General features: G+C 36.1%; 2 protein-coding genes across 3 annotated transcripts; both read right to left on the bottom strand.

Annotated features, from left to right (window-relative positions):
- Nucleotides 1-3,988: 3,988 nt before the first annotated feature.
- LOC132148690 (phosphoinositide-interacting protein-like) lies at nucleotides 3,989-4,580 on the bottom strand. The gene has a single exon (XM_059557389.1). The coding sequence runs from the start codon at nucleotides 4,513-4,515 to the stop codon at nucleotides 4,126-4,128; it is 390 nt and encodes a 129-aa protein (XP_059413372.1). The 5' UTR covers nucleotides 4,516-4,580; the 3' UTR covers nucleotides 3,989-4,125.
- Nucleotides 4,581-24,810: 20,230 nt separating this feature from the next.
- Nucleotides 24,811-106,614, bottom strand: LOC132149616 (protein shisa-6-like). 2 transcript variants are annotated; one of them, XM_059559003.1, is made up of 9 exons: nucleotides 106,489-106,614; nucleotides 104,848-105,658; nucleotides 85,346-85,500; nucleotides 75,444-75,536; nucleotides 73,196-73,264; nucleotides 31,821-31,883; nucleotides 29,482-29,502; nucleotides 29,026-29,151; nucleotides 24,811-25,675 (listed from the first exon to the last, which is right to left on the bottom strand). In XM_059559003.1, exons 2-9 carry the CDS (start codon nucleotides 105,390-105,392, stop codon nucleotides 25,053-25,055), a joined length of 1,695 nt encoding a protein of 564 aa, XP_059414986.1. In that variant the 5' UTR covers nucleotides 105,393-105,658; nucleotides 106,489-106,614; the 3' UTR covers nucleotides 24,811-25,052. The 2 variants fall into 2 exon arrangements, with proteins under 2 accessions (XP_059414986.1, XP_059414987.1); XM_059559004.1 differs by lacking the exon at nucleotides 29,482-29,502.
- Nucleotides 106,615-122,753: the final 16,139 nt, after the last annotated feature.

Here is a 122,753-nt window from a genome sequence, read left to right as displayed (position 1 = left end):
CAGATGATGATAGTGAGGACGGAGGATCAGGAGAGAGATGAGAAAGTGTAGAGCCTGTGGTAAGCATAACTACTTTCAAAACACTTAGGCCATGTCATGAGTGTAGATTATTTCCACATCTGCATAGTTGACGATTACCGCAATTCACTAGAAATTTAATAAGAGGCGTTTGTAAACCATGTTTTCCGCCAAAATAAAAGCTTGATGCAGTTTGCGTCAAAATAAAAGATCATGTGCTTATCTCTTTCAAGTATAGAAATTGGTACAACTAATTAAGAAAGTTTCCTTTATTTTTTTGTGCATTTGTTTTACAAAATATGGCTATTACTGTCATTGGATTAATATTATAACTATTATTATGTATAGGTGTAATGTAAATAGACACTGTAACTAAAAGAGGTTTGAATTTTTCTTTGTTTAATTTGCACACTGAATATGGGTTGGAGCTTTTAATTTTGAACTCTCAAAGTGCACCAGATTAATGAATTTAACATTAAAATGGACAAAATTTTCTCACGGGGGGGGCATGCCCCCGAACCCCCCTAGAAGGACCGAGGACACACCACCATAGTTTTAACAAAAATCCTGTAAGAAACACTGGTATTGCTATGCCAGAGCCGCTTATAGCTTGTTTTAGGATTCACCGCTGTGGAGTATAGTTCAACTGTATTAATAAATATACAATTTTGACTTATTTCATCTGTTAACTCTCACTCGTTCCTATACTCACTCATTACATGGCATTAGTGGTTTTAATGAATAGGAGTTGGTATACATATAATTAAGGGCGTGCAAAGATGGGTGGTGTTTATGATCATATAGTGGGCCGGTCTGGGCAAAAATACCCGGGCTGATTTTTTGTCCCAGTCCAGCCCTGCTCGCTTCCCTGTTTTTCCCAAGTTTTGCAAAAAAAAAAAAAAAATCGATCAAAATCAAATGCTTTCCAACATGGCATATTTAATACTACGCGGTATATAGCATGAACCTTTTTATATGCCCTTAACTCTTTATTGACTGAAAAAAGTGTATTATATATACATAGCTCGATTACATATATATATATATATATATATATATATATATATATATATATATATACAGGCTACTGCTAATGATGTTGTTAAACATCATTTAATAAAAAAAATTATTCTAGTCATGAATTATTTATTTATTTATTAAAATAAGTAAAAAATAAGAAGAATAATTTATGTGTGGGTGGCTGTACTTGGGGAAACATTGCTATATGGCAACGCTGTGGAAAATGGTTTAAAAAAGTATCTTTATAAAATAATGATGATTTTATTTTCTATTTCAATGCACAGTTATTTTAGAAATTGATAGAGTTATATTCTCGGAAACTCAATGCAAAATAGATCCCTATCATTTAACCCTACCTTTCATCTCATGGAAGAGCTAACTCTACACTCTTCCTATTCCCCTTTCTCTAAAATATTGCTGTATTAACTTTCTAAAAATAAGAAACAATTTGTTATTTATACACAAAACAACTATAATACAATAAACACTTTAAAAAATGTAATAACTGCAATCATATTATTAATGCTACTGTCTATGCATTGAGTGAATTGGGGACAGTTTGTAGATTTCTGAAGTGAGCAAGTTTCTTGTCAGAAATTAAAATCATCAGCCGATATATTTCTGTAATACTGATATTATCTACCCATTTGAGGAGGAATCAATGTTATATTATAATGTAAAGATGTGTGACATACACTTTTTCTGTAAACTGAACCCACATGTTTTATTTATTTTTTTGGTAATATTTGCATGTTTGGGACACAATGTCTGGGTGATTGGGACAGTACATTTTTATTTCTTTTCAACTTTATTTCTCACTTCATAAATCCATTTAAATACAACACATGTAACTGAGGTAAAAGAAGGCTTCAGGTCCAAAAATCATTGAAAACTAGCACTAGCAACTGATATTAGAGGTTGCAGTCTTTAGAGCTTTACCTCCCATGCTGACGACCTGGGTTCGAGTCCCACTTGGAGCGAGTGCGAATAGGACCCCAGGGGGGTTATATTGGTGCCGTGACCCAGATGGGAGTGAGTTTTAATGAATGCAATGGAGGCCAGGGGAAGGTGCTGTGCAGGTAACCTCACTTCCTTGATCTCAAGGGGTGCATTAGCTACTGATATTAGTCTGCCGTCTTTAGCCTCCATGTTAGTAGACCTGCCTCCCATTTGGAGCAGGTGCAAGTAAGACCCAAAACTCCAGATTGTGTGGATCCCTATTTGAATGACTGAGACATTTCTCAATCTTCTTTTGTGTTCCACAGACAAAATAAACTCATACAGGTTTGAAAGGACGTGAGGTTTTCAAATGATGAATTTTCATTTGTGGGTGCACTATCCCTTTAAAACTGATTCCTATGCACTATATCACACTATGCTGTTTACACGCCAATAGTAACACATGTATGTTGGATTCTGTGTCAGGTTGCACATCCTTAAAATTTCCCTTTCAAATGTGAGCTCAAATCATTCAAACGAGAGACTTGGGTTTGTGTACTAAAGCTGCACGCATCTTTCTGGTCCAGTCATTTTTGGTGACTTCAGTTTCTAATTTAGGACACTTTCTGATCGGATGGTATAATGAGTGAAAAAATGCAAATTAGAAATATGAATAAATACTATAAGTAACAAAGAATAATTAAAAGGTTGCTTTACAAATTTCAGCTTTAAAAAAAGACAACAAATAAATCTCTCGCAGTAAATAAGAATTTGAGTCAATATTCAAACACAATTTTAATATTCACATTATGCATACTGAGTTTTGAGCTCAGATCTGCATTGAAGCTACACACAAAGCAGACAGGTCAGTCACAACGCTGGTTAAACAGACTCATGGAGGAAAGCAGAAGAACTTTGTAAACTATATTCTTAGATTTTCAGAAGAATGCATGGTTTCATACCCAAGGGAAAAGTGTCCATCCTGCAGTCTCTGTTTCCTGCAGATATGGAGTCTATAAGATTTTTTGCCCATTTACTCATTCAAAAACAAGTTATGTTTAATAAATTTGTTCAGAATGCAATTTTTCCATTAAGGCAAGACACTACATGTGACTAGGGTAAAAATATTAAAGTATCCCCAGAAATTAAAATGAGGTATTATCTAATTAAGTATGCATTTAAATGAATAGAATTCCAGAACAGTAACCTATAAAGCTAGGTTCAAATTTGTTGGCATATTTAAATATTCTTTACAGACGGCATTTTGGATTTCTTTTATTACTCAATAATCAGAAAATACTGTCAACAGGGAATATATATAAGAATAAAATGTTATTTAAATCAGGTGAATGATGTATGATGTATGAACAAACCCCTCTGTAAAAACCTTCAGGATATATATATATATATATATATATATATATATATATATATATATAGGAATACAACTGTTAAGTTTGGTGTATGTAAGTGCTGCCGAAGTGGGAATTTTTGGCTCATTTTGAGAAAACTCATAATGAATTGAAATCTACAGACGAAAATAGATGAAGTGCAATAAACACTTAAATGTGTATTTTGGATGTTTTTAGTATTATTATTATCTAGTTTTATGAATATTTTGAATTTGCAGTTTTATTTTTATTTATTTGTTAATGTTTTTATGATTTTTTTCTTTAATTATTACTATTTAGGTTTAATTAATTATTATTATTATTATTATTATTATTATTAATTTTTTTCAGTTCTAGTTTTATTTATTTCCAGCTGGTCATTTAAAAAACGTATTTCTTTTTAGTTGCCCAGACAAAACTTCAAACTTTGTTTAATTTAAGTGTTATTTATATATTACTATAGTTTTTATTAATATTTTAAATAAGCTTTTATTTTTATATTTAAAATTAGCATTTTAGTAAATTGTTAAATATTATTTTTTAAGCATTACTATATATATATATATATATATATTATTATTATTATTATTATTATTATTATTATTATTTAATTACAGTTAGTAATTTTAGTGCTCCATCTAATATTTATATTTTATTTTAGCTTTATTTCAAGTAACACACACTTTTTAATAACCCTGCTCTGAAAGAAAGAAAAAAAAGCTCAAAATCACCTGTAGTCTCTTGCCTTACATTCTCCTCATAGGTTTATGTGAGGCTTGTAGAGGTGTTTTGCTGCGCTCTGATCCCTCATTTGTCGTGTTACGGGCATCAAAACCAAACCCACCACCAGCACCATCAGCCCCAATGACAGCAGGGTGGGACCCAGGATATTTGTGGCCATTTTGGAGAAGCCAGCATGGTAAAGTCCACTCAGCACCATCCCGCAGATCAGCACGCTGCCCCCCGAGGTCATGAGGAGGATGGCCTGCCAGTAGTACTCGCAGTTTCCCGTTGTGGGCTGCAGGGTCCAGGAGATCTTGTTGTGGGACAGGTTGAGGACTGTGCTCACGGTGGAAGGTGTGAGCTGCTCGCAGGAATTTGAGCGCGGACAGTCCCTGAGAGGCAGGTGTTCTGGGACAGACGACATGTCTTCAGATGTCCCGCACCCCTGCACCTCACGTGACCTCTGGTGAACAGCACTGTGACACCCGGTCAGCCGAGCCTGTGGGAAATAATCAAGTGAGTTGTATCAATGAATTCAAGCATTCAGTCATACAAGCAAAATAAATAAATAAATGCAAATAATAATAATTCATTATTATTAACACTGCATTTCCTAATATTGTAATACATAAATGTTAACTGAAATAAAATATTTAAATTGCCAAGGAAGCATTTCTCATTTAAACTGTTTTTACTGCATTGCTAGACAGCTGTTTTCGATGTTTTTATTTATTTTATTTATTTTTATTTTTTCTGGCTGTCATGAAGAGAGTCCTGCACCCTCGCTCAGCCATCATCTAGTTTCTGGTTCCGCCTTCATTGTGCATTTGTGGGATTTTTATTTTTTATTTTCTGGTGGTCCAGCAGGTGAAAATAGTGCATCTGATCAGTTACTAAAGTGACAGCACAAACTCTCCTCAACAAGATGTGCCATGCATGTCAAGACCACAAATGTTTAGTTTAATACTTAATACAGACATTAGTAACAGCTATTCTTCTCTTGGGAAACATCACCAATAAAGCCAAAACAGAATACTATGAACAATGTTGAAATGATAATAAACAACATAACAGTTACCAACAGTCACCCTACATTACATGCACTGTTGTTAGACATCTCAGTAATACTGTAGTAAAGTAACTGTTGAGTTTAGAGGGTTTACAAGACCACACCCTGATGAGCTACTGAACAGAAACATCATAAACAGCCCACATTATGAATATTACACTACAGTGAACATGAATTATGACAAAATTTCAATGAATAATTTCTGCATAATAAAATATTTAAAAATAAATAAAAGATATGAAGATAAGTTATGTACTTTAGTATATTGCTGCTCTTTCAGTATGAATGATGAAGGTTACAAAGCTACAGAATGAAAGGTCTTACCTGTCAGATGTGTGTGTGTGTGAATGTGTGTGATCGTGAGGATCCTCCTGAGTCTGATATCTGTCTGATCTGTCAGATGAGCATCAGTCCTGTCATCTCCACTGCTATGAGATGTCCCAAGACCTCAGAATCATGTGTGTGTGTGTGAGAGAGAGAGAGAGAGAGAGAGAGAGAGTGAGAGTGAGGGGGGGTAAAGTGCATTAGATGGACACTAAGTGGAATTCTCACCCCTCCCACAACCCTCTCATTCCACACTCTCTCATCCTTTTCTTTTCCCTCCTCTCTCTCTCCATTAATTCATTCTATCATTACCAACAAAATAAAAAAGACAAACGATAGAGCTACAAAAAGAAAGAACGAAAGAAAAAACAACAGGCAGTGACAGACAGATAAACTGAATGACAGACAGATGATAGATAGATAGATAGATAGATAGATAGATAGATAGATAGATAGATAGATAGATAGATAGATAGATAGACGCTTCCTTTACTCGCTGTGAGGCACAGAACAGCTCCACTGCACAGAAGACTCCACCTCCTCCCGGCGAAAAGGTGATGACGCTGACCCCAGACAGCATGAGGAGATCCTTCAGCAGGATCAATGTACACAAAGCTCCAGGTCCTGACAACATCCTTGGGCGTGTACTGAGAGACTGTGCAGTGGAACTCACTGATGCCTTCACAGACATTTTCAACATCTCACTTAGTCAGACTGTTGTTCCCACATGCTTCAAAACTACCTCCATCATTCCAGTCCCCAAGAAGCCATCTCTTCAATGCCATCAATGCTGTCTCTTCAATGACTACCATCCAGTTGCTTTTAACCCTATTCTCATGAAGTGTTTTGAATGGCTAGTCATGAACCACATCAAGTCTACCCTTCCCCCCTCCCTGAACCCCTTCCAATTTGCATATTGGTCCAACCGCTCGACTGATGATGCCATCACCACTACCCTCCACTCAGCAATCACTAGATTTTGTCAGCAATCTAGACAAAAAAAGACTCATACGTCAGAATGCTGTTCATAGATTTCAGTTCAGCGTTCAGCACAATCATCCCTCAGCAACTGGCTGTTGGACTTTCTGACTGGAAGACCTCAGGCAGTACGGGTCGGCAGTAACACATCCAGCACCATCACACTGAACACTGGGGTCCCCCAAGGATGTGTGTTGAGCCCCCTCCTCTTCACTCTGCTGACCCACGACTGCACACCGTCACACAACTCCAACCTCTTTATTAAGTTTGCGGATGACACGACTGTGGTGGGTCTCATTAGCAACAGAGATGAGACAAACTACAGGAGCTAGGTGAGCCTGACCGCGTGGTGCAGTGACAACAATCTCTCTCTTAATGTGGAGAAGATGAAGGAGATTGTTGTTGACTTCAGGAGAGTTCACACTCAGCATGCTCTTCTGACCACCAACAGAAGAGCAGCACCAAGTTCCTGGGTGTGCACATCACAGAGGACCTCTCCTGGACCGACAACACTGCAGCACTGGCCAAGAAATCACAATAGCTTCTCTACTTCCTCAGCAAACTGAGAAAAGGCACCTGCAACATGTCCTGCCGAAAGACTCTGCAACGCATAGTGAGAGCAGTTGAGAAGATCATTGGTGTCTCTCTCCCCTCCCTCCAGGACATTTATGGAGCCTGTCTCACCCTCAAAGCCCTCTGCAACGAGGCTGCCTACCTTGATGAGGTAGAAAGTGTGACATCATGGTGCCAAACAAACTATCTCTTTCTGAATGTCAGCAAAACCAAGGAGCTGGTTGTGGACTTCAGGAGGAGGCAGCAGCGGATCTACACCCAGTGGAGAGAGTGTGCAGCTTCAAATACCTTGGTGTACACATTTTCCGAGGACCTGACCTGGGCTAACCACATTCAGGCTCAAGTTAAAATACCAGAGTAAAGTACCAGAGGGTTATTATATCTGCACTGTTTACTTTACTGGTTTGCACTCTATCTGCCATGTGCCTTGTGCTGCTTTAGTTATCTTTCTTTTTACATTACCTATTTGTTTATTTGTATAGTTGTGCTTTATATTTTATTATCTGTATTTATCTGTATTTAATGTTCTACTGTTAGTGTTATCTGAATGCCCCAAGCGTCTGAAAGTAATGCAATTTAAATTCTCTGTGTGTATGTTCTTGTTCATGTGGAATAATTGACTTGACTTGACTTGACTTGACAGACAGACAGACAGACAGACAGACAGACAGACAGACAGATAGAGAGATAGATAGATAGATAGATAGATAGATAGATAGATAGATAGATAGATAGATAGATAGATAGATAGATAGATAGACAGATAGACAGATAGATAGATAATATACATCTACTAAAGCATGTGTTCTCCCATAATGCATCAGTGATGGCGCTGCTTGTGGTTTTCCGATGATGCTCAAGTGTCCCAGATGGCAAAGATCCACAGATTCTGGTGCAAGAGGACTTGATGGTATCATGATCTCACCTTCTATCTGTCAGGAAATCATTAATAAGTGGGTGATTAGGGCAGAAACATGATGTGGGATATCATACTCCCCATAGAGACGTATAGAGCTTCAGTGCAGGCATTGATTTTCATTCTGCTGTTCATATGCAGAACAATGATGCGTTCCATCAGCTGTGTTCAGATAAAAGAAATGAATTATTCAAACACATTTATTTGAATGCTTCCCAGATATCACATGCCCTAGTGTTGCCTTAGTTTTGGCACATACTAGCACTAAAAAAATTATTAGATCTGATATTGTACGTCTTGAAATATGGAATTCCTTGTACTATAATATAGATAGATAGATAGATAGATAGATAGATAGATAGATAGATAGTGCAGTGCACTCTGGGAGAAAGTTCTCTAAAGAAAAGCTGAGAGAAAATTGTTTGTTCATTTGGTTTCTGCATGAGTTCTCAAACAGACATGACCCTGTATTCAGACACAATCCCCAATCATTCCAGCAGAGCGGTGCAGGTCACAGAGAGTCACTTTTGCTGTGTTTGAGTAAAGCAAACAGCCAGAATGTTCTGCGGGACTGTTGTTATTGAGTCTACTCTGGAGAGAAGTGCAAGAGAGTCATTACATTCACATCACAAGCGGAGCATGTGGAAATGAGATACATGCTGGAAAAAAAGTGTTCTTACTGTTAAGTAACTGAAATAAAGCAGAAATAAAATTATAAATATACATAAATACAATATAGATATTAGATGAAAAACTTAAAATAAAAAAAGAAATGTTCAGTTGCCTTTCCAACTAACTGAAATACAAAAAAAAGTTTGACCTACTTAATATAATATTTAATTAATACTTGGGTGTACAACATTACAAAATAAAGCGCTATATAAATGCATCATTCATTCATTCAAGCAATTCGAAGCAATTCATTCAAGTGAATCATATTTCCCAGCGCTCAACACTAGAGTGCAGAAGAGCTTTATTATTAACCCCAGCTCTGAATCTAAACAGCAGGAGAGCGATAGCCTAAGCCTGCTAGTTCACTCAAATCTACACCGCCTGTGTTCTCTCTGAAAGACATTATTCAGAACCCATTGCTTACGTGTGGATATGAACAGCCTCTCTCTTTCTCTACACACTTTCACACATTCAAGGTTGTGAGCTGTTTATCGACAACCTTAGAAATACCATCTGCCCTCCTGTAGAGCAGAACCAAAGCAATACAAGTCCATCTCTCCATCAAAACAAGAAGCCTATAAACTGAGCCACAGAACTTTAATGCTCCAGCTCACACATGAATCGATCTGTCTGGTCAAAACCCGATTGAAGTAATTCATTAATTATCTGAGAATCAAACCCATAACATTGATGTTGCTATTCTAGCTAAAAAGGGATTCTAAAAGTTATATAAATGTTTGCTCTTAATGTTTATAAAACATTCATATAACTTTATTAAAAATTGATATAGTAATGTTATAGGGTTGAGATAAAACAACATTCTCAAAATGTACTCATATTATTTGTACTTGATCATTTTTCTCATAATGTTGAGAAAACATTCTTAGAACAACATTTTTGGAACGTCCTCAAAATGTTTTTTTTTTTAATTTGATGATTGTTCTAGTCAAAATAAGATGACTGGTAATTTAAAAATTAATAAACATAAATAATAAAAAAATGATGTTCAAATAACATATTTTGGGTAAAAAAGTAGGGAGAATGTTCAAAGAAATGTTTTTGTAATCTTAAAAGTGACATTCTAATCACAACATGTTAAAACAATGTTCCCGCAACGTTTTTATAATTCATTTTCATTCATTATGTTACCTGCGATAGCATCATGATCTACGGTTTGAGTTAAAGGAATGCTTCTAGTTACCAAAGTAATGGGATTGTTACTGATCCAAGATGGTTTTCCAACTAATGACCACCTTGACCAGTTAAGGATGATTTTAAAGCAGGTGGGTGAAGAAATAATGGTGTAAAAAATATAACGGCAGAGTCAGAGAGGAAGTGTCCAAATGCGAAGCCGTGTCCTGCAGAGATTAACAACATAAGTTAGGTTTAGATTTGTAGTTAGTCTTGTGAGTCAGCCCAGGTCTGTGATGATAAAAGTGTTATGAAACCCTGCAAGCTTATGAAACCTCCAGATTCTGTCAGGACCAAATTTCACCATCATTTTTTATGAGCCAGCTCGTTTTTATGAGCTCTGTAAAATAAGCTGCTGTCATAGTGATCACATCTGACACGGCCATCACTTATGATGATGAACGGGCTGATTTAGAGCTGCTGGCTGTCATTCGTTTGGCTACTGGTGGTTTGGCTTCTTGACGAGTGATGTTTGCATTCAGACCTGTTGGCATAGTTAACTTACTTAGAGGAAAACACATTTCAAAAACAGTCTAACAGGACGATCGACAGGCAGCTACACTGATACAAACGCAGTTAAATCCTCAAAAAATGAGAAAAAAAGAGGGGGGCCTTTCATGTGCCTCTTCGAAAATTAGATCTGAACTTGGAAATTCTTAAGACAAACAAATCTAACACAGTGTTGTAGTACTGTACCTGTAAAGGCCCGTTTACACCAAGGACAATAACCGTAGACTAGTTTTAATAGGCTTAATTGACTATGCGCACGGTTACTTTCTGGTTTAGATAAGAAATTCATTTCCGTTCAACTGTCCAAACTCGCTGTGCTATAACGGGAGCGCACTTTCTATACATAATCCACTCACACTTTGAAGAAAAGTTTAGTTTGTGTAAAGAAGAACGAACGTAGAATCCTGCCTGAAGTTTTGTTTTTTTGCAACCAGCTTTGCAGCTTTTTCTTTCATGTACAGTTTGTCATTGATAAGGTTGATGGTCTTGTAAGATTTATCACATTTTGTGTAACTGAGATTATAAAATGACATACAGTTAAGCAATATCACAAGAGGAAGAGTGTTTTCCCTGAATATCAGCTCCATTGAAACTCTTTATTAAACTGTTGTATATTAAACTGCCTGATTTACTTTCATATTGTCTCTATATTTTAACTTTATATATTGAAAACATTATGATAGTGTTATATAATTATACACTGAACAAATATAAATGCAACACTTTTGTTTTTGCCCCCTGAACTCAAAGATCAAAGACTTTTTCTATGTACACAAAAGGCCTGTTTCTCTCAAATATGGTTCTCAAATCTGTCTAAATCTGTGTTAATGAGCACTTCTCCTTTCCCGAGATAATCCATCCACCTCACAGGTGTGGCATATCAAGATGCTGATTAGACAGCACAGGTGTGCCTTAGGCTGCCCACAATAAAAGGCCTAAGAAAATGTCTGGCAGCAGAAAAAAACAGGGAAATATAAAAAAAAATGCGTTATTATTATTATTTTCAATCTGTGACCATTGTTTGCTATTTATAAATCTTGTACAATATATTTTTACTTGCGTTATATAAATTTAGTTTCAACGTTTGTTATTTCTTTATCCGTGACTGCAATACTTAAGGCGGGATTCTGATCCCAGAACGTCAACATATATACTGTTTCCACAAACATGAGTGTAAAAAATGATGCGAGTGAATCCAGTAAATTGTGCCACGAGTCATTGCTATGATTGACAGTCTGACAAGCTGATGTCAAAAGTAGAGCTGTGATTCAGACTAAATTCAGACTGATAAAACTGCAGCAGCAACAAATCTGTTGGCTGAATATATTCAGCAGCTTCTATGGTTTAAATTAAACAACAACAACGGCAACAACAAAAATAATATTTAATGCATTATTATTTAACTATTATACCATAAATAATTAATTTATTTAATTTGTTGTACTCTAGTCAAGTGTTTAAATAATTTACCCTTCTAGGCTGTTGGTGTCTGGGCTTATTTATTTTTTTAATTAAATTAGACTTTGTAACTTCTGCACTTGCTATAATTTATACTAAACAGTACAAGTACTAATCGTCGTTATAACAGTCATTTTATAATAAATCCAAAAGCAAGAGCTGAAAAAATTTAATAAAAATAGGGAGTTGAACAAGCAGCTAATAAGTGATCCTCTGCTGCTATTTAGTTATAATAGCAATTTCATGATAGTTTCATCTTAAAAGTCTCGCAGTCGCAGTATCAGAATGCTGTTAGGGAGGCACAGTTTAAATGTATGTCTGATTTAATTGCACAAAACTTTCAGAGACTCTCTTTAGCACAATTAAAGGCGATTTCATCCGGTACAATGCCATGACTGCACTGTAATTCCAGTATAAATGTAATAACATTTTCAAAATTTAGAAATTGAACTCACATTTACCTATGTACTTTGTGGAACTTTTTGTATTAATTTTTAGGTAAATTACTCTCTCTCTTTCTCTCTCTTTCTCTCTCTCACACACACACACACACACTTTTATTTATAGTAAAACCAAACACTGACTTAAATTTAATATTGACACCTACTAGAAACCTGAGCAATAACACAGAAATGTGCAAACAAAGAATGCAAAAGAAGGCGGGTTACATTTAATTGCTTGATGCAATATGAAAGAAAACAAACTATTCATGATGATTTATTCAAATTTGAATTAGGTTTCAGGTGTTTGCTCTGACAGAGTCTCTCGTCTCGTGTTTCAGACATCAAAAACTACAGTTGATGACGCACCTTGCAGGATATTAGGATGTTTATTTCATAATTATTGTGTGCTGTGAGGATGTCGTGAGTAAACAGCTCATCATCTCTGATCAAACAGTAAACTTTTGAGTCTGTTTGGGTAATTAGGTAACTCTCACATCTGAAAACCTGCACTAGAGAAACACAGTGAGTCAGACGAGACTTTACAGAGAGCAGCTGCGATTTGCCTTCAACACAATCAGCTCTAACTGAAGTCACTGCATGGGAAAAACAAGCAAGATTTAAAGAGATGAGAATGATTACAAAAAACATCATTTGTAGATCAAAGCAACCTCTGTCTGAATGACATGCTCTAAAACATTTATGGAAAATGATAGGAGCCTTATTATCCATTTTTGTGTCAAAATGATATGATGTATAGTAACAATAATAATACTTTCATTCATTCTTGTTGGTCTTTTGTAATGCATCTCCATGTGTTTTGCTCTTGTGAGGTTAAAGAAAAGAGTATTTAATCTTTGCACCTTCTTCTTCTTGCCTTGATAATATGTATCTCACCACAAAACACACATGCATGTTTTAAGGTTCATTGCTGGATCATCATTGTATTAATATAATAAAACAGATGTATGTATGTGTTACAAAGGAGAGTCAGAGGCATTCGGATCCAATTGCAGCATTTATTCAACAGAATGGTCAGACAGGCAAAAATCAGGAATGGCGTCAGGTGTGTCAGGGATATCCAGCATCATAAACAGTAACGAGCAGAGATTGGGGCAGGCAGCAGAGAATCAGAGTAGAAATAAACAATCCAAAGGTCAGACACGGAAACACAAACACAGGAAAACCGCTCGGAAATGTAAGACGGGGACTTCAAACAAGACTTCGCAAAGTGTCTGCGTGTGAGTGCTGCTTATATGTGTGTCTAAATGAGGTGCAGGTGTGGCAAGGAGATTAGCTGATGAATGAGGTGCAGGTGTGGCAAGGTGATAGTGATGCAGTGACTCATGGGAGATGTAGTTCAGGTGTGGTGCAACAGTATCAGAGGTGCTAGTGTCCAAGTGATGATATGGTGACATCTGGTGGTTGATGGGTGGAATGGTCCTGAGTGGAGTGCCCTCTACTGAAGTTCATGGGCACTCCAGCTAATGATTGTGAAAGTATGACATCACACAGCTGTGCATCAGCTTTTGGAGAAATGTTGCATGACATCAATTGCTCAGCAATGTTGCAGCTTTTCACTTCACAAGATGTTAACTGATCGTATGCAGTCGTGTGGATTACTGCATTGTTATCAGCTGTTTGGACTCTCATACCGACGGCACCAATTCACTGCAGAGGACTCATTGCAATTGATGCAATGCCACATTTCTCCAAATCTATTCTCAAACTCATGTACATCTTGGACGGCCTGAACTATTCCTAGAAAGCATCTATGACTGACTTAAACAGACACAGCTGAAACTGTCTGAACTTCCTAAAAAATGAAAATGACACACTTCACCTTTAAATACGTGTGAGGCTTTTGAATGCTCCAGACAAGTTTCATCACTGGGTCTGCCATCTGGATCCTGAACTTGTCGTCCAGAATCTCGAGCTGGATCTGAACCCATTTACTCCTGTAATACACGTAATTCCTCTAAGAGCACAAAGGCCTCTGTCAGCGCTTACCGCGGTAAAGTCAGCCAAAGCAATAAAGAAGAGCTATTGGGCAAAAGATCCTGAACAAGACTCATTTTCTGTGTGGGAGAGAGAGATGGAGAGAGTATTACAGAGAGATTCACAGCGCCGTTGACTTTCAGAGCATCGGGACAACAAGAAAATAAACAACTTTAAACTGATTTACATTGATTTTGTGGGGATTCTTGGGCCTGGCACATGCAGAGTTTTCTCTAACTGTGGTAAAAGCACATCTTGAAAGGCTTATTGGTTTCTTAAAGTAATGGTAATGTAAGGAAACTGCTAATGTTTAAAACTGTGAAAAAGCAATTACTTCTAAATGAAACATCTACCTGTAGGACTTTTTAAATCACACATAAGAACAAATGTCAATGATTATGAATCTGCATAAAAAAACACTTTTAGGCTGGCTATAATCCCTCAAATATCATCTCAAGTAGCCAAACACAGTCTAAATAAACAATTACATTTTTGTTTTAATGCTGCTTATTGGATACAACTTTGTTAACTCCCATCATGCACCACAGCATGGATATATTATGTGGTGACTTTTATAAGATTAATGACTTTATAATCTTATATTTTCACTCAAACATCTTTGTTTTGCAAGCTGTTGTCTTCAGAGGCACGGAGTTCACATTACACATATTAAACAATATGTAAGAATGAAATGACGACAAATTATGTTTGCGTTCTCATACATTCATTTAGCAGATGCTTTCATCCGAAAGACAAAACATCACAATATATTTATCTTTAAGATTTTTGGGGTGCTAATGATATTTTGCAGCAAATGTAGAACTTGCTAATCGAACATCTATAGTTGCTTTGACAATTTATTGGCTGAAGTGAATTAACAAATTAGCTAAACAATATAGAGGCTAAAGAAAACCTACAGAACTCATACTGAATTATTTTACCTTTTACATGTTTTATTAATACTGGGATATTATTGCAAAAGGCAGGAGTGGAATGAAGTTATATAGTGAATGCATGAAATATTCACTTATTTTCCAAACTTTTATTTTAAGGAAACATATAAACAGTGTACAGAGGTTCACCCAAAGCACTTTCTCTGTTTCTTCAGCATAATTAATGTGACCTGCATCAGTCTGGACTCACTGTTGACAGCCCAGCTGGGTTTCATCGCATGTCGATCCTACACGGCTTTAAAAAGAAGAATTCAATAACAACAACAAAAATGTTTTATGTGCAGCCCAAAGGTCACAATATTCTCATCAAATGTGATGTTCAAAACCCCATCTCTCCGAGTTCAATCCAGAAAGACTCTTTCTCTTTCTTTACTTTTAAGAGCTCTTGAGTCTTCCTCCTATACGGCTTGACCTTTTAATTTCTCATTCTTGAAATTTCATTGAATTGTCTCAGAAACATTTTTTTTTCTTTTGTGAGCCTTTTAAATAGTAATGCATCTGTGAAGAAATATCAATAACTGGAAAACACATGACGAATATGTAACACGGTAACAACAGTTCTGTAAAAATACAGCATTTTGTTGCTCCCCCCACAGTAAAATCATAATAAATTATGATGTAAAACATTATTACACTGATCTGCATACAAATACATGCTCTGTCATTTGTTTCTATGCGACATTATTGTCTTATTAACCAAATCAGCAGTTTTCTACAATAAATGCATTATTTTGTACTAAATAATATTTGCACCATGTTAATTATTTTGTCATTTTATATATATATCTGTATTGCAAGAGTAACAACAAATGCGGTATTTTACCATAGTAATTTGTCTGTAATTATTCCATCACATTCGTTTTTTTTCTTTACATTAAATGCATTTTTTTTTTACTATCGTAATAATAAATGTGTGGTAACAAATTCATTTTTTTAGGACTTTTCTGACATTTAAATTGCATTATTTTCTTACTTTCTGTGGCATTTACCAAATGAACAGTTCTTTAGTAACAATTTATGTGAGATTTTGTACCGAATAATATTTTTATTATTGTAAATTTTCTGTGATTGTCCTCCCTCCCATTGCATTATTTTCTTATTGTGTGTGGCATTTATTCTCAGTTAGGAAATCCCAGCTCTATCATATTCCTCATTAGCATGCTCAGTTTGACTGCACAAGCACTTTAATTACATGCACAGGTCAAGCAAAGATCAGCATTTCAATACTCTGTCCTGGAGTCTGACCTGAGATCAGTGCGTAAAGATCTCCAGCGGTGAGGGGTAAAGGTGAATCCCTCGGAAGCTCACAGGATTGTCAATTGCATTTTCTCCTTCTGAGGTGAAGGATCGATTCCTCCGTAAGCCCCTCAGAAGTTCCCAGCTTCACAATTTGTTTCTCATCTCCATTTCTACACCCACAGAACCCGTGACACCCTGGGAACTGCGGGGATGTGTTCACCCCAGACCACCTCGTCCACAGACAATCATTTGGGTTACAAAGCACGTTAAGCTTGCTTAATGAGGAAAAATTGCAAACACAGCTATATTAATGATCTAAAAACTTCTCAACAGATCAATTTAATCCCAGAGGTTTGTGAACCATAGAAAATTAACCGAAAATGTTAATTTAATTCAAACCCATAAGCCTTTCCTTCTTGCATTCAGCACTATATAGAAACATGTTTTTTTTTCTATTATAAAGAAAGTGAACAGTCATGGCTAAAAGTTTTGGCAGTGACCTAAATTTAGTTTTTTCAACTCCGACAACTAATAAGGCAAGAATGGATCGCCATCCGTCAGGATTTGGCCTAGAAGCTGATATCCAGCATGCCAGAGTGAATTGCAGAGGTTATGAAGAACAAGGGTCAACACTGTAAATACTGACTCATTATTTATATATGTATAGCTTTTAAAACGTATATGCTTATCATTGTTTTTTCAGTATACCATAGAAACGTGGAAAAATAATCTAGAAATACTGAAAGAGCAAACTTTGCAAAACACCATGTATGTCACTGCCAAAACCTTTGGCTGTGAATGTATGCAAGTCTGAATTATGTAACATTAGTAGGGACAAATTTAAGTCACTACTACATGAAATACTCACTGTAGCTCAAAAATCTAATTTTTGCATAAAGTTACTCAAAACATATTTTTGCATTCAGGAATAAGTTTTTGTCCCATAAACTACACCATCCATCTGCATGTGCTGCCTGAAGCACGTGTTTATTGCAAGCTGAGTTTCTAAGGGCAAATTCACACCGCACTGACAAACGCTAACAGACTGTAGCCTTTTGGAGTTTGTTGGATCAGTGTGTTACCTCTGTCAGCGTCTGACGGCGTTGGTTGGAGTTTATTTTTATATGCTTAATCTGCATATTTTGGGTTGTGGAACATATGAGCAGCATGAAATGATTTTCCAACAAACTCTGACGTAATCTGACGTGGCCACGAACTGTTGTCTGTTGATGCGCATATTTCACCTAAAGCAGCATTCCTCAAATCTTGACCTAGAGGGCCAATACTCTGCAGAGTTTTGCTCCAACCTTGATCAAACTCACCTGTGATTTTCTAATGATCCTGAAGACATTGATTAGCATGCTCAGGTGGGTTTGATTAGGGTTAAAGCTAAACTCTGCAGGAAAGTGGCTCTCGAGGGCCAGATTTGGGGTTCCCTGACCTAAAACGTGCTTCACCCACGGCCTCTTTCATTTAATTTTCTGTTTTTTCAGGAGAATAATGACACGCAAAAACATTAATAACAGTAAACTTTTGATTGTGGTTACAGGATCATCAGTTTCGTCCCAATCATACTTACAGGATCGACACCGGACGCGAGCAGCGTGGCGCAACAAAATACAATCTATTGAATCTCTTGATTATAATCAGTGACGCTGTTTACACTGGATGTGGTATAACTTGACTCTCTGTGAATCGAAGTTTGTTGGTGTTTGTTAGGGCAGTTTGAACAAGACAGTTATTTTTAATAAAATTCTAAATTCAATAGCTAACTTGAGCCAACTTGTTTGTTGGCATTTGTTTGTGCGGTGTGAATTGGTCTTGCACTGGAATTGCACTGACTTTACAAACTGGCTATTGGCTCTTTTAATTATAAGGCAGGACTTAATTCACCATTTTGCACTTTCTCCCATTTGTAAGTAATATAAATGCACCGTCTTTGAAGTCCTTGTTTCAGCACAATAGTTTGAAATCTTGCTTTATTCAAGTTAGTTAAACTGTTGACATGTTTACAGCAGCTGCCTGAATAACAGCACACCAGGTCTGATGGCACCGGCAATTGCAATGTCTCTAGGGATTTATTAGTATTCAAAAAATTAAAGGTATACGCTAAAAGCAAGCAAAGAAGTCATTACATGCAAATTCCAAACAGCTACTGATTCATTCTCACATTTAGATTCAATGTTGTAGGTTTGTCTGTAACAAGCGCTTATAAAGGATTAGTGCAGCACAAGAAGTCTTAGTCATGTTAAAATAATTACTCTCAGTCCTGTCAGTGTCATATTGCTGGAAGCAGCAACATTTCACATATCACGTTTTATTATAAAGTAGCATTTACACCGAGTGATACACTGCATTAGGCTCTCTCTCTCTCTCTCTCTCTCTCTCTCTCTCTCTCTCTCTCTCACCTCCTGGATCCATAAATCAGACTAACTTGGATGATCACTGCGCACAACAAAAATATGATCAGCATTGAGGTTTTTTTTTTTTGTGAGCAGCAAATCAGTATATTAGCATGATTTCTGAAGGATCATGTGACACTGAAGACTGGAGTAATAATGCTGAAAATTCAGCTTTTATCATAGCAATCAATTACATTTCAAAATAAATTCACATAGAAAATATTTGAAATTGTAATATTTCACAATAGTATTGTTTTTACTGTTTTATGGATCAAATAAATGGACTTGATAATAGCAGTCATCATATCTGTTGCGTTTTTACAGTAAGGTCTTAAAGAATTAGAGGCATTTATGGCAGTTTTTGTAAAGTATCAATAAATGTGGTGTCTAATAACATGTTTACCATGGTATTTTTGTCTGTTTTCCTTCATTTATATTATTTTTTTATTTGTACTTTTTTTTGAGGTAGCAGAAAATGTGTTTTGTACCAAATATCAATATTCCTAAGTAAAGTTGATGATGTTTCTGTTATTATTAATAATTTGCACAACAAGACCCGCCTTCCCTCTGAACACAGACCTGAGAAAACACAAGCAAAACCACCTTAAAAGAAAGATCAAACTATCACATCAAAGGAAAATCAGTGTTTACTATCTGTTACTGAACCAAGACTTTTGTCATCAGTTTTACAAAGCACCCTTAGTGAAGCAGCGGGAACTGTAAAGGTGTTTCAAAGTTGTTTTGATGTCCGGATCTTAGCAGTTCTAATGTTTAAGCTTACGGCTTTGGGAATCTCCTAAAGCAGACTTCTTAAAACACGGACTGTAATAATTTTATGGAGTTCATTTGATTGTAGCACTTCAGGCTGTTGAGAATACACACACTGATCTCGTATTCATGAGGAGCAGAGATTACAAAGCATCCAATTTAAGACACACAAAACATCTGTAATACATGATATAATAACCTCTCTCCATCAGACACGAGAATCATTAGCTCAGATGAGTAATCTGCCAATGTGTGAACATGTCTGCTGAAAACCTTTTTAGAGATTGATAGTATTCTGCAAGATCCGAAATTTCATTTAGGTTGTCTTTGAAAGGTTTTTTTTTTTTGTTAGTTTTTTTGCCTATCCAACATTACAGGCGATAATAGTGGCCATCTGACCATCATGCTGATCATTTAACAGCTCAGAGTGAGTCCTTTATCCTTATGATGTGTCAACAGAGCTGACATCCAATAGCTTTGTTCAAAAACACAAGGCAAATATAACATTATAGTCCATGCAACCAACCCAAATCTTTCAGAACAGATTTGCATTTTGGGGGGATGTGGCCTTCTGCATTCAATGTGTAAACAAAATTAATACTTGTCAAGCACCAAATGCAAGTAAAATGCCTGTGTTAAATTAAAATGGAGTGCACCATTACATGGTTTAAGACAAACTGCAAAAATGACAGTTCTTCCGCACATGAACATGTTTTTTTTTTTGTACATGAGCAGTATCACACGAGCACCTGTGCGATAATGCTTTATATCAGAATGGCTGCATTCATACAACAGTTCGATGCCACAATTGTAAATAAGAGCAAAATAAATAAGAAACAACCAAGGAGTGTCTTAAAAAAACATTTTGTATGTGGATTGCGGAACTACTTCCTTCTGCCATGGAATCAAATCTCAGTTTGACAGGTTAACAGCTGAGCTCAACACTGTCTCTAATTCGAAAACTTCACTTTAGAAATTTAGAAACTAAGGAACGTTGAGTTGCTTCACTGAAAGCTTATTGTATCACTGTATTAAAAGCTCACTGTACTATGTAGCATCGAATTTTATGAGAGAGAGCTGGACTGAGTGAGTGTGATTACACGCATCTGATACAGCATTCATTCTTCGGCTCAATCTCATATTCACAATAAAACATTAGTTTAAATGTTCACTGAGGAAAGCGATATCTTTGTCATACTATCTTTCATCGTATGAGGGGGATTTCTGATGACAGTGCTGCTCAGTGTATTTTTTGGCTGCGTGTGGTGTTGGAAATGAAAATAACTTCCTTGTTTACAACCCTGTTTCAGTCTCTTTCAATATAAAAGTCTTTAGCGCTAACCCATGAAACAATCTCTTGTCACCATCTAAAGGTGGAATAATGTAACTGATATCACCATCACCAACACACACTTTTTTCTCAACACTAAATACTATCCTGTAATGCTACTATTCATATAAAATACAATTTATTAAATACTATTTAATAAACAACAACAACGACCATAATAAAAGTTGCAAGGCAATTCAGTCAAAAGTACAAAGGCAGTGCTCCTGATATATAGAATTAAGCAACATATAAAGTTATGAGACTTTCCCTCAGCCACATCTATTTTCTCTGGAACAACTTATACATTAATGTGACCAAAGACTGACCATTAGATTTACCCAAAATTTATTATATCTCATGTTTAACCACTATAGAGTCATCAGAGCTGGCGGCAAATTCCAGAAGACCGAGGTAAGGCTGCTCTCGGCGGGTTCATGAGCGCTGAACAGGCTGCTGATGCCCTGGTCCTCACATCTCCAAAAAAGTAGAATCAAATTTTCAAATAGACCTTATCTTAATTAACAAACCATATATTTGAAGTCTAAACAAGTACATTCTAGCCAAAAAACTATTAAAACTACATTGCGTGACACAAGAACAGTATTATTTATAAAATTGTTGTGGATTTGGGCGTCCGCCATGACACTCGCTGTGAGAAATGTGGCAAGCGGAGTGATATAAATGGTGAAATGGCTCCCGTGTGATACTGGGTGAATATTTCATGGACCAGATACATATAGCTACACGCTATAAAAGTTTCCACCTTCAGCTTAAAAACTTAAGAATAATTTACCTTTCAACTTAATACAGATGCAGTTTTATATAATTCTATAACTTTTGTTATATATATAATCGTATTAAACAAGGATGCATTAAATTGTTGAAAAGTGACAGTAAAGACATAATTAATATTTCTGAAAATTCAATGCATTCACATAGAAAACCGTTATTTTGAATAATAATATTTAACAATTTTACTGTTTTAACTGCATTGCCTTTATCAAATAATTGCAGCCTTGGTGAGCAGAAGACATTATTTCAAAAACATTAATTGTTCTACGTAGAGTTTTACATAGACTGTCTCTTTTCTCTTAACTAATTTGCAAGAAAAAGACCAAATAATTCAAATGTCATAGGGACAGAAATGCTTTTGTTCAAAAACAATACAAATAAGAGTTAAGGTTGGTAGTGAATAATGAAGATCATACTCAGAACTCAGTTGTTGTGCTTATTAGGTCAGACCATGGTGGTCTATGATGGACATGACCAGAGTCAAGATTTACAGGTTTCCATCCTCTCTTTCCACACTGACAGTTACTCCATCATGGGACTTACAGGTGAGTCGATATTACAGCAACTAGTGTTGATAGCCAGATGCTGACCACACCGAATAAGGTCCGATTTCATCACCTAATGACTTTGTGGACAGTCAAGACTTATGGTTGCAAAACATTCAGTGCCTGTTGGTAGACAAATCTGCTCACAAACAGCTGAATGACACAATTTACTGTTTCTAAAAGTAAAGCGACAGCCGCAGTCCTTCAAGTTAACGGTCAATCAAAGGAAGATCTTTCTAGCCACTGTGAATCTTTAAAATACATATCATACAAATCCTGCTGTTGAAAATTAAAAAGATGAGAAGCTGTCAGAGTATTTCTTCCCAGCAGCACAGTTACACAAAAACACAGCCGCGTCATAAATTAATCACAAACACAGAAAAACATCAACTACAAGCTCTGAAAACACAAATACATACAGTGATATCATTGACCGCTTTTGTAAAACCACATGGAGGAAACTGAGAAGCGGTTGCCTGGAATAAAATGAAAACAGAAGAATGTGGTTAATAATCTAATTCTGACTGGATGTAAAAAAAAATAATAATCTAATAGTGTAAAAAAATAATAGTGTAAAATTTTATTTATTTATTTTTGTGGTAATCAATATTATTCTACAAATGATGTCAATAGACCTTTTAAGCTTTATAACAACCAAACAAATAAACTAAATATTTTTCTGTTGTGTCAAGATTTTTAAATAAATTAAAAAAAAATAGTTGAAATTATTTTCTGTGGTTTAAAATAAATAAATCAATATTATGCTACAAATGATGTTGATAAGATCTAAGCCTGAAACAATCAGTGTAATTGCTTGTAAACAAACTAACTAACAAATTATTTTATATTTATTTTTTGTATTCAATATTATGCTACAAATACCACTGATAAAGTTTAACTTGCATTGAACCCCAGACTTTCCTTTAATACCCGTGTAAATGCAGTCTATTCTATCATCAGCAATTTTTTGGTCATATGTTTTTTTTTTTTTCTGGTCCTTTAAAAAAATTTAAATCCACTTTTAATCCAACAGTTAAACTGAAAAACAGTTGCCAAAGCTTAAGATAAGGGATCTGTGGGTGACCTTCAGCAAATTATACGTTAGCGTAATTAAATAGCGTAATTAAAACGTTATCTCTTGAAAAGCAAGACAATGAAAATAGCACAAATTCCCTTTAGTGTTGTGCCACACTATTGTAGACTATCATTGCCGTGGCAAAGCATCATGGGAAATCCTTGATTGACTGATAGTGAGTATTATAGAAATAATCAATCACGAAAGCAAATGGAAAGATGATTCCTATTTAAAAGTAGCAGACATTTCGTACAAATGGCTGAATCAACCAAATTTATTCACCATTAGCCTACAAGTACAGATTAAAAAACACACACATTACTGTACACATTTGTGTCATCAAATATACTTTGGGTGGGTTGATTATGCTAAAAAAATGTCTGAATAGAACCAATGAAAATGTAAAAAGCAACCCATAACCCACAAACACAACTCACTGTTTAACTGCAGCTAACCGAGCATATTTACAAATCACCTACGCCGAATGAAACACTGTCACAGGTGCGCTAAAACTCAATGACTGGCGTATCGTAGAGGAAACCCAGAAACCAAACAGAGATAACCCAGCTAACAAAGATACACTCTGAGAATTTTGCTAACGTTGCCTTCAAGTTATAATTATTTTTATTTCTGAACGCTCTCTATTATATCCAGTTTTTAATATGTTTAAAAAACGAATATTTTTCCTGGTTATATAAATGGTAAGGGAACATTCCGTTTTGTCATTTTGAATATTACTTTAGAATATTGTCTGAACATTCTGAAACAAATAGCATCATTTAAAAAAATGTTAGATACACATTCAACTAAAACGTTTCATTTGATCATTTCGCAAACATTAATTCTGAATGCTCACAAACATTCCAAAGTAACATCTGTAAAACATCTAACTAAAATGTTTCAGAAAACATTCCAAAAAGTTTCAGGACAGTTTCAAACATTCCATGAACAATGTATAAACAATGTTTTTTTTTTTTTTGTGCTAATGTTTTGAGAACATTATTAAAACGCTTTATTAACGTTAAGAACAACTATAAAATTCAGTTGATAGAGCTTAATTTGAAAAACGTTAAGGGAACATTACATTTTATAGTTTTGCAAACGTCATGGGAATGTTACTTCTGAACGTTCTCTGATATGTTTTTTTTTATTTGATAATATTTCACCAGATAACTTTGAATGAATGTTCTATTAATGTTACAGGTAGAACATTTGCTCGTAACTTTTTCAGAATGTTAGCTAAAGTTCTAAAATCGATCCCTGTTAGCTGGGAACGTGACAAAGGAAAGAAAAATGACGTCAGTCATTTATTGTGCTTTGAAACCCTTTCCCCACTTCGATATCGAAACGGGACTTGTTTTGAGAAGAGGCACTAGCTAAAGTGCTAACATCAGGTTATATTCAACCGCTATCGCTATTGTTTAAGATTCAAGTTAGAAATCATAAATCTATATAGGTTCTGATTCACTGTACGTATAAAGGAAAAAATAGTTTCAGGTTTCTAGTCCAGCGTTCACGTATGAAGCCCTTCCGTTTGCTCTACGTGCGAGAAGAAAGTCTGGATCCTTTCCAAGCCGACCCAGAACTGATGGAGTGGAAAGCTTGCGCTGGAAGCGGGAACGGGTCAAGGTGGGACGCTTAAAAAAACACCTGTCGAAGTGGGACACCGCTGCAAACTCCTCCAGCTGGATTGTTTGTTGACATCATTCGCTCTCCCGTCTCGCTCTCTCAGACAGTTACTTCAGTCTTGCTAGCGGTTCTGTACTGATGATGTCCAGGTATATACTGCAGATGGTCCACCGTATGCATGCGGCGGTTGGCGAATGCCTGCCTTTTGTTGCCCACCTGCGCACTGTTCACAGTCAGTGTGTTGTAGGACTCGTTGTTGCTGCTGCTGGGGTGTGAATGCATCTTCATCATTTTGTAATGCCGGTCCATGACAGGTGTGGTAGGCACGAACATGTCTATTTGCGACAGTGCCCGCGACATGGCCTTCTCCTGGAAATTGGAGCGCTGCAAGGACAGCATCTCATCCGGTGAGAGCAATGGGTCCTGGGAGTGCAGTCGGTCAGCCGACAGCAGCTGCTCCTCAGAGAGGATTCGTCCGTGGTACGGGGACAGACCGCCGGCGCCGCTGCTGTACGACGACAGGTCGTAGTCCCGGTGAGGTTTGGAGTGGGCAGGCGAGAGCACGTGGTCCTGGGACATGGCACGCTGCACGCGTTTGGGCTTCTGGCGCTGCATGGGTGGATCCACGTTCAGCTTGATCATGTGTGTCTGCAGGTTGCCGCCGCGAGGCGTCGGATCGGGTAAATGGTGCTTTCGGATGTAGTACTCGTCATCCTTGCCACCTGAGAAAGAGAGAGCAGAGTCGTGTGGTTACCAGAAAAATAAAACGACTGAAAAACATTATCTTTATGCTTTATCAGAGACAATAAACATTAATACTAAAATAAGATTTAAAAAATGTTATCTCATCTCTTTCAGTTAGTAGTTATGGAGTGGAAAGCTTGTTAGTATATATATATATATATATATATATATATATATACGTATATATATGAAGAGTTCAGATGCAAAAGCCTCTAAATGCCATCTGAAATTTTCATCTAAAATTAGGATTTTTATCAGGCTCCTATATTTATGTTCAGTTATTTCACTTTAATAGTCTGGCAAAGGACCTGCACATTGCCATTAAAGTAAAATGAGTCAACCTAGGCATAAGAGCTTCATAAAAATATGACAATTTTAGATGCAAATTTCAGATGGCATTTAGAGGCTTTTGCATCTGAACTCTTCATATATATAAACTAATAAAAACAACAGAAAAACACAACAAACTTGTACAATGAATATACAAATGAAAACTTAAATATGTAAATAAGAAATACTATTATACAATATTAAGTATGCTAAAATAACACTGGATCAGAGTCACATAAGCAGAAAACAAACTCTGACTGATAAGAACTAAAGTCTGTCCTGAGTTGAATTGTATTACTTAGTTTGAAAAAACAAAACAACAACAACAACAACAACAACTAAAAAGCAACTGATGCCAAAGCTATAAGTCCTGCAGAAACTATTTTGCTGATGTTAAAATGTGGCACTTAATTGTGTTTTTATGTCTTTGTTTCCTCACTCTCTTCGTTTTTATCGCTCCGTTAATCTTTTTCTTGTTTTTCTCAAAAATGGCACAGGAGAAACAAAGTCAGAGTTGATGCTGCTATGATGAGTTTCTCCGGATCAGGGCTCTGTGTGTGTGTGTGTGTGTGTGTGTGTGTTTATGTGGGACGTGTAGAGTTTGTTGAGGAGCAGATGAACTCAAGAACTGGGCATTTTTTAGAGATACTGCTCTAGTTTTTTAAAAACTAAACAAATCCATAAATTTAACAACTTTCATTACTAGATTGTAGTGTAACTAACTACTTTTCTTTAAGCTGTAACTGATGACAAGCTCCAGGTTTTAAGTAGCTTCCCCAAAATCGACGACATCATTTCCTTTCTGAGCAGCAGTGGACAGAGACTGCAGCTCCAGGTGAATGTGTTTGTGAGCGTTCAGTATGAGACCAGCTATTGATTCTCCTTCTCCTGAACTGTTTATCTCGGAGCTAATGAAGACAGGATCCGATAGCTGGCCAGATTTACCATCACTGACAGCGCAGGCTTCTGGCAGACGCCGCGGCCCAACACGCTCCAAAGGCTGAATGTGCCGATGTAAGGGCATGACATTAGACCTGAAAAGGTCAGGCGAACTGCCTACGGGCCAATGGTTACTCCAGACCCCAGAGCACAGTTATCCGCTCTATACAACAGCTTCAGCTCAGCTTGCAGTAATACTAATGCCACAGATTCCCAGTATACTGCTACTGGCCATCAGGGATGAAGTGCACTGGACGTCCCATCACAAGAGGAGGACGAATGCTAATCTCTCAGGTCAGCTACAATATGAGCAACCTTTTTACTCTCTTTTTCTTATTTATCATGCTAAATAACTGTCTTTATTGCTTTCTCAATCTTTGAGTTTGCAGTTTAATGTTTAATCATTAACAGACGACCTATAAAAGCCAGCCGTTCCCCCCAAATAAGAAATGCTGTTATACATTTCCCAATAATATATCTCAGCAAGATGATAGTTTTTATGATCATCTCTCACTCATCATTGCATTGCATTTCATTTCTCAAAAGATATGATGAAATGCGATACGAGAGATAAACAAATCAACATTCCTCTGAAGTCATATTTGATCATATTTCCTATTTTAAAATGATTTTTTATTAAAATTTTATTAAAAAGATGTTTGATTTATCAAGTCCAGAATGCTGAAATAATATTGATATTATTCTTACATTTACTTAAAAGAAATCAGAAAAAAACACACAAAGCACGAGCTGAAGATGGATGTTTGTACAATGATATTAAAGCAAAACATGCTAAAACTATAAATCAGACGACAGAAGGCATGGACAGATTGTGTGCGATGGGGTTTTCAGCAGTGTTTTATCATGTTTATTATTTAGAGACTTTAGAAATGTGTGAATCAATTATGACAATCAATTATAGAGTTCATTCTCTCCCTGCTTTGTGACCCGTCTCACTATTAAAAACCTGACTAGTTGTTCTCCATTACTGCTCATTACTCGGCTCACAGCAGGTCAAGCCCTAACTAAAAACTGCCTTTGATTTAAGACACCAATAGCATCATTATTTTACATCCTACAGCAATGAAGAACAACATTAATGAATGTCTATAACACGTCTATGTCTATTAATGTCTGTCAACAGAAATGTCTGATGTGTCTTTTTGAGATTTCTATAGGCTGTAAATCATGGCAAGTTTATTTCTTGCCCTTAATTCATGATAAGATGAATGTCTATTCAAAACTTCATTATTAATTCCCCTTGGTTTTCAATCTTGTAATTTTCTTCTTTCTGTGTTGAATGTCATTGATTTAAGAACTGCAGTGTCATCCATCTGATCATAATAGCTTTGTAATATGTTAACGCAGCATGTCAATACTTTCATGTTTCATTTATCCTGCCCTTTGCATTTAATGAAAGCCAGTCGGCTGGTTATTTTTCATTTAGCAGGTGCTTTTATCCACAGTGCATGTGTTATAGTCGCAGTCCCTGTGGGGATAAGTGTCCTGTGCAAGGGCACTGAAGTGACAAGCAGATCACACAAACTTTCTCATTTAAGAAACAACCTCCTAGGAGGTAAAACCTACAACCTTCGGATTGCACACTGAGATGTTTTTCAACTCTCTTCTGCTCATCAAGGCTGCATATTTTTGATTAAGAATACAGAAAAATAATAATATCACGAAAAATTATTAATTGCAATTTAGAATTTATTACAGTCGAAACATTCTATTTTAATATTTGTTAAAATGCGATTTATTCCTGTGATTTTTCAGCATCATTACTAATCCTTCAGAAATCATTCTAATATGCTAATTTGCTGCTCAAAAAACATACATTTTAACAAATATATAAAAAAATAAATAATAATGATTTAGAATTGTAATACTATTTCACAATATTACAGTTTTACTGTAATTTCGATCAAATAAATACAGTCTTGTGAATTGGTCTTTCAATGTTTCATGTAAATTCTGCACATAAATGTATAAAAAAAAAAGTATGAATCTCTCTCGTCTCTCAGACAGAATGGACAATAATGAAGGGAGGAGTATGTACTTAAGTCCGCTTTCAAGGCCATCTCGTAGGACGGTGGGAGGTGCGTGAGGTTCTGGAAGGACCGGGAGAAGGACAGGTCGTACGGCTCTGTCTGGGATGTCAGGATGTTGTTCATCCTTGGCTTCTCTGCAGGGCAGAAAGGAAAAAAGAGGTAGAGACAGAGAGAAAGACAAAGATGAAACACATCCCATACAAGAGAAAGTGGTTCTTGCTCTTGATTTGAGAGCGTTCAGATATTTGCACTGGACAACAAAACAAAAATACGGAGTAAGAAAATCCATTTTTGCAGTGTAGAGACCAACAAAGAGATTGCAGACATGTAGAGATAAGCACAGAGAGACTGCACACAAACGGAAAGTAACAGAGAGAAGGAGAGAGAGAGAGAGATAGAGAGTCCACCCTACATTCACAGACATCAAGGAAATGAGAAATTAAAAACATTTGTACACTGCTTACCGTAGTATTCTATTCGGTGTCCTAACAAACCCAAGCGAGAAAAACAAAATCAGTAAACTTTCTTTTGCATGCTTTTGATTCACGGTGTCACATATTGCAGGGTCGTTTCGTGTCAAATCAACCTCATTTTAAAAACTTCCCTGGCTAAAATTTTAGATTTTTTTTTTTCTGAAGAAAGACAAGCATGAATGGTGATGAAAGCCAACATATTAAACGTTATGGATAAATATACCGACTGACTCTGTTGTAAAGGGCAGTCAAAATGACAGTTTTGTTAAATATAATAAGTATCATCTGAATTAAAAGTGACCCACATTTGGTTTTCGACCATTGAAAATGCGTCAAATTTGACAATTCGCACATGGAGGAACATTGAGATCCCCATGTCTATGGGATCAAACCATACAAGACCTTAAAGGAGCTATGTGGAGGTTTTTACTTAAAAAAATCTTTAAGATAGAGTTTTCATTTGTACATGTATGAGCCAACCATGATGTAAAACAAAGAATGACACCTCGAATGTCCACCACGGTTGCCTCTATCAGCCTGTAGGCTCAATTGTGTGTGGAGGAGTTGGGCCCGAATTGGCGCGAAAATTCACAAAATGTGACGTCATGCGCGTTCTCGTCTACCTGGGCTTACAACCGTACGCCAGCCATTATAGTAAGCAGCGGCAATAGTGTTTTCAAATGGACTCTGCGGATGGAAAGAAGCGACCAGCCTCCAGCACAATTCAGACACCCACAGACAGTCCTCGTAAGTTAAAAAAAAAAAAAAAGAGCGTGCGCACTGAGAACGAGCTTGAGACTGGCTGCAGTTCCTCTAACGGCCACTGGTGTCAGTAACGGTTAGAAATTTCAGAACCTACGCAATGCTACTTATGATTCCAAAAGAAAAGTTTGTTAAGAATCAAAATCTAAAAGTTTTTTAAGATATCTTTAATACTGCTTGCAGGACAGACATGCAAACTTTTGAAAAATAATATTTTTGGCTCTTAGACAGTTACGTTCTATGTAGCTGTTTTGACAGGAAATAAGATGCATTTCTAGTTTTAACATTATTTGTTCAGACATTCCTCTTTAAAAGAAAGAAAGGAAAAAACTATCAGTCCTAAGCAAAGGGACCACATTAGGTTTTTGACAAATGAAAACATGTATAATTTACTTCTGGAGCCACATTGAGATCCCATGTCTCTGGAATTGAACCATACTGGGCATTAAACATGAAGATTACAAAATAAATCTTCTTTAAGAATTAAAATCTAAAGGGATATTAAGATATCTTTAACACTTCTTGAGTTACAGGCATGCAGACTTTGGGAAAAACAACATGAAAAGTGCCTTTTCCCCATTTTTGAACTGTCACCATTGGCATATAATGCAAAAAAGATGACTCAAGTCGACAGATTTAACTAATAGATGAACTAATATCTGTGTAAAAGCAACACAATGATGCAGCCATCTTTCTGAAGTCTTTTTTTCTTTCATGTAATTTGGCTCTGAATCTCAGGGAAAACCTGTCATTTTGACCCCCATATATATATATATATATATAAAATAGGGGATCAGTCAGAAAATGTTCATCCATGGCATTTAATATTTTGGCTTCCTTTTCATTCAAGATCAAAATCAAATTTTTAGTCAGGGACCTCTGGTGGAGTTGACACAGAATATTATTAACACAGTGACCTGATATGAACTGGATTCAGTGATATCTAGCACACAAGGAGCTTGATTTCACTGAGTGCATAAACTACCACGAGAGATGTGACCGATGTGTGCTGTGCTTACAGTCTGAAAACCTTTTTCACACAAAATCTAATTTGGGAAGACTAGATATAGTCAGAACAATTACAACTGTGGCTTTTCAATAACGTCGACAAACTGTGCAGATCCGATTAGCATAGACACAATCCTCCCTGCTAGTGGGGCCATTTACAAGCTAAGCTTTAAATTTCCTGTCAAGAGGCTGCTTTTTTTTGTCAAAACCCTGCTTTTTTTTTTATCCCAATCAAATTTTGGGTGAAAGGCGTCTCTGATCTCGAGGGCCGACGGGGAGTTAAGCATCTTTAGTAATGGAGATTATCAGCGCTCATCTGATGAGGTTTAATTATGATAATCTTTTCTAGAGATAAAATCTAGCTCCATTAATGACTCCAATCTGATATTATACGCCACGTTCTTCATACTTCAAACCATCTGGATGTGGAAGACGCTGATAGTATCGAGATGTCATCATAAATCAATTAAACTCTGAGCCGCTTCTGAGCATTTCATGAGCAGCATTTTCATACTGCAGACGAAATGAACGACTGGACACAAAGATATCGAACAACTCACCGATTTTAGGTGTGTGTGACCCAGTGAGATCCAGATGGCTGGTGTAGTCATGTGGATGGTTACCTGTCAAAAGAAAACCAAGGAAAAACTAGTGTGGTTTAATGTATTCAATACTAATTAATCAATATGACATTTTTTACACAAAATCCCTTTAAAGACTCTGCATTCTCATCTTTTTGTTTTCAGACTGGCAGATGTTTCTGGAAGGAAATGTGTCTTTGTTTACAATTGAAAACATCTGTACAGCACCTGAACGATGAGCAGAAATCCCCCGAGACATATCAAGAACACACACAATAACGTTTTAGAGAGCAATACAAGATCAAATCAACAAGTACACCGTAATAACCGCAGCTTTAAGCCTTCAAAATAAATAAAGAAAAACTAATAAAAGCAATACTGCTCCATTCCTGCTAGACATGAAACTGAATTTAAAGGGGTCATGTGATGCGATTTCAAGTTTTCCTTTCTCTGTGGAGTGTTACAAGCCGTTCGTGAATAGATAAGATCCCAAAAGTTGCAAAGACTCAAACCCAAAGAGATATTCTTTATAAAATGTAGGACTTGTCCATGCACTCCTAAACACCCCCACACGTCTACATCACTGTTAGTGAAGTTATGCATAACACTGCTCAAATATTCACACATGTTTTGTTGTGAAAGCAAAGCTACTTTGTTTGGTTTTCCAAAAGCGGGCATGACTAGAAATCAGTGGTAAAGTTGTATTTACAACACCGTTCCAGAACAGTTCAACCCAAATATTCAGATGTGCAATATTAATTGAATGTTGAAAACAGAATACGGGTACGATCAAAATGATTAATAACAACAATATTTTTATTCATCAAGGATGCATTAAATTAATCAAAAGTGACTGTAAAGAGACTTATAATGTTACAAAAGGTTTATATTTAAAATAAATGCTGTTATTTTTAACTTCATCAAAGTATCAAAAACAAACATTTTACAGTTTCTACAAAAATATTAAGCAGCAAAATAACGGATTATCAATAATAACTTATAATAATTGAGAAGCAAATTAGCATTTCAGAATGATTTCTGAAGGATCATGTGACACTGAAGACTGGAGTAATGATGATGAAAATACAGCTTTGATCCCAGGAATAAATTACATTTTACAATATACTCACATATAAAACAGTTATTATAAAATTTAATAATACTGTATTTCACAATATTACTGTATTTTGGAACAAATGAATGCGGCCTTGGTGAATAAAAGGGACTTCTTTCATAAGCATTAAAATCCAAAGTGTTTGTGCTGCAGGATGGGTTACAAATTTCAATACTTTGGTTTGTTTTGCTCATTTCATTAACCCTAAGTACAAGTCAAAGCAATAGTCACTGATATACCAGCCGTGTTGTAATAGTAAATCAATTGATATTCATATTTACTGAGTGTCTTAACGTTCAGAGGGTTGGAATCACGCGTATGTATTTTCAAGGGCATGTCTTGGGGTTTTATATAACGCTCTTGCATTCAGTAGACAAATAAAAGCTGCATTAAATGCGACCCCGGGACACTTCAGTGTCATTTACACAATTATAACTCATTAGTAAATGACACCAGCATGAAAACCCAGTGTTTATATGTGATTAACTTCGGTGCGTTCGACCGGGTTCAGTTTTCTTACAATGCAGATGCAAATCAACACTGACAAGTTATCTGTTTACAACGATCTTAGTCTGAAATAAACTTGTAAACAACAACGTGCATGAGATTTCGCTCTAAAACAAAGGTTTACTTCTCTCTCTGGACATCCCGGCACAAAGAGAAGAAAAACATGCCGTGCTTGGTTCTTTGTTGGCCCTCTGGTTTCTGGTGTGTGGATTTGAGGACCAAAGCAAAACAGACAAGCACAGATGATTAGGTGCACATCTGCAGCAAAAAACACAGTCCAATTACACAAAGCAGTGCCGTATGCTAAACCGCAGGACCACTAGCTGCTGTCCCGCTCAACCGGCCCGCTTTGATCAAGGGACCAATTATCCAGTCTTCACTTCGCAGCGTAAATGAACTTGTTTGGTGCTTTCAGACAGGAAACAGCTTTCTTCAGCTTCACATGGAAACCAACTTTTCATTAGAAATGACAGTGAAGAGGGAGTTTGAAGAAGAAATAACTCTGCTGCGGTAACAAAAAAAGCTTTGCATGACGCCTGAAAACAGTTTCCTGAATGCGGAGTTTGTTAAAACCCTTGGGGCCCTATCTTGCACCCAGCGCAATTGACTTTGTACACTGACGCAAGTATCATTCCTATTTTGCACCGGCGCAAAGCGGACTTTTCCCTCCACAGACGCACGTTGTCAAACTACAGAGTGAATTTGCGCTCCCTGGGCGGGTCGGCGCAAAAAAGAAGGCGTGATCCGGCGCAAATAGTCCCTGATGCTATCTTGCAGTTCAATAAAACGTTTGCGCAACTAACCAAAAAAAACCTGGTCTAAAGTCAATGGCGCAATGCGCATGTTATCAGATGCTATTTTAAGCGCGCAATGGCCATAGTGTAGCGTGTGTGCGTGCATTCCTCTCCAGACTTCACAAGGCAATGTGATTAAGTTAGTAAAATAATTTAATTATCTTGGCATCATTATCGATGATAAATTATCTTTTGAGTCTCACATAACTCATTTAAAGAAAAAAAAAATGAAATAAAGCTTGGGTTTTATTTTAGAAACATGAAATGTAAGAAAGAGAAGTTTCTACTATGTCTTGCCTTTACTTATATACAGTTATGTGGTGTATGAATTAGATTCCTATCTACTTCTTTCTTCTCTGGATGCTTTAAGATTTAAATCCGATTGTAAGCCTTTAACTCTTAATTATAAATTGTATAATAATTTATCCTGGTCATTTTTGTATTTTAGAAGGAAAATTTATTTTTTTATCGAAATATTTATAAAAACTATTCTGGGATTGTTGCCTTTTTATTTAGGTTGTCTTAAAAATGGTTTTGTGAATATTCCCTCTGGTCTGATAATTGTTTTACTCTCGTTTCACTTGCAAGAACCGAATTGGGAAAAATGGCATTTACGTAGGCTACGCAGTTCCATTTGAATGGAATAATATATTGGCATTTTAAATATATTATTCTGTCACGCGAAGAAGAATCATTGATTTGCTGTTGTTTCAATCTGTAAATGCTGTCAATTCTCGGCCAGGACTCTTTGAAAAATAGGCATTTTAATCTAGATTACACATTTACAAAATTATTATATGCCTGTTAAACCAAAGCTTATTAGGTTGTGTTTCTCCTATCCCCATACTATGTCACCTGTGTTTTATGGCCAGACGAGAACATCTGTCCTCAGCTCTGCACCGCACCTGGCGCGCGCCTTGGAAGATCCGCCGTTAAAATATCGATCCGCTATGAAATATGCACGTCTCGTCTTAAAGGGAAGGATATATGAAGCTCTGATTGGTTTATTTCAATCAGAGTTACGCCCAAACCACACGTCTGAATAATGAAGCTACTTCAGACATGCCTCTTTGAAACTTGCGTCGGGCGCAAGAGTCATTTATTCCGCCGGCATAATAGCAACAGCGCCAAAGACCCGCCCACAAAGTTACTTGCGCTTTGCGCTTGATACTTGCGTTTCAGATCGTTAAAATAGGGCCCTTGGAGTGTGTTTTGTGTTTCATCGCAGGTGCATGCAGAGACGTGATCAATTCGATTCAAATGGCGATCCGAAGCAACTTCAGCTGAACGTTCACAGAGCAACATCACACACTGTCAACCTACAGCCTTTCAGGGTTTCTGGATAACACAGATCAATGAAGTACAACAGGTCCTGTCCACTTGATTTTGGAAGTTTTTAATATATTACTGTTTCTACTGTATTGCTGATCAAATAAATGCAGCCTTAGTGAGCAGAAGAGACTTCTTGCAAAAACATAAAAAAAATCATGAATCGTTTGACTGGTATATCAGTTCCTGAATTGGATTTGATTTAAAACTCCTCTTTTAATTCAATGTAGGATCATATGCGTGTTTGCATATTTAATTCAGATTCAAATGAATGAATCTGATAATTTGCCAATTAAACCAACCAACCAAACAAATAAATAAATAGAAGAATATAATCCTCACTTAACTGCCTTACAATTTATGGTAGGTCTGTTCATAAAAGAATTCTTAAAATCCCCCAAAAAAATCAGTGTCAATTTTTGATTACTTAATAAATGAATCATGGCGGATGATTTCTGAGCATTCAGTGCATGAGGACACATCCTAGAACGATGTCATGGGGCCCAACGAAACTCTTTTAGATGAAGAGCTCCCCTCCAGCGGACATCAGTTACAAAATGCTGCTCTTATATGTGTCTTGCACAATGATGCATTGTTTGAATTTACATTTTTTGATGAGGTTTCACTGGCCTGATGTCAAAACGAAATGTCAAAGAGCCCCTCAAGCGCTGGAAGTTATTTCTACATCCTGTTGTCTTACAAACAGAGGGAGTTTGCTGACAGAGGTCACGACCCTCGCCCTCTGAGTCAGTTGTGTGAGACATACACCGCTAGGTCAAATTCACAGGGTGTGATTTCATTATTAATTCATGCTGAGAAACATGAATTAGCATTTGAATTTCGAGACTTTTACAGCAGAATCACAACTGCAGAAGAGGACTGAAAGACATTCGAGCTGCAAATGCATTTTGATAAATAATTCTTAAATGAATAGTTCATCCACAAAATAAAATTTGATAAAAATTCACTCATCTTCAGGCCATCCAAGATGTAGATGAGCAGTGTTTGGGTAAGTTACTTTTAAAAGTAATGCATTACAATATTGCATTACTCCCTAAAAAAGTTAGTTATTACATTACTCAGTTACTTTTTATGGAAAGTAATGCATTACATTACTTTTTTAATATTCAAGCAGGGCTTGATTGTTTTAAATATATGAAGTTCTATTTATCGCAAATGTAAAAGCATCTGTACAGTAGAACACAGGAGAAGAAGGTTCACCGCTGTTCAGCGATAAAATAAATAAATAAATAAACATTAAAGCATAATTGTTCGTTTATCTAAAGACATTTTTGCGTATTAGTATGGTTGAACTGGATCATTAAAGGTCTGCAGCAAAGACATTAGTTAATAAAACAGGATTAAATACAGTTGTGTTATTTAACATATTTAATTATTGCAGGTTAATGTCATATTCTGAGTTTGCATTTCACGGTTTTACTTCATTTTGAGGATTACTAAATCTGTTTTGTTATTTTTATTTTATTTTTACTTGTGAGTGGGATGAATAAATGCACATTCACATTTAGTCTAGAACTACATCATGTTCACACAGAGCACACAACGCCTTCCGATTTCTCCCAATAATGGACAGGAAAATTGTCAGTCAGTAAATGGGAAAACAAGGTAACTGGCGTTACTTTTTTTTTTTTTAAAGTAACTCAGAAATGTTGTTGTAAATTTAAAATGAATGTGTTACTTTACTAGTCAAAAGAAAGTAATCTGATTACGTAACTTGCATTTTGTAATGCGTTACCCCCAACACTGTGGATGAGTTTGTTTCTTCATCAGATTTGGAGAAATGTGGAGATGTAGCATCACATGACTTGCTCAGCATTGGATCCTCTGCAGTGAATGGGTGCCGTCAGAATGAGAGTCCAAACAGCTGATAAAAACATCACAATAATCCACACCACTCCAGTCCATCAGTTAATGTCTTCAGAAGTGAAAAGCTGTATGTTTGTAAGAAACAAATCCAACAGAGATCCGACTCTCATTATGGATCCACTGCTGAGCAAACGATGTAATGCTACGTTTCTCTAAAGCTTTTCTGGTAAGGAAACAAGCACATCTACAGTACATCTTGGATGGAGTCAATTTTTCAACCATTTTTTATTTTATTTATTATTATATTTGTGTAAACTATTCCTCTAAGCAGGTTCAACACACCAGAAATCGCTATCTTTCTTGCTTTCACAAAAGGAGATGCTGTTTTTTTCCAAATGCTGTCAAACTCCAGAAAGGACAAAGCGCATCGTATGAGAGAAACTTTCAGCAAATTACATTTGGGTCTGTTTCTCAGAAAAAAACTATTACATGATTTCAGAAATGACTTGAAACTAAGTATGCTTTGAGTTCTTTGTGGCTTGTCTGCTCATTTTAGTCCTCACATACTTTTGAACAAGGTCTGACAGCTTCTGCATTTCATCAAGGCCTGAATGTCATACACCATTTAAATGATCCATAAAGCTCAATACATGACAGACATGAGGATGAAGCTATTCCTTTAATAAAACACATTGCTGCTGTGTTTATTAAAGATAGGTTATATCACATGAATTATGTGAATTCAGTCAAGCACATGAATGAATCTGTACCTAGAAAAAAGGCAGAGTTAATGAACGGACAGTGACAATACTCCCAAAGGCTGGAACAAAGCACTTTCTGAAGTGTCCTGTGAGCGGCTGGTGGATGTTAATCAAACGCTGAGAGATCTCAGAGCGGCCGCTGACCTGATTCACATGAGCAGCGCTTCTGGGGAATTCATTCATCTCAGGAAAACACTCAGATCAAAGTATGAAAGCACAGATGACAAAACAGGGAGAAATCTAATCAAACAATTTCTCTAATTAATCATTTCTCCTTCATACTGTTACTTATACTGCGGTAGAACAATGGTAACTTGATATAAGCTACCTATCATAAAAATACACTTATTTTGATATAATGACTGGATTATTATGCTGAACCAATTTTACCCTAATAACTAAACAAACGAAAGAGGAAATTATATTTTGCATAAGAAAAAGGGTTTTTAGGACCATTAGGAAGCACTTCCCCATTTAAAATACTGCAAATATTTTAATGCATCCTTGTTGTATAAAAGAAATCTATCAATCAATTTCATCCTTGCTGAATAAAAGAACCACATAGAAATAAAATAAATAAAATAATGTAATGCAGCCTTGCTGAACAAAAGATTATATTAACAAAATAAATAAATACAATTACAATAAAAAAATCACCATCAGGGTTATTAGTATTACTAAAACCAATAATAGTAATAATAATAGTAATTGACATATAATAAACATGAACTAAAATAAGATCATATATACTTATAAATGTAACTTATTTTCTAGTTTTAAGTAGTTTTATGTTGATATGCTAAAATACCTACAACTAAATAAAAACTATTATACATTTAACCAAAATTAAAATGAAAATAGAAAATATACATATCTAAAAATTCTAAATATGAAAACAACAACAACAACAATATATATATATATATCTGGTTTCTAAGTGCCCTCAACTCTTGAGTCTCAGTGATATTCTGGTCTCTAGATTTTGCTCGGGTCCCTCCTTCAATGCAAATCTCTAGTTTGCTCTTCTACCAGGGACAAAAAATTGATAAATCGTTCGTAAAATTAACAGCACACTTCTCTTAAGTTATATTTCATATTCATCCCACAAATGGACGAGGGAAGAGCGTTTAACCTCACACTGACACCGGAGTAGCCGCTGTCTGCGGCTTTAAGAGCAGAGCTCACATCCAGGCCGCTTTCTAAATGTAAGTGCCCCACATTGAGTGGTCTGTAGGGGGAACAGGCCATTTCACAGCTCTCAGCTGGCATCAGGGATCAAACTGCTCTGTGCTGCTCTGCAGGTCTTTCAGACGAGCTCTAATTTCTGTCCCTAACAGATGGAGGAATCAACACACTTTCAAGTCAACAGCAAATCAAAATCGACCCCGTTTACTTTCTTAATGCGCATTCCTGGTCACATCGTGCACAATTCATCAGCACGGCATATTAGAGAAAACATTTGCCGTGGTAATCCTATATCAAAACGTAGTAATATGCTTTATATATTTGAAACCTCTACAGGTTCATATTTTTCAAATCAACTCAATTCCTGTATGTAACGTCCACTTCTGACAACCCAGTCAATTCCTGACGGATATAACCAAGTCCTGTTATATTCCTTCTGGCTGAATTTCCTGTTTCACTAAGAAAAATGCCAGATTACAGAAGAAATATGGCTTGAAAACACCTTTTCTTGTTTCTAAAAAACAAGAGATACTTATACTTCAGAAAAGAAAGCAAGAAAGAAAGAAAGAAAGAAAGAAAAATCACATAAAACCACATAATCAAACTTTTTCTATCAATATTTGAGAGCAAAAATACAATATACAATATGTACACTACCATTAAAAAAATTAGGGTCGGTATAATGCTTAATGTTTCTGAAAGAAGTCTCTTTTGTTCACCAAAGGTGTAGTTATTTGATATATATATATATATATATATATATATATATATATATATATATATAGTAATCCTTCAGAAATCATTAATATGCTGATTTGCTGCTCAAGAAACATTTCTGACTATTATCAATGTTGAAAACTGCTTTGCTGCTTCATATTTTTTGTGGAAATTGTAAAAATGTCATTTTCAGTATTCTTTGATGAATAGAAAGTTCAGTAGAACAGCATTTATTTGAGATCGAAATCTTTCATAACATTAGAAATGTCTTTACTGTCACTGTCACTCCTTGCTGAATAAGAGAATGAATTTCTTTGAAAAAAACACTTACTGACCCCAAACTTTTAAAACGCTAGTGCAAATACAGAAATGCGGTACTAAACATGCATTTTAGGAGCATGTCTAGTACCGCATCATTCATATTCCAGAGCGAGACTCCGCTCTGTTTCAGCCGTGTTATCCGTCATTGGCAGGTCGTGGCATGGTGTGATGGAGCTGGGATCCAGCTCTCAGTGTCTTGCTTGTAGAGATAAGCACAGATTTAATTGATGTCTTCCTTAATTTGAAAGAAGTAACATTATTCAAAACTGTGTTTATCTCTATGCAGTGATTCCTCCGGCCACCGGCGTGCAGCGTGAGTTGATGTGACGTCCTGAAGGAGCTTGAGGAGATTGAGTCGCGATGCAGGAGAACCAACACATGATGTACAAGACAAAGCAAGCACTAACGTTTAAGATACTTGATTTGCAGCCTTTTGTGAATATCACAGTGATTGAGCCTGTCCTCCAACAAAAAACGACCATATAGGTCGTTTGTGCAAGCATTTATTACGACCTTTATTTACGTTTTTTAAGTTAAGCGCCCTCTAGCGGGCTTAAAAATAATGACAGTATCACGTTGCGTCTGTCGTCATGAATTGACGTATAACGTCATTACCAATCAAAACGCACGTTTATGTAAATGCAATGTGTGGGTGTTTTACACCGATCTCACAGTATTTCCTACATATTTTACTAGGTGGCTTATTCGTTCGAATGACCACACCTAACCCCACCCCTAAACCTAACCCTCACGGAAATCATGCTAAATTATGATTTATTGAGCATATACATTTTCGTGCACATCCGTTCCCTGGGATCGAACCCATGATAGCATGATTACATATCAAGGTATAACGCAATAATCTACTAACTGAGCTACACGAAACACAAACCAGAGGGCAAATAAAAGAGTACAAAACATTAATATGAAAACGACCTTTTGCCGATAGGGGCGCAATTGTAGTATACGCTCTGATGGGTCGTATTTCAGGGATTTGGACAAATGACCTATACAAGGGTATTAGTTGGAGGACAGGTTGCAGTGATTTTAAAGGAATAGTCTGCTGCAATGAATGGGTGCCGTCAGAATTAAATTCCAAACAGCTGATAAAAACACCACAATAATCCACCAGTAATCCATTGGTGAGCAAGTGATGCAATGCTATATTTCTACAAATCTGATTAAGAAACAAACTCATCTGCATCTTGGGTGGCTTGAGGGGGAGGACATTTTTAGCAAACCATCCTTTTTGGGTGAACTATTCCTTCAGTGCACATGCTATTTGGCCACATATAGTAAGTTCATATCTCTTTTTCACATTTCAAAAATGACATGGCCACCTGCTCTGCTTTATTTAAAAATGATTGTAAATAAAACAAAAATGATTAGAGAATTTGTACAAGAAAATACCATTTCAGTCTTCCTACTTCAAAATGTCATGGTTAATACGATGTTTTTAATTGGCATTGTTATCATTTGCTAAATTCACTAGTAATTTCTGAGTGAATGTTTTTTTTTTCAGTGCACATCAAGAACTCTTTCTCATTCAAACTGAGAGAAACGCACGGCACACAGAGCTGCAAGCTCAATCTTGTTCCCTCAACCCTGCCTTGTCTGGAAAAAACCCCAAAAAAACTATTGGTCAAAAGTTTGCAAACCGAGTGAATGAAACTCTCCGGCAGCAGGAATGATAAACTACTTTAATTCTGTGTGGCTTTATCAAAACTTTCCACACCAACACAACAAGTTTCCTGTTTGTTTAGCGGCAAATAACGGCACAAGGACACAAAAAAACCCAAAGTGGATTATTTTCCTGAATTCTCATCATCTCTTATTTTGTTTGATTAATTGCTTTGCATGTTTCCTCCCAATGAGGCACAAGACTGCACAGAAGAGGCATGAGACATAAACCGCTCTAATGAGGGAGAAATGTCAGGCTTTGTGAAGATGCCACAAACTGAAAAATTGCACCACAGGTCTGTAAATGACTTGGCAATTATGGATTGCCTATGAATGTGTACTGACATTTCAGTGACTAGACTTGAATGCATAATTCAATGCATGCTTACATTGCGGCTGTTGTTTAATCTGTGATAATCACACAAAACCTGTCAAGAACATCAGGCTCTCTGAAATACTTCACTCTGACTGTGTGTAATAATATTTGTGTATAACGACGATAAAATACACTACTGGTCAAAAGGTGATTTATTTTTATTTTTTTTAAAGAAGTCTCTTCTGCTCATCAAGGCTACACAAAAACAATAAAATTATAAAAATATTACAATTTAAATTAACCGTATTCTGTTGTAATATATTTTAAAATTTAATTTATTTCTGGGATGCAAAGCTGAGTTTTCAGGATCACAATAAATGTTGTGCTAGCAATGTAACGTGCTAAATCATGCTAGCAACATGTTAAACTTTTAGAAATATGTTAACTCATGTAAGTAACACGTTAGATGCCAACAAAATGCTAAATCATGCTAGAAATATGAAATAAATGCTTTACATCATGTTAACAATATGCTAAATTGACGACAACTTGTGAGTCATGGCAGCAAAATGCTAGATCATGCTATCAACATAGTAAATCATGCTAGCACAGTGCCAAATCAAGTTTAAAATATACTAACGTGCTAATTCATGCAAGGAACATATAACATAAATCATACTAGCAACATGCTAAATCATGTTAGCAACGTGATAACTCATAATACAAACATGCTAGCAACATGCTAAAATCATGCTAGTAACATCCTAGCAAACATGCTACTCAGTGTAAAATCATGCTAGCAAAATACTGAATTTGATTGAGTTTCCCTGACTAAAACCTTCAAACGTCAAGCTTTTCAAAGTTATTTTAAACTTTCAGACAACACTTAGTCAGGCCAACATCAAACTTTGCATGCACCAATTTTCTGCATGCTGTTCTTAATAATTATGCAAATTATATTATTCTCAAAAATTCTCAAAATTATAAGGTAAAAAGGCATTGGATGTTCATTCGATGAAACAACTTTACAAATAACAATCAAAATAAAATGCATTTTAAGCATTAGAATCTGTGCCTCTTTAGCAGCCAGTTTCTAAAGAAAACCTTTCAGCCGCAGAAGAGCTAAAAATCTCTCAGCGAGACTCACGTCATGTTGGTCATGCAGTAGATCCATACAAGTCTAGATCAGTCACAGTATGTTTGATGGCGTCTCTAAGACATGCTTTGTCATGTAGAGATGGACACACACATGTGTATCTCTTGTCGCTATCAAATATTAATCAAACAACCAACGAAACATCCAGAAAAAACACTGGCAAGCCAAGCAGCAGCGTTCACATCAATAAACCACAATCAACACCAGCTAGTCCAAAGTTCAGAGTCAAGCCTATGCCAAAAAGAGACCAGTGGAGAAAGTCTGATGGCCTGGGGTGCGTTTGCGGTTCCTACTACGTAAGTTCGCGACACTGTTTGCGAATGTGCATTTGAATTATGGTTTCCGGAAACACTGAATCATTGAACTATGTTACGGCGGAACATGTGACCACAGTTGGCTAACGATGCTTTTGGGAAATGCACCCCTGGACGACTCTGGAAAGATGAAATAATCTAATTCAGCTTGGAGAGCGACTGTTCTAGAGACCTCACAGGATTTAACCTAGTTTGTAAAATTAACACCTTTCACCCTGGAGCTTTATGACAAAAGAGCAAGATGTGTCATTACTGTCAAGACGCCTAATAATTAGTCACCAAGTCCTTTTGATGAGAACTGAGGCTCGGGTTTGTGTTGATTTTGCAGGCAGGGATCTGTACGTGTGACAAAGACTAAGACAGAGACAGAGTTTTCTGATTCAGTCCACCTGTGACTGACATTTCATTATTTGTTATAAATGTTACATACGTTTTGATTTAATTTAAATGAATACAAATGTTTCATACGTTTAGCCCCGATGAAGGCTTGAGTGCCGAAACATGTTGACAAGGTTTTTCTCAAGCTCAGTTTTTTTTTCTTCTTCTTCACAAGTTTCTAGTACTTAGTTTTGCATTTTGTGAATATGTGTAATACAAATATGAATATAAAACTATTCAAATTGTGAAGTTGTTTAAATCATAAAAAATAATAAAAACTATAATAATCATAATGATAATAATAATAATAATATTAATAATATAAAATCATTAAAATTGTCAAGATGTTTAAATAAATCACATATAATAAATAATGATAAATAATAATTACATAATAAATAAATAAATAAATAAATGTAAAAGAAATAATAATTTAAACACAAAAATAATAAATACAATTTTGTGAGTATGCAACAAAATAACTTATACCTTCTAAGAAAGAAGGAAAAGGAAAGAGTAATAATAATTATAATAATAATAATAATAATAATAATAGAACACAAATTTGTAATGTTGTACCAGAATAACTCTATAATACATATATTTGAAAAAAAAGGTAAAAAATGTTGATGAATGAATCAATAAATATCAATAATATTAGTAATTATATATATATATATATATATATATAAAATAAGATTTTGTGAATTTGCACCATAATAACTCTACAATAAATGCTTAAAAATATTATTATTATTATTATATTAATAATTATTTTATATTTTTGTAATAACAAAGAAATAAATAAGAAAACAAACCAATGATAAAAAAAATCGAAATACAAAATAATTCAAACAGTAAAAAGGTCGTCTACAGAGTTAACAGTGCAGTACTAAATAGTCACACATATCTGACCTTGAACCGAATGGAGCATTACGTTTTTGAGCATCTGCCTTAATCTATCTGCTGTAATAAATGACCATCGATTGCTTGGGACATTTTCTTAAAAGCTCTTCCCAACCGCTTGCCAAACAGCCCAATGTTAAAGCTTTTTAAAAGCCCCACAGATTCGCGTTTGACCTTCCAGTTACGTGACTTTCCAAAAACTGGTCTTTTTAAATAAGCCAGGTTATCGGCCACCCGCATATAGAGTCTGGTATGAGCCGATTGATTCATGAGGCCTAATCGAGTGTCTCCATCGACGTGGAGGAATGGAGGAATGGAGCCAATTAAATCTGGCTTTGGGAACACAGTGAAATCTGCCGCGTGTGACTGGCAGAAGCGTCCGACGAGCGTTTCCTGGCATTTATTATGAGCCGTTTGATTTATGTGCCACCATCAGGCGCCCCGGAGAGTGTGCATTCGTCCCGGACAGACACACAATGATGGAGTGGAGCGGCTGGACGAGGAGCTATACAGCGCTATTGATTACCTGCCTGTATTAGCACAGCCGCCCATAGAGATGAGAGACTCTTAGCACTTCTCAAACAAACACAAGCACTCCAGCACAGGTAAGAACAGGCATTAATTAAAGGCTGCTGGCAGCATGCCAAGACTTTTGTCTGAGGAAGGGCCACTGAAACACCTTTATTAGCATATTGAGGGAAATAATTGGGATCTGGAGCTGTGGAGTGGCTCAAAGCTGCGAGGGTCACGGTTGTTTGGGAAGCCCCATGATGGATTTATTTAGAACAATACTTATCTATTTTTAAAAAAAGAATTTTATTACAATTGGAAAGATTTTAACTAAATTGTTAATGCTTTGTGTGTTCTTTTGATTTTCCACTGTTTTAAATCCTAAATCCAAGAAAGAAAAACAAAATAGTTTTCCTGAAAAAAAAGAAGAATTTTTTTTTTTTGTAATTTTGTTTTGAATTCAGAGGAGAAAAAAATTAAACAGAAAACAATTTCACAAGGTCCTACAAAAAAAGTAATAAATTATTAAATTGTTAAAGTTTTATGAATTTAATGAACTAAACATGCTTTATGATTGTCAACATTTAATTAAAACTTTAAATGGTTTACAGAAAAATGTAAATGACAATAAAACAGATATCATAGGGCCTTATTTACAGCCAGGTGTTTGTCAAAATAAAAACAAACTGTGAAGCTCCTCGAGCTAACAATGACAGCTGCTGGGGGGTCTTTGGTGAAACAGATGTGTGAAACGCATTTGTTCGTGTGCAGACAAGAAGCGTTTCTTTGCCTAAAACCGTAATCAGGCGCTAAACACTTAATTAGCCACCAGCGGCAGCTCACATAAACAAACACACACGAGCGTTTGATTCAGCGTGACTACAGTCCTACACTCTCCAGCAAGGCCTCTGGACTGATTCATGATTGCATGTGATTCTGACACATCAATAATTATGCATAATCACCAGTAATGATAAGACGAGTCATTTTAGTTCCAGATGCTGACTAGTCAAGCCGGCGTTCAAGTTGTGCAAATCCAGGAGCTGAAAACAGCTGGGATGTGAAACACTTGTGGGTCAGCTACTATATCTGTTTCTATATCAGCTTAATAAACTTGTGTTTGATTTGACTAATGGGTCACAAAAAACTTTTGTTTTAAACTTTGTTCCAACAACAAATCCAGCTAACAAAAAATAAGTTCTTAGAACGTTTTATTAAAGTTACCAAGTTATGAAAATGTTATTTGTGAAAGTTCTCTGAACGTTCAAAATGTCCTGCCAGCCGAGGCTTTTCCAGTGTGTTTTTTTAATAAAACAGTGATTGCTTTTACTTCAAAATATCAAGTAGCATTTGCTTTCTGGCAACAGGAGTTTTTCAAAGTGAGGAAGAGGCCCACACAGGTAAAGATGTCGTCATTAAAGACAACAGAGAACAATGAGATTTCTTTACAAAGGTAAATCAAGGAATTATATTTACTTAATTATTCAATACATCAATGTTAATGTGCTTGTCCATCATTGTGTCAGGGTTTTATTCGCAAAAACAACAAAGTGAGGAAACGCTCTCTGTAGAGCAGTTTGTCCATTTAGGGCTCCAGTACAAACATGACTTCAATGTAAGGGACCCGGGGTGTGTGTAGATAGAAATAGCTTAATCTTAGGTAATAAAAACATAACGGCTCATTAAGAAAGGTCTTGATACACCTCTGAAAACATAGTTATATATATTATATTGCATTTCTGTAAGTAGATCGTTGTAAATAGTACACATCGCACCTTTAAAGGAGCAGACGACAAATGTTTGGTGTGGATAATGCCTTTTCTGTAATATTTAACATTCTTGGTGTGAGAGAGAATTTTTTTCAAGAATTATTTGTCACATAAAAGTCTCAGAAAAATACACACACACACACACACACACATATATGCATATATATATATATATATATATATATATATATATATATATATATATGCATTGTAATGAAAAAATACAGTATATTTACAATATATTTACAATATATAATATATTTACAACAATTTTTCTTTAGCAATATACTGTATTTAATTTTCAGATATAAGTAATCATTTATATTTTTATTTATATATATATATATATATATATATATATATTACAAACTATTTGTGTTTAGTAACTAATTTAAGTTTTAGAAAAATTCATATATAATTTTTTTTAATGAAACTTTTTAATGAAAAAATTAAAACCATGTTTACAAAAATTTCTGTTTTAGTTACGTTTTTCTTTAGCAAAGTGTTTAATGGTCAAATATATGTCGTATAATGTAACTGCCACAGATGGACTTTTGTTTGTGATCTTAAGTCCTGTGTTCTCTCAGATAACTCCTGCTATTTGAGTCAGAAGGGACTACGTATGCTGCATGGTAATACATTTTATCTGTGCTTTTCAGAAACAAATATCTTTGACAAAAGGCTGGGCTTCTGCAACCTCGATCACATATTATATTCATATTTGTTAGTATACTAAAGTCTTTCATCAGAGGTATCAATTACTTCTCAAACAATTCTCAAATTGAGATCTGATCCATGCTCTCCATATTACTGTCCTACATTTTTGCTATAGTAGCATCATATTAATGCTAGAAAGCCTATGCATTTGGCAACTATATGTTTTAAATAAACCATTAAACCTCCCTCTCATGCCCACCCATGGTGCTGGATCCAGCATATTAGAAATATATCGAAGACTAACGATATCTAAACATAATACAACCAAGAACTCCCTTACGTGCAATGAAAGAGTAATAAAAGTTGATATATGGCACATGTGTCTATATACTGGTCAGAATAATCTGCAATGCAGCGCCTCTGAGCTAGAATCCTGAAACGCTGCTCAACTTCACTCGCTTCTGAAGGGGATAAATATACATGCGTAACTGCACAGGTGCCGTCGGATGCCACATGTTCCAGTTAAACACGGCCGACTAATGATTCACTTGCAAACGAGAGCAGAATAAACTCACACACATGCCGCAAAAGCAACACTGATGACAATTTCTTCTTGAACTCGCTGACACTTCAATTCACGAGAAGCGTTTCACGTTTGTGTTTGGTGAACGAAGCCACACAGGCAGAAAACATCACGTCCGATCAAATTCCTCTGGCATTAGCGAACGGACGATATGGTGTGATTATAATCACTTTGGCACACATCCTAATGAAGGCGGACGTGTGATGGCATGACCTTCTGGACAGCTTTTCTCATTCACTTAAACGCTTCAGGCTGTTCGACTGCAGGCTTTCTAATATCAGAAACACAAGCGACATGATAATAACCTCATTACATGAGACCTTGAGCTTTTGAGGGGAGAAGACAGGATGTAAATCAACCATGTGTCGCCTGTACTCTTTTTTAAAGGATGAAGAGTGTGAACGTGATGAACGTTTGCACAAGCCACATCTGCTCTATACATCATATAATATGCTGTCCACTTCTACAGAGATTTGATGGCTATTGAGTACATATTTAGTGCATATTGCTATGCTTAGTGCTTAGATGCTGGAATAGAGAAAGAAACACGCACATCAAATCCTGTTTGTGGTCTAATAACCAGTAAAATCAGCTTTGATTGTACAGTGAAAGCATGCAATTTTAAGTTTTATCACTGACAGGGAGTGTAAGTGTCTTTTTCAAGGACACTACATTATGCAAACACAGCTCTCGCCAGCGTTTATATGGGTACTTGAAAAGCTGTTTCAAACAGGACAACGGTATTTGAAGGACGGACCTGAGACATAATTAGAAATCAGAATATCACAGCAATATGATAACATCCTAGCAACATGCATGGTCAAAAATACTCATATTCGTGTGTGCATGATTTGCATATATAATTTCCATGCACACAAGCTTTGGTAACTGGAAGCGTGTTGGTTTAGCTCAGTTAATCTCCTCACCCGTCTCTAATTACAGTGAGAATGCAGTAAACTTCTCCTCCCACTCCTGACCGTCACATCACATTTACCGCCCCGCTGAGAGGGGCGCACAGGACCCCGGCGGCCCTCAGGGGCCTGAGTCGGCACAGTTCACCCTGCTAAATTGGATCTTAAACGCAGATAATTGTTGCTCGGGTGAGAATGCAGCTATTTCCAAAGATGCATCGTCCACACAAACACCAGACAGTGATTCATGATGGTCTTTCAGGGGGTATGCAATTAATTGAAGCTGGTCCTGGTGGAGACACGGCATCGTAAACCACTGAGTACTTTACTTTATGTGCTCTACTTTCACTATTAGTATGCCGTTGTCATTAGAAAGGCAAGCAATAAACATGGTGGATCACAAATAAGGAAACTGAGCCTCTCATCATATTAATGTGCACTGTTACAGCATGATACAAGGATAACCATGCAGCACTAAACATTTCTGCACAGCATGGATTTCTTTGTGCTTTTAAACGAGAATACTATTCCAGTTTTGCATTTGGAAGCATTTGCATTTATCTATCTATCTATCTATCTATCTATCTATCTATCTATCTATCTATCTATCTGTATGTGTCCTTGATAAATATGCAAATTCAATCTGACAAAGTAATTTTATTTATTATTATTTAAACAATATACTGAAAAAGAAAAAAAATGAAATTGCTATGAAATTTTACAAATCATTACATTTAGTATCATTTAATATTTAGTATTAGTATTTTAAGTTGTACTTTCTTGGAAGAAATACTCCAATAATCTTTCATTTACAACTTTGAAAATCATATTAAAGTTAAAATAATCACAAAAAATTAAATTAAATTAAATTAAAATTAAATTTGTATATATTCTCAAAATTTTATTTTTACAGTGCTGTAAAAAAATTAATAAATTAATTAATATATAAAAATAAAAGCTGCATTTAGTTATATCAATTTAAGATAACTTAAATATCCAACTTATGGAAGTAAAATAATGACTTATGTCTTTGAAACAAAAAAGCATGCCGAATAGCACTATCTGAAAAATAATGCATTGAATTAACAGTTCTTGCATTTTAATGCCTTGTATTTCCAGGGCTTGCATCTTTAGGTCCTGAAATGTAATATAGTTGTTCGTTTAAGCTGTGAATATTTCAATTAAAAATATTTCACACACTTTTTCATAATAAAAAAATCAATAATTCATATTCACGTTCCAGAATTCACTACCAAAATATTAAATCGGTTAAAAATACGATGTATAATATTCAACAGGCAAATTTCGGTCCATTTTATTTCACTTTCCAAATTCGCTTCCACAAATTCAGTGGTTAAAATTCGGCAGATAATTGGCCCTTTCACATCCGGGAGCTGCAGGAATAGCAGTAGAGCACAGAGGCATAATCTCCAACTGCTGTCAGTTGCTCACCAACAGGTGGTGCAAGCGGCTGTTAAATAAGGCCAAAGCAACAGGTGGATTAAGTAATACAGTTACAAAAACTGATCTGCAGAAATTAAGCAAGCGCTAAGTAGAAGTTTTGATTATCGGGGCATGTGGAAAAGCTGATTGTGCGTATGTTTATTTCAACCTCTTTTCTGTTACCAAGTAAGCAGCATTCAAAGGAGATTATTATGGTGTTTTACCCAACGCTGAATTACAGAACTAACATTACATCTAAGGAAGACATATATTGCTTTCGGTTGTTTAGTTTGCCTAACTTTGTGTCATGGCTTGTGAGTCGCTGTGCTGTAGGCTAATACTGGGGATCCCCTCACGTCACACTCCAGGATTCCCCAATGACGAGTAATGCTTCTCAGTCAAATAATACTGTGATATAAGACCTCAGATCTCAGAATAGATTTTATTGATGATTATGCAAACTATATAGACAGTTAAGCAGATGTAAAATATGAACGAACGCTCAAGGTTTCACGCGGTTTCCCTCAGAAATCTGTTAAAGAAAAGAAAACACGTGGCTCAGCGCACTAACAGTGACAGCGATTTAAAGACAAACTCACATCTGACTGATGATGCAAACTATATACAGACAGATGTGGATATGAACGCAAGTTACGGAACAAGAAAAAGTGCATGTTATGTATATAAAATAATTTAATTTATTTTAAAAATAATTAATGAATGAATAAGGGGCCATTCACATATCGCGCCTAAAAACGCGTGGAAAAGGCTATGTGCGCCGCTTTCTCCTTTTTTCCAAAGTGCTCGGGCAGAAGCGCTCCTGAGGCTAAGCAACAATGACGCGCTCTCTCCATGAAGACGCGGAAATTTCAGCAAAGGATAAATGGATTTGCAGCACAAAAAAAAAATCGCTTTCAGTAGCTCTGCTACTAAATTTATTTCAAAATGGCAATCCATTCAAAGGAGATTATAATGGTGTTTTACCCAACGCTGAATTACAGAACTAACATTACATCTAAGGAAGACACATAGCTTTCGGTTGTTTAGTTTGCCTAACTTTGTGTCATGGCTTGTGAGTCGCTGAACTGTAATACTGGGGATCCCCTCACGTCACACTCCAGGATTCCCCAATGACGAGTAACACTTCTCAGTCAATTAATACTGTGATATAAGACCTCAGATCTCAGAATAGATTTTATTGAGGATTATGCAAACTATATACAGGCAAGCAAATGGGATCAAAAAGAATCCAATGTGCTGCATTTTCTTTATAATTGATTTCCATTACCACTGGTCTATAAAGTCGACAGTCACACAAAGATATCAATACCATGATTAGTTTTAACATTAGCAACCAATTTATATTAACATAAAAAAATGAGTTAAAAACAATCTAGGTGTATTCTGAAAATGTAAACTGAAGAAATTATTGACGTGCTACCGCACCCAAGGGACCGTCTGACAATTCCACTGACTGGGTTAAAAGGTCCAATGTGTTTTAATTAAAATTCTAAATAACACAGTCAAATTCTTAATCTTGTATTTCTCATAGTGATTTTCTACAGGTGAGATTTTGCCAATACCTCCCTTCATATATTTACAGTATACAATCATTTACATATTAAAGATCCCTGGAAAGGGTTTTCATGTTCCAACAGTTGTAGTACATTGCTAGATACAAGACTGACTTACTAGGGATGGGTGTTTTCCACAAATATCACATTCGACTATTTGAGCTCACAAAAAAAGAATACTCGAATATTCGTTTATTTAAATTAAGTTTAATGAGTCAGACATTTTTCAGCAACATTTGTTTTTGTCATTTTGAACAAGCTTACACACAATAAGCTTGAACATTACACATCGTGTTTTGTAGCTGAAAACCTTTAACAATGCGTGCAAACAAATAAAAGTACAGATTAAGAGCAAAATAATAATAATAAGTGAACAAAGAAAAAACGTAAAGCAGCCTGCAGCAATTAGGCTATTGTACACTTAACTTTTAAACTGTCAGCAAATCTTTTTTTCTTTTTTTCTATTCTTTCAAATGTTCTTGTTAAGAAATACGGGCATGTAAACATGATTGGGGGAAAGTCGGCTCCTTAGTCTGTTAACAATAAGGCCAGCCGCGGAGAAAATGCGCTCTGACGGCACAGACGTTGTCGGGACTCACAAATAACGGTGTGCTAAGCGAATAAGTTTTGTGAAACGCTTCGTGTTTTCGTTTACCACTGAATGGGATCCTCATCTGGTGGAATACATGGAATACATGGCTCCAGCAAGAACTGTTCCCACTCGTCTCGGCTGGACTCTCTGTAATCATCGCTGAAGTACTGGCTCAGCCTTTTCCAGCCTTTTCCTACGAGTTGTTATTGCATCCTCTTCATCGTTGGTGACGGCGGCTGCATCCGCACCACTTGCATCAAGGAAAATGTTCTGATAATGTTCAAATAAAGTTTTTTTTCTTAATTCTCTCATGTTTTCATCGAGAAACCTGAGATGTTTGTGCCGAGGGTCTAGGGCAGACGCGAGAAGAGGAGTTTTCACTGTATTCTCCAAGTTAGCGGTGTTTATTCATTGCATGAGAGATGCTGCAACAATGTTCTTGAATTCGGTCACTTTCTGTGATTCTCCACGGCATATTTGAAGTACTGTAGAACAGTGGTTCCCAAACTTTTCCATTCCACGACCCACCTAGACAAGTGTAATCTATTTCATGACCCACCACAATATTTGAGGAAAAAAAAGGTTGATATTACTTTAAGCCTAATCTTACTTAAAAGTTTGATGACAGAAATGAAGTATTTAAGAAAAAAAAACTTTTTATTTTAGAGTAGGCCTACACCTGAAAAAAATCACTATTAATATTTAAGTTTTAATTTTTGTTTACAGACTTTAGAATATGTAGTGTCCATAAAAACGTTAAACAGGCTCACTCCAGTGAACTGTAATCTGCGCTGCTGTGTTTTGTTGCAGAAAATGCATTCACGATCCTTCCGTGTGTGTCGGTGAGAACGGAGCACAATCCAACACTTTTTTTAGAAAAAGCATAAGAAGCAAAGCAGAACTATCTAAAACTGTTTGGAGATTAAAATAATTGTGAAATAGGTAAAAAATAATAATAAACATGTGTCTCGTTTTAAATAAACAAAAAAAAAAAAACTGGATGACATTAAGTTCAGGCAGAAATTTATTTTAGCAATGGTTAAATTAATGTTCAGCAATATCTTCAAAAGATTTCTGAACTTTGGCAAATTTTTCTCTAAAAAGAGATGATACGTCAAGGAGTATTGCATTATTTTTTTGTGCATTTTGTTATGTGGAAATGTTTAAATCTTGTAGTGTTACAATTAACCCTGCGTTTGTGCACTGCTCACCCTGTACATGTGAAATGCTTTTTACAAACCGTTTCCCGAACGAAAAAAGTGCACAGAGCTCAAACGGACGATAGAAATGAATGAACATGGCCTACCTGAAACCGTTTTCGTAACATTTGTTTTCTGGTGTATGCAATCTCATGCGGAATATAGTGTATTGAAGTGAGCAAGTTTTTCTCTTTTAATAATGCGGACCGATTGAACCTTTTAATGACATTGCTCTGAGACCTTCACTGTTATTACAACTCGTGCGCGCCCGCGCTTCAAAACACGCAAAGCACGCGGACTTAATTGCAATTCGAAAATCACACTAAGGATATTGCAGTCCTTATTAATGTTGGTGGGCTATATCATTGTGACGAGTGGGTTCCCGGTTCCCGCCTCCTCCTTCCCGTGATTGAGAAGTTTTTAATGTGTTAGACTGGTGCCGAAGCCTGGGAGGAAGGAGGGACGCGCTGCCGAAGATCCCTCGGCACTGAGGTGAATCCGCAGTGCCATCGAGTAGGGCGAAGGAGGATGCTCGAGGCGGTGGGCTGGAGTGAGTTGCCGGGGAGACGGACGCTCCTCTTTTGTATCCTTCCGATCTCCTCCGTGGTTCTCGAGACTGGTGAGTCGAGCAGGTGTCGCTCAATTCCAATCACTCCACCGGCCTCGCACCGTTCCCACTCGTCACTTTCGTGCAGCCCTAGACTGAACTGTGTGTGTGTGTGTCATTGAAACGCAAATTTAGCTGCAGCCAAGTGACTTTGTGCGACCCACCTTGTTCCATTCTGTGACCCACAAGTGGGTCGCGACCCACAGTTTGAAAACCCCTGCTGTAGAAGACCGCAGTTCTTAGGGGGCGTTCACTTATCGCGTCTTTTGCATGCTCAAGTTCGTTATTTCCAATGTAGGCGCGCGGTATGCGCGCTCATAATGGAAGCGACGCGGTCGCGATGCGCACGCGGTGCGACGCGCCCGTTTTTTCCAGGCGCGTCCGAACAGCATCGAGTTAAAAACATCTCAACTTTCAGAATGCCGCAAGCGCACCGCGGGTCATGTGACAAGAACTAAACATTCAGCTTCATCCTTTCCCGTAACAACGTTGAAAGCTCAGCCAAGATGAAGGAACTGCTGAACATAGCTGCTTACTTGGTAACAGCAAAGAGGTTGAAATAAACATACGCACAATCAGCTTTTCCACATGCCCCGATAATCAAAACTTCTACTTAGCGCTTGCTTAATTTCTGCAGATCAGTTTTTGTAACTGTATTACTTAATCCACCTGTTGCTTTGGCCTTATTTAACAGCCGCTTGCACCACCTGCTGGTGAGCGACTGACAGTAGATAGAGATCATGCCTCTGTGCTCTACTGCTATTCCTGCAGCTCCCGGATGTGAAAGGGCGAATTATCTGCCGAATTTTAACCACTGAATTTGTGGAAGCGAATTTGGAAAGTGAAATAAAACGGACCGAAATTTGCCTGTTGAATATTATACATCGTATTTTTAACCGATTTAATATTTTGGAAGTGAATTCTGGAACGTGAATATGAATTATTGATTTTTTTAATTATGAAAAGGTGTGTGAAATATTTTTAATTGAAATATTCACAGCTTAAATGAACAACTATATAAAATTTCAGGACTTAACAATGCAAGCCCTGGAAATTCAAGGCATTAAAATGCAAGAACTGTTAATTCAATGCATTATTTTTCAGTTAGTGCTATTCAGCATGCTTTTTTGTTTCAAAGACTTAAGTCATTATTTTGCTTCCATACAACTTAAGTAAACTAAAGTTAACTGAATGTATAATTTTAACAAGCATGAGCGCAACACATTATTCATTATTCTAATGTTACATTTTAAATTGTAATAAGTAATTGCAGCAATTATTTTTCATAGTCAGTGTATGAATCTCTGACACACTACAAAAATCGTAATGACGCGAAAAAATAAAATAAAAAAAAGATTAAAGAAACCAAATGCACTGCGAGAGCTGCTTATTTTACACCTGACCTCCTTCATTTGGCTGAACAGAGTTCATCTCTGCTGTATTGATCTCTTTCTGAAAGACCAACACGGATGTTTATGGGATGTTTACCGTGCTGTGCTGTTCTATTCTGTGGATATTTACCCGCATTAAATACACTGACAGCTGTTTGATTGATTGTTTTCTTTCATTTACTATCAGCTTCAGTGCTGTAGATCTATATCTGTTCCCGTTTGAGGAGTGACGTGATATAAAGCCTGTGCTGTGATAAAAGAACCGGGAGATATTGGACCTTGTGAGATTAATGTCAAACTTATTTTGGAGCTCCCCAACGCTCGCAGAACTTCTTATGAAACGACTCTCGGTAGGGCCGTTACCGCGTCCCGCCAGGATGAAGTATTTCTGGATTTGGGTTATTCCACCCCTCCGACATTAATTTAATGTTTCATTTCGTCTGTTCTGTTAACATTAACACTATATTTCATTTCTATTACCTTTCTGCCAGAGATTAATTCAATTAAATGAGAAAACATCGTCAGGAAGACGACTTTGGCCCTGAAATAATGCAATTTTCCGAGATGTCTCTCATAAAGTTCTTTATGGGAAACAAAAACAGAGTCACATGAGAACACACTGTTGACTTGCAGTATGAGTATAGAGCTGTTAATATTGAACTGCGGATCAACTGAGAATTCATTTTTAAATTAAAATTCAATTTCTGAGTAGCAAACAGCTGCTGGATTCTCAAGATTCTTGAGAATAAAATTCTTCTTAGTGGCATTTTTCTGATCATTTCATAATAAGAAAGATATAAAATACAAATATGTTAAGATTTAGAAGGATGGAGTATAAAAGCTGCCTCATGCGGGACAGTACACAATCAGACAACATCAAAGCCTGTTTATATATATATATATATATATATATATAGTGAGAGAGAGAGAGAGAGAGAGAGAGAGAAAGAGAGAGAGTTAACTTTAATAACCCTGCACCTCCTATCAACAACCATTTGCTGAATAAGAAAATAGGACTACAGGACTTATTTTGTATCTAATTCATAAAAGCAGTTTTACATAAATTGCTGTAAATAAACTTATGTTCATAACTTCATCAAATGAACGGAACGTGATTAGGGTTATCATAACTCCTGATTACAGTTTATGAATCTCCTCAGTCATCTTCACGAGTGATGGGAGGTGTTTCCCTACGGCCAATTTATGATTACACTCCTTTATCACCAGCGCATTTCTCCACTTCAGTCTGCGACTAACTGACATCATCCTCCCTACACGCGTTTATCCACCCTGCCATCACAAGATCTGTCATAGTTCATCATTTCCCCCATAACCATCCGCTCTCAGCTCTAACTTCCCAGAGCTCCGGGCCCTGAGAGTCATATGCAGCCAAATCTCATCTCATTTAAAGCAGGGATCCGAGGTGAAGGTGATGCGTGCCGTTCCTCAGCATTATGAATGAAGAGCAGTTTAATCTGCAGTTTAAGCTCCTGGCGGCCCCCGAGGGTCCCGCCGCTGGAAGTGCCCGTAGGACTAGCAGTGCATCATGGTAAATGAAGGCTTTTACCTCCTGCCGGCTGGGGAGAATGTCAAAATAGAGCGTTTGATTTGAATAAATGTCTCTCTCGCTCGCTCTCCTCCAGCCAAAGAGCCACATTCATCTTGTTACGCTGGTGAGATATTCGGTAATAGTGACGAATGCACTTAGACGCGTGCAGCATGCTTTCTTAAACACACCCTCGCACCTGATCGTTCATCTTAAATATTACACTGCGCAGACACACGCCGCAAATCTCCTGCATGTTCACAGAGCTGCTTTCTGTCAACGGCCCTCAGTCTCAATACAGCTCGGTTTAAAAACCCAGTGAGTCGCTTACTGAGACACAACTTTTATGCATGATTATAACAAAAATCATATGTTTTTTATTTTTATTTTTTTTGATATTGTAATTATTATTTCCGATGGCATTTTAGTGCCACATAAAAAAAATAATGAAGATTACGAGAATTAAATCATAATATTTCCTAAACAGAAATTTTCCTAAAAATAAAGTTTTTTTCATGCTCTTTAATGTGGTGTGACAGATCGCTAGCTTCAGTTTAAGAGGCATGCGAGTCTTTCCGATTACAATAATGAGACAATAATGAGAAATGTAAAAAAAAAAAATGATTTAAGATATGATATAAGTTTTAATATCTTTTGCATTTTATTTTTCTTCAGGGGAAATGTACCTTGTTTAACCATCTCTACTAGATATTATCAAGAAACTAATTTAAATAAATATTTATTATATTTTTAATAATAAAACTACACAAATCCTACATCTTAAATAATTGTAATTAAATTGATCTTGTTATAAGGGTGTTTAAATATTTCTAGTAGATACGACAAAAAAAAATCAAATAAATATGTATTGTATATTTTATAATAAAAATACAAAAATATTGTTTTTAATAAAAAAGAAAAAAAAATTGTCTTGTTGTTGAAAAAAAAGATTATATTCTAGTAAAATATATTCTAGAGTATATTTTAGTAAGTATTAACAAGCACACATTTAGTAACACAAGTCTTAATATTGCACATATTGTTTTATCTTCTAATATCAATTTATTTTATTTTCAATATTTTCTCATTTTTAGGATGCATAAATGAAGAGTTTGGTTCCAAAACGTGATAAACGGCATTTAAAAAAACAAAAATATTTAGTTTCCACCAAAATCAGTATAGTATCTGGTCGGTATTGAAAAGTCAAAAGTCAAATATGATATCTGCCGAGGTTATTCTGTCATGTTTTCTCCCTTTTTTTCCAAACCACAACAAACGCCAGGTTCCCTTTTTTTCAACAGTTTCAATATGAAAAATAACTTTTATATTGATTTAAAAAAAAGAAGTGCATTTGATAAAAAAAAAAAAAATGCATTTGGGGGTAAATAAATGGTAAAATTTTATAATAAATCTTTGAAAATCTAAATCTGGATTTGTATATTTTATAACCTAAAGTTACTATGTGAAAGTTTGAAATAGTAAAAGTGTTTCTTGCCACTTTCTTGGTAAAGAAATTTTTTTTTACTCATATTAATCAAAATGGGTTTATTGCATTTTGGAACCAAACTCTTCAAATATTCCTCTAGATAAAACAAAGACACTAATTAAAATAAATATATCTATTTTTAAATTATTTAAATGAAAAGTTATTATATTTTTAATTTAAAAAATATGTTTTTTCTTGTTTTCTGACAAGATTATACACTTTCTAATATATAAATATTGTTTTTCAGCAAATATTATTTTCTTCTAGTTTTCAGCACACATTTTAGTAATTTTAGTTTCTAGATATTTAATAAATATGGTAATTCTGTTTATAGCTGGTAATTAGCTTTATCTCAGGACTATAACAGTCAGGAATATCATATCCTCGTTAAGACAGCTGAGTAAATGAGTGCAGAAGAAATCTCAGTACAGGATCTTAAGCTAAACCACCCAAACCTTCTCAAATCGTCCTAGTTAAGAGAATATTTTAAGAGTTCCCAGATGGGTTCATTTACTCATTAACACAGGAAAATCTCTCTCAAGGTGTCAAATGTATGAGACAAGAAAGACATGAGAAAGAGTGAGCGAGCTTCAATCTTAACATCAGCTAAATAAGATTTAGTGTTATACATCTATTAATACCGGCATGGAGCAGAATAAACCTCATAAATGACAACCAAGAGGAAAAACAAAGTGATAGTGAAGTAGTAACAGAAATGAAGCTGAAGAAAATAAACTGATAGTGTCTGTTAAAGATCTTCGCTGATGTGCTAATAACTCACACGATGATTCGCACAATGATTCGCATATGAAAACAACACATGCTCAAATAAGTCCAACCATGATTCTGTGCTCAGCCGCTTTCTTGGAAACCATTTCAATAGAAATCTGCATAATAACCCAAACAAACAGATGAACAAACAGTGCTGATTATTACAGCAGGAGTCCGCTACATCCCTTATCCAATTAATGATAATCAATGTTTCAAATGCCACCCGCAGGAATTTCTAGTTCATATATATATATATATTCCATTATATTTAAACAGCAATTTAAGGATCATGATGGAAGAAAACTTAATTTCTCCATTCCAATCCACATACTTACTTAAATAAACCTCTTGTTTAGAAAGAAAGAAACCATGTGACCAACATAACTGATTGATTGACATTTTTTCCATAGAAATAATTTGGTTATTCAATTAAAGAACAACGCATTTAGTGAGGAAGAGCAAGATTAATTACTTAATTAATTAGTATTAATATTTATTTATTCATAAATATTAATTAAATAAAATATTGTATTATTTAGAGACAGAGAGAGGAAGAAAAAAACAACATTTGACCAACATTATTAATACTTATTTACAAATAATCTGGTTATTCTGAAAAATAATCACTCATTTACTGATCATCTGAACAACATTCATTCATTTATTCATTTATTTATTTAGGTATTATTTATTCATATTTAATTTATATTAATTTTTAAAAATCAATAAATGAGTGAGTAAGTAAATAAATACTAATAAAATAAGTAAAATAAAACAAAAACATGCTGGTCAAATGCCCTATTCCTATCTAATTCAGAGATTCTCTACCACCGATTACTGATTTATAAACAAACAAACAAACAAACAAACAAACATGTTGGTCAGATGGTTATTTCTGTCTAAACAAACCGTTCTTTACCAGAATAACCACACATCAGTGTACTAAACCTTAAAATCTTTCCTCAGTAGATTCAGTTACTCACCACTATAACTCAAAGGTGTGTGAACAGAGTTTTTAGACCCTTTTACACACTGCTTGATTTGGTTTAGCAGTGTGCCACAGTTGTGTTTTTATGTGACTGCAATCAATCTGTCATCTGGTCCTAATGACAGTCCAGTCTTAGAAAGAGAGCACTGCATAACTTTGTTCATAAAATCATCTGTTCTGTTCATTGTGTACATGCAATGCGAGTTGCTATAGTGCCATTTATTATTACTTACACTGAGATATTCTTCAAACAGACTAAAAACAACGCCGCTAATGAGGCTTTCTGTGGTTTTGTGAGTGTACAGAGAGTATAGAGCATTATGCTTTCCTTTGGACTGTAATCTGCCTTCAGAAACTCCACCGCCACCGAACATAACGCCAATTCAATCCCAGCCGGCCCTTTAATGCCGTAATTTGCTTGTTTTCTACACGGCCTGTGCTTTCATCATGTGTCTGCTTACTGCGGATATGACTTCAAGAGAGACATGGTCATTTCACAAGGTGTTGTGCATCATATTGAGAACGCTGAATTATCTGCATGCATCATAGAGGTTTTTGCAACATAATACTGTTGTTTTTAAAGGAATAGTCCCTTATATTTATGTCCCTTAAATAGCTTGCTAGTTTCTTTAGAGCTAAAGTTTAGAAGTACTGTAGCTTGCTCATCACTGACTCTCTCAAAATGAACATAAAACCTGAATCTAAACCTGAAAATAAACAACAATAAAAAACTAATCTGATCTACACAAAAATAAATGATAAAATAAAATTCACAACAATATACATATCACTTGCTATTGCTTACTTGCCAATGATACCTCCGACCACCCTCATTCAAGACAGCTGAATTCTGTGATAGAGGAATAAACCCTCATCCAAACAACTGAGCATGTCTTAAAGAGTTTTCAAACAGTGAGGACAGGAACATATCACGGCCAGAATGACCTGGTTTGGATGACCAGCACAGAGCTCTTTGACTGGACACTGACGCCTGCTCCTCAGACCATGAGCTCAATTAATTTCACAGTGGGGAGGCGAGCGGCGCTCAGGGCTGTGGGTGGAAATCAGCTTCCCACCGGGGCCAGATCTGTTCGGATGAGCACCTCCTCTGCGGTCAAGCACACCACATTCATGCAGAACAGCAAAACAAATCACTCGTAAAAATACAGGTCAACTCTTTAAAATAATGGTTCTATTGGCATTTAACATCCATAGAATATTTTCAACACACAAAAGGTTCTGTATGGAAGAAAAAGGTTCTTTTCATTATTCAAATGTTCTTTACACTTAAAAAAAAAAGTTTATTTTAAGAACTGTTCACTGAAAGGGACTAAACAAATTCTTTCTATGACATTTGCTTCATAAAACACTAAAGAGGGTTTTTATAGTGTTGCAATAAAATAACATAATAATAATGAATCTTAAAATAAACTTTTTTCTCTTAGTGTGAAGTGTGAAATGGGTCGAACAATAGCTGGACGAAGGAATGATGGAAAGGTGGATGGAATGATGGATGGACGTAAGGAATAATGGAAAGATGGAAAAATGGTTGGATGGAAAAATGGAACAATGGAAAGATATATGGATGGGCGGATGGATGGAACAATGGTTGGATAATGGATTGATGGAAGGATGGATGGATGGATGGATGGAAGGATGGATTGAAGGATGGATGGATGGATAGACAGATGGACAGATTTGGTTCCCTAGCAAACCTTTCAGTGAAAAATTCTTAAAAGAAGCAAGGAATTAAAAATAGAACTTCTACGTCATTACTGCGAAAACATCTCGGTTACGTATGTAACCCTTGTTCCCTGATAGATAGAATGAAGACATTATGTCGATATGACATTATGGGTCTTACTTGGGATAAAATACAATAGCACACATGATTTGAGGAAATCACAAATGCTGAAGAATCAGTTTAATGGTTTAACAATACAATTGAACAGTAATAGTGAGGCTTGCCTTAACCACTGTATAAAAAATGTAGTTGTCATTTATCATTTTATTATTTATGAAACGTTATGATGAGTGAGAGTGAGTGAAACAGGCTCTCAAAACAACTTTTAGACTTTCGCTTTAAAAAAGTTCAGTTTAGTGCTCTTCATCAGAAATCTGGCTTCATGAATAATTCATGGATTTATTAATGAGCTTATGGAGCATAGTAAAGTAATGCAGCTCTTGAATGATGCTCTCTTCTTCTATAAAGCACACCAAATATGTAACCCAAAATGAATGTCTAAGCTTGTCTGCGCTCAGAATCAATAATTAAACCGCCGACCTGGATGACTTTCAAACTAAACATCCTGTATATACAAACACCAGTTTGTCCGGGGTAAGGTAAGCCAAAATGTTCCAAAAAAGAAACTACTGGAAACCTCAAAACTGCAATATCACCAATCATAAAGACACTCATGCAGATCAAGAGAATGGCATGCATCATCACAACTAAAGCTCCATCCTGGGAATCTCGGAATGTTCTTCCCTCAATGTTACAATGTTTCCATTTAGAACATATGGTGATGATATCATCACACTGTCCATCAGCCTGTCCTTGACCTGAACTCTTCTAGAGAGTTCTAATAGTGATGTCACCTCTCAGCAGTGCATTTCACCTATAGACTATAGTCGAGGCGAGTGGACCACGGTCTTCAGGATAAAAATGTACATATACTGTAGCTTTCAAAAGATTTTTTTTATGTTTTTGAAAGACGCTGTGTCTGCTCACCTAGGCTGCATTTATTTAATTAAAAATACAGTGAAAAAAGTTAAATTCTGAAATATCATTAAAATGTTCAACTGTTTTGTATTTAAATATATATTAAAATGTAATTTATTGCTGTGATCAAAGCTGAATGTTCAGCATCACTGCTCCATGATCCTTCAGAAATCATTCTAATATGCTGATTTGCTGCTTAAGAAAGATTTCTGATTATTATCAATGTTAAAAACAGTTGTACTGCTTCATATTTTTGTATAAACCATAGTTGTTCAAGATTTCTGGATGAATGGAAAGTTCAGAAGAACAGCATTTAAATGAAAAAAGAATTAACACTATAAATGCTTTTACAACTTTTTAACAATTTGTTGCATCCTTGTTGAAAAAAAAAGACAAATAAAAAATTTGAAACTATAAAGATGCAAATGAAATAAATTATGAAATGAGCAAAAGCTACTTTGCAAATACAAAGGGTAATAATTTATGAATCTGATTGCATATTATTGTGACACTGCTTGAAAAAGAAAAATAATAATAATATTAACTGCGCCATGTTTATACAAGAAACAAGCAGAAATACTGTTGGATAAACATTATCATCAAATCTTTAAAAAAATGATAGGATTTCTGACATTTTAGTTCATGTTTGTATAGCTTTAAAAAACCCAAATCCTAAAGTACTCCTAAAAGTAAACAAAATGAGCTTTTAGTCCAACAAAATCTTTCTACATTCAAAATATCCCTCTATACCTACAACCAACAAGTAATACCAAGTGGTAAATCTTTTATAAACCATTTAAAAACACAATCATTCACATTATACAGTACAGTACAGTATATCCAACATTTGGCTAATATTTCATGAAGTCTAAGACTGTAGATCATTTACAACTACACATTCATCTTTTGATACACTGTAAAAATTCATATTCGATTAATATATGTATTGTTAAGTTGGACATAAAGATTATTGGGAGTACATTTTACAAGAAAACACCATTTCAGTATGTGAAATTACATGGTTAAATCAATGTGTTATTTGCTGTTTCTTTATAATTATTTGTTAAATTAACTAGCAATTTCTAAAAGAAAGTAAATCCTTTTTTTAATGTAAAGTAAACAGCATCAGTATTCAGTGGTGTGAAGGCTGCTGCACTCAGGATGATGTTTCTGAATTCTGATGGCATGCTTGCATTAGTTTATGCTTCTCCTTTCGGCCCATAATGCAAGATGCTATCAGTGGCCGAGTGTGCGCTGATACACACGACTGCATACAAACACAGTCTGATCAGCAGTCTGATATAACACTGTGCTTTCACTGAGTAAATAGCCGTCTCACTGCTGAATAATGCATTGAAGAGTCCGTCAGACTCCACTAATACAACCTCAACTACCGAAATCCACAGTGCAAAGTTTAGATGAATTATTCTAAAGGATCTTCAGGTTTGTTCACAGGGACTGCAAGCAATAATTTAACCAAATAAATTCAACACGTTATAGGAATAGCTCACCCTAAAATGAAAATTAGCTGAAAAATACTCACCCTCAGGCCATCCATGAAGGGAACAGATTTGGAAAAGTGTAGCATTACATCACTTGCTCAGCAATGGATCCTCTGCAGTGAATGGGTGCTGTCAGAATAAGAGTCCAAACAGCTGATAAAAACATCACAATAATCCACAAGTAATCCACACCACTCCAGTCCATCAGTTAATGTCTTGAGAAGAGAAAAGCTGCATGTTTGCAAAGAACAAATCCATCATCAAGACATTTGAAATTCAAACCATTGCTTCCTAAAATAGTCCATAATCCAAAATAATGCTTCTTCCAGTGAAAAAAGTCCATCTCCTGTTGTCTCTCACATCAAAAACCACCAACATATTTGTTTAGAACTGTTTAAGACTGTTTTTACTTGGAAATGGTGCTTGATCTTTGCATATTTCTCTCCTGATTCAGATTAGACTTTTTTTTTTTTGTGGAGAAAATAAATATTATGGATTGTGGACTGACATTTTAGCTGGAAGCGATGGTTTGAAATTAAAAACAACTTGATGGATTTATTTGTTACAAACACGCAGATTTTCATTTCTTAAGACATTAACTGATGGACTGGAGTGGTGTGGATTACGTGATTATTGTGATGTTTTTATCAGCTGTTTGAACTCTCATTCTGACGGCACCCATTCACTGCAGAGGATTAATTGCGGAGCAAGTGATGAAATGATACATTTCTCTCTAAATCTGTTCTGATGAAGAAACAAACTCATCTACATCTTGTATGACCTGACATTTTAAGCAAATATTCAATTTTGGGTTCCTCTAAGAAAAACTAATGACATCACTATGACATCACAAACAACATTAGATGACATCATAAGATTATATAAGGTAGTTTTGGAAACATGGTATATGACTTCAGTAAGTATGTAGGGAAAGAAAACACACACATATATCAAATATACTGTTAAAAAGTCAATTGAACACCACAAGAACCCATCTGCATTTCAACTGGGTCCTGCAGGGGGTGATTTATCTGATTCCAGCACTACTCCCAATAGACCAGTGCAGTAATGAGGACACAGGGCAAAGGAAGCTGCTGTCCTTTGGACGTAATTTCCCATTGTACTCTCTCTGTGGTCATTAAACAGGTAATCCTCTATCAGGAGCTTCCTTAAGTTTCCAGAGCACCTTTTCCAATAGACCATTTCAATCACGGCCTCCTGACCCCATACTATCAAAGCAAACCCTTCGAACAGTTGACGGTGAAAAATAGAGCCTGGCTGCCTTTCAGCACGTGCATCAATGTGTGCCAATAATACATGGTCAACGCTAAATATTACAAACGTTGAACGTAAAAAATAATTCCTAGGTAACTTTCACAGTGCAAACTGTCAAATTTCCTCAAACTGTCTTTTTGTGCCACTAGAAAAGGTTTTTTTTTTTCGGTAAATTTTGATTTGGAACGACATGAGGGTGAGTAAATGATGAAGGAGTGTTCATTTTCGGGTGAACTATCCCTTTAAGACCCAGTTCGGAACAGGGTTGAAAAAGTCAATTCTTATTCTGAAGTCAAATTTAAAGATGCATTCACTGTGAATAACTCTGATGTGTATTATTCAGCATGTAACTGTTTCACAAATGAGCTGGATATGAGAAACCACTCTTGCATGAATGTCAACATAAAGCTCACAGTTTGTTTCAGTTTTAGTGCAGTCTGCTGTTTTCTAGGACAATATTTCTCAATATTTATTACTATTTGTGAAGTATTTTTCTTTTCCATCCATATGCAAAATTGATTAAATAGTGTGTATGTGAAAATACACACTAGCATTCACAATTTTGGGGTCATTAGCATTTATACTTTTATTCAGTGAGGATGAATTAAATTGATCAAAAGCGACAGTAAAGACATTGATAATGTAACAAAAGATTTCCATTTCAAATAGATGCTGTTCTTTTGAACTTTCTATTCATTAAATAATCCTAAACAAATCATGGATTTCACAAAAATATGAATCTGCATGACTGTTTTCAACATTGATAATAATCATGAATGTTTCTTGATCATTCTAATATGCAGCAAATCATAGAAGGATGATGTGACACTGAAGACTACAGTAATGATGCTGAAAATTAAGCTTTACCATCACAAATGCGATTTCAAAATATATTCACATAGAAAACAGTTATTTTAAATTGTAATATCATTTCACAATATTACTGTTTTTTACGTATTTATTTTATCAAACAAATGCAGCCTTGGTTAGTAGAAGATACTTTCGAAAACAATATTTAAAATAGAGAAACGAAATAACATAAAATACAGAAATAATAAAACAAGGAATCTATAAATAATAATATTATTAATATAATATGTAATTAAATGAATAACATCGAAATCGAATTAGGAATAAAAAGAGAGCATTATATTCCAGACAGGCTTCTGCAATCCTCAAAAATAATAATTAACAAAACACTGCAACAATAACACACTAAATAAATAAATGAATGAGATTTTGTCTCTCGCCATAAATAATTGTATGATTTAAAAAAAAATAGAAATATTGAAACAAGCTAGTAAGTGGCTTATTAAAATATTGATATATTGCAATAAATAAATATACATGATAATACTCAAATATACTGGTTTACCCACTATTTGTTATTTGTGAGTGCTATTTCTGTGCTTATTAAAGAACTGCATTGTTAGCTTAGCAAACAGACAACATCAAACACTCTTGAAAAAAACACAGTAGAAGAGTCTAATGTTTAGATGTCTACGGAGAGCGTTCCCAATCAATCCCTTATCAAATTCAAGCATGGAGCTGATATCTAATGTTTATTCTGCACTCAAAAAGGGAGAAGCTTGACTTCATTTTGAGTAGTTTAAGAACATCCAAGCTAATCAATAAACCTAATCAATCACTCAGATGACTCTGGACGCCGGAGACATATTTCCCATTAGAATGACTTCAGTGTGGAACATGACACCACAGCCGTCAGAAAGACCACACACGCTCTGGAGATGTGATAAGCAGACATCTCAGCCTGACAGACAGCTTCTTGATCTCTCCGCCGTGTCATTTAGACGGATGGCTGGGATTGGCCCAGCTCATTACCACCTGACATCTCCCCAGCAACACTGTCAAATAAATCTCCAGCGGCCCGCTGTCTGCCCCGCCCAGGCCGTTAATCACCATGACGATGAGGACACAGACAGGTGGAGGTGTCTCTCTGGTCCAGGACTCCATACAGCATCTACTGCTAAAACTCGGATCTATCAATATTAGGGCTTATGGATTTCTCAAGATTAAGTGTTTGGTAACTATTGTGACTTTAAGCCATTTAAAAAAAAAGTAATTCAGGTACTAAATATGTGAACCTGTAGGACATCAGAAGTGTTGAACGTTCAGGGATTCATGAAAGTGTTCAGGGTTAAGATTTTAACACACTGTAAAAGACGTCAGCATTTAGGTTGTTTCTCTTAAACAGCAATGAAATTAAAGAGCGCTGTGGGAAATGCTAGACATTGTTTCTGGGTGAAGAGTTTAAGGGCGTTCGTGAAGCGTTTGATGTGGAAATTGTCACGGCGTGCAAAATATCGAGTGTGGCCTTCACTACAGATGACCAGAGGTGGGTAGAGTACCCAAAAACTGTACTCAAGTAAAAGTAAAAGTACTTCTAGAAATATTTACTCAAGTAAAAGTAAAAGTACTAGTCTTGAATAGTTACTTGAGTAAGAGTAAAAGAGTATCGGATAAAAAATCTACTCAAGTAGTTAGTTACTAGTTACTTTGGGTCATATATACTGTACTGAGCCTATTTTTATTTAGATATATAGATAAAATGTATGTAATGTATGTGTGCGTGTATAAATGTATATATTTCATCAGCCTTTACTCCAATTTATGTAATTTATTATAAAAGCTTGTCTGTTTACTTAAGTAACAGATATAGGTGTCATGCCATAGCATATTTTTAATACGACTGACTTTATATTAAATGTGAATTTAACATTGAAAGTTAATGTGATTTAAATATTGCTACTAATCTTTCATTGTTCAGAAAGAGAGCAAATAACATTTACATTATTAAAGATAATTTTCACTGACAGTCTAGATTTCAATCACTCTCAGAAACTCCCATTAAAATCACTGAAACTGTTAACACTGTGAAATCAATATCTTAATTAAAGATTCGTACACACATCTGCACTTTGTTGTTTCTGCGAGAGATTTCGCCAGAAAGAGGTATTCAGTCAGTGAGCGAGTGAAGGAAGCACCGGGATTTTAGCGATGACTCATCGGAACACCTCTGATCGGCCAATGCTTTGATAAGCTCAAAAGAATCATGTGTGATTGGTTATAATGCGCAGCGCTGTATAAACGCATCTATCTCTGGCTCAGCGCCAGCAAGCGATCACAGATCTGAATTTAGCAGCTGATAATATGACTCGCTGAACGTACTTGCACCAGTGTGATTGTATTAAAATTAATAAAATCTCAATCGGCTATTTTTTGTCTTTTGGAAGCTGCATTCAACTTGACTCCCCTCTGTTATAAGCCACACACGTACAACAAACTAATGTCACAGTGGTATCGTGTACTGTAATCGAATGTAGCCCAAGTTATTACCTGTTAAACAGTAGACAGCACACGCGGTGTTCATCTAATAAGGATCTCCATCGCTAGCAAATAATAACCTTTGCTGATTTCAATTCAGTGCAGTTCCAGCCACGTTTTCAACGCTCTTTCTGTTCTTTAACGTTACAACTCCGAGTGAACCACTTCATATGCTCAGCGCGTGCGGCAGGGAACTGAACGACTCATTCAAACTGATTCATGAACCAATTCACTCGTTTGCCAACTGGTTTGATCAAGCCTTTGAACAGTATTGACTCAAAAGAATGAATCATTCGCGAATGGGCATCGCTCATTGCCCAGAGAAAAGTAGACGGCGCGTTTGGAACAAACTGAAGCATTTATAACATTTATTGCATTAAGATAAAGTAACGAGAGGAGCGTCGCCCACAATAACGAAGTAAAAGAACAGATTTTCCCCAAAAAATTTACTCAAGTAAGAGTATAAAGTACCCATCTTTAAATATACTCCGAAAAGTATTCGTTACCCCAAATAATTACTCAAGTAAATGTAACGAAGTAAATGTAACTCGTTACTACCCACCTCTGCAGATGACTGATGTGAGCAGCGTTACGCGCTTAGACAAGGTTATTCGACTTTACACAGAGCCTGTCAGTCAGACTGTGGTAACTGTCTGGTGCTCATGGGATCTGACCGCTGCTCGGCACTGATCTCTGAAACACAGTCTGTTTGGAGTCAAAACACAGTGCTCAGTTAACATCTGAGCTGAAATACTGCCAAAGATATATCTTCCTGCTTGTGGGGTCACGAAAAAACTGCTGTGAGTCCTTACAGACGACTGTAACGCATCTACTGAAGATGTTCAAATACAAGACAACAGCTGTAAAACAGTCTGTTCATCAGCTCTGACTGGACCAATGGGACTGACTTGACATGCATAAAAAACACTTTACACTTGAAATAAAATGCTGTATTATGTTATTATATAACATTTTAAATGAAATAAATAAATGAATAATGATTTACAAGTATATTAAAAATAAAAGTTAAATAAAAAATGTATAATAATGTACAGACAAAAAAAAGAATTGCAATTAAAAAAGCCTAATATTAAACAATAAAATAAAAATAAATACTGATTCAAAATATTAATGATAAACATGTATAACAAACAAAATATAATGTCAAAAACATACCACAAAAATACTAAAACTAACTAAAATTAAAGCAAAAACAGAACATCTAAAAGTTTAAATAATATAAAAACAACAAAATTATTAAACATTACAACAAAATTATTAAAACAAACTAAAATTAAATTAAAAACATAATAAAAAAAATATTTGTTTAAAAATCTCAATAAAAACAATACAGATGTTAAAAAAAATTACTAAAGCACAACAAAATTTGAAAACTTTAAAAAAGTTACATTAAATAAAAAATAGACATATTAAAAAAATGAATAAAAATGACAGAAACACAGAGAAAAAGAAGTAAAACTTTAACTAAAATTTAAATTAAAGCAAAACATAAAAATAAAAATTAATAAAAAAAAAACTATTTAGACATTAAACAAATAATACAAATGTCAGAAATACACGACAATTTTACTAAAACTTTAAAATAAAAAATAGAAATGTATTAAAAATATGAAAAACTGTAATAGTTATAGTATTATCTTGACAACACTAAAACAACACACATACACACATGCAGAAAATAAATGATGTAAATGTAAGGGGTGTTTGCCAGTGTGGAGATTTTCTGTATGATTCACTGGCATCAGGAAAAAAGTCTGATCACTTAGAAAAGCAACAGCACACGTTTCCTCAACAACAGTTTGTAGCACAAACACTTAATACGTGTGTTTACTGCAGTCATTAACTGTGAGCATGTGCCATAGCTTTTGCAAACAGCACTAATAATGTTTGTTGAATGTTTGCTGTATAATTAAAGCTCTAATTAACGCAGGTCAGAGGAAAATCCCAGGGTTTGAACAAAGAGGCATTTCTGCTGGTTCAGAGTCAGACGCTATTGTTGAATTAAATGGTACAGTGGTTAAAAGGCTCACCATGGTAACAGTGAGGAGAACAGTCATTAATAACCTAGAGATATTGTACTGGGAAAACCGCCGAGAAATCAACCAACAAACTTGCTTCTGCTGGTGCAGGAGGTGAAATAAATCAAAAAGTGAGTTTGTATGAAGCACAGGGGAGCACATTAAAGCAGAGCCACTGCTTTCCAAACACAAAAACGCCATTTACCCTACAAACATCTGTCACATCTGTTAATGTCAAAATCATACTCAAATACACGCACAATAAACAAAACCCAACATTCAACTTGAGACATCTCAGCATGTCTTCTAGACGGGACACTGCAAAACTGAACACTTTGAAACCAGAAAAATACCTTAAAGATAGGAAAAATGTCCCAAAATCAAGCACAAATCTAATCAAATTAAATTAAAATACAAAATGAAAAATAATAGGTAGAAATAAACACAAACAAACTAAAAATGCAATATGGTAAGTAACTAAAAACACACAAAAAAGAAATGCATACAAATTGTAATAATAATTCACAAGTTTTTGTTATTTATTATTATATTTTTTTTTTAAGAAATTATTTTTATTCAGCAAGGATGCACTCAATTGGTCAAAAGTGACAGTAAAGACATATATAATGTTACAAAAGATTGCTGTATCAAAAAGAAAAAATTCAGCTTTGCATCACATGAATGAACTTTTTACAATGTATTAAAATATATCAATAAAAATGTTACAATATATGAAAAACGTAATAAAATGTAATATTTCACAATATTACTGTTCTTACTTTATTTTTGATCAAACAGATGCAGTTTCAGTGAGCACAAGAGACTTCTTTCAAAAAAACAAACAATCAAAATTTTGAATGGTAGTGTGCACATATAAATATTATATTATCCTTTAAATCGGATTAAATTGTGGTTCAAGTACTCATAAACGTGCTAAATCAGTTAGTTCTTATTAAATGAACAGAACTTTGGGACAAGTTTTTCCTCTGCTCCAAAGCAGCATTTATCACACAGTTGTTTGATAAGCATCAGTTCCAACAGATCCTAGATCATCTACACAGCAGTTCAGTAAAGCACGAAGGTAAGGTCACCTGTGAGCAGGAGGAGCGTGTGTGTGGTGTCTGAAGCACGATACATACTGTAGGACAGAGGAACGTCCAGCTCGGCCTGCCATGACAGCTGCCCGAGATCATCTACAGAGTGCTGCGCTGCAAGACACAAACACACACATTAACACACCTCACGCTAACGTGTGCACGCATACAGCTGACAAACACACCGTCACACATCAAACAGTCCTTAATATTCAATATCAACCATTTTAGCATGTATCAAGCATCAAAATTAGTGCATAAAAGTTTTTTTTTTTTTTTATCAAATCAAAAAATTGTTTAACTAAAAAAAAAAAGTTGAACTTAATAATACTATGTACTAATATTAACAAAAAAAAAAAAAAGAATTACGAAATGTATAGACATATTTAAATAATAACTTAAAAAAAGAGATGAAAAACACAACAAATTACTAAAACATTAACAAAAATTATAATGAAAACAGAAAATATAAAAATAAAAACTGCTTAAAAATATTAATAAAAACATAAACTGTATATGTAAAAACCATATACAAAAACTCATAAAAAATGTCAGAAATATTCATATTAAATTAGTATTCAAATATTAATGTAAAAAAAAAAAAAAAACATTTATTCTCATTTACTGCTGTAATGCAAAATAAACAGTCTAAATAGATATTTGGCGACTGGTTAGCATTTATTAAACGATAAGCTCAAAAGTAAAGTTGTTTCAGGATGCAAAGCTTATTAACATTTAAATGAATTATTTGAAAGGCAAACTTTAAAAATCATTCACAACAAGACCAGAATGATGCATTGAGAAAGTAAAGCGGCTCAGTTTTTGATTTCACGTTGACTTTAACAGGCTTTCAGCTAAAATCAGCAGAGAGTTTGAGGAGCAGATCGAGCGGCCAGCTCCGTCGCCTCTGGAGACAATCTGTAAGGAAATTCAATCAGGTGGAATTAAACAGGGTGAAGATTAAGACCAATGTGCATGAACCACAGGGCTTCAGAGCAAAAAATACTTAAGCAACTTATTAAACTTTTTCACCTTGAGGATGCGCGACACGTTGGGGTATTAAATTTATCCTCTTTTACAGTCGCATCTGAATCATGTGCCACAAATCTGGCAGCAGAGTCACGCAATTAGCTCAATGGACAGATGATTCAACAAACTGATATCCTTTATTAGCCGAGCAAACAAAAGTGGTTATTCCTCATCAAAAAAAATAACGTGTGATGTCACGATATTCCTCTGATGGTCATTCATCTAAATGTTATTGCTTCTGGATTATGTTGTTGCAGTGTTAACAATCAGCCCGTGGTGCGCTGATTTTGCCGCATTATGTGGGCTTTGGCGATTCACACAGGAGAGACAATGAGGAGCGGAGACGAGGCCGCAGACGCTTGGCAGCTGCTTTCTTCCTCAGTATGTTAATTAGCTTTAGGAAAAATCATTATTGCACTGTCAACAGCTCAATCTCCCTCTAGGACATGTGCTCGGCAGATGAAACATGAATAAAAGACATACGGGGCTTTTATTCTGGAGGTGAGTATTGAAAAGTGAAGACATTAATATAAACAGTTTCACAAAGTATTGAGCATGAACAATGTTACTTATGTTATCAAACAGTGTTACGTCAATTAAAACTGCTAACACTACAACTACAATTTGTTTTAGTTTCAGTAACTTTTTGTAACTTTAGTAAAAACAAACAAACAAACAAAAAATGCACCTAAAAACCTGAAAAATGCAAATTAACAATGTTCTAAAATTACTAAAACTAAAACTGAAATAAACATAAATGACAGCTAAATAGAACTGTAAAAAAACAAAAACAAATAAAATGTTTATAAGATAATTCAATATAATACTAAAACTCCTAAAATTACATCTACATTTTTTTTATATTTATTTAATAATAATTTCTAATACATTTTCTGAAACCTTTGTTTAAAAAAAAAATAATACACCTAACCCTAAAACCCAATCTTAAAAAAAATAAGAAATATTGAAAAAATAAATTTAAAATAAATAAATGAATAATAATAAATATTTTATATATATATATATATATATATATATATATATATATATATATATATATATATATATATATATATATATATATATATAAATTAAAGCTACATAACTCTTCTAATGAATATATATTTAACAAGTATATTATTTATTAGAAGGCAAAGTTGAATTTCCACCATCATTACTCCAATCAGTGTCACATGTTCCTTCAGAAATCATTCTTAAGAAACATTTCTGATTATTCTCAGTGTTTTTGCTGTTGTGTGATTACCTTTCGGATGGCTCCTGCCGAGTGTCACAAAGCCAGAGGAAATAAAGTTATGAATGTCTTGACCACTGCGGAAGTTTTCTTTCCCATAATGCCCTGCAAAGACAGACACAGCAAGTGTTATTAATGAAAACATTACTTTATCATTTTGTTGACATATTAGGGTCGACAGATTGTTCAGAGGTTCAGAGATTTTGATTCTCTTTTTATCACTCCAGAAATCAGAAAACATCAACTTTTTAACAATAAATCGGGGGTGGGGGGATCTATTTTCAACATGTTTTTAGGAATAAAACATAATATAACTCAGGTGAATGGGGGAAATGTTTGAATGTTTTGGAACTGAACTGTTTGGTGTATTACTTTTTCATTTCATTCCCTGTCAGGCGTCCTGTTTCACTGTATAACACTTGCAATATATTTTACAAGTCAGCAAAAAACACAATAAAAAGATTTCTTCACATTTTTAAAATACATTTCTTTTGCTCACCAAGACTGCAATTATCTGAAAACAGCAATATTGTGAAATACTACAATTTAAAATGGTTTCTTTTTCAATATATTTTAAAATGTTATTTATTCCTGACTCCTGACTTCAGCAGCTGTATGAATTGGAGTATACATACGCAATACACTTAAATCTGTATTTTGGATGTTTTCTTTCCATTAACCTAAAACAAGACAGAAGTTACAGAAGCAAAATCTCAAAATTGAGCAGTGCATAAAAACCACTGGTTTTGCCTGCAATATCGTGCCTTAACTACCCTTTATACCCCACATCGATCACATCACGCCCTTGATTTCATGCGGTTATTGAGAAGTCATCTCAGCCAGCAAGCCATAGAAGGCACTCAGAGATGGAGGTCAAGATAAGGTGCTGCATTAAGTTTTAATGGGGCAGAGGTTTTAGAGGTCACTACAACACTCTCAACACACACACCCAGGGGCGAAAGTTTCATCAGCAGATTCGGCACATTCGCGATAGAAAAGCGGAGCTTTCATGTAATGGTATTACAACTGTGAAATTACAAACAAAAATATACACATTCTGAGACATGAACTAAAATGAATAGTGAATTTTATTAACATTAAATCTTACTCATTTTCACCTCAAAATTTGGGGGAAACTGTGCCTCCCCTGCCTCACCCGACGAGCCGCCACTGAAACCGACTAAATCATAGGGAACTCGGGAAAATCTAAAAGCGCACCCGCACTAATCTAATCTAACGTACGAGACTTGTATATGCGTACAATATGGGTGTGTGTAAGACGTTATTAAACAAGCTAGGTAAACGCCTGTATAAAACGCCTGTTATAATCGATAACAGCGCAGACTACATCGGTGACAAAAGTAAATTGGTAAACAAAAATATTTTTTGGACACGATTTATTAATGACTCAGCATCATCTATATTAAAGAGAAAATAATCACGTCATCCGATGTTTAATGTGAATAAAGTAAGCTTGACTTATGGAGTTCCACAACAACTGAAACACGTTGTTTTATCGCACCGGACTGTGTGTGTGTGTGTGTGTGTGTGTGTGTGTGTGTGTGTGTGTGTGTGTGTGTCGGTGGTGGTGAGGTAAAATGGGAGCAGGCAGTGGACCAAAGCGATGTGAGGCAAAGCAGGGGGAACTCGAGATGTTTAAAACTTTTTTCTTGTTGTTGCTCCGTTTGCATTTGTATTGTTTTACTACTTACACAATTAGTTTAACTATATATCATTATAGTATTTACAATACACATATTTCCATTATATTTTAGGGGGGACACCTCTCAGATGGGGGGATCAAGTTAAAGTAATTGATGCTTGCACATAGAACAGCCACAGGCTCAGCACCCGCCTATTTCCACTCACTATTACGAAACTACAAACAGTCCAGAAGTCTGAGATCCGCTAGTGAGAGACGCCTCGTGGTACCATCACAGAGAGGCTCAAAATCAACTTCCAGAATATTCTCCTTCACCATTCCTGGCTGGTGGACTTTGTTGTTTCATTAATACTATCCATGTTTTTATCTCCAAAATACCCATAACAGAACTAAAAAATGGATACAAATTTATTGATAGCTCATATTGATATCTCAGATCTTGACTTCACACTTTGATTTAATCATGCTAGATATTTCAATCAGACATAATGAATCACAGGTCAGTGTGGACAATCAATACCCAAGTGTCCCTTTCTACATGAAATTAAAGGCAGGGGTGTCAAGATGACCCGGAGACAGTCAAACCAGAGATCAGATTGCATTAAGAAACTCGTAATGAGAATAGCAGATGGGACCATTTGCCATCTTCATTACTCACTCTCTCTCTTTATATTTTCCTCACAGTGGCTGATCTGTCCATCACTGTGAATTTGGTGCATTGCTGCATGATGAAAGTTAATATTTAAACTGAGCGAACATGCATGCTAATGTTTAATCTGAAAGATCTGCTTCATTTTAGCTCGTGATGCGCATCAAATCTTCATGTCCTGGATTAAAGAGCCTGAAGCAAGGTTAAATAGGCCATATCCAACAATTTTACCATCTAATTTTCTAATCTTGTTTCCATTAATATAGCCAGTACAAAAAAACATCCTCATTTAAGTATTTCACGACCATTTTCCATTCTATGACAGAATTAAACAGGCTTTTTTGTTACTGTACCTTTAATGGAACAGTTCACCCAAAAATGAAAGTCTGCTCAAAATGTAGGCCTACTCATCCTCAGGCCACCCAATATGTAGATGAGTTTGTTTCTTCATCAGAATAGATTTGGAGAAATGTAGCATCACATCACTTGTTCGCCAATGAATCATCTGCAGTGAATGGGTGCCATCAGAATGAGAGTCTAAACAGCTGAGAAAAATATCACAATAATCCACAAGTAATCCCTACCACTCCAGACTATCAGTTAAAAGCTTGGGTCATATGATGGGATTTAAATTGTTCCCCTCTCTTTGGAGTGTTGTAAGCTCTTGGTGCATAAAGAAGATATGTGAAGTTGCAAAGACTAAAGTATAAAATCCAAAGAGATATGCTTTATCAAAGTCTATGTCACTATGTGGAAATATTTGCATAATGCCACCCAAATGTTCACGCAAAGAAAGAAGGCATAGTTTCAGTAACACAGTTAGTGTTGAAGCAGTCATGTCAGGGAGATGTGTGTGTATCTAGGAGAAAGCAAAAGCACTTTATTTGGCCTTCTGAATGTAGATGCATTTAGGAATCTTTAAGATTACTTTCAACAGAACAGCAACACATTTTATGGACGACTGTTTCGTGAACCCAGGAGAATAGGTCATTCTGACTTTACTACAATAATCTGGCGCTTCTGAATCAGCTTCTGTAAGTATGTTTTGTTATTAGTTTCAGTATTTGCTATTGATTGTTCAAATTTGGGGTTTTATGCATCGTGTGTGTGTGTGTGTGTGTGTGTGTGTGTGTGTGTGTGTGTGACAGAAGGTCACACAGTGGAGTCAGCTGTCTTAACCGTCCGTGGCTTGTGTTTGCAAACACATATGAGCTTCATCACTGTGTCTGTCACGAGACTCTGTTCCTGTTTCGAGCTTGAACTGATGGTAAAACTAAATAAATTATTAGCTGTCTTTACATTTATTTTGAAAGATGAAGCTTGCGATTATGGAAAGGGGTGTTACATTTCCGGCAAGTGTTTGCGGTGTTCGGCCAATCACAATGCACTGAGCCAGTTTGCCAATCAGAGCAGACTGCACTTGTCGGAAGGAGGGGTTTTGTAGAAAATGACGCGTCTGAGAGAGGCTGGACATAGAGGACTTACAATAATGTACAGTATTTGAAATATAATGTTATTTATTTAATTTTATTTTTTTACATTAAAGCATGTCAACATATTTTGTTACACCAAATACACAAAATAATGATCTTTAACCCTCTGGAGTCAATCCCTGCGTACATTATGAGGCATCTTCTCCTGATAACCCCAAAAAGAACTTAAATTACACTTTCAGTTTTGATCATACAGATAAGAGCAATACATCATTTGAATTTGTAAAGGGTGTACTTTTATTTGTAAAAGTGAATAGCAGGTGCTAACCTCTGCAAACTGATTTCATATTTTTAAGTAATGAAATCAACAGAACATGAAACCCAGAAAGAAAAACACAATATTTCCCATGTGAAACGTGAAAAACACAGTGTTACTATAACAATCCAATCAGCTACTTTAACATTTGTACAGTAACTGCAAGCATAAATTCAATTTCATTCAGTGATTCCTGGAATCAAGTCAGTCCCAAAACACTATTTTAAATAAGCATATAATGTGCTCACAACAAGAATAATTATATGCTATAAATCAGTGAATATGAGATCTTAGACCATATCATGTGATGATCAGAAGGAGAAAGGAAATCTAATACAGCATGTCCTTCCACCATTAAAAAGCTATTTAAACTCAGCTAGGGGTCATAAAGGGACTACGAATGCAAAAGCCTAATTCAATTTATATACCTTGGCACCAATAACAACACTTTCTCCTAGTTGACTAATATAAACGCATGCATTATAATTGCATAATGACTTGAAAAAAAGATTTTGGTTTGTTTATAAAATGAATGTCAGTGTTATATTCATAAATGTAGCTCTTCTTAAAGTGTCTGATTAAAATGAATGCATCAATTATATACATAAATTATAACAGCACTAACCCAAACCCTAATGGACAGAGGAGAGCCATTGAAGAAAAATAGGTCACGGAGGTTAACCAAATGTAGGGATGGACTACCAGAGAAATGAAAGAAAATCTCTGCACAGGAAATCAATAAGAGAGTGAAAAGAGATTGAATTTCTTTCAGCCAATTAATCAGATGAGCGGACATTCAAATTTCTTTCAGTTTGAAAGCTTTTTATAAACTATGTGCCCTATTTAAAGGCATTTAATCAATCAAAACAGATGTTTTATGGATCACAGGAGCACTTTGTCACCAGCTATCAGGAGACGAGAAGATCAAACACAGCAGCATTCCTCTGATGCAATCACACACACACACACACACACACACGCACACACACACGTTAAGGAAGGATAAGATGACATAAGGTGCCCCCCTTAAGAACAATGTTCATTTATATTAAATTGTAACATATCTAGCTACAGTATGAGTTTAGCATGCGCAGAATGACGATCTATCAGACAATATCCCCTTTCACACATACAGTCTTTACTGGTAAATTAAACCATTAAGTGATCATGTGTGAACAGGACTTTTTAAAAAATACCAGTAAATTTGTTCTGCCAATTTACCGGTTTGAGAAGTAATAACATTAAAAGTAAATTACCAGTAATCTGCTCAGTTTGAACACAGATTACCGGTATAAGCACGTAAGAGTTCAGAACACGTCTACTCTAGGCCAATCGTAACATTCTAACACATATGACGCATTTACTCCATGCTGTTTATGGATGTCTAAAGTCGTCTAATAGGATGTCTCTGGGCCAAAAGCCACTGCATGAATGTGAACATTTGACACAATAATTTAAAACGTCAACAAAAACACTGACCGCGTTTACCCCTCCATGTCTACAAACACAACACCAGGAGTCACAGTTGTCTATACGTCATTTTCAGTTAATGATATCACAGAATTTACCGTTGTTTTTAAATTGATGTGTGGTTAGGTTAGGTTGCGAGCTCACTTGACTAAAAGTGTTGCATCCTCCTGGGTGTTGGCTCATGGCACCTCACTGACAGACATTTGTAGAGCTGTGGGCCAGTTCACTAGGTTCTTTAGCCTTTGTGTTGAACTGGTCTCCCCCTGTGTCCTCACCTCAAAAAGGTAGGAGCACTGAGAGGCCTTGGTTTAGTGTCGGCTTGCTAAAACTGCTCCAGAGAGTCCATACTGTTGACCCTTTCGAGCTCCTCCATCCCCTAGTCAGCCAGACATGGTGGAATGTCCGGTGCCATGCCCTCACTTGATGAATCCGTGAGAACAGGTAGAGGGCTGGGTTCCATATGTAGAAACCTAAGTGGATCCCATATGTGTAAAGTCAACGGTATAGCCTCAGTGACCGTGACAGACTTTCTGCCATTTCCCAAGTGGGTTGCAAGCACCTCTAAATCTTCCATATGCACCTAAACAGGTGTCTATATGTGTGTTTCTGAAACCTCCTTTGGGAAGGATGGGGCTTCTGCAAGGTTCCTGTTTCAAATGGAACGGGTAAGTTTTCCCAGTATTATTTAATCTCACTTAGCTTAAGTGTCTTCTTGTTGCGAGCCCTGGCTTATACCTAGAGGGGCACAGGATGTTCGCACAGAACACTGGAAGGGACAGCATCCATAGCACTTTGGTAGGGATTCCCAATTTGTCAGTCACTGACGTGACGTCGAAAATGACAGACTGAAAGGGAACGTCTCGGTTACGTATTGTAAACCTTGTTCCCTGAAGGAGGGAATGGAGACATCATGTCCTGATGCCACAGCTGCTGTACTACTGCTTGGCTCCTCAGTGAAAACCTGAGTATCAGTGCATTCTCTTAAAATTTCTTAATATTAAAATAGCAACAACAAAGAAATCACTCACTGCTTTTGATTGAATAGCTTTTGTAACTTTAAGATTAATCTTTAATTTATGCAGTAAAATATGCAATGCTGTTTTACATTTCATTACTTTATTCTGTTTCTGTACTTGAAAACTAGTGTTATACATATATAAAAAAATGAAAATCACCATTTATTTTATTTGTATCTTTATTTATTTATTTGTGCTGTTGTTTGTAGTTAGATGGATTAATCTTATTTTCTTTATTTTTATTTGAAAGTATAGTTTTTACCTAAACATAGTACTGAACTATACTGAAACCATGACTCTAAAACCATGATACAAACCAAACCGTGAGTATAATATATATATAGAGTGTGTGCAACAAACATAGTATAACGTCTGACGCCTGAGATGAGACTTTTTATTTCATAAGTTACAAAAATTAGGATAAAATAATGAGACTGTCATTAAGCCTGACAACATCTCATCTGACCACAGATACTATAATCGGGACAGCATGTTTTTCTCAGGCAGTCTTTACTTAAACTGCAAAAATAAATAAATAAATACATTTGTCACCAGCTTTTATGAATATCTTTCAAAATAAAAGTCTTGCATCAGAAAAAAACATTTATAATTAAGTTTTTTGTTGTTGATCTTGTTTATTCTACTGTACACTCCGCGAAAAAATAGAGTATGAATTTTATCAGGTCATTCATGCTAGCTGCCATTATTATTGATATACAATATATTGTAATTTAATAATAATAATAATAATAATAGTTTTTATTATTATTATTATTAAATACATACAAAATAAAAATTTTAACTATTTATTATAAAAAATTTGTATTATTTTTTATTTAACAAATGATTTTAATTAAAAATTAATATATATATGTGTAATGTGTCCCGGCAATTGTTCCTGGATCGTTAGATTTTGGTTCATTCACACTGCCAGTAATCCGTGCGTGTGTTCACAAACAACCAGTAAAGGTCCCGTAATGACACGGGACATCAGGATGTGACGTGTAATGTATGAGTCGAAAATGCGTTACACGTTACCTTTCATTAAAAAAATGGTGAATAATCTCAGCTTCAGTGCAGACAGTGAGGAGTTAACTGATCTCTGCTTCATTACAGTTTGCACATATTTTTTCGTCGCGAATGTTAATCTACCTTCAAAACACCCAGTAAAAGAGTTGCGCGATGACATGCGCCATCACTTCGACAAACCCTTTACGCCAGGGATAGGCAACTCCGGTCCTGGAGGGCCACTATCCTGCAGAGTTTAGCTTCAGCCCTCATAAAAACTCACCTGCCTGTATCTAGTAATCCCGAAAACACTGATTGCCTTGTTCAGGTGTGTTTAATTAGGGTCGGAGCTAAACTCTGCAGGACAGTGGCCCTCCAGGACCGGAGTTGCCTATCCCTGCTTTACGCCATTGGTTCTGGCTTTTGTTCAAACAAAGCTTGTTCCGGGACTGAACCCAGCAATCACTCAAAAAAATGAAATGTTGGGTTTAATTAAAAATATTATTTCAACAGGTTCCACACAATTTGTTTAAGTAATCTCAACAAACAATAATTTAGTTAATTTTACAAAATAAGTTTAAGTAAACTTAACTTAACAAACCTTAGTAGAGTCAACAAACAACAATTGAGTTAATTGTACATGAAAATTGGAATTAATGATGACAAAATGTTTTGATAATGCCACTTCAGAAACACCACCCCCTTTAATTTGGATTTAATAAGTCCATAACACTGAATCAATAAATAAGAGTGCAGCTGCTCAATAAAACTCAACATATAAACCATCTCTTAATTGCAGTTCATCAAACAGATCCCAAACATGTTTGAAACGCAATGTTGTATTTCCAACCATTTATTTGCATGTTTTGTTCTACAATATATCAGAACAAGTTCAGTAAATCAAACATGATTTTTTTTTTACTCACGTACCTATCTAATGGTGCTACACTTCTGCAAGAGGGTGACAGAACAACAATTACCCATAATACATTGCAAAACCCTCAGCCAATGAGATTCAAGTCTGTATTGGTTTTATTAATCTGTTACTTTTATGCAACAATTTTATGTTGGCTGAACAAATCATTTTTAAGTAAAGCTGACAATACACACTTTTTTGTTGAATGAACTAGACTAAATTAAGTTCACATTGTTAAATATTTTTTTTTTTAAGTAATCACAACATGAACGGATTAAGTAAAATTGGCAAAAGTGAAAGTACATTTTTTTGAGTGATGTTACTAGTCCCCAGTCCGGGATCGATCCTGAAATCAATCTCGGGACATGTTTGAGTTCACACAGAAGGCAATCCAGCAATTTTCCGGGACCAATGTGCAGTGTAAAAGGGGCAATAGACAACTTTATATTTGCATTCATGCATTTGGTAGATGCTTTTATCCAAAGCGACTTGTACTACATTGAAGGTATGCAGTTTATCAGATCATGCAATCTCTGGGAATGAAACCCATGATCTAATGCCGGGGTTAGGGTTAGGCACTTCAGCACAGTTATTCAGCACTGAATAGTAATGTTTGTCTGAGTTCAATGCTGTAAATTTACTCACTCACTGCCTCATTCAGGACTCAAACCTTTAGAGCAGGTGTTGCCAAAAGAGCTGCAGCCCTGCAGAGTTTTGCTTCAACCTTGATAAAAACTCACCGCCTGTAGCTTTCTTATAACACTTAGACCTTGATTAGCTTGTTCAGGTGTGTTTAATCAGGGTTAAACACAGGGTTAATCAGGGACCAAAACTCTGCAGGACTGTAGTTGGCCATCCCTGCTTAAATCTTTGCTGCTGAAACATCCAGGGCAGGCAAAAATAACAAACAGACCACAGTCCAATTGAAATAGTTGCCTTTTAAGGTTCTTTACAAGATCCAAATAAGACTTCAAACCAAATTATTTTGGACGTGAACATGCAGCGCACCAGGCCAAATCACAACCTTTTGCAATTTAAAAACATGAAGCCATATCACAATTTCAATTGCAGGTCTATTTAACTCTCAACCCCCATCTGCATGTGTGAAACCCTCCTCTACTGTATGAGCAACAGGTATACTCTTTTTAATTTGTAGACATATTAATAATCTCTTATTGAGATTAACCCATTGCCATGGTCATTTATTTTACATTTTTGGAACATTCCAAAAAGAGTTCCATATTCATGAATAAAAAAATTAAATAAAACTAATCCTTTGAGAACCACATTCATGTTCCATTTACATGTTACATGGAAAATGTTAATGGTGACTTCCCAACAAATAAATAAATAAATACCACGGTACATTTATAACATGGTACATTTAAGTTAGTTTGTAAAACATGGCATTTCCATTGAGAACACAGAAGTGCCGCCACCTACCATGGCTGTTTTTGTTGTGCACTGGTGTGAAGTGGTTCTTGGATGTCCGTATAGGCGTGTTCTCTTTGGGCGAGGTGTCGATAGTGGCAATGTTTTCATGCTCGTACTGTGGTATGGGAATGGGTCCCTGCTGTCTCAAAATGTCCGCCAGTGCTCTGCAGGAAAAAAACAAAATGTCAATGATAATTTAACTGATCTCAAAAAGAAAAAAAAACACCATCCATATTCAGCTCAGCTTTGAAATAAAGACTTGTTTAGCGTTTCATCCAGTTTAAAGATGCAAACACATCAGTTCCCCCAAGAGGTTTAAGCCAATTTGCTCCTTTTATGCTATTGTTTCTGTTGTTTTCCCATTTGTGGAGGGTCTTGTCTCTTGCGACTGGCAATCCTTTTCTCTCTCTCTCACACACACACACACACACACACACACACACACACACACAACTTTAATTGTGCTTTGTGTTATTATGAACAGTGGAGGTTTAGTGTCTCAGGTTTTCGGGACCTCAGGCCTGCAAGCTCTACAGCAGCAAACAAAAGCCATTAATCAATGTTCCTCCTCAATATGGCATTAGAGCAACACACCCCACTCACACCAGCCTAATGGGATTCAAATTCTATTAATGTTTTTGCTCTTTGGCCCGAAGGACATGCTTTCTGACTAGAGACCCAACTGCCTCATGGATTTTCTGCGCAGCGGCAATCAGAGAGTCTGCTGGCTGGAGTTAATGGTGTTTTCTCAGTAATGCAGTTTTCGGAGCATGTGTAGTTATGTGGGGCTTCATCAGGCAAACTTTGTCATTCCAGACAAACTTTGTAACTTTGGGATAGTGTCGCCTTAGTGCTTAAAAAAGAGGAAGTTGGAGATCCAAAAGGATGAATAATACAGTACATGTTTGAATGAGATCTGAGAGCTGTAAAGTAAAATAAAAGTACTGTAAAAATGCTACAGTAAAAGTAAAAGTTCACTTACTCTGAATGGGAAAAAAACATAATAAATCTATCAAGGTATTTCATGTAATTTTACAACAAAACACTTTCAAATTCGCCATGTTTATAAGTGAAAAAGAACAAATCATCTTTGAATTTACCATGAAATTTACTTTCCCAGAATGGGGCCTCAAATTTTCACTCCAAACAAACTTCGGGATAGTCTTTCTTTTCGTGGTAAAATACCAAAATGTAGCAGGTTCTTTATTCATGTTTGCACATATCAATCTTGTGTGAAGATGCACCAGGTTTCATCTGGTTTAAAATGGTTACAATGTGCAAAGAACAAATTAATTAATGTCAATAAGATCTGAGAGCTGAAAGATTATCATAATTGTAATATTAAAAGACTGTAAATATACTGTGGTAAAAGCTCCCTTACTCTATACAATGAAAACACATTTCATTTTATATAATTTTACCACAAAATACAGTTTTTGTCAGTGAAAAAGAACAAGTAATCTTATAACCATACAAATGACACACCCAGAATGGGACCTTCATTTTCTCACTTCAGATGAACTTTTGATGTATTTGATGTAATTTTTGGATGGTGTTGTTAAAGATTAAAACTAGTGACCAAAATAGTGTAGGTTTCTCATTCATATTTGCACATATTCCATCTTGGTATGTGAATATACATAAGGTATGAAGTACATGCTGGTTTTAACTGGTTGGAATGTGCAAAGCATGAGATCTGTGAGCTACACTGTAAACATTACTGTAAATTCAGGGTGGATCAGGAAGCCATGGCAGATCAGGGGACTCGGGACACCATAGCAGATCTGGAGATTGGGAGGCAATGGTGGATCCTCCATGGCCTTAGCTGGCTCGGCCATGGGCATAGAGCGAGCTCTGGGGCTAGCTGGAGATCAGGAGCCTTCCCTGGGCTGATCGGGAACTACCAGCTAAACACATGACACAATGGGACACACCCATTTATATATGTGTGTGTGTTTGTGTGTGTGTGTGTTGTTGTTGTTTTTTTTGCTGGGGGGGGACAAATGAATAAAGAGTTTTGTTTTGCAACAAACAAAACTCTTTATTTGAGTTTATGTTAAGAAACTTGTAAGTTGTACATTATTTCAACACTTTCTGTGCTTATTAGAACCAGACGATGCATCATAAAAATTAATAAACATTTTTTATCTCAAACCGGCACACATTAATACGGCGGGATCCAGTAGACCCGGAGGCCATCTCTCCCCTGAAATGGCATTTTAACTGTGTCAGTGTCAGCGTATTTGCTCTGCCTTGCGGTCCACATCTCTGAGCACGCTGGAGAGACAGATAGAAAGAAAGAAAAAAAGAGAGAGAGAGAGTGTGACTTTGGAAGAAATTATAATTAGTCTTTCCCTTCCAGGAGAGGGCCTTTTTTAACAGAAGTGGGGGCGACCTGGTTTCACTGGCCCAGTTGGCTGTAAGGCTCTAAACACAGCGCTACCGTTTTACCTTCTTCAGCTCAAACACCGCAGGACTGGGACGCTTTCAGGCCCTTACGGCCTGGCTACATTAAACTACTTGAGTGGGCTTTTTTTACTGTAGTTTTTATGCATCCCGTTCACTCATTTAGAGATTTAGAACAGTTTAACCCTCTGGAGTCTAAGGGTATTTTTGGGGCATGGAGAAGTTTTGTCATGCCTTGACATTTGTGCTTTTTTCCGTTTCTTATAAATATCTAAATGGGTAAAGTCTAATCTCACTGTAATCAGCACAAACTGGGCAATAATAATATGTGAAATGCATGCATGTACATTGTTGTATTTTAAAAAAAAAAAATGTTATGCGTGGTTAGTGAAAAACTAAAAATGTTAAATCACTTGAATAAGGCCATAAAACACATACAGAACATTGGTTCCTGGCATTTTTGAGAACTGGAGCTTGTAGCCTAGAATTTTTCTTTCTAAATTATGTGAAAATCATCTTGTTTACTCACTTACAGAAAACAATATATTGATTTAAATTTTCTAAGACACTTTTTGTTGGTAAAAGTCATATGTGAGTAGGCGTCAACTATCATGAATATCTTTGTGATTTACACCTGAGAAGACAAAGGCCTGCATAATGAGCTGCATAATGAGCTGCATAATGAGCCTTTCAGTCAGCTGTGCCACTGAGAGGGAAGAGTTACAAGAAAGAATGCGAGGACAAAATAAATCTATATAGTTTTATGTTTGTAGTTTATTAAGAATATATTTAATTATCCCACAACATAATAATAATAATTCATTACATTTATATAGCGCTTTTCTAGGCACTCAAAGCGCTTACATAGACAGGGGGTATCTCCTCATCCACCACCAGTGTGCAGCATCCACCTGGATGATGCGATGGCAGCCATAGTGCGCCAGAACGCCCACCACAGAGAGACAGAGTGATGAAGCCAATCAGCAGATATGGGGATTGTTAGGAGGCCATGATGGTCCGAGGCCAATGGGCGAATTTAGCCAGGATGCCGAGGTCACACCTCTACCCTTTTCGAAAGACTTCCTGGGATTTTTAATTACCACAGAGAGTCAGGACCTCGGTTTAATGTCTCATCCAAAGGACGGTGCTTGTTGACAGTATAGTGTCCCCATCACTACACTGGGGCGCTAGGACCCACACAGACCACAGGGTGAGCACCCCCTGCTGGCCTCACTAGCACCTCTTCCAGCAGCAACCTAGTTTTCTCAGGAGGTCTCCCATCCAGGTACTGACCAGGCTCAGCCCTGCTTAGCTTCAGTGGGAAACCGGTCCCCACTGTAAACATAATTGAATATCCACTTGGGGGAGCAGTTAAACAGTTTATTAGAACAATCAAAGCTGACTTTCAAACTAATTTTTTGGCATCATTACTCCAGTCACACAATCCTTCAGAAATCCTTTTAACAATCTTATTTTCTACAAAAAAAAAACATTTATTGTTATTATTATTATCATTATTATTATTAATGTTGAAAAGAGTAAAAAAATCTGTATCTGAAATCTGTACGATTAAAACTGAAAGTGTAATTTAAGTTATTTTCAGGGTTATCATGAGAAAATGACTCATAACACGTATCCGCGTTAATCGACTCCACGTAACTTTATACATCCCATCACATGTAAGAGTTTTATCACCTAACCAGCATATCAAAGAATAAAACAATGCTCCCGGTTCAATAACAAAGATCTTAAGCTCAAAAGAATTTGTGACACAAAGTATATATTGTTTTAAAACTGTAAGACACAGAGAATAGTGTGAAATAATCATGCAACAGTCTTTTCTGTGTTGAGTTTTAGTCTTTTAGCTTTAACCAGTTAAGCCCAAATGCTATTTTGGGGATTCCGCCTGGAATTTTCCTACCTAAATTTAAAAGCTTGCCATACCTACATACAGAGGTGTACATGCAAAAGTTTGGTATCATTTTATTTCAAAACCCTTTGAAATTACATAAAACACTGTTGAAATAGATAAAAAAGATTTTATATGTTGTCTGTGTTATAATAAATAGGGAAAAAATAAGGCGCTTTTTTTTTTATATATATAAACTGAAGCTTGAAATTGTATAGCTCAGGCAATGAAGGGCCTAGCAGCTTCAGACCTATTTTATGTGTTTCTAGCAGATGTAAACTAAAAGAGGAAAAAGGAAATTTCTTTCTATCATAATCTATGCAAAAAGTATTCTATTCCAACTGAAGGAAGGAATAATACCATTTTTGCATACAATTTCCGCCTGCCCAAATTTGTAGTGTCCCAATGTTTATTTGCCATGGAATACATGCAATATCTTTATATCATTTTACAGAAAACACTTTGAAGTTACACAAAAAGCTTCTGTTTGTGACAAATAGTATTATTTATGTTGTTTCACATATGATAAACCACCTAAATACAAGCCACTTTTTTTGTGTGTGTGTTCTAAACACTGTCTTTAAAGGTGGATAACTCAAAACTACAAACTAGCAAACTGCTTTAAATTATAAAACATATCTGGTCTATCACAATATAAAATAGAATCCACAATCTCCAGCTTCATATCATTTCATTTATGTCCATTCTGTATTGGTCTAATGATTATGGCCTCTGACCTGCATCCCCATCACTGCGTCCTTTGTTTACTCACATCTCTCTGTTTGTTTGGACGCGCAAATCCGCTCCCCGAAGCTTGTACACGACCTTCGGAGTGTCAACAAACAAATATATGTTCATCCACACAGCACTGTAATAATCCATGTGTATTTACTGTACTTTCACTGAGATGCATCATGTACAGTACTTTTCTGTCAATAAACAGTTTACCCTATTGTTAGCGGAGCTTTCACGCTTCAAAATAAAGAATCAAATATATAAAAGTAACTAACACGCGTATAGCCTCACCAGATGCGCGTCCTGTCCTCTCCACGGCGACGGTGGTCATCCATAACTTGTAGTATGATTATTATACATTTGATAATCACCGCGACGCGCCTCCTCAGACCTTTCCGCGTGTGATCTGTGTTTACAAACAGCCGAGAACACAATATCCCATTGGCCACTGCTTCCCTGGCGGAGAAGGAAATGGTCACTCACTGCCCACTCCCTCCCCCCCGCTGTTGGCGCCAGGCGGCAAGGAAGTCGACCGGAAGTTGAAGTCGGCCGCGTGCCGCCATCTTGTAGCAGAACTTCACTTGCGTTAGCATTCCCATTGACTCCCATTCATTTTGGCGTCACTTTGACAGCGAATAACTTTACATCTGAAGCGTTTAAAGACTCAATTTGTCCATTATTTATTTCTAAAGATACACGACAATGTATAAAGGGCTCCATTACCTTCTATGTTACATTATGGCCCCGTAGAAACAGTTTTTGTAAAAATAGGCTAACGATTGCGTCATAACCACTCGACTCTCTGTCACATTATCGTACAGACAGGAGGAGAAGCACGCAGGCAATTAACTTAATATGGCGTACTGGCGTTACATTTTAAAATACTATATAAAATAATTAATCAGAATACTTACTCCTGTTCACTCACGCCAAAGAACTCCCCGCTCAAGCTCGCCGCCTCTGCAAGATTAACGATGGCAGTTTGCACGCACAGCCACTTAGAAGATTTAGACAGGTTGCTGACATCATCAAGCTTAGTTTGAGTCTGCGCGTCAGAAACAGAAGTGCTAAAAAACGCTAAAAATGGGCTTCACTTGTCTCAATTGAGTTCCAATGGGGTCGCTGTGTCCATTTCTTTTACTGTCTATGGTTGGGGCAGAGGTGTCAAATTCAGCAGCTCTGACTGGAGCACCCGGCTCAGACTGACAACTGAAGGGACAAATAGTGCTTCACAAACGAGATCCGATTGATATATTATAAGACTGCTGCTCAGGCCCATCATTTGATATGGAGAGCGTGTCTGGCTCAAGAGCGCGTGTTTTCTGTATGTGCGCAGAAACGTAAAAATGGTCTTGTTTGAAAGAAGAGAATCTAATCTAAAAGATTATATCGAGTATATAGGTATTTGTGGCTGTTTGCGGCTGACTGAATCGGTGCTACGAGGATAAATAATAATTTGCACTGAGGTGAGAAATTTTACATCGCGATTCTGTTGAAGATAATTCGATCTGTGATTGTCACACAATAAAATGATCTACATCGTCAGATTCATGAGAATGAGCGCTTTCTTGTGATATATGATTTGACTGTTTTGTGAAAAATATTTTAAATACACATTCTTATGAAAAATTATTCACAATCGTTAGACGGAAATTTGTGTGTGGGAAAAATATATTTGTTAGCTTAATTTTACTACTTTATGAGTTATAAAACCCCAATGAATGGCATTCTCTGTAAAAAAACACTCTAAGCTTTCAAATGAACCCATATATGGGCTGATACAATTTAAGGAAGGCTTCTCAAGTGAAGCACGAACATTTTGCATGCTATTTTTGGACCCGGTGCCGGGTCTGCAGAGTCAGCCCCTATTATGCCATTTTTAAGGTTGCTAATACTGTTTTATGAGTTTCCTAAAACAGGTTTACATGCATGCAAAGTCAAAAAAAACACATTAGTTTTCTCAGAAAATAGATTTTTACCTAATTTCCAAATGATTCATAAATGACTCGTGTGAAGCAGTTCAAACAATCAGTCTCTAGACCCTCAATGCTGAGATTGGTCAGATGCCACAGTCTTTGTGATTGGTCCAGAGCTGATAGACAATAACTTTATTTATCGTGCACTGTTGGCTTCACAGCTTTGCAGATAGTTTATGTTCACATACAGCTACATGACACACTGCATGAAAGGAAATAGTCAAAAAAGCATAATAGGGGCACTTTGATGTCATGATCCTTGAAAAACTTTTAAACAGCAGTCATTTTCACAACATGCACAACCTAAAAAAAGGATAATTTTGACAACTTCACAATCAAAAATGCATTTTTGTATATGCGCATATATATATATATATATATATATATGCATGCACACACACACACACACACACACACACACATACACACTGTTTTACTGAAAAAGATAAACTAAATGCACTGTGTATGTGTGAATGCCACACATACAAACTTCTCTGTCTCAGCAGATCCTCATCAAAAGTCATTCAGTTGACTGGTGTTAATATATGCAAGATGATGCTAACAGTAATTTTGGCCTAAGTGCTATCCTGTTTGCTCTAAAGACACATCCAAACATCAGTGTGAGTTAATTACATCCTCACAAACACCCAGATGCAGCCTCTGGGGATGGACGTGCACCGTTTCCCAACAAATCAAGGCCAATTTCCCTCATTCCAGCACATGAATTGGGTTGAATATTGAAACATAAGTCAGCTTTAGATACATGATGTTACTACAGCGTGAATTAGACACTCTAATTCAATCATTAGACACTCACACTAATTCCAACTCTGGTTACATGTTTAAAACGCATGTAAAATTACCAGTGATTCAAGTAATGATGCATTTAAGCTAAATACAATTATTTTTGCCAGACCTGCCAATGGCAAGTGAATTTTTAATCCAGAATGATGTGAGAAGACAAGACTCATGTTCCTGATAATGTCACCGCTAAGAAACAATTAGACGGCTTCATAATAAAAAATAAAAAAAACTTCTCAATATGTCACGTTACTGTAATAGAGAGAAAATAGTTAAAATAGATACATGCTCTTTGATGAATCGACAAATATGTCTGTGTTTAAGATGAAAAACTCTTGGAGCAAGTAGTCTGAAAATGAAAGTAAACCAAATTTAAGTAGGCGAATCTCATTGCACAGTTCATATTTCACTCCAGAATTAAAAAGAAATTATATTTTGCCTAAATAAAATTAGGTTTATTTCTAGGAGCCGATTTGGGAAGTTCAATTCAGTATAAAAAAATCTACTTAACATAAAACAATTTAAAATATAAATAATTTAAGAAACTTAAATAATTAATATATATTAATTAATATATTAATATATATATATATATATATATATATATATATATATATATATATATATATATATATATATATATATATATAATTTTTTTTTTTTTTTTTTTTTTTTTTTTTTTTTTGAGAAATTAAAAGGATTGGATGGGAATTTTACTTAATTCTCCTAGAACTAAAACTAGAAATTTATTATTATATATACATTGGAATGCATGATAATATAGTTTTAGTTAAAGCTATTGTTCTTGGTGTGAAGGGTCTCAAATATTTCAGCGAAACAGGGCTGGCCCAGGATCTGTTGTTGCCCTAGGCTAGATTTTAGATCCAAGTCATGGTATTTTTCAGAAAACATTTAGACACTTTCTGATGAATTTAAAGCAACTGATATTAACTGATGTAACTGATATTAAAACAACTTTACAGAAGCTTAATTTTATTTTAAAGAAAGTAAAGTAAAATTAAATAAACAGTTAACTCAAGCATTCCATTAAAAACATTCCACGGTGTCAGTGTTGCCAGTTTAGATGTTTAGGCTGTTTCAAAATACTACATAAATATCAGTTAATTAACTTATAATGTGTGAAAATAATGTGTTTTTTGAACCTTAAACCACATAAACACATTGCATTACACCAAATAGACAACATAATGTTCTTTTTAGAAACGTCATATTACCCCTTTAATATATGGGTGTAGGACCGCACGATGGTCACAAGAGGGTCCACTTCCAAAAAAAAAAAAAAAAAAAAACAATTCCCTGCTGTGCCCCCCAGTCATTTTACACCCTAGGCAACGGTCTATGTCGCTTATGCCATGGGTCGGCCCTGCAGCAGAACATGCTTTAGACCTTTGACCTTTGTTTAGGATCATCAGTTCTAATTTGTGCAAAATGGGTCAATCAGAAGACTAGTTTATTTCCGAAAGCAGTGAAATGGAGAACAGTTAAAACAGAGCGCTCCTTCTGGGCAAAAATGTCAGGGCTCACTCAGATTGCATCGGCGCGTGTTCCTGAGGAGACTGATCAATACGAGGTGCTCGGATCACCCGCGGAGACTTTCAAACCACGGCCTCTCTGTCCCGCTGAAGGTCACTGGCGAATCTGCATGTGCCGAATGCAGCCACCATCTCTGTTAACCTCTCCCACCTCTCTGCCAATGCTCACACAGACCTCGGGGGCCCCAGGGATCTGTGAAATATACTGTTATTCAAACCGCAGCTTTTTGGCAGCAAGCTAATCTTGTGTTCCACTCAAACCGCTCATGTACGGCTGTCAGGTTATAAAGCGTAAAGCTTTAGCATCACCACCGAACCGGTCCGGGCAATCTGATTGGCTGATATGACATGAAATGAGAAATCAAAATTCTCTTGCTCTTTTGACATGTAAGAGGTCACTGTACTATAAAAACATCCTGTAAGTTTCAGAACTCAGAACTTTCACGCTAGTCTAAAAACAGCTTATATTGAAGCCAAATCAGCTAAAACAACAGGATGTGAAATGTTCCACTTTATGATATAATAGTGTGGCCAAACTCCGCCTCCACAGAAGAAGATCAATGCCTGCTTCTACATCACTGCCTCGTTAGCCCCACCCTACAATTCTACATCACTGTCTGTTTAGCTCTGCCCTTGATTCACTCATGTAGTGTAAATAACGAGAGAGACAAATGCAGATCTATGCAGAAATCAAACGATAAAGATGTCCAAAGACAACAAGATGCTGCAGTGCCAAGTTATGGAAAAACAGTCTTTGCATTGCCTTCCTTCTGATCCCAACATTAGGAAAGAGTGGATGAACTACATTTTTAGATTTGACTTTGCTCACATATGTTATAACAGCACACATTATAAAAATAGAGTTCCCAGTCAAAAATGACCAGTCTACCAAAAAAACAGACAAACAAAACTTTGCTTATAAAATCTTGTTATGCTATATTATTGCCAAACATTGGATTAAATGTTTTTTATCACATTTTTTTCTTTCACTTAGCACAGGTTTTGTATTTCTTTTTGGAACTGATGGATCGTAGGCCTCATCGATCTGAGCTTCTCCACTTCAGTTTTTGAGTAAACATTTTCCACAAATAATGCTTTATTCACTCCAAAACCGAGGTGCATAAGCTCAGATCAATGAGGCATGATCAAAGTCGATCTTTGACCATAATGCTTAAAGAACACAAACTCACAAATGAGTAAACAGTAGTTAATTGCTATTTAGATTAGTGCAAATAGTGGCATACTGTACAGTATATTGGCACTTACCGGTAAATATTGTAGTACATTATAAAACAGTATGCAATAATTATATATTAAGTTTAAATGCATTAATTGTCTTAATGTTAACTCATTTTTATTTCGGACACCACTGTTATTTATTGTAATGCTGGACATTGTTGGGAAATTTGATTACTTTAGCGTTAGAGTATAAATATATGGCCATTATAATTGGTTCACATATTAATGATTTAAGAGAAAAATTAAGTAAGAAGATAGGGTTTTATTTCATAAATAATTCTTGTTTGTCATTTAATGTAAGGAAGAAACATGTGTCTGCAGTGTTCTTATCAATTCTTGATTGGTCTTCTTTCCTCTTTAGATGCAGTGTATCATGGCGCCTTAAGCTTTATCGCTGATTTTAAACATTTAACACTTCATCGTACATTATACAGTAGAGTTTGTTCTCTCTTGCTGTTCAAAGGATGCATTGATACCTAACAGTTAATTTGAGCATCTCTACTGTATGATGTCATTTGTGACGTGAAAAGGGATAAGAACAAGATCGGCAAGGGTGGATTTAAACTTTTGTCAATATCGTAAAAAGTTACTTCTACGCATATATATATATATATATATATATATATATATATATATATATATATATATACATTATGTACAACCCGAATTCCGGAAAAGTTGGGACGTTTTTTAAATTTTAATAAAATGAAAACTAAAAGACTTTCAAATCACATGAGCCAATATTTTATTCACAATAGACCATAGATAACATAGCAAATGTTTAAACTGAGAAAGTTTACAATTTTATGCACAAAATGAGCTCATTTCAATTTTGATTTTTGTTACAGGTCTCAAAATAGTTGGGACGGGGCATGTTTACCATGGTGTAGCATCTCCTTTTCTTTTCAAAACAGTTTGAAGACGTCTGGGCATTGAGGCTATGAGTTGCTGGAGTTTTGCTGTTGGAATTTGGTCCCATTCTTGCCTTATATAGATTTCCAGCTGCTGAAGAGTTCGTGGTCGTCTTTGACGTATTTTTCGTTTAATGATGCGCCAAATGTTCTCTATAGGTGAAAGATCTGGACTGCAGGCAGGCCAGGTTAGCACCCGGACTCTTCTACGACGAAGCCATGCTGTTGTTATAGCTGCAGTATGTGGTTTTGCATTGTCCTGCTGAAATAAACAAGGCCTTCCCTGAAATAGACGTGTTTGGAGGGAAGCATATGTTGCTCTAAAACCTTTATATACCTTTCAGCATTCACAGAGCCTTCCAAAACATGCAAGCTGCCCATACCGTATGCACTTATGCACCCCCATACCATCAGAGATGCTGGCTTTTGAACTGAACGCTGATAACATGCTGGAAGGTCTCCCTCCTCTTTAGCCCGGAGGACACGGCGTCCGTGATTTCCAACAAGAATGTCAAATTTGGACTCGTCTGACCATAAAACACTATTCCACTTTGAAATAGTCCATTTTAAATGAGCCTTGGCCCACAGGACACGACGGCGCTTCTGGACCATGTTCACATATGGCTTCCTTTTTGCATGATAGAGCTTTAGTTGGCATCTGCTGATGGCACGGCGGATTGTGTTTACCGACAGTGGTTTCTGAAAGTATTCCTGGGCCCATTTAGTAATGTCATTGACACAATCATGCCGATGAGTGATGCGGTGTCGTCTGAGAGCCCGAAGACCACGGGCATCCAATAAAGGTCTCCGGCCTTGTCCCTTACGCACAGAGATTTCTCCAGTTTCTCTGAATCTTTTGATGATGTTATGCACTGTAGATGAAGAGATTTGCAAAGCCTTTGCAATTTGACGTTGAGGAACATTGTTTTTAAAGTTTTCCACAATTTTTTTATGCAGTCTTTCACAGATTGGAGAGCCTCTGCCCATCTTTACTTCTGAGAGACTCTGCTTCTCTAAGACAAAGCTTTTATAGCTAATCATGTTACAGACCTGATATCAATTAACTTAATGAATCACTAGATGTTCTCCCAGCTGAATCTTTTCAAAACTGCTTGCTTTTTTAGCCATTTGTTGCCCCCGTGCCAACTTTTTGAGACCTGTAGCAGGCATTAAATTTTAAATGAGCTAATTAAGTGGATAAAAGTGTAAAATTTCACAGTTTAAACATTTGCTACGTTATCTATGTTCTATTGTGAATAAAATATTGGCTCATGTGATTTGAAATTCCATTAGTTTTCATTTTATTAAAATTTAAAAAACGTCCCAACTTTTCCGGAATTCGGGTTGTATATATGTGTGTGTATATATGTATATACACACACATACACACACACACACACACACACACACACACACACACACACACACACACACACACACACACACACACACACACACACACAGACAATGATCACAATGTTTTCATTTCGTTATCACATATATCTCATATATCTCTCTTTTCTACCACAGGCTGATCATTCCAGCAGGTGTCAAAGACAGCACAGCAGCATCAATATTTAAACAAAGGAAGACGACAAGCTGAGACACAGCAGGGGTTTCTGGGTAGCTGAGAGTTGGAAAGTCATCACACGGGAAAGATGAGATCGGACAAGACTGCAACTGCCTGCCCAATCACATTCCTGATTATGTCATCACATCCAGACAATTAGACGGTATCATAATCAAAGAAACATGACATGTCGCTTTAATGAGAGAAAACAGTTGAAAGAGATACGGGCTCTTTGATGAAATGACAAATATGCCTGTGTTTAAGATGAAGAGCAAAACTCTTGGAGCAAGTAGTCCAAAAAAGAAAGTAAGCAAATTCAAGTGTGTGAATCTTATTAAGAAAATTCCAGGTCAAGTTTCACTACAGAATTTCTTTATAAGAAATTATATTTTGCATAAAAAAATATAGAAAAATATATATAGTTTGTTTCTAGAAGCTGTAAGAGTTCTTACATCTATTTAAGCACATTTTCCCCAAATAAAAATCTTTTTCAGACACAATATACATGTATTTTTAATGTTAAAATATAAAGAATTCTAATACTATGATGTCAAACAATTTACATCATACTGTACATTATTTTTTAATTAAAATAAAAGCTTTTTTTTTCATATAAAAAACAGAACTGTAGGGGAAATGTGCTCAATTATCATAAAAAATGGTGAAAAAAATGCTTTATTTTATCTGAGTCTCCCTCTCTTTTTGTGTAGGGGGTTAAATAAGTTAGAAAATGAAAATGTTTATAAATGCTCATAAATTTAAAATTAGCATTAAATGTAGCTTTCAATTCAGTATATATATATATTAAGACTTTGTGGGATTCACCCAAATAAGTTGAAAAATATAATTATGTAACACAATAGGAGTTGGGCTCTTTGTTGGCAGAGATGAGTCATAAGTAAGCTTGAATTACAACCCATCATCCATTTGAGCTAATCTGTTTTTCTCCAGTATGAGGTAGTCAAAATACTTTAGTCATCACTTTGTAATTATTTTCCATTATAACCATAGATCATGAGGTCAAACCACAACCAAACTATACTGCACTTCTTACAAAAACTCCATAGTCCTCATAATGGATTCATAGTGAATCAGCCAGAGTGGCATGAGACAGATCTTGTCCCTCATTGACCGAGGTCTCATCTCTAGTCCTATACAGACATTCTCCTCAGAGAAACCACATTTCATGCGCCTGTGCTCTTCAAACACACAAAACACACACAGCACATCAAGAACCTTTCAGCCCGGAGCTGTTTCACCACACATCTGAGCCCCTGGGTAAACACTCATAATATATTTAACTGTATTTTGGTGCAAATTACCACCATCTACATGCAGCCTAAATGAAGCAGAGTGAATTCAAAGGATAGAAATGTTAAAACAAATGTTCTGGAACATTCTGTATCCTCACGGCTCATTCTGTAGTATGAAACTTCACTGGAGTCAATGTGAGACAGTGAGCAGCAGGAACGGATGGGGCAAGTACTAAAGGATCTAAGATTGCAGTTTATCCCCCAAACCCTTTGAGAAATGTTCAACATCAATTCAGGGAAATGATTCATGATTTTATCACGATTCTTTGTAATGTTGGTTCTTACTATTTTGCAAGTTGTCTGAGCAGTACATCCAAACTAAATTCCCTATTTTAAAAACAAAGTCTTACAAAGTAACAAAATATAAAATACAAAAGAATGACAGTCAAAAAAAAAAAAAAAAAAAAAAAAAAAAAAAAATATATATATATATATATATATATATATATATATATGTATTAATTGAAAAATAACACCAAAGATACACATTACAAATACACATACTTTTCAGATAAAACAAACTGTGCTATATTTTTCAGGCACAGTATTTAGCAGTATAGCATTCAAGAAATTGAATGAACAAATCTAAAAATAAAACACTTTTATTTGTTTTAAAACAATTATTATTTATACAGTGATTTTATTAAAGCAACTGGATTAAAATTCTTAAGTCAAGAGAAATAAGATAATTTTCTCTTTGTTTTATTGTTTTATTAAATGGATAGTTCAGCCAAAAATGAAATTTTTTTAATCGTTTACTCAGTCTCAAGTTGTTTTAAAACTGAATGAATTTCTTTCTTTTGTGGAACATAAAAGTTGTTCTGAAGAATGTGGGTAACTATAACTACTATCAAAGTCAGTGGGGACCAGCAACTGTTTGGTTACCCACATTAAATTTTGGGGTGAACTATCCCTTTAATAATAAGAGGCAGCATGTTAAGTACTATTAGTCTACTGTCACTTTAAGACCTGCACACATCTAGATATAGGCAAACATTTGTTTTTATCTCAACTGTTTACTTTCACTTTAGACATAACTAACTGTGTTATGTAATATTTGTGTGTTTTAACAGAATTAGAGCAAGGCTTTAAAGCACATGCAGATAATGCAGAAAATTTACTTTTGTGATTGCGAAGTACAGTCTCCCTTGAGTGTAACTCTGCTGCTGAGTTAACATTTGATGTTAATGTATGTCGCAACAAAGTATATTGAGACGGAGGTGTCAGAACTGCAGCAAGTTGTTTTGGCCCAGATCCGGCCCACATCTGGTCCGCATGGATTTCTGCTTACTGTCTGGGCTGTTGCATTGTAGCATGATTCTTCAAAAGCAGATTGTGGTGACATTTCAATCATCAACGATCAAAAAATCATGATATCGGACACCCTAGTTTAGTCTCTAAAAGTAACATTCAACACAATAAAGTCACTGTGATCAAAGAATGTCGAGTATCATAAAATTCAGACTGCAGATTTTAGTTGTAAGGGTCTCAGTGTATATATTATAGTGTATAATGGTCACAGACTCCAATTTATATTTCTTCAGACTACGATTCCATCCAATCGTAGGAAATCAAACGTGTTTGATATTTTGAGCCGATTTTAGAATGCCAATTGTTTCCAATTGTCATGCGTCTCCTAGCAACAAGGTGCATGTTTATGTGTGAGTTTGCTGTGCTCTGAAAGATTTTAAAGTCTGGTAGTGTATGATTCTCAGTTGTTTAGTGTATGATGGCCAGTTTTTCTCTAACCATTTACACAGTCGGCAAGTGTATGATCCCTGGTGTTTTAAAAACCTGTTCAGATTTTAAAAGTGGTGTAGTGTATTCCAGCCTTACGTCCAATGGACTTCTTTTATGGTGCTTTCTTTGGGCTCATCATCGGTCCTTTGTCACTTTGCTTTGGTTTACATTAAAAAAAGTAAGTCATATACATTTGGAACAACATGAGTGAATAACAATAGACTGTTCATTTTAAAGTGGCGGTTCACTGTTTTTATTTATTTTTTTCTAGGCTTGATTGTGTTTATGAGGTGCAGTCGAACATGTTTTAATGCTTCGTTTAAAAAAAAAAAAAAACTCATTATTTTTCACATAATTTACCGTTATTCTACAATGCACTGTCCCTTCTCTGAGAAATGCGCTGATCATTTCCTGATTTTATTAAGCCCCTTCCTCAGAAATAGGCAATGGGCTCTTATTGGTTAACTACCCCAGTGTGTTGTGATTGGCTAAACCGCCCCTAGTGCGCATCTAAATGCCCTGCCCCTCACCTCAGCGGCATGTGCTATGGTTGTATTGTAAACAATGGGGTCGTTAATATCGCTTAGCAGTTTGAGTCCGATTGAGAAGCAGAGGAAGTTATTGAAGAGGATCGTGCAGAACCTGTGCAAGCATGGCTTTTAATGGTAGGCCTATGTTTTTTTGTTTGTTTTTGTTTCATACTTTTTAATACACTGTTATTTGTAAATGCTATTGCTTATGTTAGATTTTAATATACGGTTTTATCCTCATTAAAGCTTTAATACAGTATGGTAGCTGCACACGCATCCATGTTTAATGTTTCTCATAGCTTTGAGAAAATAATAGTATAATTGGAACAGTTCATTGTTGGAGCTGAATGAGAGAGAGAGAGAGAGAGAGAGAGAGATGCAGAGCATATGCATAGCAGGGGGACACAAGGAACTGTATTAAGAACCGCTGCTTTAGCAAATTGATTTGGAAACTTATGAGTCCATTAGAATCGTAAGAAGACAGAACCGCGATTCATATATGAATAGATTTGTACGCGCACCTCTAGTTTTCTCTTCCTCTTCTCAAAAGAAGTGCAGCATGGCCAGGCCCCCTTTGATGCCTTTTCCCAAGTGCGGGGTTTATCTGGGTTTGTTACGTCACAAACCCAGGAAGTAACTTGTTGTAGTCCCTACCTGCCATTTTTGTAAGAATTAAACTGCCAGAATTTTAAAGGATGATATCTACGTTTACACTGAACTTTCAGCTTCGTAACTTTGCAGAAATTGTTTATGCTCGAATAAAAGCATTACACAGTAACTAACGTTAAAAAAGTGATCAACCACCCCTTTAAGTATGCCGCTCACAGGTTTCAACCGGCTGTACAGAATTTCATTCGGTCTTCACAAATCCAATAAGCCTCATTGTGAGCGCCAACCAAACTCTTATCAGACTGCCTGAGCTTGACTCATATTTGCAACATGGATCAGTCTGATAAGAGAAGAGCAATGTGTCATCTTTAATACACTCAACAGTTCAGCACAGGAACAACTTTCCCCTTGTGAAGTGACTGGCTAAAATGGCTAAGAGTCAGTGTTATGTCATTTTAATGTGAAAATTCAATGTTCTAAGTTAACATTTTAACCTTTTTTAAGCTAAATCTAATCAATAAGCAATACAGATAAAACATGGTTGTCCTTCAAAAACCAAGACACTGTTCTCCTTTTTGGCACTGACAAACCAAAGCACTATAAATCTGTCTTATTGACAAACTGCACCATGAAGACCTAATTCCCCTCTACTACGACAGTTTACAGTTGACCTCTATCTCAACACAAGACTAATGAAATTCAGAACTAATCCCTCCCAGACGCAGACAAGTCCTAGATTTAATACAGTATGCAATTAACTATTAATATTCCATCTTAACACAGAACCCAGTGTTGAATTTGTTATCAAGACCACAAGGCTTTCACTTAAGGTCTAGTTTATCTACTGTAGGTTTCAAAAGAAATGTGTTACAAGGTATCATTCATTTCCTTATTCAGTCTCTTACACTAAAAATAATAAATCACTCTTATTTTGTACACAGACTGTACTGTTCAAATGGTTTTGATATATAATACTTTTAGGTTTCTGTAAAAAATAGTGTTTATCTGAATCCCCACATTTTTATCAAAATAAATTGATACTGAAAAGCTAATGAATGTAAAAAAAATAATAATAAAATAATACACCATTTTCATATTTCTGACACCAATATCCTCTTAATTTCCAACATTGAGAATGGACTTATATACTTTGGGCAAACACTTTTCATTCAAAATGACTTTTCTGTTGATGGTTATCCATATGCTATATTTAGAAGAATAAAAGAAAAGAAAAAGTTGTGACATTTGCCAAGTAACCCATGCTCAGAATTGGTGCTCTGCATTTAACCCATCCAAGTGCACACACAGCAGTGAGCAAGGAACACACACACACACGTTTGTTTTTGTGAAAAGTGGGGACATCTCATAGGTGTAATGGTTTTTATATTGTAGAAACTGTATATTCTATCGCCCTTCACCAACCCTACACCTAACCCTCACAGGAAGCTTTGTGTATTTTTACTTTCTCAAAAAAACTCATTCTGTATGATTTATAAGTGTTTTGAAAAATGGGGACATGGGTTATGTCCTCATAAGTCACCCTCTCCTAGTAATACCTGTGTCATACCCATGTCATTATACAGAGTTGTGTCCTGATATGTCACAAAAACAAGAGCGCACACACACACACACACACACACACACACTTTGCTCCAGGGGGTTTAGTGCCTTGCTCAAGCGCACTTCAGCCATGGGTATTGAGGTTGGAAGAGAGAGCTGTTCATTCACTCCCTCCACCTACAACTCCTGTCGGCACTGAGACTTGAACCTGCAACCTTCAGGTTACAAGTCCGATTCTCTAACCATTAGGCCACAGCTGCCCCGCACAAGATATTTATGCACTCTCACATGCATGCCTAAGTATGTTAAGAAAGAAAAATAAAATGTTCAAACAAAAATGAAAATTTACCCTCATGTTGTTCCAAACCTATATGACTTTCTTTCCACTAAATAACACAAAAGAAGATGTTTTAAAGAACATTGGGGTCCAAATAAAAATGAAAGAATGTATACCGGTTTGGAGCAAAATGGGTAGCTGAATAAACAATGAGAGAATCTTAAATATTGGGCAAACTGTCCCTTTAATGTAAAACTGCACATTTCGGTAACCAGCCTTGGGGTGGTTTAACCAGCTACGTCACCCCTTTAAAATCACTTTGTCATACTGCCAGTGCATTAACCCAAAGCTTGAGGAAGCTAAAGACATGTCTTGGACTTACCTCTGGACATTCATTTCTTGAGGCGGTCTGGTGGCTTTATCATAGGCCACTTTGGCAGAAATTCCCAAGATGATAATAAGGGTGATGACTCCACAGGTTATGTAGACAGTGGTGTTGGTTTGGTCCAGTGCAGGGTCGTACGTGTCCCCTGTGGGTGCTGGTGAGGGCGGTTGGGTTTTTATCCAGTCGGGCGTGTTGTAGTTGGTACAGACTCTCTGATCCACTCGTTTGGCTTTCACAGGACAGCAGAAGCGCAGGAAGCAGCTACCGCAGCAGTACCGGTGGTCAGTGTTGTTGCAGGCAAACTCTTTGTCGTACTGACCGCTCACGTCATAGTAGCCAAGACAGGTGTCATGGTCACCAACGATGGGCGCCTGGACTTGTGTGATCCGTCGGGGTGCCACTGTCGGAGCAACGGTGCTGTTGACCTCCTTCACCTTTGGGGGTCTCTTTGGAGGAGGTTTGCTCTGTTTGGCTGTGGATGTGCTCAGAACAAACAGTGGGTCTAGACAGACCAACAGAAGTAGGAGATGTCGTATCCCCATGGCTTCAGGTGGTGATGTGTTTCTCCTATTTTTATGATTTCTTCAAACCGGCACAGAGCCGCTTGTCATGCACTCTTGCAGGTTCTCCATTCTCCATCTCCGCATAGCATCATTTCAACAGTTCTCCTTCCTAAGGCTCTCATTCTTTAAGGCATAAGTGCTTATAGAGTCAAAACAACTACGCAATGCCCATTTCATGGTGACTGGATGGAGTGAAAAGGTTCTCAAACTTGAAATCTACTTGCTCAAGACTACATTACGTTAATCTGAAAAACAAAATATGAGAGGGAAAACAATTCAACTCTTCCCAGTTCATGTAGAAAATGCTAGGCTACATGATTTCAGCACCATGGACAGCACACATATCCGATCAGTATGTTCCTGCAAAATTCATTATACGCTCTTGAGAGAAATAAAAAATCATACTAGGTTACACATAAAGACTGTCACCACTACTTACAAAAGCCATGAATATTAACTCTATTGGTGTTACATCTGTTGTGTAATTCCATAATATGTTGCATAAAACATATAAAAAGAAATCAAAATCCCTTTACAAGTCATTAGTGTTTACACATTCACATTCAAGAATTAACAAATAAATTAAAATTAAAACTAAATTAATTAATTATTTAAATAAATATATAAACATAACAGTACATAACATAAGAGTGCAATTCAATAAAACTAATGAATTAATGTGTAAAAGCGAGGGGGGAAACTTATGATTTTAATATTTTTCATTAGAATTTCCCGTTCCCACTTTCCCTAAAAAGATTTCCGTAAAGTCAACCAAAACGTGTTTCACGTAATAACGTTCAAATTAACAGGTTTTAACAATATAATGTAACATAAAGCTAAAGTCATTTTTAAAAGCCATGTCGGTAACAGATAGCCCCTTAAGGTAACGCCTGCGCAATTTTTTTTTTTTTTTTTTTTTCCACTTTTACAGTGGAGTAGTGCGAATGAATACTCACACATTAAATTACAATCTACTCACGTTACTTCTGACACTCTACATTCATTCATGGCCAAACTAAATAGTGGATTTAACAATGGAATTTTTTTTTTTTTTACAAAAATGGAGAGAACTTACGAGTCCAGTGTGCTCGACTCCGGGATGTCCGTCACTGCGCTTCCGAAACGAACAGAGCTGAAAGAGAGATGCTCCTCCGCTCCGCTGTGTCCCGCCCCCATCTCTCTCTCTCTCTCTCTCTCTCTCTCTCTCTCTCTTTCTCTCTCTCTCTCTCTCTCTCTCTCTCTCTCTCTCTCTCTCTCTCCTACACGTCACTGGCAAGTCAGGTAATTACAAACCAGTCTCGGGTAAACGCACGCCTGCTCATACCTGCAAGCTTTCCTTAACAACCTACACGACCTCTCAACAACTGCATTAGTGCCATGGACAGCCTTTGAACACGCAAGACATGTTCGTTCATCAACATTACTTTCAGGAAAACATATCCCTTTCTTAAAACTGCACTACACCTCAGAACTTCATCGCAATCTACAATGTTTAAAAGCAGCGTATTATCATCAGGCAGTAGCCTATAGTTCGGCTGTGACTTCGGCTTCTCTTTAATTTCAGATTTTAAAGCTCACTCTTACAAACGATCAACTGTGTAAAACCTTTTGAAAATCACTAATATATACCTACATCTAATCTCACAATAAACATGCACGACGATAAACCCATCGATAAACGAAGATGGCCGTTATGACCGTTGACTTTTGAATTTTTTTTTGCGAGAAATTTTCTGTGAAGGATTGGATGACGCGTGCAAATATCAGGAGAAGGGACTTAAAGAATATAGAAACAACCAAGGCAGTGCTGTTCTACCGTGATTTATCATTATCAGCTGTATAAAGTAGGATTTACCATGTTTATCAGATATTATTAGGCTATAATTATATAAATATAAGGCCAGCAATCAACATTCGGATTACAAATTTTAGTCCCTGCATGCAGGGCCTTCTTCAGCTGACGCGGAGCCCAGTGCGGCCACACACTTGACTGCTATATGATAGCCTATGCAAAAGGATGACACAGAACAATACCTATAACTATAATATCAGTGTAGTGCAGTGATTCTCAAATGGGGGTACGCGTACTGTAGTGGTATCAAAGGACAAAAAAATTACTTCGTCAAAAACCACCCAATGGCTGACATGTAAAGTGGTCAGTCAAAGTAGCCTATACAGTGGAGATCATTATTAGAGAACAATCTATGAATACTTGATTTTTTTCTTAAATATTGTTAATAGCCATTGCTCAAAATTTAAAGTGCCACTATTATGCCATTTTTACGGTTACTGTAAATGTTTCGGAAGTCTCCTACAATAGGATTACATGCATTAAGGTCAAAAAACATGTAGGTTTTCTCAAAATATGCATTAAAATCACCACATTTTCAAGCGATTCTCAAATGATTCGTTCGAAACAGTTCAAAGCTTCAGTCTCTCTAAACCTCTCCTTTATGTAAGCCTGCTCTGCTCTGATTGGTCAGAGGGCCCAGTCTGTTGAGATTGGTTTACAGCTTACAGCGGTGTCGTAAATGATATGCCTATTTAATTTAAAAATGATAATATAATGATGTTTATCTGAAAATATAAACATCTATTATTTATCATACTTACAGGCTGTGATTCGGTGGAGCAGCTGGTCCAAATAAACAGAATACTGATCCATCTTTCAGCAGCAAGCGTGGAGAATCCCGTGTTGAACTCCCCAAGATACAGAAGCAGACGTCAGTAGAATGATGTGTTTGTGGGCGGGGTCAAGGTGTTTGCCGTCGGCCAACGTAGAACATAGGCACACATTATGCAAATGTGTTACCCTGTGACGTGTAGCCGTCACAGAACTGGGATTCGAATTACCAATTATTTTTCTAGGCTGTACAGAATCGATTCTTTATTTTGGGAAACAATAACTTTATTTATCGTGCACTTCCAGCTTAACAACTCTGACGATCCTTTACATTCACATAAAGCTACATTACACACTGCATGAAAGGCAATATTGGAAATGGGGTACTTCATGGGAATACTAGCATGGGTATACTGTTATACTAAAATTTACTCAACTGTTTAACTCTAGGGGAGTTGGAAAATAAGCCTATTTTCAAAAAGAGTGGAGTGTTCCTATAAAAGTGTTGTTCGTTTATAGAAATGTTGTTACTGGATAAACAAGAACGTACAAAGAAACAGTACATAATGTGATGCATCATGAAATGTAACTCTCAACTCGTTCGATATGCTGTACAGAGCATTGAGTTCAGCTGAGATCTGATACTTAACGATTACAAAATAATAAAAGACTGGCAGATACATAGATATAAGACCTAGATTTAAGACTTCTTAAGAAGTCAGAAAGTTCAGGAAAAGATTATGAAACCCTGACTCATCTTTATTGGGATGAGTCTTGAACTTGGACGTTTTGAACTGCTAAATAATATAAAAATCGAAATATAACAAAACGCCATGTTTTATGTCCCTAGCTTTGAAGAAAAGAAAATAAATAAAAGAAAATATTTTTTTTTTGGTTTTCTTATTCACAATAATAATAATAATTAAAAACAAACATTAATAAAAACTTTATTTCACAGTAATAATAGAGCTGTCGTTTTAGTGGAAATGGAAACTGCGGCTATTAAACAGGATGTCTCTCAAAAGTAAAAAGTACATTTAATTTGCAGACACTGTTAAAACAGAAAGAGTTTGAGGAACCTGTCTCATTTTATGTGCTCTTTGGTCTGGAGGTTTGCAAACGAGTGCTGTCTTTCTGTCAATCAGCATGTACGAGAGAAACAGACGCATAGTGGGAGGACAGATTGCCCATTAGATGTTAACTGCTCCTTCAGAACTGCAACCTCAGCAAAAAAAATAAAAAATTCCCTGACAGGTAACGTCAGCGCTGACATTGGCTTAGGAATTATGAGGCAGAAATTTCAGCTCCCTGGAAAGACGTAATTAATCACAGAGGAATATTCAGCTGTGAAGATGGTGCGCCCACACAAGCTGTTCCTCCACGGGACCTCCTATAGCTGCAGTATGCACACCGCTGGACTGTGAACATTTCAGCATTGATAACTGCTTATCACTTGACTGATTAACTGAGAACAACTGCTGACTATTTAAAAAGTTCAAACTTCAGTCTTGTTGAAGACATGATTAGTAATTAAAGCTCTGAGCCACAAGAGCGGGAATGGTAGAGTGATTTCACCACGGGTAAGAGGTGTTCTTACAAAAGATACGACATGACAAGGAGAGTATGCACTCAACAAATAAAGGTTTCCAATGGAGGTTTACGAAGATCAATTTTAGGTTCCCTAAAGAACTCTTCTGTGAATACTTTTTAAGGATCCCTTTTTTTAGCATAAAGAACAATTTGAGAAAGAGAAACATCTGAGAAGCATATCCATTTAATTGTATTGCTGTCTAGAAGAAACAATTGAAATATTAAAGAGATCTCATTTAATTTGTCTTTCCCGCATGCTAGCATCATTGTGCATTTGATGAAGAGCACCGATGTCCTCAGAGGAACCAGTGCAGTAGACTATCAGAGTCTTTTCTGCAAGCTGAATGCAAATAGAGGCTTTGTTTTTCCCTCTACCGGCACAAAACCCACTCTATTGCATTAGTGTACCTGTGTACAGTAGGTGTTAGGCCCTGTGGTTTCATCAAAGACTCACACACTTGCTTACATCTGTCGAGAGATCAGATGTGGACACATGTTGCTCAGTATCTTGTAGCAGCAATGAGCCGGATCCACCACAGAATCCTTATGAGATAAGACGAGAGAGAATTAGCATGGTCTTATCATCACGTTCAGTGCTCAGAAACACAGTGTGTGCATGCGTGTGGTCTCAAGGAAGATCACAGTGGTGGATTCAAAGTTGTTTAACACAGCTGTGATCTGGGACCCAGTATCCCCTGAGAAAAATGTGTCGCTATGATCAGTGTTGGTGTATTTACTCAAAAAAATTAATTGGTTACTAGTTACTTCTGTAAATTGTAATGAGATTACTTTACTAGTTCCTGCATTTGAAAAGTAACTTCACTACTTATTACTTTACTTTTTTAGGGCCCTATGAAATCAGTTTTATTTTTTCCCAAATTCCTTTTTTTTGTTGTTGTTTAATTTTTCTGGATTCCATTTTTTTTTCTGTTTATTTTTTCCTCAACTCCTTTTTAATGGCTAAATTTAATTGTATTAATCAAATACTTCCCTTTAAATTAAACCGGACTCTTATTTTGACGTGTTAACGTGAATACCTTTACAGTTCCGTGTATGTGATGTGACGCTAGTTTTACTCAAATGATTTCAAATCAAATGGTCAAATGCTCATGAAGTGAACGCAGCATGACTCTCAGTGCAATTCTGGAGGGGGAGAAACATTTCATAAGGCTATTTTAAGAAATAATTGAATAAATTAAGTTGTTTTTATGCATGTAAATATGTCAATGACTTGCTGAAGTGCATGAAAACCAGCTATGTATGTATTAGACCCAAAAATAACGTTTCTCTCTCTCTCTCTCTCTCTCTACTGTATAAAAAGTACATTATATATTAATATGTAAAGTATAATATAATACACTATAATATAATATAGTATTGTATTATAGTTATTATATGCAAGTTGTCTGTCTGGAACGCAACATTAGGTTAACGTCAATAAAAGAGCTTGTACTACAATTACGAGTCATTCTATGAGGTGACATTTCAGCACTTGACAAACGGACAGCGACTCTTCTAAGCAGCACTTAAAGCACAGCTATGTGATTGTTGGGAAACGCACGTGAAACAATAACGAACGATCGTAAAATTACTCGTAGAAAACGCTCTTAAGTGCGAAGATCAATCGTTATCGGGAAACCCGGTCCAGAACTTTACACACAGGCAAACACGGCATGTGTAGCGCAGGAAAGCGCGTTCCTATAGTCTAGTAAAGTAGTGTAGTTACGAATATTATTAGGGTAATGCATTACTTTACTTCATTACCCAAAAAAGTAATATAGTTACTGTAATCCTTTACTTTGTAACTCGTTACCCCCAACACTGGCTATGATGCAATGTCTGTCAGTGACTAGTCGAAGTCTTCAGGAATCCAGATATGGCTTAGGTCCCTCCTTCAAAGCAAGTCTGTGGGATTTTGTCAAACATATTACCTCCAAAAAGCTGCATACTGAAGATTAATAACAGGAATTAGAAGTTAGTGGTCAAAGCATGAGCAACAGCAATAGCAAACACATCTATTAACCAGAGCGCGTGAAAGCATCTTCAGAAACACTTCAGCGGACGGCCTGTCGATCGCAAGGAGAATTTCTGCAGTGTTCGCTACATGAATCAATTACCATTTCTGTCTAAATGTCACTGATCTGGACACTAGAAGAGGCGGGTGATGGGACAGAGAGACCAAAACAGAGATCAAGGGAGCAGAGCAGTTCTGTTCCCACAAGGAAGTGTGCAAATGTTGAGCCGACATCATTTCTTGTGCGTCAAAGCTTCACCAAAACATGTCCCAGTCACATTTCATTGTAAAATCAAACAAAAGAAACCAGATATTAGATGTTGCATGATATATTTCATTTATACAAACACAACAGAAGTGTGATATGCTTTAATTTTCTGTAATGTTCTTGGGCTGGTTTCCTGTAAAACGAGAGTACAGTATTGATCAGATAGCAGTCTGATTTGCATCTCTGCATCTTTATCCTGATGTTTTGTGGCCGTTTGACCCTTGAGGAGTTGCTCATGAGTTGTTGTAGGTCAGTGATGACATTAAACCTTTCCAAAGCCGTCCGTTCCCCACCTTCCATCCCTCTCTCTCTTTTTAATAGCTCCTCTGCTGCTCATTTGGTATCTCTCTCATCAAAACAATTCATCAAAAGTGCAAGCGCAGTACTTCCTCTAATCAACCCAATCAGGCATTAAGACCCCGCCATTCTCTCTCTCTCTCTCTCTCTCTCTCTCTCACACACACACACACACACACCATCAGTTCGTTCCTGGCTTTCTGTATTCGTGCATCTGTCTTTCTCACCTCTGATAAATGGCACTTTTATAACAAGCTTTTTAATCTTTCTTTTTTGAAATTAACTTGTGCTCTTGATGTCCAAATCATATCAGAACATAAGAACAGCAGTTTCCATGAATTAAAATAAAACTAATGTAAAATAAAATATAAATGTTAGATAAAAATAAATAAATAAATGCTTTGGCAAGTAACTGAAATAAGTTGAAATACTTAAATTAATTTAATTAACTAAAATTGAAAGCAATAAAAAGTAAATAGAAATATTTAAAAAACTTAAACTGAAATTCTATAATATATAAAAAAATAATAAATTAAATCTATAAAAATACAACTACAAAATCGAACTAAAATGTAAGTAATATTATAGTATATAAATAATACTAAAATAACACTGAAATAAAATCAGACAAACAGAACTAAATTAGATCTAAAGCAACACTAGTTTTGTGTTTTGCCTTCTTACAACGTAACCTGCAATCAACATGGTTTTAAAGTCTTTAACAATTCAAGACAGCATGAAAAAATGCCATCTCATGTACTCACTCCAGCCAGCATCCCAATATTGGACTATTGCAAAGCCTGATAGCTAATAAAAGTCTCAGGGTAACTTGAGATAGACTGAGATTTTCTATTCAGAAAGAAAGATAAATAAAATAATGTCACTGGTTTCTCACAAGACTCAGATTTGAATTCTGTGACAAAGGGCAAGATATTCAGTTAAAAACTATCTAAAAATGTATGTATTGATTGTATTTGTATTGTTATTGTATTTGTATTGTATTGTTTTTTGACAGTTTAGCAAGCAATGTTTCTTTAGCGATAACCACCTGAAAAAAAAAAAAAACCACCTCATTTTTAACTCAAGAGCAGGAGCAGATAGCATTTACCTGAATGTGCAAAATTTCTGGAAAAGCAGGAATGATTATCCTTTGAGTAACTGCTAGTTGGTCAGACTAGTTCTTACGATACAGTCTTAATATAGTGGCTTGTTTCTGCAGCTGGCCTGTGGATGTTTTGTTTCCTAGGCTGAAGTACATGATGCCTCTTTTGACTGTTTACACAGTTTTCTCGCTTCCTTGCTAGCAACCTTGTAAAATCGCCTTTCCGTGACGTTATTTGCAGCACTTTCCCTGCGGAGGTCAAAGGGGTCGTTCACAAAGAATGCCTTTTTGCTTTCAAAAACACAAGATGCATAATGCAGGGCAGTGGAATGGAAAAAACAAAGTCTCAAGATGCATTTTTTAAAAGCTGGACATCTTTTAACTTGAACGCCTTGTTTTTATAATGCAGTGTCATGTACGAAATGCGGCAAAAGATGGAGTGCAATGGTCAAACACATACATCTAGCACGTTTACATTAGAGAAACAGTCCTTTGCAAGAGAGATACTGAGTCCAGTTTACTATAGTTTACAGTTTTCATGTATTATTAAATTATTGACAAATAAATAATTAGGATTCTATTTCTAGGATTTACAAGACCAAATGCTACGATTAATAATTTAATAATTAATCATTTCAATTATCATTGAAAATTATAATTTCAACCTTCACTACTGAGGTTTTTAACACCAAAGTAATGCAAAAATGCATATATTAATAATGTGCATAGAGTATGTTTCTGGTCTTACTGTTTTTATCTTCTCCCTCTCTCTCTCTTCAGAACGCATCAAGTCATCAAGAGTAAAGCCAGAGCAGATGAATGGAAATAGAAGTAGAAAAGCTTTTGATTCGGCTCTGAGCTCAGAGTTCAGTTCTTCTGAGGTGTGAATTATGAAATACTCAAATAATTATGAAGACAGTACAGACACAGGAGAATTACCCACAATGCTCCACTCTGCCCCAATTAAATAGGACAAATGGGCCGCATGTATTAGCCTGACACATCAAAATAGAGGGCATGTCACTCCGTGAACCGGGATGCCAGATCAGCTCCACAGCTGGTGAAAGTCAAGCAGGAACGCCGAATATTACTCTGCAGCAGAGCGTTTTCTGGAAAGCCGTGTTGACGACGGTAAAGGAGAAACCAGAGACCCTTCAAAGCTTCGGAGACGGTCTTCTTCATCAGCCTTGGATGAAAGCTGCAACGGCAAATGAAGAGGAGATTTAGAATCTTTAGGAAAGAGGGAATGCTGGGCAAACGTCTAATGACTCTGGGGTCATTGGAAGGTTATCAAGAGTGAAATATGAATTCATTAATTTCCAGCCAACAGAAGCGGAGTCAAAATCAAAACCAGGGAGACGAGGATAATGAAAAGAATCACAGACAAAATCTCAGTTTCTCTCCATCAGAAGTCATGACTAAAGAGAAGAACAGGCAGACGAAGCACAGAGCTAGAGGTCGGTGCAACCACAAAAACTCTGAATATGGTAATATTAATATGGAGTGACTAAGAGAAACTCCACTATACTTATGTTAAATTCATGCCATGATGAAAATACTGCAATTATTAGTTTGCAGTCTGAAAAAAAGAGTAAATCAGTGAGCATATACTGCTGAATATTGCTAATACATTGTTATTTTAGATGTACTAGTGTCACGTTTATGAACTTTGGTTCCCTTATTTGGTCACCTTCCTTTTCTTGTTTTAGTTACTTGATTATTCCCTACCTGTCTCCAGTTACCTCATTACCTTCTGTGTGTATAAATACCCGTTCTGTTCAGTTCCTCCTGGTCCGTGATTGTTGATATCGTTGTTGAATGTATCCTAACCTATGTGTCAAAGCTATATCTGTATGTTAATGCTAAATGTAAATCTTGTATATTGTCTGTATTCTCCGTCGTCATCAGTAAACTCCTTATTTGTTCCAGATCCTCATCTCGCACTTTATTTTACGTTTAGCACTACCTCAGTTTGTAACAGAATCACGGACCCACAACAGTGTAGTTAATTTAGCGGCGTTTTTCATTTATTTTTTGTTTTTTCTCTCCTCTCCCGGAATGGCCATCCCAGCAGTCCGTCTCCTATGCATGGAGCAACTGGACCGTTCGCTGGAGGACCACACCAGGGACTTTTTAGATCTGGCGTGCCTTACTCGCTTCCCCGACCGCTCGCTCTCTAACTTCTTCTACACCGGCCTGAGCGAGCGGTGTAAGGCACGCCTACCAGCGAACGGTCCCCGAGAGGATTTCGCCGCTTTCGTGGAGTGGTTGCTGGAGAAGAATGGATCTGCATGGACTATCAGCACCATCAAAGAGGATATCTCCAGCCCCACTCCCGACCCAGAGACCAGCCAGCCACCATCAAGCCACACGGAGCCAGAGCCCAACGCAGCCGCAGAGCCCGAGCCGATTCAGGACGTCGAGAGCGCGACTGACCAGGTGTGTGAGCCGGCAACACCGTGCATCGTGGGAGTCCTCGTGGAGATCGAGGGCGTGGAGGAAAGCCCTGCCCACACTTCTGCGACTGAGGGTGAGCTGTATGCGATCTCGGGGAAAAAATATGGAGCAACTTCTGGATCTTATGGACTGGTCTATGGAGGTAATTCCTGTATCCCCTGTTTTTCCGCTGGTTCCATCCAGCCCTGATCCCCTTGTATACCCTCTCAGTCTCCCACTCCTACCTCCTCCAGTCAGCTCCTCTGCTCCATTTCCGCTGGTACTGCCCAGCCCTGAATTTTCTGTTTCTCTGCTGGTTCCGCCCAGCCCTGAATTTTCTGTTTCTCCGCTGGTTCCGTCCAGCCCTGAATTTTCTGTTTCTCCGCTGGTTCCGCCCAGCTCTGAACTTCCTGTGTCTCCGCTGGTTCCGCCCAGCTCGGAATTTCCTGTGTCTCCGCTGGTTCCGCCCAGCTCTGAAATTTCTGTGTCACCTGTATTCCCTCCCAGCCTCCCTCTCCCACCTCCTCCTAAACCTGCCAGTCCCTCTGCTCCACTACCGCTGGTTCCGTCCAGCTCTGATCCTCCTGTGTTTCCACCCATCCTTCCTCTCTCTCCTCCTCCTAGACCAGCCCGTTCATCGACCTCATCTCTGCTGGTGCCAGTCAGCCCCGCAGCTCACCCTCAGATGGTTCGCCGCTGGACTGCCAGTCTCCAGCTCCGCCTTGGTGTGTTAAGGCCCTGTCTCCACCTCCAGCCTCCAAACCCTGGATTCCTCCTCGGTCCTTCGACCCAGCGGCTCCGCCTTGGCTCTTAGCTCCCTCGTCTCCACCGTGGCCTGGCATCCCACCTGCTCCACCGGGCTCCCTTGTCCCTCCGGCTCCACTTTGGTCAGTCGTCGACCATCCGCCGCCTTGGGACTCCATTCCTCTGGTTCCACCTCGTCACTCGTCACTGCAGAGCGAGGACGCACCGTTCCGGGAGGGGGCGAACTGTCACGTTTATGAACTTTGGTTCCCTTATTTGGTCACCTTCCTTTTCTTGTTTTAGTTAATTGATTATTCCCCACCTGTCTCCAGTTCCCTCATTACCTTCTGTGTGTATAAATACCCATTCTGTTCAGTTCCTCCTGGTCCGTGATTGTTGATATCGTTGTTGAATGTATCCTAACCTATGTGTCAAAGCTATATCTGTATGTTAATGCTAAATGTAAATCTTGTATATTGTCTGTATTCTCCGTCATCATCAGTAAACTCCTTATTTGTTCCAGATCCTCATCTCGCACTTTTTTATGTTTAGCACTACCTCAGTTTGTAAAAACTAGTTTTTATAAATATATTTATATTTTTCATTTATTTATATTTCATTTTTCATTGTAATTTCCGTTAAAATTTATTATTTATTTATTTATTTATTATTTTTACTTTTGTTATTATTTCATTTTTTAATGTCTATTTATTTGTTCACAGTTCTAATTTTTATTTTAGTTTTAGTCCATCATGTTAAACTTAACAAATCCCTAACTGTATAGCAGCTTTTATACTTATTAAATACACATTTCGTTTAATGTTTTTATATTTTTTCATTTGGTTAATTTTTGTAACTGTGTTTTTTTATTATTTTTATAATATGTCTATTCTTTAAGAAAAAAAGCTATTTTAAAAAGTTTTTCTCATTTTTATTTCAGTTTTTGTACAACAATTTAAAATAAATGAAAAGTAGATATGTTGGCAGCTAGCTGAAAAAAAAAATATATATATATATTTTATTTTATGGTTTTAGTTTTAGTTAACGTCAAGAGTTCTGCCCTCCGGTATGTATATATTATAATAACTTGGGTGCATAACTCATCCCCTCAGACATGAATGATACCACAAATAATGAGATTTGTGTGCCATTACTTTTCTAAACAACCAATCTTAGCTTAAGATAAAGTGGAGCAAAAATACCACAGACTTACAGCATGAGCCATATCTAGGGAGCAGAATATCAGTTTTTATTGTTTTATTTTAAACTCACTTGAATATATACTGGGTCAAGCCTTATTTTGGTCCTCAGTGGTGTCAAATGTATGAGGTACAAAAAAGATAAAAAAAACTGTCAATGGGGCAGTATCCCTTAAAAGAGTACACATTTGTACCTTGCTTATGCCTAAAATATGCATATTGGTATCTTAACAGGTACATATTAGTACATGCACTGCCTAATATGTAAAGCATATCTAATCTGTCACTTATGAAGTTACATTTGCATTATGATGCTGACTTAGAAGGCTGAATGCTATGTTTTGGACAAGAACTAGTAGCCTCCTCTTTATCTTTGTGTGTTTTTCTGAATGGGAATCATCATCTTCTCAACATCACCTCCCAACATTTTCCCTCCATGGGCAAGATTCATGAACTGTTAGACTAGTCTTAAATGTTAGTCATCTATATATATATTTTTTTCTTCAAGTCTGGTCATAACACTTTAAATTTCAATTGCAAAACATTATATTGGTGTAATTCTAATATCAGAAGTACAACCAATTACCATTGTCCACTGCTAGTTGGTGAAACTAGTTCTTAAGTCTTAAAACTCTTAACTAAATCCCACTCTGAAAATAGTGGCTATGTTTATGCGACTAGCCCCAGGTCTTCCTTTTTGGATATATACTCTTTCTTTAGCTTTATTCTCTTTCTTTGTTCCCCCTCCTTTTGTGTAGGTATAATAACCCAAGTTCTGCACTTCTGTTTGACCCAAAGCTCAGAGGAACTCCAGAGGAATGGCTCTAACCACCCGCAAGAGCCCAGCCTTTCTTCCATTCCAGCAATCCAGCAGAGAGAAAAGCGAGGGAGGATGAGGAGGCACAGGGTCACGTCTCCCCGATTGGACCCTCCATTCATCACGAGTGTCAGGATTGGCTGGCGCATACGTCGAGATCTGGAGAGAGAGCGTCTGAAAGGACCGATTTCTATCTCCTTTCATGTGTTAGAAATTGACTGAGGTTATCCTCAGGAGATGCAGCCACAGACACAGACTAGATGCGATCGATACGCCCATTTAAAGAGAGACTGTCAGTACCCCTGAAGGAGGAGGACGACATATACAAACACTGACAAATGATGCCAGCCGCTCCATTTAAGCTACACACAACAGCCAACAGGAACAGGAAGTGCTCTCGCTAATTACACCTAATTGGGTTTTAATTGGGAAATGCTGAATTGCTTGCTTCAGATTTTAAATGCTCTCTGGATTTAAAAGCCCATAAGGGTTTTATAACATCAATATGGTTTTCCCGAATCAGTCTCACAAGGCAAACATACCTTCATTGTCAAGTGCACATCCAAAATATCATTAAATGGCCAAATGGCCAATAACCTTCATTCAATGGATTTCTTGAAGTCCTGGACATTTTTGAAGGATGCAGAAGATGGAAGTACCTAGAATATAATCACATATACACAAAAATAAATGTACTTGATTATTTTGTTCATAACATAAAAGTAAAAATCCAACCAAATCATGTAAAATACATAAATAAAGAAAAAAAAATGAAACCAAATGTTTAGAATGCACATTAAGGGTGTAATTGATTGCATAATTGATTTATTTTGTGCTTCTTGTACCCTATAATATATATATATATATATATATATATATATATATATATATATATATATATATATATATATATATATATATTACAGTTAATTAGAAATAGAAACTAGAAAGTGCATAATACATTAATTAAAACTTCCTTAAACTATAATGAAAATCAAAACTGACGATATAAAAGAGAATTAAAAAAAATAAACAGCATTATAGAATATAAAAAATGAAACTGTTAAACATTGGCAATTAGAGATTTAAAGGATATTTCACCAAAAAAAAAAAGAAATATTCTGTCATAATTTCTCATCCTCAAGTTGTTACAAACCTGTATGAGTTTGTTTCTTCTGTTGAACATAAAAGAAGATCATTTTGAAGAATTATCAACCAAAATAGTTGCTGGTAGCTATTGACTTTGATAGTATTAGGGAAAAAATAGTATAGAAGTCAATGGGGACCAGCAACTGTTTGGTTGAAAATCTGGTCCCAAAGAAAATCAGAGACAGATATGGAAAGAGAGAGAGAGAGAGAGAGAGAGAAATGAGAGTTCTTTTTATTTTGTGAAATAAATAGATTTAGGAATGCCAAGGCCAGCAAAATATAAGACTCATTTGTGACGTATTTTAGCTACACTTCCACCAGCACAGTAAAAAAAACAAGCTGCTCTTCAAATTCAAAGAATTCAATTGCATTTCAAAACTTCTGAAATATGAATAAGCCTATATCAATATGGTTATATCAAACTGCAGTTGTTAAGCCCCTCCTGAAAAAGAGCAATCTTGATAACACAATTTTGAGCAATTTTAGACCAATATCTAATCTTCCTTTTATAGGCAAAATTATAGAAAAGGTAGTTTTTAATCAGCTGAACAAATACTTAAGCTCAAATGGATACCTGGACAATTTTCAAGCTGGTTTCTGACCGCATCACAGCACAGAGACAGCACTCATTAAGATAATAAATGATATTCGCTTAAATTGTGACTCTGGCAAAATATCGGTGCTGGTATTGCTAGATCTCAGTGCTGCGTTTGACACTGTCGATCATAACATACTACTAGAGAGACTGGAAAACTGGGTCGGGCTTTCTGGAATGGTACTCAAATGGTTCAGATCATACTTAGAAGGGAGAGGTTATTATGTGAGTCTAGGAGAGCATAAGTCTAAGTGGACGTCCATGACATGTGGAGTCCCACAAGGCTCAATTCTTGCACCGCTCTTGTTTAGCCTGTATATGCTTCCACTAAGTCAAATAATGAGAAAGAACCAAATTGCCTATCACAGCTATGCTGATGATACCCAGATTTACCTAGCCTTATGTCCAAATGATGAAGTTTTCAAGGTGAATGCATACCTTGACTCTAGGGGTCAAACAACTAAAAATCAAGTCAGGAATCTTGGTGTGATTCTGGAGACAGAGCTTAGTTTCAGTAGTCATGTCAAAGCAGTAACTAAATCAGCATACTATCATTTAAAAAACATTGCAAGAATTAGATGTTTTGTTTCCAGTCAAGACTTGGAGAAACTAGTTCATGCCTTTATCACCAGCAGGGTGGACTATTGTAATGGGCTCCTCACCGGCCTTCCAAAAAAGACCATTAGACAGCTGCAGCTCATCCAGAACGCTGCTGCCAGGATTCTGACTAGAACCAGAAAATCTGAGCATATCACACCAGTCCTCAGGTCCTTACACTGGCTCCCAGTTACATTTAGGATTGATTTTAAAGTACTTTTACTCGTATATAAGTCACTAAATGACCTAGGACCGAAATATATTGCAGATATGTTCACTGAATATAAACCTAACAGAGCACTCAGATCATTAGGATCGAGTCAGTTAGAAACACCAAGGGTTCACACAAAACAAGGGGAGTCCTCCTTTAGTTACTATGCCGCCCGCAGTTGGAATCAGCTTCCAGAAGAGATCAGATGTGCTAAAACACTGGTCACATTTAAATCTACACTCAAAACCCATCTGTTTAGCTGTGCATTTATTGAATGAGCACTTTGCAATGTCCTTACTGATTGCACTATATTTTCACTGTTTTTTTATTCTATTTTATTATTTTATGTAAAATCATTTTCTAACTGTTCTTAAATGTTTTAATCATTTTAAAAGTTTTAAATTGCTTGTTTTATTTTTGTTATTATTTTTCTTCATGATTATTTTTACTTTCTTTTATGTAAAGCACTTTGAATTACCATTGTGTACGAAATGTGCTATATAAATAAACTTGCCTTGCCTTGCCTATATATCCATCCATCCATCTATGTATCTAACCATCCATCTGTCCATCCATTCATACATCTTTAAAACAGAGTCCCTAAATTTAGAAAATTCCCAAATTCAACACACTTTTATTTTCTATTCAAAACTGACAGTTATTGCAGTTACATACATTTTAGTCCATTATCTCTGATTCAGTAGAATTTGTAGTAGAATTTGTTCAGTAGAATATCTCCGCCATCTTGGATTTCCGGACTTGCGAGTGTGTGCGTAGATATTTCCGGTTGTGCTAAACATCAGTGCAAAGAAACGTTCCAAATAATAACAAATATAATTCCAAATATTACTTTCTATATGTTTACAGGATTTATAATATCACTTCAAATGCAAATAAGATATACACTGCTATTACTATACTATAAATGTTAACTGAGCCAGTGGATTTGAAACTTGTGTATGTTTGGGTCTGGTGAATGAATTAAATACACTAATGTTCACTACTGTTCACGAGATGAAAGTTGAACTCATGGTGTGTAAACACAGCTACAAATTGTATTTTTATCTTACCAAATATGTAAATGTACAAATTACTTATTTCTCGAAAATGTTTGCACTATTTATTTATTTTATGAAATATTTACCTCGTGAGACGTGGGCTGTGATTTATCTTCAGAAGTATCCATTTCTCAATTGTACACATACATCAGTCTGTTTCATCGTTATTTTCACAACATATTTTATTATTTTACACAGTAAAAATTACATGACTAATTTTAATATGTGTTTAATCTGATAATTAATGCAAAAGAATAACAATATACATGGCTGCTCATAGACAGATAATGATTTATGCTGCAGATCTTTCACAAAACAAATAAACATAGATAAAAACACACATGAATGCAAACAGCGATATTTTATTTAAGGCAAACCTACCATAATTATATTACATTTAATTGTACAGTTAGTTATAAATTGTTAACAAATAAAGTTAATAAAACATGCTTTATTAGAAATTAGAAAAATGTGCGTCTTGTTTGACAGTCAGAAACATTGATCTTACATAACATTCAGAAAAAAACCAGCTCTTCGAAAATGAAAAGTATTGCATATTTGAGTGGTTTGTGTTTGAAAGAAGAAATCCCTGTGGACCTGACGCTGATCGCATTATCAACAGAAGAAAAAGCAATCTCTG

The sequence above is a fragment of the Carassius carassius genome, chromosome 9 (genome assembly GCF_963082965.1).
Source record: "Carassius carassius chromosome 9, fCarCar2.1, whole genome shotgun sequence".
NCBI lineage: Eukaryota > Metazoa > Chordata > Actinopteri > Cypriniformes > Cyprinidae > Carassius > Carassius carassius.
Note: the sequence above shows the minus strand (reverse complement) of the source record. Positions and strands in the feature narration are given on the sequence as shown.

Excerpts from the sequence above, each read along its gene's own strand:
- LOC132149616 (XM_059559003.1), bottom strand. The coding sequence starts at position 105,392 with ATGGGGATACGACATCTCCTACTTCTGTTGGTCTGTCTAGACCCACTG. Across the intron at positions 85,501-104,847 it reads CAAGAAATGAATGTCCAGAG|AGCACTGGCGGACATTTTGA; the intron begins GTAAGTCCAAGA and ends TTTTTCCTGCAG. Across the intron at positions 29,152-29,481 it reads ACACCGAATAGAATACTACG|AGAAGCCAAGGATGAACAAC; the intron begins GTAAGCAGTGTA and ends TCTGCCCTGCAG.
- LOC132148690 (XM_059557389.1), bottom strand. The coding sequence starts at position 4,515 with ATGTCGTCTGTCCCAGAACACCTGCCTCTCAGGGACTGTCCGCGCTCA.